At 49.0% G+C, this 127,685-nt stretch overlaps 6 protein-coding genes and 2 long non-coding RNA genes across 20 annotated transcripts; 3 read left to right on the top strand and 5 right to left on the bottom strand.

The window, feature by feature from the left end:
* Window positions 1–1,586: 1,586 nt before the first annotated feature.
* Window positions 1,587–9,962, bottom strand: A1BG (alpha-1-B glycoprotein). The gene is made up of 9 exons (XM_047094272.1): window positions 9,957–9,962; window positions 7,316–7,364; window positions 5,894–5,932; window positions 5,524–5,802; window positions 4,837–5,109; window positions 4,254–4,550; window positions 3,306–3,602; window positions 2,591–2,878; window positions 1,587–2,215 (listed from the first exon to the last, which is right to left on the bottom strand). The coding sequence occupies exons 1-9, from the start codon at window positions 9,960–9,962 to the stop codon at window positions 2,208–2,210; spliced, it is 1,536 nt and encodes a 511-aa protein (XP_046950228.1). The 3' UTR covers window positions 1,587–2,207.
* A 1,835-nt stretch (window positions 9,963–11,797) lies between these two features.
* On the bottom strand, window positions 11,798–19,358 carry LOC124522808 (uncharacterized). Its single transcript, XR_006964861.1, has 4 exons — window positions 18,152–19,358; window positions 15,417–15,538; window positions 14,008–14,107; window positions 11,798–13,546 (listed from the first exon to the last, which is right to left on the bottom strand). It is a non-coding gene; the product is annotated as an uncharacterized LOC124522808 (long non-coding RNA).
* A 13,552-nt stretch (window positions 19,359–32,910) lies between these two features.
* RPS5 (ribosomal protein S5) lies at window positions 32,911–37,698 on the top strand. Its single transcript, XM_047094444.1, has 6 exons — window positions 32,911–33,012; window positions 33,780–33,888; window positions 35,516–35,725; window positions 35,886–36,014; window positions 37,397–37,495; window positions 37,577–37,698. The coding sequence occupies exons 2-6, from the start codon at window positions 33,781–33,783 to the stop codon at window positions 37,643–37,645; spliced, it is 615 nt and encodes a 204-aa protein (XP_046950400.1). The 5' UTR covers window positions 32,911–33,012; window position 33,780; the 3' UTR covers window positions 37,646–37,698.
* Window positions 37,699–39,249: 1,551 nt separating this feature from the next.
* RNF225 (ring finger protein 225) lies at window positions 39,250–40,266 on the top strand. The gene has a single exon (XM_047094436.1). The coding sequence runs from the start codon at window positions 39,250–39,252 to the stop codon at window positions 40,264–40,266; it is 1,017 nt and encodes a 338-aa protein (XP_046950392.1).
* A 2,355-nt stretch (window positions 40,267–42,621) lies between these two features.
* Window positions 42,622–50,654, bottom strand: LOC124522810 (uncharacterized). The gene is made up of 3 exons (XR_006964863.1): window positions 50,098–50,654; window positions 43,243–43,356; window positions 42,622–42,870 (listed from the first exon to the last, which is right to left on the bottom strand). It is a non-coding gene; the product is annotated as an uncharacterized LOC124522810 (long non-coding RNA).
* Window positions 50,655–62,188: 11,534 nt separating this feature from the next.
* ZNF584 (zinc finger protein 584) lies at window positions 62,189–87,636 on the top strand. 5 transcript variants are annotated; one of them, XR_006964843.1, is made up of 7 exons: window positions 62,189–62,592; window positions 63,474–63,600; window positions 68,848–68,976; window positions 69,585–71,146; window positions 76,375–76,515; window positions 83,876–83,911; window positions 86,997–87,636. XR_006964843.1 is itself a non-coding variant. In XM_047094423.1 (4 exons), the coding sequence occupies exons 1-4, from the start codon at window positions 62,575–62,577 to the stop codon at window positions 70,589–70,591; spliced, it is 1,281 nt and encodes a 426-aa protein (XP_046950379.1). In that variant the 5' UTR covers window positions 62,189–62,574; the 3' UTR covers window positions 70,592–72,055. The 5 variants fall into 5 exon arrangements, 1 of the variants encoding a protein (XP_046950379.1); XR_006964844.1 differs by lacking the exons at window positions 63,474–63,600; window positions 86,997–87,636 and adding an exon at window positions 63,653–63,721 and having other exon boundaries at window positions 83,876–84,283; XR_006964842.1 differs by lacking the exon at window positions 86,997–87,636 and having other exon boundaries at window positions 83,876–84,283.
* Window positions 87,637–88,756: 1,120 nt separating this feature from the next.
* On the bottom strand, window positions 88,757–95,035 carry LOC124522773 (zinc finger protein 132-like). The gene is made up of 3 exons (XM_047094378.1): window positions 94,387–95,035; window positions 92,585–92,753; window positions 88,757–91,221 (listed from the first exon to the last, which is right to left on the bottom strand). Exons 1-3 carry the CDS (start codon window positions 94,681–94,683, stop codon window positions 89,291–89,293), a joined length of 2,397 nt encoding a protein of 798 aa, XP_046950334.1. The 5' UTR covers window positions 94,684–95,035; the 3' UTR covers window positions 88,757–89,290.
* A 13,163-nt stretch (window positions 95,036–108,198) lies between these two features.
* LOC124522795 (zinc finger protein 27-like) lies at window positions 108,199–114,496 on the bottom strand. 9 transcript variants are annotated; one of them, XM_047094426.1, is made up of 3 exons: window positions 112,184–114,496; window positions 111,913–112,101; window positions 108,199–110,692 (listed from the first exon to the last, which is right to left on the bottom strand). In XM_047094426.1, the coding sequence occupies exon 3, from the start codon at window positions 109,953–109,955 to the stop codon at window positions 108,822–108,824; it is 1,134 nt and encodes a 377-aa protein (XP_046950382.1). In that variant the 5' UTR covers window positions 109,956–110,692; window positions 111,913–112,101; window positions 112,184–114,496; the 3' UTR covers window positions 108,199–108,821. The 9 variants fall into 9 exon arrangements, with proteins under 9 accessions (XP_046950382.1, XP_046950386.1, XP_046950387.1 ...); XM_047094430.1 differs by having other exon boundaries at window positions 111,913–112,310; window positions 113,819–114,496; XM_047094431.1 differs by having other exon boundaries at window positions 111,913–112,310; window positions 114,096–114,496.
* Between the last annotated feature and the right edge of the window lie 13,189 nt (window positions 114,497–127,685).

Below are 127,685 nucleotides of genomic sequence, written 5' to 3'. Positions count from 1 at the left end.
AATAAATAAACTTAAAAAAAAATTTTTTTAATAAAAAAAAAGGCTGGAGGGTGAAGGGGAATGAGAGATACAGTCTTAGGGTTATGGAATGAGTAAGTCACAGGAATAAAAGGCACAACATAAGGAATATAGTCAATGACATTAGAATAGTGTTGTGTGGTGATAGATGACAGCTACACTTGTGGTGAGCATAGCATAATGTATAAAGTTGTCAAACCACTATGTTTTACACCTGAAACTAACGTAACATTGTGTGTCAACTATACTCAAAAAAATTAATTGGAAAACATAGAAGGGTGGAGAAAGATATATAATACAAAAACTAACCAAAGAATGTTAGAGTGACCATATTAAAATCATGCCAAATAGACTTCAAAACAAGGAAAATTACCAGCCATAAAGAGGGACATTACGTAATGATATAGGGTCAATTCACCGAGAAGACCTAATAGTTCCAAATATGTATGCAATATGTATGTGTTTTAGGGCAACAAAGTCATAAAATACAGGAAGCAAAAACTGATAGAACTGAAAGAAAATAATAAATAAATACATAATTATAGTTGGAAACTTCACACGTCTTTCTAGAATCAATGGAACAAGTAGACAGGAAATCAGGAATTGAAAAGAGGAATTGAACACCACCAACCAACTGGATGTAATTGATGAAGTTGCCAATATTTAAATATTGCCAATTTTTTTTTTTTAGATATATGCTTATTTTTGAGAGAGAATTAGCACAGGGGAGGAGCAGAGAGAGAGGGGGAGAGATGATCCAAAGCAGGCTCTGTGCTGATAGCAGAGAGCCCGGTGTGGGACTCGAGCTCCCAAACTGTGAAATCATGACCTGAGCCGAAGTCAGCCACTTAACTGACTGAGCCACCCAGGTGCCCCTATTGCCAATTATTTTATGCACAAAGTAGTTTCCTATTATTTAAACTGTTTTTAAGCCCAATAATATGCTGTTACTGTCTGTTGTTTACCCCCAAGAAATCAATGATCTATGTTTCCATTTGAAGGAAGTGAAAAAGAACAAATTTAATTCAGAAGTAGGTAGAAGGAGGGATGCCTGGGTGGCTCAGTAGGTTGAGCATCCGACCACTTTGGATCCTCTGTCCCCACCCCACCCCACCCCCGCCCCTCCCCTTCATGCTCTTGCTCCCTTTCAAAAATAAACATTAAAAAAGAAGAAGAAGAAGTAAATAGAAATAAGGGAATAATAATGATACAAGTAGAGATCCCCAAAGCATAAAAGAAGCCATAGAAAAAAATGAACAAGTCCAAAAACTAATTAGTTCTTTGAAAAGATTAATACACTCGATAACCCCCTAGCTAGAGTGACGAGGGAGAAAAGGCGGGGTGCGGGGGGACAATATCAGGCATGAAAGAGGTCACATCACTACAGACCCTGCAGGCATTAAAAGAATCCATGAATATTGCGAACAACTCTGTACCAGTAAATCAGACCACTTAGATGAGATGGGCAAATTCCTTTAACACAATTTATCAAGTATTAGTTGATAATGTTAATACACACCTACTGGTACGCCAGGACCTTGAAGCCAAGCTCTAGAGAGGGGCTGGGCAATAAAATGGTCCAGGGGTGTATTGGGCCCAGTCCCACCCCTCCAACAGTTTCAAGCTCTAATGCGAGAGACCTAGCCTGTGGCTGGGGACAGAGTCCGGCACCACCACCTGGTGGCCACTCAGCGCAGAAGACAAAACTACTAAACGCAATCTCTAGCAGCTTTCCAGTGTGGGGACCATTCTGTCAAGGTGGGGTTGAGTATATCTGGAGCCTTAAGCTACCTACCCAGACCTGCCGGGGACAGGCAGAAGTGCCTGGGAAGTAGGAAGCACCTTGATGGAAGAAAGCAAAAAGTGATCTTGAAAAATATGGACCCAGTGGCCAATCTTTGGCTCCTTTATCCTCAGGATCCAACCCAGAGCCCTTCCACCTTTAGGACACAAGATCCCAGCCCGTTTCCCTCAGCCCTGGAAGTCCAGCCCCCTGTACCAGGACTACATTAGCCAAGGACACCTGTCAAAGTCTCTCTTCACGTTTATTGATTCCCAGGAGGAATGAGGGACGGTCCTCCAGCACCCCCGGGGTGAGTCCAGCCTCCAGCCGCAGCATGAGGGATCAGTGCCAGAAGGGAGAAAATACTCGCCAAGGATACCACTAACATCCTGAGTCTGCAGCTGCATCAACTTCCTAGACAAATTTGACAAAAGAGAAATGGTAGGGGAGGGGAGTGTCACGTGTCCTCCTCCCCGGTGAAATCCGGGCCGACTTCACTGAGGCCTCGCAGGAAGGAAGTAGCCAGGTCAACCGCCAGCCAAGACCTCTCCCACACCTAGGCCTCCCTCCAGCTGCTCAAGCTGACCAAACCACTCTGCTTCGGGGCCTTCGCTCGTGTCGTTTCCCTGCCCGGAACTTCCCTCACAACCAGAGCAGAGGAGGGACACTACCTAATGTCCTCGGAGAAGGGGAAGGGAAGGGACGGTCTTGACGCAGGGCACGTTCTGGGCAAAGGCCAGCGGGAGGAAGCCAGCTCACAGAACCCACAGAACCAGAGGAAAACCTCACCTGCCACCTGGAGCTCCACCGGCTCGCTGAACCCCGACACCAAGACTTTGGGCCACGACCTGCGGAACCGGCAGCTGTAGTTGCCCACGTGCTGCGGCCCCACGTAGGTCAGCACAAGGTCTGCTGAGCGGTGGGCGGTCCGGGTCTGGGTCAAAGCCTCCTTTTCACCGGCCCGCAGCAGCTCGAACGTGACGTCCGGCACCTGGCCTTCGCAGCGCAGGACGGCGTCGCGGCCCGGAGTCACCGCCCCGCGCCACAGGGGTCGGAGCTGGGGCCTGGGAGGGGGCCCTGGAGCCGCAGGCGGGTCAGTCAGGTGAGGCCCGCCCCTCAGGCAGCACCCGCCCCTCCCAGCATTCCTGCCCACACTACACCCGGGCCTCCAGGCTGCCGCCCTGCTCTCACACACCTGTCTCCCCTCTCCCAGCCCGGAGCACACGCGGCTCCTCCTACTGTCTGCCGCGTCCCCCCTTCCCCAGCACTTCGCAAGTTCCCTAGACTCGGGCCTGATCTGGGGCTTCCCGGGGTCCCCCAGCATTTGGCGCTCGGGACCTCAGGACAGGGGAGGAGGAGGAGGAAGAACGGGCCCAGGGAGAAGAGGGCCGCGGGCACCGGAGTTCCGGCAGGACGGGGCAGGACGGGGCTGTGCGGGCAGGACGGGGCCCCGGAGCGCTTCCCCGCCGAGCCCAGCTCTGCCCCCCGGGCCCGGGCCGCTCACCCTCCACGCACAGCTCCAAGGGCGCGCTGGGCGCCGAGCCCGCGAAGGGGGGCTCGGTGTCCACGTAGACGCAGCTGTAGTTGGCCGAGTCCGCGGCCGAGACGTCGCGCAGCTCGAAGTGGGCCTCGGTGCCCGCGGGGCTCAGGACTCGGCGCACCCGGCGCTGGCCGGCGTCCTCGCGCACCAGGGCGAAGCGCAGGCCGGGCCGGGGCGCGCGGCACCGCAGCTGCAGGGACGCGCCGGGCGCCGGCCGCGGAGTCGCGGGTTCGGCCGAGAGCTCCGGCGCGGGGAGCGTCTCTGAGGGGAGGACACGGGCTGACCCGGGCGCCGAGGGGACGCGTCGGGCCTCTCGCCCGCAGGAGGCGGCCCGGCCCCTCCGCTCGCTCCCGGGAGGCCCGCAGGCGCCACCCTCCGCTTACACCGCATCGCCCTCCAGGCCTCCCCGGGACTCTCGCGCGCACTCCTACACTGTTCCTCACTCATTTACTGGCCATAAAAATAGACGTGGGCAAGGGGAGCCCAGGGCGCTGGGTCGGAGGAGCGCGCGTGCTCCCCCGCAGGCCTGAACCCTCTCTCGGGGTCGACGCTCTGGGTCCGGGTCCCCCGCAGGCCCTGCGGCCCCCGCCTGGCCGCCTTCAACAAACAGGCCTCCGGCGCCCCGTCCCCCTCGCCCCCGGAGCTGGGAGGCAGGAGGGGACCCCGGGCAGGCGGCGCCTGCGTGACCTGTGCCGGACTTGCGTGTTGACCCAGCTATTCTTCGTGGGGCCCTGGGGTAGCCGAGCTCATTGTCCCATTCTCAGTTGGCGAAACTGAGGCTGGGCGGATTGGGCCCTCCAGTACCGGGGGACCCTTCCCCGGGTCTCTCCTCCCGCTCCCCGTCCCCGGAGAGGGGCGCTGTCGCCCTCCCAGCCTCAGGTGCACGGTTCAGCCCGCGGCCGCCAGGCTTACCGTCGCTCAGCAGCAGCTCGGCGGGCGCACTGTCCAAGGACCAGGTTTGCTGGCCACGCAGCTGATAGCGGCAGGTGTAGAGACCGCCGTCGCCCAGAGCCACCGCGTTCAGGCGAAAGAAGACGCGGTCTGGGCTGGTGGAGCTCATGGGTACTTGCAGCACCTCCTCGCCCCGCCTCAGCTGGAAGTGCACGCCGCTTAGGGGCGCCACGCAGACCAAGGTCGTGCGGGCACCCGGGTGCAGGACGGCGGCTGCAGACTCTCCCTGGAGACTCAGCGTGGGCGGCAACGGTGCGCCTGCAAGGCGGCGAGGTCGCTGGGGCAGCGTCAGCTGGGACCTCGAACCGCTGCCCTCCCGGTGGCCGCCCCGACACCACTCTTCCTCGGGGCCCGTCCCCAGGCCCTGCGCCGCCCGGCAGTGTCAGTGTTCCGCCCGGGGATGATCCACCCAACCTTAGGCCCACTGTTTCCCAGGCCCAGTCCTGGGCAAGGCTATTCAGGGTTAGGGGTCAAGATAAACAAAGCTCTGTCCTCCAGGAGCCTCCTACCCCAGGAAGCCCTCTGGGATGGTCCACACACTCACCCAGCTCTTCGACTGTCACAGTAGCACTGGGCTCAGAGGGTGCACCTGCTGCATGGGTGCGGTAGCTGCAGCTGTAGTTGCCAGGCCGACGGACTGGGAAGGTGGCCTCCACGCCTGTAGGGGCCTCAAACACCTCCAAAAACTGGTCATCGCCTTCCAGCCTCAGCAGGAAGGTGACACCCCGAAATCCCCCACGGCACAGCAGTTTCGTCTCCAGGCCAGGTGTGATCCAGGACACAGGCTCCGTTGAGAGCACAGGCGGGGGCAGGGTCTCTGCGGGTGGAGCAGGGTCAACGGGTGGTTCTGCATGACTTGGGAGACATGGGTGGCCCAGCCAGACCCAGCCCTCCACACTCACGTGAGTGGAGCCGGGGAAATGGAAGGCATTGATGGAGGAAAGAGAGGCAGCGACAGGAGGAGACAGGGGTATGAAACAAGAAATAGGTTACAGGAAATGTGCCAGGCTTGTCCCAAGTGCTTTCTGAGGACTCATTTATTCCTCACAACCTTCTGGGGTCAGTATGAACATCATCCTCATTTTACAGATGAGGAAACAGGGTCAGATGACTTGCCAACCCTCCCCCCCCGCCAGAAAAGTGGGACCAGGAGAGTGAGGAGTGGAGGGATAAGGCCTCTCTAGCAGCCTTCTCCCCGTTGCCTCATGGCCCCGTAAAAGCCTCCGCTCACCTGCCCCAGTCACCTCCAGGAGATTGCTCAGCTGGGTCCATCCGCTGCTCAAGCCAGAGCGGCAGCGGTACAGGCCCTGGGTGTCACTGGTCACTGGTCCTAGGGGGAACTGGTACTCCATAGCAGGTAAACCAAGGTGCACAAGTTCCTGGGTTACCCCATCCTTGAACAGCTCAAAATCCATGGTCTCCAGACAGGCATGGCAAGTCAGTGTCACATTGGCCCAGGGTTCCAGCAGCGATTCAACCTCTGCCCACAGGTCTGGCTGGGTCTGGAATGCTGCACAGTGGATTGGGGTGAGTGCTGGGTCCCAGGACAGAGGCTCACCTCTGCCTGTGCCCACCATCCCCAGGACCCGACCCGGACTCACCTACTGCCGCCTCCGTCGTCGCTGGGCTCAGCAAGAGACCTGCAGAGACGGAAACTGTGAGGCCCCTATTCCTACCGCTCCTGCTCCCTCCCGCCCCAAGGGACCCTGGCCCCAGCAACCTCACCCCAGAGCATGAGGAAGGCCCAGAGAGTGGACATGATGGCCAGCCTTGCTCCAGCCAGTGAGTGCCTGGGGTGATAAAGCCCAAGCAAGGGGGCGGTGGCAGCAAGGGGCACTGACCCTATTGTTTGTCCTTCCCAGAGGAGTGGGGTGGGGGGCCTGCATGGGGTGGAGACAAAGGACAAAAGTCCAGAGCCTTGGGAGCCTCATCAATAAGGATAATCAATAATTATACATAATTAATAAACTAATAAATAATAAAAGTGGTAATTAAATATATATAATAAAAAACATATAATTTAAAAAAAAACCCTCCCCGGGTTCCATAAGATTAAAGTCATATGGCCTGGGCCTCGCACATATGAAAAACATTAGATAAAGTCTGTAATTCTCTGGAATGCCCTCCATCATGACAATTTGTAGCCGTTTATGTAAAAGACATAAAAATGTGCACCAATGTTCCTTCCTGGAGCACGCTCTTCTTTGTGAAGACTATGTACCCTGGGCACCAATTTGGGCTGCGTAAAATTCTTTTCCTTTCTCTTGAAAAAAAATTTTAGGGGGTGCCTGGGTGGCTCGGTCAGTTAAGCATCCAACTTCTGCTTGGGTCATGATCTCTGGGCAGAGGGCTCAGAGCCTGGAGCCTGCTTTGGATTGTGTCTCCCTCTGTCTCTGTCCTCCACTGCTCACACTCTATGTGTCTCTCTCTCAGAAATAAAATAAACATTAAAAAAATTTTTAATTTGTTCATGTTGCATCAACCTAACAAAAGAATGTAAATGAATAAATAAAATGAAAAATAAATAATAGAATGGAATAATGAAATTACTAAGAATTAAAATGATTAAGGTGAAAATAATGACATGATTTATAATAAAACAATAAGTGATAAAATAAAACGAAATAATAAAAACTGAGGTACCTATTGTTGTTCTCAGTGTTCTGCGCGCTCAGACTTAGGCAGTATTGGGATAACTATCACTCCTGTGTTCGATGTGCCAGGCAGGGTCCTGTCCTCCCGCTGACTTCCTGTCTGCACAGTCTCTCATCTCTGAACAGCTGAGGAGTACAGGGATCCTTTTCTCTGCAGGGACGCTGAGCTCTGCCCTTCAGGGCCCAGCCTAGCCCCCTCCCCATCATATTCCACCCCAGGTGTGAGGGTGAGGGTCCACATGGGGTTTGCCTGTCTCTGGGTTGTTGTGTTTTTTTTGGAGAGAGAGAGATGGCACAAGTGAGGGGCAGAGAGAGAGACAGAGAGAGAGAGAGAGAGAGAGAGAGAGAGAGAGAGAAAGCTGGGCTCACCTGAAGCGGGGCCTGCGTTTACTCGAAGTGGGCTCAAGCTCACCAGAGGCTGGGTTCGAACTCAAGAACTGTGAGATCATGACCTGAGGCGAAGTCAGATGCTTAACCAACTGAGTCACCAAGGTGCCCCTGTGTCTGGATATCCTACAATGGAGGTTATGTGGTCTTCCTGGAGGTGCGTCCTGGCTCTTTCCAGGAGCTGTTAGTTGGTCCTCCTTGGTTGATTAATTCTGTGCTGTGTGATCCACCATGGATTTGGAGTCCGATCTGCAACAAGGACCTTGGGTTCAGATCGGTGCTTCTGCCCACCTCCCAACTCCAAACCTGTGCTCGGGTTGTGGACAGTTGTCCGAGCTGCCTGTGGTCGCTTGTGTGGCTGTAGCCCACTGTCCAGAGGCCAGGCCTCTGGCTCTTTCTGTGGCCTCCCCTTCTCCCTATCTCCTCATGGCCTCCCCTTCTCCCTAGGCACAGCCTGATGGGATAGAATGGGAGGAGTAAGAACATGGTGTTCTCACACTGGACCTCTGAGGAAGTCCTGCCATCCCTGGAGACCTAGTCTGCACCCTGGGTGTCCAGCCCCAGCTCTCTCCCTAGGTTGAGGGCCCACGGAAGCCTCGTAGGTCTCACATCACACCTGACCTGGCCTCCTCTGCCCTTGTTCATTCCATAAGCATTTATTGAGCATCTCCTGTGTTCCAGACACAAAAAAGACAGTGGGAAAACATCGACCCACACTCTGCCTGCATGGAGCCCAGCTGGTCAGGGAGATGGAGAATGCAGAGGGTGGGTGCTGGGAAGAACATAAACCCTGAGGATGTGGTGGAATATGGGGTGCAGAGGAGCCACGTGACATTGGAAGGTCAGGGAAGGCTTCCTGGGGAGCAGAGATCTGAACAAGGCCAGCAGGTTGAGTCCTGCAGGTAACTCCTGGGGGAGGAGTATTCTGGGCAGGGGGAACAGCCAGTGTAAAGGCTGTGAGGCAGGATGAGCCATGAGGAGGCTGGGTGGTAGGGGTGGGTAGGCAAAGGGCAGAGGGCTGGTGGGAGAGCTCAGAGCCCTTATGGAGACCAGCCATGCTGGGCTGTGGGAAAGAAGTTTAAAAATTCTCCATGCCTATACCAAGGGGTTAACAAAGCATAGGGCTTCCTCAGGGCGAAAGCACCCAAGGCTAGTCACTAAGTAGAACAAAGCATAGAGCTGAAAGCCACCCCCCACCCCCCCCCCCGCAACAGGACAAAAGTGTCCCAAGTGTCTGAGAACAGCTAATGATAATACAGGTCTTAAGGGAATCTTGAGGAACTTATTATTCTTAGTCCTTAGAAAAGTTAGATAAACAGATGCGGTGCCTGCAGGAAACGGCCATCTGCTTGGTGCTGGGATGTTGACTTGTCTTTACCCTAACCTCTAATGCCTCATACCTTCGAAACCCTTTTCCCCTCATATGAGTTAACGATTACTGTTTTGTTTCTTTCTGCACATCTGCCACATATGTAAGCCCTCTGATCCTAATAAATATGGAGAAGGGACCTTTACTTAGGGCTCTTGTCTCCTCATAGACATTAGTCTCTCTCGCATTCATTTCTGCATCCCCTCTCTTGCTGGACAAGGGACAACTCCAGACTCATAGTCTGCGACACTGGGCCTGATGGGCAATGCAGGGTCTTTGGCTTCTGCTGAGTAGGAGGGGGAGCAGGGAGACTCTCCATGTCTGGTTTCCCTTCCACATTTGCTGAGCATCCCCTGAACGCTCGCTGCCCTGGCTCCAAGCCCAGGCTTAGAAGGCTGCATGTTCCAGCTGGGGCAGGTGGGGGAGGCATTCCATGCAGAGGGGCCAAGGGTCGTTCCACTGAGAGCCAAGGCCAATAGGTGTTTCCAGGCCTCTGGCACCCAGACGAGGGCCTGTGGCCGGGTAGAGTGGCAGAGCAGAAACCACCAAACACTGCCTTCGGTCCATTTGCCACAGGGCTGCGCAAAGGCAGGCAGGAGCATGACGAGGTCAAGGGTCTGTAGAGATGAAGCTGGCAGCCTGCGACAGGGGATCCTGCGAATTTCTTCTGTCGGTCCTAATACCACTTTGCTACACCTGCCTAGGAGGTCTCCATTCTCTCCAACCACCCCTTACTGTCCCCCCAGACCTCCAACTCAAGTCTAGCATGCTCTAGGTGGACAAGTGTAAAATCTGATGCCGCTTATACTTTAAAAGAATTGCAAGGCTTTGCTCGTGTAATTGGCATGAACTTGGGTAATAAACACGGGAACAGCATCTAAGAGTATCTGACCAAGGAGGATGGGATACAACACTGGACCAGATCAAATTGACCTATACGGGCCAATTTGCAAAGACTGGATTTAAGGTGTTAGACTGAGTAGCTTGAGGGAGATTTTATTTGGTAGGTTGACTGAGACCTGGACTCACAGTGGCCTAAATTCAGTGAGGTTCAATAGCCAGAACTCCCCTGGTATAACGTAGAGGAAGGACTCCAAAGGCTTGGGGGTATAGGAATGTGGAAATAGGTTTATCGTGTGCAATATGGTATATGCACGCACACACACACGCACGCGCGCACGCACACACACTCAGAGTAAAGAGGAGGACACCCTTGTTTTAAGACATTGAGAAACAGATTACTTAGAAGGGTACCTGCATCCCTGAAAAGTGGCAGTGCCCTCTAGGCTACTACGGCATTGGGAGATGCTGCCGTCAGGTCTGATTTCAATGGAGATGAGAGACCAGCTTAACAGAGCTCAAGTGACAGGGCCCACCAGACATGTGCACAGTACCCATCACCGGCAGCAGTGATGAGGCGGTAATCAGGATGTTTTAACCCCCAGAGGGGTTGCCTCTGCAGGGAAAGGTTTAGGATGACTTCAGGGGCTTGAAGAGTCTCACCTTCATGAATATTGGCCTTGCAAGTGCTTTTTCTCTACCAGGACGCAAGGACCACCAGACTTACCTCATTTTCGCGGGGCAACAGCACACCTTCACGGCTTGCCTCGGGGCTGTTCACTCAACTTTCTGATTGTCTGCCACAATCTCTGTCGAGATCTGGGTCAACCCAACTTCCCACAGAACATCACACCCACACGCCATTGCCACTATATGGATGACACCGGCTGACTGGACCTAGTAAACATGAAGCAGCAGGTCAATTAGCCCAATAAGTGAATTAAATGCACGCCAGGGTCTCCCCTCCTCTGGCAAGTGCCTAGGGATCTGGAGCATGTTAGGATAGCTCCTTCTAAGAAACGGGCAACTGACGTCAGTTGCTGCAACGAACACCGACCGCCACTAAAAACGGGGAATAAGGGAGGCCTCTGAATTTGGACACAGCGTGTACACCTCACTGTGCTGCCCCAATCTGTTTCCAACTGCAGTTTTGGGTGGGGCCCCCGCGGCAGGTCGCGGATACGAAGCAGGCTGCCACTTTGGCCCCATTACCCAGAAGATCCAACGGTGCCAACGGACGGTTTCGACGGGTCAGGCAGGTAAGGATGCTATGTCGAGGCCCCAACAGAATACAATGCTGGTTTCAAAGCGGTCTCTCCTGCACACCCTCAAAGTTCCAGCAATAACTACGCTCCAGCCTTCTCAGAGACGCGCCAGCCCCAGGCCGCCAGGAGCCCATCCCTTCTCCTTTGCACCACCAGCCCTGGAGGTAGTAGCTGCTCTACAGTTATGAATCTCTGGGTTCTTTCAGCCTCACAGAGCTAAATAAACAACCCCCTCAAGATACCTAGGGAGGGTGCGTTCTTTGCCTGCCTCCTCCCCGAGACAGCCCTCTCTGCCCCACACCTCACCCATCACACGGGCCAGATGCACATCCCCACCCTGTTGCGGCGAGACGTTAGTGGGCAGGCTGGAGTTCCTGCGCCAGCTCTCTCCCGTCGCTCGGGCCTGGCATGGAGCCCCCCAACGCGGCAACCGGGTTGCAGGCGGAGGAGTCCCTGCAACGAGCCCGATATGGCGCCGTGGTGCTCAGCGACCCTTGTGACTAGATGCTGCTACTCTAGCAGACGGCCAAGCAGGATCCTCGTCAGCTGGGAGTCCTCAGGCCAGTCTGGGTCCTCCCTGGGGCTCCACTCTGGAGACATGAGAAGGAATCTTCCAAACTGGGAAGGTAGCCCCACACACTCCCTCTCCCTGCTTCTCTCATGAGCCTATGTTGGAGTCTGCTCTCCCGGCCAAGGAGACCCAGGAGCAGGAGGAAGTACAGCACATCCAGGGGCAGCCAAGGTCAGAAAGAGGCGTCCAAAATGGTGGTGGAGGTGGCAAGACTGACAAGCACTGACTCCAGGGGAGACCCCAGTGCACACAGCCGTTCAGATCAGGGTGAATCTGGCATGGGGAGACGAGGCGGGGGTAGCTAGGCCAGAGAAGGGTGTTAGTCGTGGCTGGAAACAGTGAACGCCCCCCGTGCTTTGTGGGTGGTCTGCTCCGACCCCCCCCCACCTCCACCCCACCCCACCAGTCTCCCACTGAGCCCAACTGCTCTGCCCTAGCACCCCACAGTGACCAGGCTGGCTTCTTCTCGCATTTCCTTTCCCTTCCCTTCCCGGCGGCCTTCCTGCTCACCACCACTCCACCCCTCCCCCAGCTGGTTTTCCCTCGCTGTAGCTTCCAGAATCTGGTCAGTTGTGCCAGGAAATGGGTCTGAGACCTGCTCACTCAATGAAGGCAGGGCGTGGGGGCTGTGCCACCACCCCCGGGTGTGTGGGCCTGATACTGGGTCCATAACCAGCCAGAAGTGTTTCAAGCTGCTCAGGTTTATCTTTTTAAACTGGACTCCCAGCTTTAACCATGGAGAGAACAGGAGCAAGGGGTAGGGGTGGGAGGGAAGCAGCTGAGAGCGGACGGCGGCAGGACCACCCCCACTCTTCCCCTTAGGTCTCCTAATGCTCACCAGGGGCCCCAGAGCAAGGCCTCTGACCTTCTGGCCCCCGGCCCTTGGGCCCTCGGCTTAAGAGAAAAAATTCTGTGCAACCTCGGATCCAGCTGAGGGGAGGGGAGGCAGGGAAGGGGGCTCGTCTAACCCTTGCTCCTGGGCAGCCAACTGGGCCCTGGGTCTCAGTCCCACAGGGTTCTGAGACAAGGCCACGCCTGTGGGAGCCTCCGATTCTCACCGGCCTCTACAGACACACCCCTCCCGGCATCAAAATCCACCGCCTGCACCTGGTGAATTACCTCCCCGCCACCTGTGTGCAGCCAGGCCCCAGGGGTCACCAGTGAAACTGCCATTGTCATCGTAGGGGCTGTTTCAACGGCCTGACACTCTGCCTGCATCGTCGCCATCCCCGTGCTGCAGCACACCGAGCCCACGACGGTGGGGCACGCGGATGGCGATTTTACACACACTGTCCACGGATGGCAGCATCGGGTGCCTCGCGCCCGGCCGAGTTGACTCAGACTCACAATCTGGCAGGGGCATCCCAGAGTCAGGGTGTGGAGCCACCCGCGTGCCGTTCCCGGTGCTCGTTGAGGTTGGAGCGGTGGCCGAAGGACCTGCTGCACACATGGCACGTGTAAGGCCGCTCACCTGTCTGCCTGCACCTGTGCTCGGCCAGGCCGGAGCCCACGACGAAGGCCTGGCTGCACTGGGTGCACTCAAAGGGCTTCTTGCCAATGTGTGCGCTGGTGCTGCCACAGGCCGGCCACGTTCAGGAAGGCCTTGACCCAGTCGGGACAGGCGTGCAGCTGCGCGACCCCATGTATCTTCAGGTGCTCGGCCAGGTCGAAGTTCTGGCTGAAGGCCTTGCCCCAGGCCGGGCAGGTGTGGGGCCGCGCACCTGTGTGCATGCTGGTGCTCCAGGAAGTTGGAGTTCCAGTTGAAGGCTCTGTGGCAGACCGGGCATTCACAGGGCCTCCCGCGCGTGTGCACTCGCTGGTGCTGCAGCAGGTAGGAACTCTAGCTGAACGTCTTGTCACACTTACTGCACCGGCAGGCAGGCTCCCTGTGGAGAGGCAAGGGGCGGGGCACCAGGCCCTCTTGGATGCTTCTGGGCCTGCCCCAGTCCCTCCTACAGTCTGCAGGCTCCAGCTTCCCTCTGGGGGCCCCCTGGTCCTTTGCCTCCACCGGAGCTTCTCTGGGGTCCTCCCAGGCCCCCAGGCCTCCAGATGCAGCCCCCTCAGAGTGGCCTGGAGTGTCAGTCTTCAGCGCAATCCAGGGAATGTCACCTTTTCCTGGAGCCACCTGCTGGGCCACTGTGCTGGCGACTCCACCTTGCCTCGGTAGTCTGAAACAGGAGAAAGAGAAAGCAAATGCCTAAGAGCCCAAAGCACCCTGGGGAATGGGGCAGAGGGGCCTAGCAGATCTCAGGAACGATGTGATTGTGACAGATCTAGAGTGGGGGCAAAGCTTGGGGCTGGCTGGATCCAGCATGGCCATCACCCCCACCTTTCTTGAGCTGGTGCCCCTGGCCCCTCTTCAGCCTGGAACAGGAAAACAGGGGCCTCAGATGCTGCAACTCTCCCCATAGAGGCAGCATCCGAGGCCAACTCTTGGAGTCAAGCTGTTGCCCTGTTGAGTTCTGGCAGCCCTGGCTATGATGGGAGCATGCCAGGAGACCACCGTGCCTGCCTAGATGGTGTCACATCCCACATGTCCCCACACCTGCCCGGGCAGCAGGATGCTGGGGGGGGGGGGGGCGCTGTGGGAGCCAGAATGGTGGAAAGGTTCAAAATCCACCTGTCTCACTTGCACTTGGTCTCCAACTCTGCACAAGGTAGCTCCAGGGCCTGGCTCCCATCCCCTTGCTCCACACCGGGGTCACTAAGCACCAGAGAAGTGAGGACACCTGTTTTTGAGGATAAAGATGGACCTGGTCACCTGTAGAAACACTAGAAGTGAACTACCCTCATTCCAGGAGGCTTAAGGTGACTACCCGACCCACACCCTGGCTGTGTCTGTCTTCCTCGCCCACCTCATCTCTGCCCCGACACCTCAGCAGTCCCCTCCACCCGAGAGGCAGCCTGGCCAGGGATGAAGGAACCCCAGTGGCTGCCAGGCACTGTTAGACCACATCAGGCTCCTGCCTCAGCCCAACCAGACTGGTCCAGCTACCTAAACCTAGGACTTGGGGTAGCTGTGCAGCCAGATCCCTGGGGGAGAAATGCCAAGGGCAGGAGGCTTCATTGGCCCTGAGGCCACACTTGCATCGTTGGCTGCTCCTGCCTGCAGTGATGCATCCACAGCAAACAAAGCCCATCCACACTCGCCCCCGACCACCCTTACTGTCCTCTATAGAGTCCACAGCCCAGCTGGTGCCCTCATTCTGCATGCACTGGAATTGTCAATGATACCAGGGGCTCCAATTCACCCACTCCAGAGTGAGGCAAACCCCAGGGGCACCTGTCATCCCCAGGCCACTAGCAAGGTGGCCCCAGGGTCAGCTGTCAGGATGAGGTAGGAGCGAGTGCATGGATAGGTGCTGTACCGGGAACTAGGGCTTGGAGAGGGGAACCTCCTGCTCATATTGCTCCTCTGGCTTGGGGACCAGCACCTCTTGGGGACTGGGGGCCGGGACCCGGAGACAGGAAAGCAGGCAGGCCAGGCAGATCCAGAGAAAACAAGGGGCACGTATTGGTACGCTCCATCTTTCTTGGCGTCCCCCACATCCCCACATTCTGAGGACACAGTGCTGAGAACAATCACATGTGTGATCTTGAGGGCATCCATCTTACTCTGGGGTCCGAGCAAAGACCAAGCTCTCACCATCATTCTCCCACAGGGCCCCAACCCTACCAGCCCCAGCTGGGGACCCTAAGCCAGGTTCAGAAGGAAGCAGACCCAGCCCCCACCCAGCCTGCCCTCGCCTGGAGTCTTGTCCTGGCCAGCTCCTGCTGCAGCCCCTCCACCAGGGCAAAAGCCTCCCCGGGGCTGCATGGCTGCTGCCCCCGAACGTGGGCCTGGATCTCAGGTGGCAGCACGCCCAGAAACTGCTCCAGTACCAAGAGCTCCAGCATCTGCTCCTCGGAGCATGCCTCTGGCTAAAACCACTGACAGCACAGCTCTGAGCCGGCCCAGTGCCTCATGAAGCCCCTCTTCCTCCTTGTAGCAGAACCCCAGAAGCACCTGCCATAGATTTCAGAGCTAGGCTCACCCACCATTGGGGCTGGTGTGCTCTGAAGGACCCCGGGGGCCAGGGCTGACGCCTTGTTCTTCCGGGCAGCCATCATACCCCTTCCCAGACAGGGTAGCCACAGGGCCTAGGGCGCTTCCTCTGGACCTGGAGACACAAAGGTGAGCCTGTGAGCACAGCCAGGCCGTGAAGGCCCCTCCCCAGGACCCTCTGAGAGTAACTCTGGGTGCTTGTGCCTGTCAGTAAGACAGGAAGTGAGTGTCCCTGCCTCTGTGTCCAAGTGTTTGAAGGATATACCGAGGTGCCCAGTCTGTGGTCTTCTGTACCATCCCCTCCTCTCCCTGCTTTTCTCAGGGCCCTCTGACCTGGCTTCCTCAACTCCTTGGCTCCATTGATCCCCCACACAGCATGCCAAAGGCTGCAAGCTGGATAGCCAGTCTTGCTTGCCTGCTCCCTTCCAAAATGTTTTGTAAAAATTTAAATTAGTTACCAATGAATGTTAAAAAGTAATCAGATACCGATGGGAATGTCAACTGGTGTGGCCTGGCGGGGGGGGGGGGGGGGGGGACACCCTGGCAGTTCCTCAAATGGTTAAACCCAGAGTTCCACGTGACTCAGCAATTCTACCAGTAGGGTATCAATGCAAGAGAAATGAAAGTGTGGGGCGCCTGGGTGGCTCAGTCAGTTGAGCGTCTGACTTCGGCTCAAGTCATGATCTCGCGGTCTGTGAGTTTGAGCCCCACGTCGGGCTCTGTGCCGACAGCTCAGGGCCTGGAACCTGTTTCAGATTCTATGTCTCCCTCTCTTTCTGACCCTCCCCTGTTCATGCTCTGTCTCTCTCTCTCTGTCAACAATAAATAAACATTAAAAAAAAATTTTTTTTTTTTTAAAAAGAGAAACGAAAGTGTGTCCAGGCAGCTTTTTTAAACACACACACAAAGAGCTACATGACCCACCTTGGGGCATCCTTTTTCCATTTTTTTCCTCCTTAATCTTGTGTGTGTTTTCAAATTTTTTAAAAAATAGAGATCTGTGGCAGTGCTGTGTGTGAGGAAACTGTTGCTAAGGAGAATTTGAGCTTTCCCCCATTTCTTTTCCTGTCTCTTTTCCTCTTTCTGTCTCCTGGTCAAGGTTTTAAATGTAACCAAGAAGCAGAGAAGCAAAAAAAAAAAAAAAAAAAAAAAAAAAAGTATCCATGCAAAAGCTTGCACATGAATGTCATAGCAGTAGTACAGATAATACAGTAATACAGATAATATATAATATATATAATTACTATAGCAGCCAAAAAATGGTAACAGGCCAATGTCCATCAACTGATCAATGGATAAACAAAATGTGGCCGATACTTAGAACCAAATATCATTCTGCCGTAAAAAGGAATGAAATATGGTTACATCCTATGGGATACATGAACCTTGAAAACACTATGCTAGGTGAGAGAATCCAGACACAAAAGACTTCACATTGAATGGTTCTATTTATTTGAAATGTCCAGGATAGGCAAATCTGTAAGAAACAGAAAGTAGATTAGTGACTGCCAGGAACTGGGAAGGAAGGAATGGATAATTTGATTAATTGGGTATGAAATTTCTTTTAGGGTGATAAAAATGTCCTGGAATTAGATCATGGTGATGATTGCACAAAAATGTGAATATACTAAAAAACAACTGTACGTATTAAAAGTGTTAATTTTTTTAGAAAGTCATCAGCCAAGGGGCACCTGTGTGGCTCAGTTGGTTGAGCATCCAACTCTTGATTTTGGCTCAGGTCATGATCTCATGATTTGTGGGATCAAGGCCTGTGTCAGGCTCTGTGCTGGCAGCATGGAGCTTGTTTGGGATTCTCTCTCTCCCTCTCTCTCTGTCCCTCCCCCCTGCTCATGCTCTCACTCTCTCTCTCTCTCTCTCTCTCTCTCTCTCAAAAATAAGTAAATAAACTTTCAAAAAAAAGACTTTCCAAAAAAAAAGTCATCAGCCAATTTCAAAAGGTTGTTACATGATTTCATGTATATAACATTCTTGAAATGACATAATTGTAGAAATAGAAAACAGAAAGCCAAGCCTTAAGGAGGGGATGGAGGCAGGAGAGAAGTAGGTGTGGCTATAAGGGCAACTTAAAGAATCAGGTGATGGAAATATTCCTTATCCTTACTATCTATTTGATATGGTTATCATACTCTACTGTAGTTTTGCAAAAAGCTACCATTGGACAAAACTGGGTAAAAGCTACATAAGATCTCTGTATTATTTCTTACAGATGGGAATTTATAATTATGTCGAACAACTTTTTTTTTTAATCATCAGAATTTAAAAAAAAAAAAAAAAAAAAAAAAGTCCGTTTTTGTTTCTTGAAGGACCAGAAGACCTGGCTTCAGGAGTCCCATGTTTCTGAGGATAGAGTCTGGCAGGGATATCCCTCCAGGCAGGACTTATGCTTCAGAGCTGCCCAGCCCTCCGTCCCCTCTAACCGGGCCTTCCTGCCTGGGAGTCTGCCCATCTTGGGATAGTATCCAAATCCCTGAAGGTCGTCCCGATTGCCTTCACTGCTCCAGCCTCCCACCGTCCTCATACTCACCTTGCGTGCTCTTTTTCCGCCTGAAAGCCTTTTCCTCCACTTTTCCCCCCAGAATGCCTGATCACCATGGTCTGTGGCCACCTCCCCAGTAAGGTCCCGTCTCCCACGCCAATGGGCTCTCATCCGACGGGTCTCAAGTGACTATTTGTGTCTACTCCCAACCCCCAATGCCCGGGCTCTCACCTACTGGGGACTGGGTGAGAAAATACAAAGTGGGAGAAGGGGAGGGACACTGAGCAGGAGACGTCCAAAGGGGGTTTTGGTCTCAGGAAGCTCTGGGCTTGGATCACACCGGGCAAGTGAGAGTGGAGGTCGGATGCTGGCGTGCAGAAGGCACATGCAAAGGCTCGGAAGCGGGAACCAGGAGCGCCGGGAGGAGGTCTGAACGAATGAATGAATAAACGGAGTTAGGAATGTCGGCGGGCCTAGGGAACGAGAGCAGGAGTAACGAATGGAAGGGTGAATAGACGGACAATAAATGACCTACGTGGCTCACGGAAGAGCGAGCAGAGCCCACCGACTCTCGGGCGACCGCACTTCCGTCCCGACCCCACTTGGCCGAGCCACTTCCGGGCTGCTCTGGGCGGCGTGGAGACCTTACTCTCAGTGGTCCCAGAGCGCGCCTGCGAGGCCAGGCCGTGGGAGCCGGGGGCGCGGGTCCGAGAACACGTCCGAGCTGGGATCGTTCTTGTCTGTGTAAAAGTCTCTCAGTTGCCCCCACTCAATTTGGGTTTGGGCAAGTGTGAATGCATGACTCAGGTAGACAGCATCCAATTCCCCTCGGCCCTCAGGGTTGACTCAGGATCCACAGATGACCTACTTGGACCTATGGGTTTCACGGGGCAGGGATTCCTTCTGAACTATTGGGCTTGTATTTCCTGCGGAACTTTAAACCCTGAATACCTGTCAGCAGGTACAGGTGCAGCCTTCGTGTCTCCATGAAGGGAGAACCTGTCAAGAGAATGGAGCCCACACAGAGAGGCAGAAATGAAGGACAGTGTATTAGTTTCCTGTGGCTGCTATAACATATTACCACAAACCTGATGGCTTAAAATACCGGAAATGCATTCTTTCACAGTTCTGGGTGCCTGAAGTCTGAAATCAGTATCACTGAGCTGAAATTGGAGTGGCAGGAAGGCTACCCTCTTTCTGGAGGTTCTAGGGGAGAATTCATATCCTTGCCTTTTCAACATTTAAACTGCATTCCTAGCATTCCTTGCTTATGGTCCCTTCTTCCACCCTCAAAAAACTGGTTGTAACACCTTATTAAGAAACAAAATCTTTGACACATGTTCATTTTATACTTGCATGAGAGTCACAATTTTAGTTCTTTTTTTCTTAAGTAGGCTCCATGCCCAACTTAGGGCTTGAATTCATGACCCCAAGATCAAGAGTCACGTGCTCTACTGACTGAGCCAGCCAGGAGCTCTATGATTTTAGTTTTTTAAAAAGATGTATTCACTAACAGCACGTAACAGTGACTACACTAACAAACAATCCCAGGATCTCAGTGGCTCAACACAATAGACTTCCTTTTTGCTCATGTCACAGTCTCAAGTGGGTCAAGTGACCTTCCTAGAAGATTGTCCTTGATTTAGAAGCTCCTTCTATCCTGGGTCTCTGCTGTTCTTTATGTCCTTCTCAGGATTTTCTGCTGAATCTCCTCTGTCCAGCTGACTGATGAAACAAGTGAAAAAGATGATGTAGGCCATTTTATGTTATCCATCACTCCTGTCCACATTCCATTAGCCAGAACTCATTCACGTGGCTCTGGGTAACTTCAGGGAGCCTGAAAAACATAGGTTTGTGGATGCAGGAAGAGAAAAGGGGATTGTTGGGTATTTTAGTCCATCTGTACCATAGGACACACAATGTCTCCCAGGAAGTCCCGGGTTTTGACTGGACTCAAAGGCTACCGTACTCCTAGCCATCCAGTAGCCATTCAACTCCTTGCTCATATGGACTTTCTGATGCTTGATGAAGTTGGACTACCAGCAAAAGCTTTTCCTTATGCTTCTCACTTAGATGGTATAGTAACCAGCATTCAAGAGGACTGCCAACAATCCTCACCTCCTGATAGCCACACCTTTGTTGGTATAGTTTTCTCCTACATTGAATCAGGGATGGTCTGTGTCACCGGTAGAATATGGCATAAGTGACAGTGTGTGACTCGGACTCTTGAATCGCTTGCTCTGGGGGGCGAGGGGAGTCAACTCCCATGTCATGAGGACACTCAAGCAGCTCTACGGAGAAGCCCTTTAGACAGGAACCACTTGCCAACCATATAAGTGAGCCATCTTGGTAGTGGACCCTTGAACCCATCATGCTTCAGAGGACTACAGCCTCATGAGAGACCCTGTCATGTGATTCATTCTGGCCAATGAGCGGTGAGAAGAAGTACCCTGCAGCTGATGGGCTACACTTTCAATTAAGAGGTGTGAGACCCCAAGAATTCCTTTTCTATCTTTCATATTAGTGTCCAGCTATGTTGGAGATAGTGGCTGTTCCATTGTCAGGGACCCTGATGAGTGACAGTGAATGTAATGAGTAGTGCCCTAGCCAACCTGTGAAGCATGGTTTGGGCAGGAGTTAGTTTTAGTGTTTTCAGTCAGTAAGGCAGTAAGCTGTGTCACTGAAGTGGAACTGAGCCCACCTGGTCACATTCCTAGGTTCTCCCCAAAAAGAATTCTCTTGTGTTGAGGCTTGATGGGAAATTTTATTACATATATCATACCAATGGGTTTTTCTTTGGTTTGAATGTTTTCAGATCAAAACCTGTTGATGGTTACAGGTCATTCATGGCATAGTGACCAGTGGTAGAGTTTACCTCCTTCATAAATCCTCTTATGTCTACCAAGGATTGATTTTTCAATAATAGAATGTCTCTCCAGAATACATGTTCTAGGTTTCTGTAAAAGATTGAGTTGTCTTTGGGTATACCCACAAAACGGGTATGGTAAATGTAAATGCAAACAGCTGAATGGAGGGGCCCTGCTCACTCCAGCAACAACCAACACCAAGAAGGCCTGATGCCTGCTATGACTATTTCCAAATGCCACTGTGGCTGTTAGTTTTCCATTGCTGCTATAACAAATCACAAATTTAGTGGCTTAAAACAATGCAAATTTATTATCTCACATAAAGCAAGGTTTCAGCAGCGTTGCTTCCTTCTGGAGGCTCAAAGGCAGGATCTGTTTGCTTGCCTTTTCTAGATTCTAGATCCCACCTACTTTCCTTGTCTTGTGGCCCTGTCTTCCATCTTCAGAGCCAGCAGTGAAACATCAGATTCTGCCCCTCCTGCCTCTTCTTATACAAAGATGTTTGATTACATTGGGCCCATCATAAATAAGCCAGGATAATGTCCCGCATCAAGATCCATTATCACACCTTATAGTCCCTTTTGTTGTGTGAAATAACATATTCATAGGTTCTAGGGACTAGGACACATACATCTTTTGAGGAAGGTGGGGTGCATTATTCTCCCTACAACAGTGGCTTTTTCTGAGCTCTTCATATGGTTTACTGGGAAAACACAGTATGTGCATCAAGATGCCATTCAGATTAAACAAAACTATGAAAGCTTAGCCTGGAATCTAATACACATGCAGCTCAGAACAGTCCCATCTGGGTAGGGGTTCACTTGGCGGGCCATAACTAAAATATGCAGAGCGGGGGGAGTGAATCTGATGTGCAGCAAACATACATGGAAGGGTCAGACAGAGAAGGCCCACCTGATGGGTAGGAATATGGAAAGGAGGAAGAAGAGGACTTGCATGTTGATTAGGTTACTGATCAATGACAGTCACTAAGAGAGGATTGACCTGTTAAAGAGTTCATGGTAGGGGTACCTTGGTGGCTCAGTTGGTTAAACCTCCGACTTTGTCTCAGGTCATGATTTCCTGGTTCACAAGTCTGAGACCTGCATCAGGCTCTGTGCTGACAGCTCAGGGCCTGGAGCCTGCTTCAGATTCTGTGTCTCCTTCTCTCTCTGCCCCTCTCCCACTTACATTCTGTCTCTCTCTCACAAAAATAAACTTGAAAAAACTTTTTATTAAAAAAAAAAAAAAAAAAAAAGAGTCCATGGTAAGAATGAGAATTCTTCCTAAGTTCTTGCTATTTCCAGAACAAATATGGACTTGCCCAGCACAGCCTCTGGAGTTTGAGTATATAAGTGTACTAAATCAATACTTCACTGAGCACGAGGGCTCGGGCTCTTGTTCTTTCATTCTGTTCCCTTTTCTGTGGAATGTAGATAGATATTCCTTTATCAAAAGTTCCAGAAATTTGAGTCTATTTGATGAAACTGTTTTCACCAACTCTTCCTTGACCGACTGTTGCTTTTCTGTCATTTTTGCTAATTCCTAAAAAGCAGGTGCCCAGGGGCACCAGTGACCTGAAATAAGTTGGCTTGGAACTGAAAAGAATCAGGAAGCATTTAACCAAATCTCTCTACACTTTTTCAGCCAAGGACACTTCAGAGTAACCAGATGTGGTTCTTTTCAGGATGCTGCTCCCAACAGTCTCTGGTGGATTATTTTGCCCTTGGACATCACAACCACAATGGGACAGATTTGTTGACAGTCAGTGATCTGGAGGAAAATGTTTTGGAGTGAAAATTATGTACATAAAAGGTGAAAATACAGAGTTTGACACGTTCCACAGATCTTGAGGGGTCATAGAAGCAGCTGGAACATCAATGGAGCATGGGAAGTGGAAGGGCCCATATTAAGGGTGGTTTGTATGGTCACATGTTCAGCAAGTCAATGGTCTGGCGCATTCTCCAAAGAAACAAAGATGGCAATAAGGACAGTCCTCACTCGGGTCACATGTGATAACTGCCAAACCTCCTGTAGCCTCCAGGCCTGTGTGAGACTGGCCTTAGACCCAGGACAGATGAGGCTACCTTTCTCCATCTGAATCTCAAAGCCACTTAGCATCTGGGTTGACTAAGGTTTCATGGGGCCACATTCAGGCCCATGAGGATATTGATCCTTGCTGGTTCCCTCTCCCATGGGTGGTACTGATCAGGGCTAATACCTTGGAAATCCAACACCTTCCCCATTGTGTCAACTACCACTTTGTGCCTTGGTTTCTCCAACTGACAATTTAACCACCTGGAGATTGAGACCCAAGCAGAAGTGCTCAGAGCCCCAAAATGAGGGACTTCAAGCAAGTTTGAGGACATCTGGGTGCCACTGGGCAAGCATGTTGTCCCCCAGTGCCAGACTGTCCATGGGGCCCTAACAGAGTGATCTGTCACCATGGGAGCCAGTGGGAGGCTGAGAGAGAAACATCTGTTTCCCAAGCACCTATGGATTTGAGTCCACAGATATTCTTTCCAGGTGGGAAGTGGCTGCTATCCCACCCTGTTACTGGGTTTCTGCCTGTCTGCAGCTCTCCAAGAACAGCAGTTGTGGGTTCCTTCTGCCCTCCAGTGCTGACCATCCCAACAACAGATGGATATGAATCTAACCTGCAACAGACACCATGCCCAGGGCTGATGGAGCCAGGCTCAGTGGCCATGACTCCTGCAGGGTCCTGATGGCCTGCCTGGGGAAGGTCAAGGGAGGAGCTTTCTCTAGAATGAGCGGCTTGCTGTGCAAATAAAATAGACACATTGAGGGTCCAGGTTTCAAAAAGTATCACTTGTACACTGGGATTGACAAAACTGTTGGGTTGTGTGGACCCAGTGTGGGTGGACTGATCAGCCTCTTCCAGCTAACTCACCACACTCAGACTTTGTCCTAATGAGGACAGATAGGCAGAAAGAACTGGAAGAAAAAAAGGCAATTGCACAATGTACTCCCACACAGCTGGTGGGAATGGAAAACGATGGAGCTAGCTACTGTAGAAAACAGCCTGGCAATTCCCCAAAAGGTTAAACATGGAGTTAGCACATGACACAGCAATCCCACTCCTAAATATTTATCCAAGAGAAGTGAAAACCACTATTCAAGCAAAAATTTGTACACAAATGTTCACGACAGCATTTTTTATATAATAGCCCAAAGGTAGTAATAACTCAAATGTCCATCACCTGAAGAATGGATAAACAAGATGTGGTCTGTTCATACAAGGAAGTATCACTCAGCAATAAAATGGAATGAAATACTAATACGTGATTGGACCTCGGAAAACAGTAAGGTCAGTGAAAGAAGCCAGACACAAAAAGACCACACTGCACAATTCCATTTATGTGAAAAATCCAGAATAGGCAAATCCAGAGACAAAGACTGTATTGGTAATTGCCAAGGGCTGAGGGAAGGAAGTATGGGGGGGTAACTGCTTAATGAGTATGCAGTTTCATTTTGGGGTGCTGGAAATGTTCAGGAATCAGACAATGGTGATTGTTGCACAACATAGCAAATATATTAAAAACTAAAAATTATACTAAAAACCAAAGTGAATTGTACACTTCAAAATGGTTCATTTATATTATATGAACTATACTTCAAAAACAAAACAAAACAACAGAATATACCCGAGCATAAACATTCCTGCCTTTGGTGTGCCCAGGTGTCTGCCTGGGTGAGTCCATTCTGCAGCATCCAGGATGTCATCTGAGCTCGGGCCACAGGCACAGTAATGCATGGAACAGAGGTACGTGTTTGTGTGTTTTAAACAATGCTTTTGTAATGAGAAAAGCAAGGTCTTCAAAAGTGTTAGGTAAAAATGAAATATACGGACTTCAAGCTGTATTACAAAGCTGTAGTCATCAAGACAGTATGGTACTGGCACAAAAACAGACACTCAGATCAATGGAACAGAATAGAGAACCCAGAAATGGACCCACAAACGGATGGCCAACTAATCTTTGACAAAGCAGAAAAGAATATCCAATGGAGTAAGACAGTCTCTTCAGCAAATGGTGCTGGGAAAACCGGACAGCGACATGCAGAAGAATGAACATGGACCACTTTCTTACACGATACAGACAAATAAACTCAAAATGGGTGAAAGACCTAAACATAAGACAGGAAGCCATCAAAATCCTAGAGAAGAAAACAGACAACAACCTTTGTGACCTCGGCCACAGGAACTTCTTACTGAACACGTCTCCAGGGGCAAGGGAAACAAAAGCAAAAATGAATTATTGGGACCTCATCAAAATAAAAAGCTTCTGCACAATGAAGGAAAAAGAGCAAAACGAAAAGGCAACCAACAGAATGGGAGAAGATATTTGCAAATGACATCAGATAAAGGGTTAGTATCCAAAATCTATAAAGAACTTATCAAACTCAACACCCAAAAAACAAATAATCTAGTGAAGAAATGGGCAAAAGACATGAATGGACACTTCTCCAAAGAAGACCCCCGGATGGCCAACTGACACATGAAAAAATGCTCAACATCACTCATCATCAGGGAAATACAAAGCAAAACCACAATGAGATACCATCTTACACCTGTCAGAATGGCTAACATTAACAACTCAGGCAACAACAGATGTTGGCGAGGATGCAGAGAAAAAGGATCTCTTTTGCATGGCTGGTGGCAATGCAAGCTGGTGCAGCCACTCTGGAAAACAGTAGGGAGGATCCTCAAAAAACTAAAAATAGAACTACCCTATGACCCAGCAATTGCACTACTAGGCATTTATCCACGGGATACAGGAGTGGTGTTTCGAAGGGATACATGCACCCCAACATTTATAGCAGCACTATCTACAATAGCCAAAGTATGGAAAGAGCCCAGATGTCCATCGACTGCTGAATGGATAAAGATGTGGTATACATATACAATGGAGTATTATTTGGCAATCAAAAAGCATGAAATTTTGCCATTTGCAACTACGTGGATTAGTCAGTCAGAGAAAGACAAATATCATATGACTTCACTCATATGAGGACTTTAAGACACAAGACAGATGAACATAAGGGAAGGAAAGCAAAAATAATACAAAAACAGGGAGGGAGACATAACATAAGAGACTCTTAAATGTGGAGAACAGAGGGTTACTGGAGAGGTTGTGGGAAGGGAGGTGGGCTAAATGGGTAAGGGGCACTAAGGAATCTACTCCTGAAATCATTGCTGCACTATATGCTAAGTAACTTGAATGTAAATTTTAAAATTAAATTAAATGGTAAAAAACACATATACAGGATGCATGGTTAAATTTGAAGATAGATAGATAGATAGATAGATAGATAGATAGATAGATAAAATAAAAACTTCTCCCACCTGGCCACGCTAACTGCACACCAAGCAGTTTTCACATCAGAGGCTGAACCTCTGCATTCTCCCCAGGCCCATACTTTTCTTCAGCCAAGGGTCTCTTAATCCACTCATTTCAAGAAAACTCTTGATGGGAAGCTAGACACGTCTGCTGTATGTGATGGGCCACAAGCTGGAGCACGGGGTGATGCTTTATGGTGTCTCAAGCCCCCGGGCACTGCCAGCACTGATTTACAGGTGGGAAGCTGTGACTTGGCAAGGGCAGGACACAGGGTGTGCCCCGCTCTGTCTGACCATGGAGCCGTGTCCTCCACACTCAGTTTAGCCACTGGCTCCCACTGCCACGCACAACATTCAGCTCCTGCCTCTTACAGGCATGGGCTTCGCCCTCTGGGGGGTGAATGCCAGTCACAGAGAGCTGTGAAAAGCAGGCCCATCCCCCCCACCTCCCCAGCGTCCTCTGCACCCCCTCAGCCTCTGCCTCTAGGCACCGAAAGTTCTGCAGAGTTCCCTGGTCAGCCTCCCAAAGATCGGGCTGACCTTGCAGGGGGCCAACTACAGAATTGTGGGGGAAGCCATAAGCACGGATGTGGGGACTATCACTCCTCTCTTCCTCATACAGCTGTCTCTCCAGAGCGAACTCTGGCCCCTCACAGAGAAGAGGGGGGCCCCACAGTGAGCGCCATGCAGCAGGAGGGAAGGCACTCAGGTTTCTGTGTATCATCCCTGGGGAGGAACCAGGGCTTCCACAAATGTACATCCTGGAAGCCTCTTAGCCAGGATCCAGGTCTCTCTGACAGGACACCAGGTCACTGCATTCCAGGTGTGAAGGACAGTGAGTGGGACCTGGGTGCCTGCCATGCCTCCGCCCCAGGGCTTCCAGTAAATGCTTCCCCACAGGGTCATGGCTGCTGGCCTCATACCCTGGTTTGCACAATAGCTGGCAGCCAGAGCAGGTCCCCAGGCCAGCATTCTACATGACCTCCTGGAACCTTAGGGACCCAGAGCCCAAGGACCCACCAGGGTTGAAGAACACATCTGGGACAGCTTGGCCAACTGGAGACAGCCAATCACCAAGGAATCAGTGGACAGGCCACGGGATGGGTGGTCTGGAGTGTCAGGTCACTCAGGACTGGACAGATGCCACCGAAGAAAGCTGTAGTGGACTGAATGGTCCCCCCACCCCCAAAAGATACATCCATACCCTAACCCCCAGAACCTGTGAAAGTACCTTAGCTGGGAAAGGAGTTTTGCACATGTAGTTAAGGATCTTGAGATGAGATCATCCTGAACTCCCTGGGTGGGTCCTAAATCCAAAAATAAGAATCCTTATAAGAGAGAGACAGAAGAGAAGGCCAAGATTGAGTGTTGGCGCCATGACCCAAGTTACAAATGGACCCACCAGGTGCCAGGACAGTTGCATGGGATGGTTTCCACCTCAGAGCCTTAAGAGTGGAGCCCTGCTGACATCTTTATTTCAGACTTCTGGCCTCCAAAGCTGAGAATAAATTTCTCTTGTTTTAAGCCACCTAATTGGTAATTATTTATTATAACAGCCACAGAATATTAACATGGAGACTGGTCCAGCACCCTTCATAGGATGAGTGGGTTATGTGTGGGAGCTCTCCTGATCCGTGGCGATGCAGAGGATCAGGTAAGACTGGGTGGTCCCAGGAAAAAGGAGCAGCTCCCACCTAGCAGGAAGGCACCCCAAACTTACAGGATGTGGGGACCAAGGGTCAACCATTAGCCATGTACCCAGGGCATCTCCAGAACTGTCCCCAGACACCCTGCTCCCATAGGTATCTTCCTCTGTTCATCTACGGTGACAGAAACCTGCCTCCCAGCACTAGACGGCAGATGGAAGCTGCAGACCAGGGAAGAGTCTCCCTGCCTCTCTTGCCCTGCTCCCAGTCTACACCTTTGAACTGCCCTACTTGTCCCTGGATGACCTTCCTTCCAGTCACAGACCTGAGAACTGAGGCTGAGCTCGGCAAGGGCTCCCGGGGGGCCTGTCCCCAACCCTGCACTGCAGCTGTCCCAGTGACCTCCCATCTGCCCTGGATGAGCATGCCCTGCACCCTGAGTGCTCACCCAGTCTTTCTATGGGTTTCCGGGGCTGCTGGTGGATGGGACCAGGGCACAAAGCAGCCACCTTGGGGCAAACAGGGGGCTGAGAGATGAACGTGTCCCAGGCTGAGCCCTGAAGAACATGACAACAGCACACCGGAAAAAGGTTAGTGGGGCTGACCTTCCTCAGAGCTTGGGCACAGCCCACTGAGGCTGATAACCATCTACCCTATTCTACACTGTACACGCAGTGCATGACCCCATAGGGCAGAAGTGCCCCGAGTGCGGGCAAAACTCCGTTCTGTGCCTGTCCTCCCCACGGTGCCTCCATCTTCCTGGCCCTGGCCCCGGAGGACACGGAAGTTTCAGCACTCTCAGGCCATCTACCATGTCTGGGTCGGTGGATGTGGCGGAGCCAACCGGGGGATCCTTACAGGGCGTGAATGAACAGGAGGAAAATTAAATTAGTGAGGTGAAGAAGAACAAACGCGGGGTAGCGCCAGCACGTAGGAAAGAATGGCTTCTTAGGTCTCTTTGAGGAAGGGACACTTAACTGGGACTGAAGGAGGAAGAGGAGCCGCTGTGTCTGGGGACAAGTAAAGGGAAACGGCAAGCGCAAAGGCCGGGAGGCGGGACTGGAGGCAGTCGGGAGGCCGCGTCGGCCAAGCGGAGGACATGGGCTTGATTTTGAGAGTCGCGACGACGGGTCCTGGGCCTGGTGCCTCTCACGTGGGCCTCAGTCTCCACACTCAAGATTGGACACGCGGGAGCCAGAACTAGGGCCGCCCCGCCGCCGGAACTGAAGGCCGCACCTGCAGTGGCCAGCCCGGACCCTGGGCTAGCGGACCGGAAACGCGCGGCCTCTGCCGGGAGACCTACACGCCAGGGTGCGGAGGGAGCAGGGGGCGGCGGCCGCGCTGAGCGCCCGGAGGAGCCCGCCTCGCAAGCTGGGGTCGCGGGTACGCGCCGAACGCCACATACCAGCTTGAGGGGCGGCCCGCACGGGTGCCCTGGTCCCCGCCTCGCACGCAGCACGAAGCCTTCTTCCCTCTGCCTACGGGACGTCGCGGCACTGTGCCTCCGCCGGAGAGCCGGAGCCCTCGCGGGGGCTGTAGGGAAACGTAGTCCCGCCGCCCCGGCTGTCCAACCCCAGGACTCCCAGCCGTCATGGCAACCGCGGCCATCCACACCCAGTAGGCGAGGCGTGGACTTGCGTGGTCGCCCAGGAAACGGCGGCGCAGACAAACGAGCAGTGCCGCCTGTCCGAGCCAAGCGGGTGTTTGATAGCCCTTGCTTCCAGTCAGACTTCTGGGAGTTCGGGACCCAGAAACGATCTGCCATTTGCAGCCTCGCTAGGGGAACAAGAGTTGGGGGTGGGAGACACGTGCGTAGCTCTGAAAAGCCTGGGTGAGCGGGCTATTCTCTAGACCAATGAAATCGCTGGAACCTCTGGGTTGGGGCTCGAGCATGTGTGTCAAAACTCCACAGTTGATTCTAATATGTGCCCCATTTGAGAACCCCCAGCTCCAAAGGTGACGCTAACCCTGCTTGCTCAGGATGGGCTGGTGAGGCCTCCCCACCCATTTATGTCACCCTCATCTTCTGCTCGTTATCTCGTGGCTCCTGCCTCACATAAACACATCTAATTTTATTGAGCTGATTCACCTCATGTATGGCATCCAGCAACCCATCCTGGCTGTCCCAACTTTCTGCTCATGCTGTGTGTGTGTGTCTCAGGGGGCACTGGGCCTATCCCACTCCTTTTCTTGATTCTCTGGGTATCTGGACATTGAATGCTCTGACTCAGGGTCTTCTGTCTCCCTGTCCAGGGACAAAGTCAGGGCTTGGTATGGAGTCCTGTGTGGAACCTACCATGCTGAAGGATGATGGATGGAGCAGTCACTGAGGAGCACTTGGAGGGCCGCCGCCCATGTGCCTACCCAGGTACACACGAAGGACTTGCCCACAGTTGCCGCACACGAAGGAGTGCAGCCGCTGGCTATGTGGGTGCCCCAGTGAGTGAGCCGTTTCCACCAATGGCCGAAGGCCCCGTGCACTCCCCGGGGCTTCTCACTGCCGGGTCTTCTGGTGCTCGATGAGGATTACCAAAATTGGGGCTTCTCGTGCCCATGGGTGCACTGTTGTTGAAGGAGCTTCAAGCTCTTGCAAAAAAGTTCTGCTCTGGCTCCACAGAAAGGGCCTCTCCTCGGAATGAATTATCCGGTTTCTGCCCACCACACAAAGGCCTTATTGCTGTTGAGGCAGGCATGAGTCTGCTTGCACTCAGGGGGTTGGAGCCCCAATTGAAGGTGGGTACTGGCATTGGGGGTGTGTCTAGATGGGGGCTAGCTACAGGGTCTGTGGAAGAGCTGCATGCCCTCCCCGTTTTTATAGAACCCTGCTGCCTAAGTGCACTGCCCCACACCCCAGGGCTAAAGCTGGGAGCAGCACCAGGAAAGCACCTCACTACATTCACTGGTCACATACACAGAGCTTCAGGAGTGAGAACCCTGGTCATGCAGGTTACTAGAGAGGAAGTGGGAGTCCCACATGAGGAACCCAACTCCCTCAAATTGTCGGGTCACTGGACTGGGGCTTGTGCCAAAGTCACAGACCTGGGAGCCTGCATCCTAGGAAAGTTGTCTGGCCACCTGCCACGCCCTTTACACAGGCCCCTTACCTGAGAGGGGATAGCACATCTCTGTCCTCTGCCAGGAGTCTTGGCTCCACCTTGGGTCTCTCCTAAAGGCCCAATGCAGTTCACTGGAGTCAGTCTCAGGGACTCTTGTGAATTTTAGCTATGCAAGGTGACCATCCCCCCCCGCTATTTCCCACCCCATGGGGTTTTATGGCAAGACCTCCCTCCTGCTCTCCAATGCACAGCAGGCCACTCTTTCAAGTTCTGTACACACGTCCATTATCAAGTAACCACCAGCAGCCCAGGGCACAGGATCCAAACTGGCCTTGTCCGATTCTGTTCTCATTTCTATGCTGAAGGGGGAAACTGAGGTTTAGGGGGTGGTGCCTTCTCAGCTTCTGAGGAGAAAGGGGCAGGGTTGGGAGCCTCCCTCTGGATCCTGCTGAGTGCAAGGGTAACTGGTGCCTCTGCCTCTCAGCTTCCCTGTTTTCCCCAGCTAGCACCTCCCCAGAAACCCTAACCGCAGGACGAGGTAGGGCCCCTAAGGATCACAAAGTATTCTGCCAGGACCAGGCAGGAGTTCACTTATCCCCTCCTCATCCCCCACAGACCCCAGTGGTAGGCCCAAGGCTGCTGTTTGCACGCACCAGGACAGGGAAGCGACAAGGGCCAGAGGCTGCAGGGGCTCGGGATATTGGTGCCCCCTTGCAGCCTGGGATCTAACCCCCTGCTTAGGCCACCCTCAGGGTATGTCCTTCTGAACAGTGGCATGAACTGTGACTGGCAACAGTCCAAGGAGGCCCAGAGTCTCTGGTCTACAACACTCCCGAAATCGGGGTAGGGGCAGGGGCAGAGCCCTTCCAATCGGTAAACAAACAGCTACTGAGCCCATACTATAAGCTTGCTCACAGGGTGGTGGGCAAGTGGGTCACTGGAGATCTATCTATGCAGGACCCCTTCGGTCAAGTGGCTGGGCCCTTTGGGGTCTGGCTAGAGGGAACATCCCCTTGGAGGCAGAGACCTCATCAGGAGGTAAGGAGCTCCATGCTGCCCCATTATCCTCCCACCAGCCAGCTTGGGTGAGCAACCACAGTGTTCGCTGCCTCTGGCAAGCCAACCAAGACAAGTCCGCGTCCCAGCTAGACTCCAGGGTCTAGGTTTAGGAGGCGACAAACAGGAGGGGGATGTGTAGGGCCGGCACAAGATCTTCGAGTTGGCCACATGGTCAAGGGTGGGGCACCCACTACCCGTGCCGACCCCCCTGCACCCGTCCATTGATCTCGCATCAACGCATGGCCGAGAAGCATCAAACAGTGGGGTTTGCCCCCCAAGCCACCTGCTGGGCACAGCACCTGGTCCCACGTCCGGAGCTCCTCCCCTACCCTCAAGCTATGAAGAGGCGGCTGGAGCTGCAGGGGTCGAAGAGAAATGATGGGGGTACCCTGGCATGGGGTGAAGAGAGGTCAAACCGGAAAGGGTCTCCTCTGGGAGGCTCAGGCCCGCAGCAACCCCGGGCGTGCAAGCGTGGGGGAGGCCGACCTGGGAGAGGGGCTCGCGCATGCACGTGGGGGGGGGGTGGGCAGGACCAGCGGAGGGCAATCGTGACCACCAGGCTCACTCTTCCTTCCCGAGCCTGCAGCGAGCGCGTGCCTGTGAAGCGACTGTAACCTGGACGAGGAGTGAGAGGGGTACCGAACTGGATGCCCTACTCAAAACCGGCGGCAGGTGGGGCGTGGAGCCCGCGGCGGAACACGGTGGAGAGCGCGAGCCTGACTTCCGCCGTCACTAGACATGGCGGCTTGGCCTCAGAGAATTCTCTGAGCTTGTGCAAGCCCCTCCTCCCCCCCCCCCCCCCCCGCCCCAAGAAGGAAAGTACTGAAGGTTAGAACAGCCGCCAGGCACGCTTATGGGGCCGCTTCTGCAAGTGCGCGTGCGCAAAGGATTTACGGCTTTCCCTTGGCCCAGCAGGCGCCTTCACATTCTTGTTCCGGATTGGCCCTTGAACAAACCGTGTCATTTTGCGCACGCATTGTCCCCGCTGACCCGGAAGTTTTCACCTTAGTTAAAAGCGTCGGCCCGCGACTCGCGGTCTCTTCCTGTCTGTGCCAGGGCAGCGCGTGGTGTACGCCGAGCGATTGTGACTCCCCGGCTGCGCCCCCAGGTGAGGCGGCCGCGGGGTTGCGGGTCCGAGGGACGATTCAGGATCTTTTGGGGAGTCCTCATCGATCCTCGAGGCCCGGGGCTTCCCTGGGGGGTGGGCTCGTTCATTTCTCTGGAAAATGTGCTGAGAAAACGCGGAGGCGAAGGAAAGTTATTCTTTCTTTGGCGTTCCGCTACCTCCGTAGCTTTACCCTGCAGCAGGGCTCGGATATAGTGGTTTGGCCCCTGCAGGCATACTTTGAAATAGGACGTTGCTGTTATTTTTATATGCGTGATGCACTTTGTGGCATATAGACGGTTCTCTCTTTAGTAGCAGCCCCTTGGTGCTTGCCAAATGCCCCCTTGGTGTCGGACACGAGCGGTAGCCTTTGATTATGCACGGAATTCGTGTAGTGATCTTGATGACAGATAAACGGTTCTATTTTATGGAAGAGGGAGCAGAGTCTAAATTAGTTTGACACTCCTAGCGTGGCAGAGCTCGTTAATGACGTGGCTGGGATTTGAACTTGAGCGGGTGCAATGTTACGGTATTTGACATCTGCTGTCTCGATACGGCCCGCGCAGCAGCTGTTGACCCAGGCCTGCCACCAGCTCTCCTTGGTGAGAGACAGCTGTTTCTTGCTGACAGCTGACTGGTTCTTCTAAGACTCAGAAAGATGGACCCGGATGTTTACAGCCTTTCTTGGTTCCACATAACTTCCCAACTTACAGGTTGTGGGTTAGTCTCACAGTGGTGGGTGTGCTTGGGCTCTGACAGTCTGTTCCTAGGATGACGGAGTGGGAGACAGCTGCACCTGCAGTGGCGGAGACCCCTGACATCAAGCTCTTTGGGAAATGGAGCACCGATGATGTGCAGATCAATGACATTTCCTTGCAGGTGAGGGGGCTGTGTGGTGGTTGTGCTACCCAGTTGGGTTTTGGGGCACACACGGATTCTTTCAGGAGGGGTCCCTGGAAACTTGTAGCTGTAAAGTTGAAAACCTGACAGGTAAAGGAGGGCTCCCTGGACCATCACACCTACATGTCCATTTTTTCCTTGTGTTCTTTTCATCTGTACACAAGATGGTTCCTTTCTCAGAGGTCACATCACATCCCACAGAGTTTTTGTGTGGGTGTTTTGGGGTTTTTTGTTGTTTGTTTTTAGATCATTATTTTGCATGTGAAAATCCAGTTGTCCCAACACTATTTGGCTTTTGTTTTTAGAGTTTTGTGCATTTTACTTAGCAAATTTAGGCTATAAGTTGTCTTAAGTTAAATCTTTTATACATTATAATAAGTTTGTCTGAATGCCACCATATGTTGAAAAGAATATTTCCCCTATTGAATGGTTTTAGTATCGTTGAAAATAAACTGAGCCTAGCTATATGATATGGGTTTATTTTTGGACTCAATTCTTTTCTGTTCTGTAAATCTATCCTTAAGCCAGTACCACACTGTCTTGATCATTGTAGTTTTGTAGTAGGTTTTGAAATCAGGAAATCAGTGGGAGTCCTCCCAGTTTGTCTTAACCCCTATATTGTTTTACGCTGGGCCTCATTAGGACTTTTGTGGGCCTTTTGTTAAAAAGAAATTATATTTTGTAATTTCATTGGTATAAAGGCAAATACGATTTGGATTGTTTTTATTCCTTTTTCATTTTAAAAGAAACGAAAACATTTTTTGTTGTTTCTATACATATCATGGGATCTAGGCACTGTGCCTCATGGAGGATTCGGTCCTGCTTTCCACCCTGGATATTTTGTAGTTCTGTTTTCCTTCATTTCTTTGTTCTGCGAGGGCTAGATAGCAAGTATTTTAGTCTTTGTGGGTCATATGTGGTCGATATGTGTTGCGAGTGTAAGTGATGGAATGATCTTTGGGTGTATTTCATAGCGGAACAATTGACAATAGTTGTCTTCATGTACATGTAGTTAGTTCCTCTGATTCCAACACCCCTGAACGTTTTGGTGTTTTCTAGACATTTTCCTTAGAAATGATACATGTGTATATAGGAGAGATTGACGAATAATTGTGTGTGTGTTTAGAGAGAGTGGGGAAGGTGGTGGAGAGAGGGAGACACAGAATCCAAAGCAGACTCCAGGCTCTGAGCTGTCAGCACAGAACCCGACACGGGCTCCAACTGGTGAACCATGAGTTCGTGACCTGAGCTGACGTCGGACGCTTAACTGACTGAGCCACCCAGGTGCCCCAAATAATTGTTTTAAAACAGTAGTTCTCTGGAGTGGTTTCCCCCCATCTCCTTTAGGGGACAGATGGCAATGTTGGCTTACATTTTTGGGTGTTGAAACTGAGAAGGGTGTTACTGGCATACCGGATGCTGCTAAACATCCTGCAGTGTGTGGGGCAGCCCTTACGCAAAGAATGTTCTGATTTAAAATGTCTGTGTCTATCCAGCTGTGCTGGATAGCTCTGGGGGCTATCCAGAGGTGGTGCTCAGTCCTTCTGGTTCCTGGCCATCCTGCTCCTGACCATGATCCCTCCATCCTCTCTCCCTGCTGGCCTAGGATTACATTGCGGTGAAGGAGAAGTATGCCAAGTACCTGCCCCACAGTGCAGGACGCTACGCGGCCAAGCGCTTCCGCAAGGCACAGTGCCCCATTGTGGAGCGCCTCACCAACTCAATGATGATGCATGGCCGTAACAATGGCAAGAAGCTCATGACCGTGCGCATTGTTAAGCATGCCTTCGAGATCATCCATCTGCTCACTGGTGAGGTAGGGCTCTGAGGCCTGATGAGGCAGAGAGTGCCCTTAGTACACCATAAACCCAACAGCTACCCCATGACAAGCATGCCGGGGTCTGCCAAGTTTTAGGAGTGAGGACACCGGGGAGGGACGTAGGTTGGGTGTCAGGTTCATGGCTCCCTTCTCTTAGAACCCCCTGCAGGTCTTGGTGAATGCGATTATTAACAGCGGTCCCCGGGAGGACTCAACCCGCATTGGACGAGCTGGAACAGTGAGGCGTCAGGCTGTCGACGTGTCCCCCCTGCGCCGTGTGAATCAGGTGGGCCTGGGGCTTTAGGCACATATGGATTGACAGGAACACCACTGGGCTCCGGTGTGGTTCTGCCTGGGGCAGATTGGCAAGTGGGAAGGTTTGTCCTGCCTGTGTGTTTTACTCAAAGTGGCCTTTCCTCCAGGAAGCCTTCCTGCATTTCCATCCCTCTGATGGCAGATTCTAGCTCTGGCCCCTTCCCTGAGCAACAGTTGCCTGAGGCACAGTTTCATTTGAGTGTATTTTTACATACCATGTGTGGGTATATATTTTTTCACACACCATTTGAGAATCAGTTGCAGGCATTGTAAACATTTTCCCCTTAACACTTCAGTGGATGTCTCCTAGGAACAAGGATATTCTGTCCCCACCATCATCCTCAAGGAGTTTAACAGTGGTAGAATTATCTGATCATCCCATCACTGCAGCTGTCCCTAGCATACCTTACAGTTGTCTGTTTACTTTCTTTTTTTAAATGTTTATTTTTTAATGTTCGTGTATTTTCATTTTTTTTTAATGTTTATTTTAGAGCATGCACGAGTCAGCGGTGGGGGAGGGGTGGGGGGAGCAGGGGGCAGTGCAGACAGAGGAGACAGAATCTGAAGCAGGCTCCAGGCTCTGAGCTGTCAGTACAGAGCCCTTTGTGGAGCTTTAACTCACAAACTGAGGTAATGACCTGAGCCAAAGTCGGATGCCTGAGCCACCCAGGTGACCCTAATGTTTATTTTAGAGAGAACTCGGGGGGAAAGGGGCAGAGAGGGGTACAGAGGGTTGGAAACTGGCTCTGTGCTGACAGCAGAGAGCCTGATGCAGGGCTCTAATTCACAAACTGTGACAACATAGCCTGAGCTGAAGTTGGACGTTTACCCAACTGAGCCACCCAGGTGCCTGTCTTAATGTTTCTTTGTTTTTGTGAGAGTACATGCACGAGTGGGGGAGGAGCAGAGAAGCGGAGACAGGATCCCAAGCTGGGCTCTGCGCTGATAGCAGAAAGCCCATTGTGGGCTTGTATTCATGAACTGTGAGCCGAAGTCAGATGCTTATCCAGCTGAGCCACCCAGGTGCCCCTATAATAGCTGTCCATTTTTAATCGGAGGTCCAGGTCGAGAGCACACACTGCATTGCATTTCCCTGGGGTGGTGGGTTTCAAATCTCCTGTAATCAGGAGCTTTTGTGCCTACGCTTGTTTTTGTGGCCCTTGGTCTGATCCCAGATAGGCAGCATGCCACCTGGGCGGCCTGTGGGCTCCCGCTGTGTCTTGACTCAGTGGGCCAGTGGATGGCAACATGGTAACTGACATTTGTTAGGATCACACAGTACTGGAGGACAGTGGTCCTGTCTGCTTTGGGGCACCCCTGCCCCCAGGCTTAACTGACCCCTGTGCTCCCTAGGCCATCTGGCTGCTGTGCACAGGTGCCCGTGAGGCCGCCTTCCGGAACATCAAGACCATTGCTGAGTGCCTAGCAGATGAGCTCATCAATGCAGCCAAGGTGAGTGAGGACACTGGGGTGGGGGTCAGTTCAAGAAAAGGCTCTTCCAACATTCCAAACTAACCATCTACTTCCTTGCAGGGCTCCTCCAATTCCTATGCTATCAAGAAGAAGGATGAGCTGGAACGTGTGGCCAAGTCCAACCGTTGATCTCCTGGCTATGGCTCCAATAAATCTGTCTGCTCTTGGGGCAGCCTCACCCACCTGTGCCAATGTCTGTCCTCGTGTGGCTCCAGGAACTGGAGTGGGGATGGCAGTGTCCTGAGGAGCTGCCCACACTTCTGGCATGTGTTTTGGTCTGTGGGGACCTGGGATCAGCAGGGAAATATTCTGTCCAGGAAGCACCACTGACTCAGGACCATGGCACCCCGGGGTGCAAGCCTGGCCACCTGGAGTGTTCCGTGGATGTTGGAAATGAGATGGGTGGGGTTGTCCTGGCAGAGATGTCACTCTAGTCTGGGGAGGGGCTTGGTGGTTGTCCATGATATCTGGGTGGCTACCCACCATCCTGAGAGGCATGTTCCCTGGAAGGGGCTCCAGGGAGAGGAATCCAAGGCCACAACACTTTCCAGCCCCCTGTCTGCTTGTTTGAAAGGGGCCAGCTCTGTCCAGTCCACTGTTGTGTCTGCCCACCTTCCACCCCGGGACTCCAGAGGTTCCTTGGTTCTGGCCAGGTTCCCCCAGGGGTTCCAGGCTGCCTCCCCAGTCATTTTGGGTGGTCAACACTGCAACCCAATCCTGGGCATCCTTAGAGCCACTGCCACACTAGGCTTCTGATTGTACTAGGTGGCTGGGAAGTGGGTTCCTGAGGTGTTGAAGGCTTGGTTGCAGGGGTGTGGGATGTTGGGGGGGGGATTATTGCCCACCCACGAGGCCAGACTCTCCCTGCCCTGTCAGTCTGCCATCCCTCACCTGCCGCCCCCAACATCCGGCCAAGGTCAGGCTTGGTGTTCCTGCTGGAGGGACCTGTCTGGGGGGGCGGGGCAGGTGGTCAAACAGGTCTGGTGGGTACCTTGGGAACCTGGGATCTGGAGGGAGTGGTACCAAGGCAGCACCCTCCTGCAGGGAGGGGCACCTAGTATGCAGTTGCTGGTAGGCAGAGGACTGGGGTCAGAATTGGAAGGGACGTGCCAGCCAAAGGGAGGAGGCATCAACAGGTAGGAAGAGCCCAAAGGTCAGCTGGGGTCTGTCATTGTCTAGTTGGGACCCTCTGTCACCTGTTGGGCTTCCAACATTGCTCTGTGCTGCTGGGCTCCCAATCCTGGAGTTTGGGTGTCCTCTTCCCTCATCTTCCTCTCCTGGAGTCTGTGGACTCCCCAGAGTCAGTTCTTTTGGTGGGTGGGGGCATCCCCTTCTTTGCTCCTCTTGGTGTTGGATCCTCCTCATTGCCTAGGGTCCTGCCTGGTGACTCAGGTCCTCTCTGCTATCCTCTCTGGGACCTTTTGAGTCTGTAACTTAGGATCTACTGGGCCCCCAGAGTCCATCCCAGTGTCTGTCCCTGTCCCCAATCCTCTGTCGTCTCATTTGTCCTGCCCCCCCCCCCCCCCAGTCCTGATCTACTTCCTACTTCGGACACCCTTTTCCTCTGCTCCAACCCAGAGAGTCGTTAGCTTTTCCCGTCCTCTCTGCTCCTTGGCTCTGGCAACCCCCCTTTCTCTGAATGCCCCCTGCTCTAGGTTGGGCCAGCCCCTGACCTTCGTTCTTCCACCGCCTCCTTCCCTGGCTGACCGCCTCTCCCCTCAGGCCTCGTCCGGATGCCCTGCCCTCGGCCACCCTGGCTCCGCCGCCCCCGGGCCGCTCAAGGCTCAGGCCCCTGCTCCCCGGGCTCACTCTCTGTGCCACGCTCCCCGGGCAGGGGGGAGGGTGAAGACGACGGCGAGGAGGAGGAGGAGGAGGAGGAAGAAGAAGGGGACGGCAGCCCGGGCTCGGGCCCCATCCTGTCCCCCGCGTCTCCCGTGGGGTGCCTCATTTGCGTGTCCCCCTTCAACGGCGAGTTCAAGCTGCCCAAGCGCCTGGACTGTGGCCACGTCTTCTGCCTCGAGTGCCTGGCCCGCTTGTCCCTGGCCACGGCGGGCGGCGGGGACGCGGTGGCGTGCCCCGTGTGCCGAGCGCCCACGCGCCTGGCCCCGCGCCGCGGGCTGCCCGCTCTGCCCACGCAGCCTGGCCTGCTGCCCCGCGAGGCGCGCGCGCCGACCCCGCGCCGGGGCTCCGTGCGCTTCGACCGCCGCCGCGGCCTGCTCTACCTGCGGCCGCCGCCGCCGCCGCCCGGGCCGCGCAAGTCCCGCGCCGCCCGCCCGCCGCCGCTGCCGCCGCCGCTGCGCCTCGGCCGCCCGCTGTCCCGCCGCCTCTCTCTGAGCAGCCCGGCCTGGGCCTTCAACGCGGCCGTGGCGCTGGCCGTGCTGGTGGCCGCGGGCCTGGTGGTGTCGGGCGTCTACATCTTCTTCCTCATCCCGCACGCCGCCTCCTCCGGCCCCGCGCGGCCCCAGCTGGTGGCGCTCGCCCCCGCGCCTGGCTTCTCTTGGTTCCCGCCGCGGCCCGCGCCCGGGGCGCCCTGGACCCCCGCCTGGACGCCGCACCCCACGGGCCGTGACCTGGACACTGCCCTGCCGGGGGCTGCGGAGGATGCGCCGCAGCCCGAAGGGGGCTCCGAGGACACGGCGGAGGGCGAGGGGTCGCCGGCCAGGGCCCCGAGCCGCACGTGGAGGGCAGGGGCTGGGCCCGGCCGGGCCCCGCGGGGACGGGGCGCGAGGAGGGTGTGGGGGCCGCAGTAAACGCATCTGTGCTCCGGGTCCTATCTTCAGGCCTGGGGACCTCCGTGTCACTCTGGTGGGGCCCTGCCGGGGCCCCTTGCCACGATTCTCGTGGAGGCCTTGGTAAGGTGCGTCCCTTACCGATCGCCCACTTCTCCAGAAGGAGGCCTGGTGGGATCATTCCAGACAGCATCACCACAAAGCAGGGACCCTCTCAAGGACTACCCCCTGCCTTCATTCCCACAAGGGGCCCTCAGAGAGCACCCATGACCCCAATCCCTGTGGACATCCGGCAGCTGAGGCTGCCCTGATCCCCATCTTTATAAAGGTCCTGCTGGGAGCCACTCCAAAGCCTGGTCTCCATTAGGATCCGGTGGGAAGTACGCTTGATCCTCATCCCTCGTGGCAGTCCACCTGGAGAGCCCCTCTGACCAGAATGGTGCAGGTACCCTGCTAGGGACACCATCAGCCCTGATCACAGGGCTCGACTAAGTGTACCCCCAGTCATCAGACCCCTGGGGGAGCACCCTCAGCAAGCAGCTGGGGCTGAAGGCTCTGATTTACCCACCCTTGGGACTCACTGGAGGTTGCTGGGGCCCCCCATCTTTGGAGGCAAAGCTGCTGCTGCTGCTGTTAGTCTCTGGCCATGGTCTGGCCCAGCCCATTGTAGTCCTCCCCCTCCCCCCTCCTCCCTCCCCCCTCCTCCCTCCCCCACCAATCCCTACGGAGGCTGTGGAGTTTTCCACTCTGCTGCTTACAGGCTGGGTCTGGGTGGCATCCAGCTGTTTCCATGCTGGTCCTTTGTTGCCTCTCTGTAGACATAGCTGGGACTTGAGCTTGGAGGGGCAGCAGTGGCCTGGCCAGGATTTAGGAGGGACAGATAGAGCCTGAGCCTCAAAGACTAGCTCCCACTTGGTCCTGAGTACCAATTTGCAATGGGAGCCTCCACAACTCCAATGGGTCATGGCTTCTGGGACCCTCCTGAAATGCTGTGGGGGCAGCTGTGGTCACCTAGGCTTAAAGAGGCTAAGGTTGCCCTCTAGGTCAATGTCACATGATTTTGGGGGTGGGTGTTCCTGGATCTCCCTGGCCTGCTGGCAGGTATCCTGGCCACCTTAGGTTCTAGAACCTCCATCACCCCCATCTGCGCTCAGTTATTGCACCTCTTCCTCCAGGGCTCTATCAACCTTTTTTGGCATCCTTGCCATTCCCCTAGGTGAAGCTTCAGCCCTCCCTGTGGACGGCAGCCTGCAGGGTTCCTGTCCTCCTCCTCTCAGAAGCCTTCCCTGCTAATGTCCCTGCAGGGTAGATGGCAGCCGCCTGCTACACAAACTGAACACGGGCCTTCTGTTCCCCCCAGGTCCTGGAACCCACATCCTGTCTCACTTTGCCCAGGGTTGGGGTTCTGTGTTTTGTGGGTGGGAATCCAGCATTTTCCAGAGAGCAAAATGACTGCTATGGGGCTGGAGGCTCCTGTTTGACTTGTTTACATCTGTGTCCTCAGTGCCTGGCATACAGAGGGGGGCCAAATAGTATCCTGGGGAGTGACAGCATTGCAGGTGACAAAGAGGCAGCCCAGGAATGCCTATGGGCACTCCAGGCCCAACTGTATCCCAGTCACCCCGATCTAGGCATGTCGGCAGAGCTCCTTTTGATACAAGCTGCTCCTTCCAGGTGGAAAGCCAGAGGGGGAACATCAGGACATTGAAGGGAGTGTCTTCCCAGACCAGTTCTTGTTGCACGCCCAGGTGTCAACGTCACCCACAGGGGCTGGGGGCGGTGTGCTGGGTCACTGGGCAGTCATAGCCCAGCCCACTCAGGGAAGGAGGGGACTTGGTCAGGCAAGAACAGGTTGGTGGTCTGTATTCGTTTTCTCTGGCTGCTGCAACAAATCACCACCAACTGAGTTCCTTAGAACAACACACATTAAGTATCTTATAGTTCTGCAGGCCTGGAGTCTTGAAATCAATTTTGCCTGGATAAAATCAAGTGTCCTCAGGGCTAACTTCTCTGGAGGCTCCAAGAGAGAATGTCCTTAGCTTTTCCATCTTCTTGAGCTGCATTCCTTGGCTTCTTCCTCTATCTCCATATTTTATTTTATTTTATTTTTTAAGTAACTACGTCTCACGTGGGGCTTAAAATCACAAACCCAAAATCAAGAGTCTTGCGCTCTACTGACTGAACCAGCACGCTCTATCTTCAAAGGCAGCAGCCTAGCAGCTTCAGATCTCTCTCTGATCTGCCTCCCTCTTTCACTTATAAGGACACTGTGATTGCATTGAGCCCACCCAGATAATCCCAATTTCCTCAGCTCAACATCCGCATCTGCAAAGTCCATTTTGCCTTGTAAGGTAACAGATTCACAGATTCTGGGGATTAGGATGTGGCTATCTTTGGGGGACATTATGCAGCTTAGCATAGGGTCTCAGATATCCCTCTTCTCATTCCTTCCCTCCTCCACCCCAGGCTGGGAAAGAGGAGAGGGTCAGGAGTTGGGCCCAGCTGGGGGTGTCAGAAAGGGGCCCTTAGCTGGTGGTGCACAGAAGGGGGAGAGACAATGCTGTCTGCTTGGGAGGAGACCTTAGAAATGTATCTTCAAAACAGCTGGCATCGAGGTAAGGGGACCTGGAACAGGAAGGTGGTGGCTGAGGGCAGTGGGCAGGGCTGGCCCCTCCCCCCTGTCCTAACTAGCTTCCTCTTAGGGGCTAGGGAGAGTAAGAGAGTGCTTGTCCACGCTCACAAATGGAAACCTGAAGCCTCAGTCTTTCTTTCCTTAAATGGGGCTGATGACAGATTCCAGGGGTCCTGAGCATTCCTGTCCACTAATTACTACCTTGATGCCTGCCCACCTGCTGCCCACAAACAAAAGGAGCTGCCCCAAACCACACTGGGTGACTCCTCCCCATCCTTGCCTACCAGCCTGTGTGGCCACCCAGAGCTGTGCTCTCCCAGCCCTCTCTCTGCCCACTGCAACCCTGCTGCATCACCACCGCTCACCAGCCCCAGGCTTGCTCCTTCTTCTAGGTCCTGGTGCCTCTGACCACCCAGAGAGGGGGCATCAACCTCAATGCCTTGCATGGTGCCAGAGATGCCAGACGTGTGTTCTTTTCTCTGTAAAATGGACAATAAACATTTTACCTGCAGGAAAATTTTGTTAATCTACAAGTATTTATTGAGCACCTGCTGTGTACCAAGGGCGCCTGGGGACACCTCAGGGACAAAGAGGGCTCTCACATGCCAGATGACATCCATAAAGCCGAGCAGAGGGGCCGCCATCTTGGCCACGCTCCCTTCCTTGTCAAGCTCGTGGAGCCCCCAACTCCCCAAACCTTTCCCAGGGCGTCCCCCAGCTCTCCCTCCCATGCTCTCCGAAGGGCCCCCAGGCACTCCATTCTACAGGGATCCCGCCCGCCTCTTCTGATTGGAGTCAAGGAGGCTTCTGCTTCCTCCAAACCCGACCCTGACCATCAGGCATCCTTTCGTGTTGAGACCAAGCGAACAAAGGCCTCAGAGGGCCCTCGCTGGACCCTGAGAGCAGCAGTGTCCAGGTGACATATGGGGAAACTGAGGCTGATGGGCTGGGCAGGACGTGGATTTGAACAAAGACTACAGAGCTTTCTGCAAAACACTTTCTCCCCTCAACTCCACGCCCTGGCGGGGCAGCCTTGGTTTTTTCCCTTCCCTGGAGGTGCAGTGGAAGTTCTCTCTCAGTGCTTGGAGTCTTCCCTCCTCGCTAAGACGAGCAGCAGGCCAGGGGAGCTTGGGAGAGCTTCTAGCATTCCCGGCTGGGGGGGCCACAGGAAGAGGGAGAGGTGAACAACAAACAAAAGACCCAGATACCTCAAACGCCTTAATGTAAGAAAAGGGGCAGATTTTGCGATCGCCTTTGTGGCGCTTCTGCTGTGTACCAGGCCCAGCGCTCTGGACACACAGGCCCATGCCCTCGCAGGGCTCACGCCAGACACGAGGTGGTGGACAGGGACTAAACTCGATTTGAACAGAGATAATACAATTATGGATAAATGTTAACACAGACAAACGTGAACGCAGGCAGATTAGATCGCGAGGTTTCCAGTGGAGGCAAGTGCCAGAGGAAGACCCCAAATGTGCGCCGGGCCGGTGGACCTGCCTGACTCTGAGGCACTCTCACTAAAGCTAACCACACATTCAGATTAGACCCGGCAAGTGCTAAGATCCTCCCATCCCAGAAGGGAGACTGAGGCTGGGTCAGGGAGCATCTCCACTAGGAGCCCAACTTGGCGGTGCAATCCTGGACGTCTCCTCCAGGCTGCCGCCCCCTCTGCGCTGGCAGTCTCTGCAGAGGCTTGGAGCCACAGTGGCCTGAGCGACCTGTGACCTGAGTTCTCCCTCCCTGGGGCACGGGGCAGGGATGCTTCACTTTAATAGCCCGGGAAAACTTTGGGTATAGGGTATAGGACTTTTTCAAAGAAACTTCTAGAAATCTACTCTTTCCTTTTTAGTTTTTTTTAGAGAGAGGGAGAGAGAGTACATGTGAGCAAGGGAGAGGGTCAGAGAGAGAGAAAATGGGGATCTTAAGCAGGCTCCATGCTCAGTGTAGAGCCTGATGCAGGGCTTGATCCCGCGACCCCGGGATCATGACCCGCGACCCTGGGATCGTGACCTGGGCCGAAATCAAGGCTGCCACTCCATAAACTGAGCCAGCCAGTCGCCCCAGCTCTGTAACTTCTTAATTAGGATCCAGCAAACTTTTTGTGTAAAGGGCCAGATCATAAATATTTTCGCCTTTGTGGGCTGTGCAGTTTCTAGTCACTACTCTGTCACTGTAGTGTGAAAGGAGCCATAGACAATATGTAAATGCATGGCTACGACTGTGTTCTAATAAAACTCTATTACCACCTGATAGCACCCAGAATGGCTAGTATCAAAAGACAAGAAATAACAAGTATTGGCAAGGATGTGAAGACAAAGGAACCCTCGTGCACTGTTGACAGGAATGTAAATTGGTGCATCCACTGTGGAAAACAGTATGGAGGTTCCTCAAAAAATTAAAAATACAAGGGACACTTGGCTGGCTCAGTCGGTGGAGCATGCAACTCTTGATTTCAGGGTTGTGAGTTCAAGCCCTGTGCTGGGTGTAGAGATTACTTAAAAAATAAAAATCTTTGGGGTGCCTGGGTGGCTCAGTCAGTTAAGCCTCTGACTCTTGATCTCAACTCAAGTTTTGATCTCAAGGTCATGAGTTCAAGACCCATGTTGGGCTCTGGACGAGGCCTGGAGCCTACTTAAAAATAATAATAATAAATAAATTTTTTAAATCTTAAAAAAATTAAAAATAGAGATACTGCACAATCCAGTAATTTACTGAGGAAAATGAAAACAATTTGAAAATATATGCATCCCTATGTTTTTTTGCAGCATTACTTACAAAAGCCAAGATATGAAAGCAACCCTAATGTCCATCAATAGATGCATGGATAAAAAAGATGTGGTGTAAATATGATGAAATATTACTCAGCCATAAAAAAAGAATGAGATCTTGCCATTTGCAAAAATATGGACGGACCTACATGGTATTATGCTAAGTGAAATAAGTCAGAGAAAGACAAATACCATATGATTTCACTTGTATGTGGACTCTAAAAACAAAACAAATGAACAAACAAAAAAAGCAGAAATAAGCCCGTAAATACAGAGAACAAACTAGTGGTTGCCATAGAGGAGAGGGGACAGGGGATGAGCAAAATGGGTGAAGGGGAAGGGAGGTAGAGGCTTCCAGTTATGGAATTAATAAGTCATGGCAATAAAAGGTACAAGATAGGAAATATGGTCAAGGGTACAGTAATAGCGTTGTATGGTGACAGATGGTGGCTACACTTGTGGCGAGCATAACGTAATATATAGACTTGCTGAATGGCTACGTTGTACACCTGAAACTAATGTAACATTGTGTGTCAACTATACTCAGTAAAAACTCTATTTATGGATGCTAAAATCTGAATTTAATGTAATTTTCATATGTTACAAAATGGTGTTCTTTTGATTTTTTTCAACCATAAAAAATGTAAAAACCATTCTTATCTTGGGGGTAGTACATAAACAGGCAATGAACTGCATTTGGACCACAAGCTATAGTCTGCTCTTGCCTGTCTTTTTTTTTTTTTTTTAACGTTTTTTATTTATTTTTGGGACAGAGAGAGACAGAGCATGAACGGGGGAGGGGCAGAGAGAGAGGGAGACACAGAATTGGAAACAGGCTCCAGGCTCCGAGCCATCAGCCCAGAGCCCGACGCGGGGCTCGAACTCACGGACCGCGAGATCGTGACCTGGCTGATGTCAGACGCTTAACCGACTGCGCCACCCAGGCGCCCCATGCTCTTGCCTGTCTTAAGTTACTCATGACTCTTGACTTTGATATTCAGTGAACCACGGAAGACAGTGCCCTTCTTTGAGTGGCCGTGTGCACACGGTCTGAGGAGCATTCTTTCTCTTTGAACCAGGTTGGAGTATGGTTCTTCTGACCCAGCCGGCTCTTGTTGGTCCCTACTCCATGGGCTGCAGACTTGGCTCATCGTCACAGCTGGCCCCTCCCTTGCCGAGAGGCCAGCTCAGAGCTCATTGCTTCCACCAGTTCTGGACTCCGTCCCAGGCTAAGTGAAGAGCTCTGTAGGGGGTGGAATAATGCCCCCCAAAGATCTTCATGTCCTCATTCCTAGAATCTGTGAGTGCTATATGGCAGAAGAAACTTTACAGATGTGATTAAGGATCTTAAAATGTGGAGATTACCCTAGATTATTTGTGTCGGGCTTCAATGCAATCACAAGTACCCTTCAAGAGGGAGGCAGAGGAGTCAGAGAAAGAGATGCGACAACAAAGACAGAGGTCAGAGTAATGGGGCCACAAGCCAAGGAATGCAAGCAACCACCAGGAAGTGGAAGAGGCAAGTAACAGATTCTCCCCTAGAGGCTCTGGAGGGTGTATGGCCCTGGTGACACCTTGATTTTGCACTTCTAGCCTCCACAACTGTCAGACAATAAATTTCTGTTGTGTTAAGCCACCCAGCTTATGGAATTTTGTTATAGCAGGCCTAGAAAATGAATACATCCATATTTCCGCTTTCAACCCTCTTGCCACCTCTGCTCTCTGTCCCTTCCTGCCCCTGCCTCTGCCCTATCTCTCTCTCCTCCACCTCTCATTCCTCTCACCGCTCCCTCTAGTGTTTTCCAGATTTGGTCTTCACTTAGTATATTATGAGATATGTTCATAATGTTCATATCCTTAAACTGTTCTCAAATACTGGATACTCAGTTTCAACTGGATTTTCCTGTGCTTGAACACACCCTTCTGCACAACATTTACAAATTTCTAACAGGGCTGTGCTGAAAACCATTTATAGAGGTGTATATTGGAGAATCTGCCTTTTCTCCATGTTCTGTACTTCATTCTTGTATCCTTGTCCCTCGTGAGGCCTCCTACATTCTCTGATCTTGCACATCAGCCTCTTAACCTGATTTGAACCTCCTCAATGGAGTTATTCTTAGTGTTTTTAACACATTTATGATGGAACTGCCCCATTCAACCAAAGTCACCATGGACTTTGTCAGCATTTCTTCACTGTCAGCTTGTTGGCATTGAGTGGAGGATGAGGAGGCAAATTTCAAGCAGGCTGTTTTCATAAAAGAAGAGTCACAAATCTTCAAGGTTGGTCCTGCTACCCAGAAGATCCACCTCTGTGACATATGTAATCCAGTCTTGAAGATAATTTTACACCTAGCTGAGCACCACGGGGCAATCCTTGGATAGGAACCATATGTATGTAGGGATGAGGGAGAAGGTTCTAGTTCAGTGCAAAACTTTCCCAGCTCCCATCCTTCAATAATAATAATAATAGGAATGTCTGAGTTGCTCAGTCGGTTAAGTGTCCAACTCTTGATTTCAGCTCAGGTCATGCTATCATGATTTGTGAGTTTGAGCCCTCCATCAGGCTCCGTGCTGACAGTGGGAAACCTGCTTGGGATTCTCTCTCTGCCCCTCCACTGCTCACCCACACACTCTCTCAAAATAAATAAACTTATAAAAATATTAATAACTATGACAGTAATGTAATAACACTCATTGAGAGTTTACTAAATTCCAAGCACCATGGTTTGCCTGTCATGCTTTTTTTTTTTTTTTTTTTTTAAAGCTCAAATAGCCCCACAGGTAAGTCCTAGAGATGGTGAAGAGGCTAATGATAAAAGACTCCAGAGCTGGACACTCTGTGCCCTTAGACAAATAATGTGATCTTTTTGTGTCTCAGTTTCCTTCATGCCAAAACAGGGGTGAAAATAGCACAAGCTTCCCTGGTGTTTGAAAGGCTCAAAGTTATATAGATAAAAGACTAGATACACAGATAAAAGACAGTGCCCAGCAGAACTCAGCATGTGCAGTGATTACTATTGTATCTGTGTTACAGATGAGGACACCAGGGCTCACAGAGGTTCCTCTACTTGACCAAGGTGACCCCTGCCCCAGTATAATTATGCTTGGAGTGGGGATGTGAACTTGGGGTTATAGGATTGCCTTGTATGCAGAGGAAGAGTTTACTATTCTTATTTCATGGCCAATTTAGTAACTAATAGATTTATCAAACAATTAGCATTTTTAAACATTAAACAATCAACATTCCTAAATAACTACCAGTGGGACGAGTGAAAAATAAAAACTTAGGGATTTAAAAACAGTCGTATCCATGTTTAAATATTGTGTCCCACTCATAGGTACTCAAGTGAAATGAAAACTATATTCACAGACCAGTATACAAATATTCATAGCAATTTTATACTTTTTTTTAAATGGAAGCAACTCCAATATCCATTACTAGGATGAGTAAATACAATGTGGTACATCCATAAAATGGAATCCCATTAACCAATCAGAAGCAAAAACTTAGGGGCGCCTGGGTGGCTCAGCTGGTTAAACTGGACTTTTTTTTTTTTTTTTGACAGACAGAGACAGCGTGAGCGGAGGAGGGGCAGAGAGAGAAGGAAAGAGAATCCCAAGCAGGCTCCAAGCTGCCAGTGCCGAGCCCGACACAGGGCTCGAACTGAGGAATCGTGAAATCATGACCTGAGCGGAAACCGAGTGCGACGCTTAACCAACTGAGCCACCAAGATGCCCCTAAACCGGACTCTTGATATCAGCTCAGGTTTTGATCTCATGGTCCTGAGTTCAAGCCCCATGTTAGGCTCTGCACTGGGCATGGAGCCTACTCAAAGGGGGAAAAAAAAAACAAAAAACAAAAAACAAAAAAGTAATGACATATATGCAACACCATGGAGGAAAAAATCTTAAAAGTATGAAGGTAAGTGAAAGCTAGGAAAGAATGATCTTTAAGATTCCATGTATTATTTTTTTTCAAGATTTTATTTTATTTTTTTTTTAATTTTTTTCAACGTTTTTTATTTATTTTTGGGACAGAGAGAGACAGAGCATGAACGGGGGAGGGGCAAAGAGAGAGGGAGACACAGAATCGGAAACAGGCTCCAGGCTCCGAGCCATCAGCCCAGAGCCTGACGCGGGGCTCGAATTCACGAACCGCGAGATCGTGACCTGGCTGAAGTCGGACGCTTAACCGACTGCGCCACCCAGGTGCCCCTCAAGATTTTATTTTTAAGTGATCTCTACACCCAAGATCCAGTGGGACTGGAAGTCACAACCCGTATGTCGAGTTACGTGCTCTACCTACTAAGCCAGCCAGGCGCCCCTGTAAGATTCCATTTATACAAATTCTAGAAAATACAGAATTACATTTTTCCACATTGGCTCTACTCATAAGGTGAGAGTTTTCTGAGCGCAAAGAAGAAAACATATGTGGGGCATTTTTTACTTAACTCTTTCCCCAACGGTTGCGCATGTAAAATTCTCTGATATGAACTTGCTCCAGTAGACTTCAGAGGTGGGAGATATGACCAAGGCCCTCTGAAACTCCTTATGCACACAAGATTTTGCTCCGTGATCTCTTCAGTAGTAAAAGAGAGTTGCTTCTTCTCCAAGGACTTTCCATAAGCCACGCACTGAGAGGGCGAGTTTTCCGCGTCCACTCTCGGGATGTTCTGCATAGGGACTGTTGAGGCCTTAGCTGCCCGATAAGGGCACATACTGAGCAGTAGGAAGGCCCGGGCGGTGCACCATCTGCATCTCTGCCTACATCCAACTGTCAGTCTTCCTCCCCACACCTCCTTTTCCTCTTGCAGAGGTTCCCCAGGCATTAGTCCTTAGCTGCTCCACGCCACGGGGAACGACTCGGGGGCGGCCGCGGGCACGTGCCGGCTTCTGCTGTGGCCGCGGAGGACGCCCCCTCTCTGAGCGGCTGCACAGCCCCCGGGCGGTCCCACTATGGCTGGGGACGCCGGGGATCGAGGAGGCGGGACATTCGTCGCGGTAAAGGCACGTTCATGGCGTGGTGGGACACCCCCCACCCCCACCCCTACACTCTCGTGCTGTCCCTGTTCCTGATTCTGCCCTTCCAGGGAGCCTAACAGACGCCGTCCTGGTGCTGCTACCCGATCCCTAAGCCAGAGGCTGTCGGAAGTGGAACTCTAGACAAACAACCGTCGGAGGCGGGCGGCGGAAGTCCCGCCCCAGAAGCCCTCCCCGAAACGCCCTCTCCTGGGTCTTCATTGGTCAGGGCCGAGAGGTCGTCGCAGTGTCTTCTGGGTAGCGTAGTTCGCGCGGCGGGGCTCTGCGCTCCCGGCTGGCTGAGTCCTGTGGGTGCTCTACAGGCTGGGTGAGGGCAGCGTCCGTTGTGGTATCTTTGCCGAGCCGTGAGCCTCCAGTTTTGGCTCCGTCTCCCTGAGACTCGTTGTCCCGACTATGGGATGGGCTGCCTGTCACGGAGATATCCGCCCAGGCCGCGCACTCTCCCGAGCCTCCTCACCCTGTCCTCGTCCCCGCTGCCCCGGCTAGCGGCACCCAGGGCCCTGTAGGCATTTTACGCAGGGAGGGGTGAGGATTGAGGCCCACACTGCCACGGTCAGCCTGAGGTCATCCATCCTTTGGCAGGGCTGGGGTCGGGTCTGCCGACCCGCGGGACCCACCGGGGTATCCGCCTTTCAGTGTGCAGCTCCGCCCCCAGGATCCCGAGACGTTGGCGGTGATGACAGACCGGCTCAGGTGAGTTGAGGGTGCTCCCTTGGCCCTCGCTAACTCAGACCCCGATATCTGGGATGTTGGTATCCTGAGACTTTTCCTCGTCGCCGCATTTGCCTCTCTGCCCTTAATTACTTGGGCTTTGGGAGTCCCATCTGGCCCATAATTCAGCGGTTATGCAGGAGAGTTCCCATTTCTTTTATTTATTTCTTTTTTCTTTTTTTTTTCTTTTTATTTTTTTTTAATTTTTAAAAAAAAAATTTTTTTCAACGTTTATTTATTTTTGGGACAGAGAGAGACAGAGCATGAACGGGGGAGGGGCAGAAAGAGAGGGAGACACAGAATCGGAAACAGGCTCCAGGCTCCGAGCCATCAGCCCAGAGCCCGACGCGGGGCTCGAACTCACGGACCGCGAGATCGTGACCTGGCTGAAGTCGGACGCTTAACCGACTGCGCCACCCAGGCGCCCCAGAGAGTTCCCATTTCTGTCAGTCAGTAGGATGTGATATAGAAAGTGTTAAAGACACAGAGACCAGCACAAATCCTTGGCAGTGAGGATGAGCAGGGAATGTTCAGAGAACCACAGGCCCCACTTAGGTCTTTAGAGAACAGTGAGCAGGGACAGGAGTCAGGCAGAGAATGGATCTAGACCTCTGTTCTGAGGATGCTGGGCGCCATGGGAGATTTAGAGCAGAGGAGGAAGATGATCTGACTCAGGTGTTGGGAAGCTCTCTCTGGCTAGAGGGGAGAACAGACTGTACTTGAAGAAGGCCCATGAAGAGGCTGCTGGTGACAGGTGGCTGCACCAGGGTGGTGGCAGTGGAGATGGCAGATATGCCTGTACTCTGGATCTGTTATTTGAGTAGGACCAGCCCAACTGCCTGATGTGAGGCACTGAAAGGCACTGAGCTATCAAGGGTTAGCCTAGGTGTTTGGACTCAGTGGTTTGATGGATGGAAGATACATCAACAGATGTGGAAGTTGATGTCTAGAGCAGTTTCCAGGGACAAGATCTGGAGTGTGGTTTTGGAGATTTTAAGCATGATATATCCAAGTACTCTTGAATGGGGGCACTGTGTAGGCTCCCGGATACGCAACTCTGGAATTCTGCAGGAGCAGGGTTGGGAACATCCAAAGGGTGGGGCTAGAGAGTGGAACTAGGAACAATGTGGGATGGGTGAAGGATGGTAAAGAATACCCCTACAGGTTGGAGAGGGGGAGGCTGAGAACCAAGGACCAGATGTCCTGACTATGCAGTTGGAAGGTGATGGTAGGTGTCATTAAGTCACTGTGAAGGCTGGGCCAATGTTAGCAGGGGAATAAAGAGGGGGAGTGGCAGGGGGCCAAGGCACCTGAGAGACACGTGGACCTGGGGTGGAGCCTGTGGCACGACAGTGATGGATGTTGGTGGTAAGTGGGCCCAGGATTGGGCTGATTCTGTGGGATCTCTAGGCTTTTATGTCTGCCCCCTTTGGGGCCTGAGGCTTTTCATTCAGAGTTGCAGAGGCACTCAGTGGCAGATGGGGGTCACCTGAGAGACAGGGTCCCAGGCCCGGTGGGCTGGACTCTGAACGCGCCTTAGGAGGGGAGAGGAGGGTCACGGCAAGTGAAAGGACAGCTTGTGCAAAGGCAGAGTTGAAGGAAGTCCGGGATCTCAGAGATCCAGTTGTACTTCTGCGTGGCTGAATATTGAAGCTAGGAGCAGGGCCTGGTGGGGAGTCTTTAATGCAGGGGTGGGGGATTCCTGTGGCAGTGGGCCATCGGAGGTGCAGGCGCAGACAGGCCTGAGGCAGGATAGGATTGTGGTTGCTATGCCACAGACTCTCAGGACGCCACATGGAGAGTGGCCTGTGGGGAGGCCAGGGAGTTGCCAATGGGGTGAGCTGGTGAGGTTGTGCTAGGGGTGTGGAATTATGAGCATGCCAAGTATGTTATGTGCCTGATGGGGGGAGGGCAGACTGAAGGGCCTTGGGAGCAAGTATCTCGACCTAAGGGAGAATGGCGTGTGTAGGTTTGGTTGCATCTGAGAGGTGTGATCTGAAGGACACAGAGGGAATGGGCTGGGAGGAGAAAGGGTGAGGCCTGTGTGGCTGGACCGGAACATAGATGGCATCCATCCTGTTGTTGCTGTGGGCTGGATACAGAGTCCAATAGTAACATGAGGAGAACAGCATCAATGGTGTTGTGACCTTGGTATTCTCTCTGAGGTAGAGTTCTGGGGAAAGGGGGAGCATCAGGATGTGTTTGGGGGTGGTGGTTTGGGCCTCTGGGGAAATAGGATGTCAGTGAGAGATATATTACCCTTCCATGTCAAAGGACTGGCTGGGTGTGTCCCTTTGTCCATATTTTGGTTGTTTTTTCTGCCTAGTCATCAACCCCTAGGATCAGTTGCACCCACCACTGCAGGGTATGGTGACATGTGAGGATGTGGCCCTGTATTTCTCCCAGAAGAAGTGGAGGCTCCTTAATGTAACCCCATGTAATCACCATGATGATGTTGAACTTTGAGCTCGTCGGCTCACCGGGTAAGTCCCTTATGCCCTCCTGAAGTATATGATCACCCTCTGCCTTTTCCCATGGGAAGTTGTCTATCCCAAAGCTGGACCAGAGGGCTCCTTCTTTCCCAGGTTCCCTATGGTGGGTGTTGTGGGTGCTGTGACTGGGCCAGGTGTACTCTCCCTGCGTTTCTTTGAGCAGCCCCCTGAGTAGCCCCAATAGGTATTACCTGAAGGCTTCATAGGGTAGAGTTTGGGGGGGCCAGCTCTTTCACAGGTATCCAACTGATCCCACCAATCTCAGCCTGTCTCCAGCTTGTTGACCTATGCGCAGCACACGCGTGAGAGCTTAGTTGCATCTCTAAACTTTTTTAATAGCAGAAATTACAGGAAAGCCTTCAGATATAGCTCCAACCTCATTCAGTACTGAGAAATTTATCACCCCAAAATGACTTGTAAATGCAATGAATGTAGAAAACCTTTACCCCAAAGCCCCAAATTTGTTCTACATGTTAAGTTTTCCTACCACAGAATATCCTCTTTAGCCCAACCAGTGTGGGAAAGCCTTCAGCTGCAGCTCCAACCTTATTCCACACCAGAAAGTTCACACTGAGGGCCTTAGAAGTACAATGAAAGTGGGAAAGCCTTTAGCCATGGCTATCACCTTGTTCGGCCTCATCCCAAAGAGAAGTCTTTGTGAGGGAGCCACTGCCAAAGGTTCAACCTTGTGTAATAGTTTTCTATTGCTGTGTAAGAAATCACAATTACCAAAACATCCATGTATTAGTTCACAGTTCTGAGGTCAGAGTTCTAGCACAACATGGCTAAGCTTTCTGCTCCTACTAGGATGAAGTTGCTGGCTAGGCTGAGTTCTTCTCTGGAGGTTCTGGAGAAAAAATCCATTCAGTCTCATGAATTACAACAGAAAAATCTTGGGAGCTTAGAATTCTGCCCACCATGCTTTTTAAAAAGGGCAAAAGATTGGGACACCTCCACAGACAGCCAATAAGCACAAGAAAATATGCTTGGGCACCTGGGTCGCTCAGTCGTTACGCATCTGACTTCAGCTGAGGTCATGATCTCACGATTTCTGAGTTCAGTTCCCACATCGGTTGAGCTTGTGTGCCTCTAATGGTGAGCTTTGCTTCCCTCTGTCTCTCTGTCTGCCCCTCCTAGGATTCTTTCTCTCTCTCTGCCCCCTCACTCACTTGTGCTCTCAAATTAAAAAAAGAAAATAAAAAAAGAAAAGATGCTAAACATCGTATGCCATTAGGGAATTGCAAATTAAAACAATAGCATTACATATGTATTAGAATGGCTAAAATCCAAAATACTGACAGCAGGAGGAACCAGAACTCTCATTCAATGGTACAGTCACTTTGGTAGAGTTTGACAGTTTATTGCAAAGTTAAATATAGTCCTAGCATATGGTCCAAGCAATCACCCTCCTAGGTATATACCCAAATGTGCTGAAAACTTAAGTCCACAGAAAAACAGGCACATGGTTTATAGCAAGTTTATTTGTAATTTCTCAGAACTGAAATCAACTCAGATGTCTTTCAATAGGTAAATGGATAAAGAAACTATGGTGCACCCATACAATGGGATATTATTCAGCAATAAAAAAAAAACTGAGCTATCAAGTTTTATCAAGCTTAAGACATGGAGGAATCTTAAATGCATATTGCTAAGTGAAATAGTCTGAAAAAGGCACACTGCATAATTCCAACTTTATGGCATTCAGGGAAAGGCAAAACATAGAGACAGTAAAGTAGTGGTTGACAGGGACTTGGAGGAGGGAGGGAGGGAGGGAGGAACAGATGGATCACAGGGGATTTTTCATGCAGCACAACTATTCTGTATGGTACCGGAATGACTGACACATGTGACATTATGTACTTGTCAAGAGTCAAGACCCGTATTATGTACAACACAAAGGATAAACTCTAATGTAAACTGTAGACTTTAGTTAATAACGTGTCAACATGGGTTCATCAATTATAAGAAACATACCACAGTAAAGATGTTAACAGTCGGGGAAACTGCGGGGATACCAGGAATATGGGAAGTCTGTACTATCACCTCAATTTTCCATAAACGTAAAACTGCTCTAAAAATAATGCATATTAATAAAAACTAGAGTAATATTGGAAAACATCAGAAATTTTAAAAATGAGCCAGGGACGCCTGGGTGGCTCAGTCACTTGAGTGTCCGACTTCAGCTCAGGTCGTGATCTCACGGTTCGTGAGTTCAAGCCCTGCATCAGGCTCACTGCTGTCAGCATGGAGCCCTCTTTGGATTATCTGTACCCCTCCCCTGCTCACGCTCTCTCAAAAAAGAATAAACATTACAAAGGAAAAATGAGCCAGACTAGAGACAAAGGGAAAATCATGTGATTTTCACTTGTAGTTCATAGTAGCCTACTTGGAACACAGCTGACCAGTGTGAAGCATTGTCTACTCAAATTTAAAACAGTTCTCCCAATGACAGGCCCAAGGAGACTCATACAATGAACTTAAGAGCTGCACTGTTTTGAGGGGAAACTGCCTAACAACAGGCACTACTGGAAATGATTGGGGTATCTGCATTAAAAAATGTTGGCACCAAACATGATTGTATTTATAATCAGCAAGTATACTTCTAAACATTCTTGGACAATCAGAACACATCATGCGCTTGTTAGAGAATAGACAGAGTCCCAGCTGGTGACTTGGATGTTTTCACTCTCTCTTCCCTGCTCCTGATGAGCAGGCGCTTGGGGTTATCTCCTTGTCCATGTCAACCAACCCAGTAAGTACTAAAGCTGAAAGTATGTGACCTCAGACAATGATCTGAATCCACACGAAAAAACAAAAAAGCACCAGTAATCATGTAAGTATAAGTAGAAATGCATATAAAGTAACTATATAAAACCATATATATATATATATATATATATATATATATATATATACACACACACACACACACACAACTATACACAACTATATCTATATCTATATATCTATATCTATATATTAGTTGTACTGTTTGGCCTATAACAAATAGAAATATACTTTCCATTAGCAACACAATGGAGGTGAGTGGGACACAGCTATATTGGCTTAAGGAAATGGCTCCAGTGAGTATCTCAAATTCAACACATGGGCGTATTTATTTGTCCAACCTCATCAAATTTTGCACTTGAAAGGAGTGCATTTTGTTGTACATAAGCTACACATTAATCAAGTTGACTTAAAAAAAATTGCAGTTAGAAAATGGGCAAAAACTTAAGATATTTCACTAAAGCAGATATATTATCCATATATCCATATATTATCCATATCCATATATCCATATATATCCATATGTGCAAATACATGCATGGAAAGATGTTCAATAGCAATTACTGGTGGGAACGTAAAATAGTACAGCTACTCTGGAAACAATTTGGCAGTTTAGTATACACTTACTGTACAACTCTACAATTGCATTCTTGGGTTTATCACCTCCCTGACACAAACAATGACAACTCATGTCCACACAAAAATGAAAACATGTTGGGGCGCCTGGGTGGCGCAGTCGGTTAAGCGTCCGACTTCAGCCGGGTCATGATCTCGCGGTCCGTGAGTTCGAGCCCCGCGTCAGGCTCTGGGCTGATGGCTCAGAGCCTGGAGCCTGTTTCCGATTCTGTGTCTCCCTCTCTCTCTGCCCCTCCCCCGTTCATGCTCTGTCTCTCTCTGTCCCAAAAATAAATAAATAAAAACGTTGAAAAAAAAATTTAAAAAAAAAAATGAAAACATGTTCAGAGAGAACCGAATACAAATGTTAGTGGCAGTGTTATTTGTAATAATAATAATAATAATGCAGACAGCCCAGATGTCCCTCAATAGGTCAATAGCTAAACAAACTGTGGTATAGCCACACTATTCAGCAATTAAAAAGGAACAAGTTACTGACACACACAAATTGGATGGATCTCAAGTGCATTATGATGAATGCAAAGTATATCCCATCCATACTATAGGATTCCATTTACATGACATTCGTGATGTGGCACAAATATAGTGATGGGGGACAGATCAATGGTCGTCAGGATTGGGAGAAGGTGTGACCTAAGGGTTAGTTAGAAGAGCTCCCTTGTGAAATGGAACAGCTCTGTAGTGGGTGGTGGTGGTGGTAGTAATATGAATTTAAACATATGATAATATTTCGTAGAACTACATAAAGAGTATATGTGAAAATCGCTGTCATCTGAATAAGGTCTGTGGTTGAGTTAAAAGTACTGTATTAATACTATTTTCCTGGCTTTGACAGTGTACTCTGGTTACGTACATTGAGGGAAGCTGGACGAAGGGTACATAGGATCGGTTTTGCAACATCTTTCAAAGTACTTCAAAATAAAAAGTATTTAAAAAATTCCTTGAATGTATATGTCCAATTGAGTGTGGAAACAAAAAAAAGCACTATGAAATAAGAGTACATATCTATTAGAATGGCTAGTGTAAGGTAAACACACATACTACTGTGCTTACAAAAGGGCCAGGCAAACAGTCCTTGTGGCGTACATGAGGAAGCTCACTGGGATTAATATTGCTGTAAGACCCTCACAGACACTGCTGGGCTTTATATGGGAGGTAGAATAGGGGGTCAGAGCCACTTCTCCACAGGGTCACTGGTCTCATCTGTCAATCCATAAAGTACACTGACCCCTCAACCTAGCAGGAAGACTTATATGGAATGTTTGTACTTTGATAAGGGAGCACATCACAAAATACAGGCAGGACTCTTGCCCAAGGGATGTATTCTTACATGCTATATCATTCCCAACTGGAGACATGCAAGAATAATTCCCCCTAGACTATGCAGAGAGAAGGGTCTACACTGTTTCAAATTCAATGTATAAAATGTGATTCTGTATCTTATACTTTCAAATCCACACACTTCAAACTTGCATCATATGTAACCACCATGTCCTGCTACATGCAAAATGGTACACAGAGGCAAGGGGGTCAGAACTTAGGGAGTCAGGCTGAGCTGAGTTTGTACCTGGGCTCCCATGTGACTGTGGGTACAATGCCTCACCACTCTGTGTCCATTTCCTTATGTATAAAATGGGGAAATTAGGCGCCTGGGTGGCTCAGTCGGTTGAGCTTCCGACTTCGGCTCAGGTCATGATCTCACGGTCTTTGAGTTTGAGCCCCACGTCGGGCTCTGTGCTGACAGCTCGGAGCCTGGAGCCTGTTTCTGATTCTGTGTCTCCCTCCTCTCTGACCCTCCCCCGTTCATGCTCTGTCTCTCTCTGTCTCAAAAATAAATAAACATTAAAAAATAAATAAATAAAATAAAATGGGGAAATTACAATCAGCCCATGGTGGGTGAGAATACCAACATTTGAATGCCAGCAATGGAAGCTCAGAATCACTGCTCAGTCTCTGTATGGCTGTGTGGACACTCCCACCTTCAGTCACACTCCACAACCTTTCACAACTGGTTGGCAGGAAGTATCTCCCAACTGCTAAGAGCCTCCCATGCTGCACTGCGATCTGGATATTTCCAGGTGTCCACCTGCTGTGGCAACCCAAACTGCACCCTCCTCTTGCCATCCTTCACGAAGCCAGTCCTAAGTAGATGTCCTACATTTAGGGGTGCCTGGGTGGCTCAGTCAGTTAAGCGTCCGACTCTTGATTTTGGCTCAGGTCATGAACTTGTGGTTTCAAGATTGAGTCCCATGTTGGGCTGCACACTGATTCTCTCTCTCTCCCTCTCTCCCTTTGTCCCTCTCCCCTGCTTGTGCTGTCTCTCCCCCCCCCCCCCAAAAAAAAAGATGTCCTACATTTTGGGTCACCCTGCCACCTTCCCAGTAAGACTCCATTATCTCATTACCTGTCCTTGTGGTCCCTAAAGAAGCACTAAACCTTTAATCTGAAAAGTAAAACTACTGAGGTCCAAGAAGTCAACCTCAGGAAGTAACACAAATAAAAACCATAATGAGCTGTGAATGCAAGCCCAAGAAAGATGAGTAAAGAGAGGAAACTTCAGTCTGAGAACACTTGGGTTCAAATTGTAGTGCTGTCGCCTACCAGTTGTGACCAAGTAAGCATGAGCCTCTGCCCACACCCAAGACAGGGAAGCCTGGCTCACTGAGGAATGGGCTTTCTAGAACTACTGAAGAATGTGTATCTGCCCAAGACATGTTGAAGATGGCCAATGTTTTCAGCAGAAAGAAGGGAGAGGGGAGGTGAGACATGGAAGACAGAGAGGTGAGGGACAGCCAGGATAGAGGAGTCAGGGAAGTAGATGAGAGGGTAGATTGTCCATTAAGTCAGGAAGATAGAAAAGTCACAAGGGTAGTGGCCATGGCACTTGGACACCAGAGGTACAGCTCAGGCTCCAGGCACAAGAATAGTCTAACCCCAGAGACACTCCACTCCCCAGCTTGCAATCTCGATGGGTGAGCCTCTTCAGGACCTCTCATGCATCCTTGGTTTCAAGTCTACCTGGTCCATCAGTGCTCTTGACAGTACTCTAATCAGGTGACCTCATGGAGTGGAAAGGTGATAATCATGCAGGGAATACATACTGCTAGGCTCAGAGTCCAGCCTAGGCTAGAACAATCCACCCAATGACAGTAGTCTGTGGCCACTAACCACAGGCATGTACCATGTGGTGAGGGCAGTCCCACCTGTGCCTGCCTTCTTGGAGAGAATACACAGGTGTAACTGAGGAACAGGGTTGCGACGACTATCTGAAGATATCTGATCAACTCAGGACCTGTTAATAAGAGGTAAACATTGCACAGCCAGGGGGCTGGAGTCAGGATGCTGTAAAGAGGATGAAAAAACACTAGGGGGTCAGGGAGGCACCAAGACCTGAGATGGCATGGACCAGACACCAGGTGTGAGAATAGCCCACCTCGGGCAGTCACCAGGGCAGGTCTCCTCATCAATTCCACTGGGATAACCACAGGGAACGTAGAAACCACCAGAGCCATGGGAGCTGATGAGGTTTGTGAGAATCCACCCCAAGAGGACCAAACCACCCCTCAACAGACCATAACCCGTGAGGATCATCTGTATATGAACAATACTGAAAATCCACAAACAATGTTCAGGGAAGGTCTCCAAGGCAGAGCCCAGTGGCCCCACAATCACCACGTCAGTGCATGAAATGCTGGGTATCTTAGAGAAAGTGACTGAGCTGGACATGACCTGCTGCAAAGATTTAGACTTCTGATCCGATTTCAGCCACTCATGGCCCCTTGATAGAATGTGTGTGTGTGGGGGGGGGGTTGTTCACAGCAGTCAGGGAGAGAAGGAAACATAGCCTGGGGGCCGCAGCTACAGGACCACCACAAACTTGCAAGGCGAACACAGCAAGAGCAAAGAAAACAGAGTTCTAGGTGTGGGAGTAAGGAAGCCAGTGGCCCGACCCAGAGGTCACCAGTGCAAAGTTCTCAAGCATCACCCTGGGGTAGGTTGCTCTGGGACTCGTCTAAGTGTTCCATTCTTCCTAGGAGACTCGGCACCACATCCTCTAGGATGAGTGCATCTGAATCCACTGCACGACATCCAGGAGCCGGGTCCTTCTCCTGCTGGCCTCGCATCTTGATGTGCCCAGGACCTTTCTCCCTAACATCCTCAACAACGCGCTCACCCTCCTCCACAAGGCCCCCTACCTGACTATGGCCTTACACGGGGCAGGCTACCAGCCTACTGTCCCCTGAGCATGTTCCAGATCCATCCCCGGTACCCCAGACCCGCCTGAGTCCAGTGGCCCAGGCACCACCAGACTCAACACTTGTAAAGTCCAACTGCGGATCTTCTCCAACACTTCCTCCTCCTGCCAAGGCTCCCTGGCCGCTGGTCCCCAGCTCCTCACTGAACTCAGGCTGGAGAGGCTTTTCTGAGCTCCGTCTCCTGCTCCGTGAAGCAGACACCGCGTACGGGGCGATGACTCCTGGGCGGCGGCGGGCACGGATGGGTTTTGATGGAGGTGAGACCCGAAGGTGATGCCTCTTTACCGCCAAAAACACTTGCCGAGCTTAAGCCGCGTACAGAGCGCGCAGCCTCCTCTCCGGCCCTCTATATTCCAGTTTCCACCGTTCTGAGGGGCCTCCCAAATTCCCGCCTCCGCGCAGTTACGCAGTCCGTCTGCCGGACGTGGTTCCGAAGGAGGGCGACGCCGGAAGTCCCACCTCCACGGACCGCGGAAAAGCTCCTCTCTGGGGCCGTCATTGGCTACGTCCGTACGAGCGCACAGCAGCGCCCTCTCCTGTCGCCTTGGCAACGAGCAAGCGGCACCGCGAGGGGAGCTGGGAAATGAGGCCCTAAAGTGACGCTGGAGCTAAGTTAATGAAGGCGTCTGGAGGCGGCCGGACTTCGGCGTTGCTCTAGCTGTGCTCTTCTTGCAGCTGTGGGTGGAGACCAGCACTTGGAGAGCCGCGTTGCCGAGAAGAGGGTCGGGGACCCTCGTGGCACCTGTGCGCGCGCCGTGACCCTCGGAAATAACCCCATTTTTCTAAGACTCGGTGTCGCCCACTGCGGAACGGGTGCCGGAGGGTCAGGGCCTCCCGCGGGCGGTTCCCTGGTCTTTGAGCACATTTTACACGGAGGAGACCTAGCTTCGAAGGTTCCGCGGTCGGCCGGAGGTTCCTGCGCCCAAGGCGGGGTGGTAGGTACGGATTTGAGCTGAGTAGACCGGAATTCGGCGCCTATCGCAGCCAAGCTCCGTCCACAGCTTCCCATGGCCGAGGAGGCGCTGGTAAGTGGAAGGTGCCAGAGGCTCTGACAGCCCTGACCCCACCCAGTGGGTCGGGTTCTGAATGAGCTCAGGAGAAGCGGGGAAGGCTGTGCAGGTGAAGGGGCAGCCTGGTCAGAGGCAGAGGTGGAAGAGGGGTCTTGGAGATCCATGTGTGGTCTGGTCGGCTGAGAGTTGAAGCGAGGGACAGGCCTGGGTAGGGAGGTCTTCAGTGCAGAGTGCGGAGGCGGGGATGCCCTTAACACCGAGCCATGGAGGAGTGGGGCTGGACTGAGTGAGGATGGTATTGTGGTTGCTCTCAGTGGTGTTACCGGAGACACTGTGTGCAGAATGGGCATGTAAGGGAAGTCCAGCGAGTTGCCAATGGGCTGAACGGGTGAGATTGTGTTGGGGTGTGGAGCTCTAACAAGTTGTGGTACAAAGAGTTCTGTGCATGTCAGACACCGGGGCAAAACCAGAAGGGTGAGCCTAGGTTTGCTTGTCTCTGGGAGCCGATCTCTGGGACTTAGAGGGAATTGGCTAGCAGGAGATAGGGTGAGACCTGTGTGTCTGCCTGGGAACATAGATGGCATCTATCTGGTCACCAGCCTGTTGTTGCTGTGGGCAGGATGCAGAGTCCAATAGTAACATGAGGAGAGAGGCACCAATGGAATTGGGGGCCCTGGCAATCCTCTGAGGTAAGAGGCTTAGGAGGAGGGAGGTAGAGGGTATGTGTCGAGTGGAAGTAGGGGTTTGGGGCTTAAAGGGAAAGTTGATGTCAGTGAGAGATGAGGCAGGACCTTGGGACACTGATCAAGGCCCTAGATGTGTTCCTCTGTCTGTGTTTTGGTTGGCTTGTCTGCCCACTATTGACCCCTAAGGCTCAGTTCAATCCATCATTACAGGGGCTGGTGACCTTTGAGGATGTGGCTGTGTATTTCTCCCGGGAGGAGTGGGAGCTCCTTAATCTGACTCAGAGGAGCCTTTACCGTGATGTGATGCTAGAGAACTTTGCACTTATTGGCTCGCTGGGTAAGTCTCTCACACTCTTTCCTAACAGACCGTCTCTGCCTTTTACCCATAGGAAGCTGTGCTCATCCTAAAACCCCACCACAGAGGCTGCTTCCTTCCCAGGTTCCCTGTGGTTGGTGCTGTGAGTACTGGCAATGGGCTGTGTGTTCTTCCCCTGCCTCTCTCTGAGCAGCCTTGTTAGCAGCCTCAATAGCTGTTGCCCCACTGCCTCCTGTAGTAGGGCTTGGGGTTCAGAAGTTTACAGTTTGCCCAACAAATCCCACTCAGCCCTGACTGTCTCTGTGAGTCTGCTGAAGTCATGGCCTCTCTGTGCTCTGGGTTTTGCCTTCTTTCTTCAAAAGAAAATTTATAGGGTCCTCCCTGGTCCAAGCTTGAGCCATGAATTCGAATCAGTAGCTCAGTTAGGGGAGTATTGCCACTTAATATCTTTCAATTCAGAACATGAAATGTCTTTCCATTTATTTAGTCGTCTTTAACTTTTTTCAACAGTGTTTTGTAGTTTTCAGCATATAAGACTAAAGTTATTCCTAGGTATTTTATTCCTTCTGATGATATTTTAAGTGGAATTGTTTTAACTTCATCTTAGATTGTTCAGTGCTAGTGTATAGAAATATAGATTTTTGTATAGTGATTTTGTGTCTTGTGGCCTTACTAAACCCATTTATTAGTTCTAATAGTTTTTTTTTTTTAGTGAACTCCTTGATATTTTCCATATATGTGGTGTGATGTCATCTGCCAATAGAGATATCTTTACTTCTTCCTTTGCTTAACTGACCTGGCTAGAACTTCAAGTACTTTATTGAATAGAATTAGTGAGAGTAGATATCCTTGTCTCATTCTCAATTTTATGGGAAAAGCATTTAGTCTTTCACTAATAATCACTGTGGGTTTTTTGCAGCTCACCTTTTCAGGTGAGGAATTTCCCTTCTTTTCTCAATTTGTCGAGTGCATTTATCATGAAAGGTCATTAGATTTTGTCTAGTACTTTCCCATGTGTATGGAAATGATCATGTGCAGGGGCCTGGGAGGCTCAGTCGGTTAAGTGTCGGAGTCTTGGTTTTGGTTCAGGTCATGGTCTCACAGTTCATGAGATCAAGACCCGAGTTGGGCTCTGTGCTGTGTGTGGAGCCTGCTTGGGATTCTCTGTCTCCCTCTCTTTTTCTGTCTGTCTGTCTGTCTGTCTGTCTGTCTCTGCCCCTCCCCTGCTTGCATGTGTTTTTTTTTTCTCTCTCTCAAAATAAAAAAATAAATAAACATTAAAAAGAGATGATTGTGTGATTTTTATTGTCTATTCTGTTAACACAGAGTATTACAGTAATTGATTTTCATAGTTCAACCTTGTGTTACTAGGACGTTTTTCACTCTGTCGTAGTTTATAATCCTTTTATGTATTTCTGGATTGGCTTTGCTAGTATTTTGTTGAAGAGTTTTGCATCTTTATTTGTAAGAGTTACCAGTGTGTAGTTTCCTCATAATGTCTTTTTTTTTTTTTAATTGAGTATGAGGGTAATTTTGGCCTCAATGGATGAGTTGGGAAATGTTCCCTTTTCTACTGTTTTCTGGAAGAGTGTGTCAAGTATTGGTGGAAATTTTTATTTCAGTGTTAATATTCATCAGTGAAGCCCTCTGGGCTGACTTTTTTTCTTACCCCCATGGGGGAAGTTTTGTTGTTTAAATATAATCAGACTTTCTGTTTCTTCTTGAGTCAGTTTTGGTAGTTTGTGGCTTTTTTAGGAATTTGTCTGTTTTATCTAAGTTATCTAATTTGTGGGCATACAGTACAGTTGTTCATAGTATTTCCTTAAAACCCTTTCTAGGGGTGGGGCATCTGGGTGGCTCAGTTGGTTAAGTGTCTGACTTTGGCTCAGGTCATGATCTCATGGTTTGTGGTTTCGAGCCCCGTGTGGGGCTCTGTGCTGACAGCTCGGAGCTTGAATCCTGCTTCGGATTCTGTGTCTCCTTCTCTCTCTGCTCCTCCCCCACTTGTACTCCGTCTCTATCAAAAATAAATAAATGTAAAACAACAACAACAAAAAAAAACCTTTCTAGGGATGCCTGGGTGGCTCAGTCAGTTAAGTGTCTGACTTCGGTTCAGGTCATGATCTCATGGTTCGTGAATTCGAGTCCCGTGTCAGGCTGTATGCTGAGAGCTCAGAGCCTGGAGCCTGCTTCAGGTTCTGTGTCTCCTCTCTCTGCCCTTCCCCATTCACACTCTGTCTCTCTTTCAAAAATAAGTAAACGTTAAAAAAATTTTTTTTAACTTTCTATTTTGTAATTTTGTTAGTGATGTCCCCCTTTTCATTTTTCTTTTTAATAATTTGATTCTTTTATTTTTTTCTTGTCAGTCTAGGTAGCAGTTTTTCAATTTTGCTAATCTTTTCAAAGATCCTAATTTTGGTTTCACTGATTCTCTCTTTCTAATCTCTATTTCATTTATCTCTGTTCTTTACCATTTCCTTTCTTATGTTAGCTTTGAGTTTAGTTGCTTTTCTTTTTCCTGTTCCTTGAGGACTAAAGTTAGGCTATTGGTTTGAGATCTTTTAATTTTTTTAAATTATTTTAAAAATGTTTATTTAGGGGCACCTAGGTGGCTCAGTCGTTTACGTGTCCGACTTCGGCTCACATCATGATCTCGTGGTCCCTGAGTTTGAGCCCCGCATCGGGCTCTGTGCTGACAGCTCAGAGCCTGGAGCCTGTTTCGGATTCTGTGTCTCCCTCTCTCTCTGACCCTCCCCCATTCGTGCTGTGTCTCTCTCTGTCTCAAAAAATAAATAAATAAACGTTAAATTTTTTTTTTTAAATGTTTATTTATTTATTTTTGAGAGAGAGAGGCAGAGGGAGAGAGGGAGACAGAGAATCCCAAGCAGGCTCCACACTGTGAGCCAGGATCCCGACAAGGGGTTAGACTCATGAACCATGAGATCATGACTTGAGCTGAAATCAAGAGTCATATGCTTAACTGACTGAGCCACCCAGGTGCCCCTGAGCTCTTTTTAAATATGGGTGCTGTGACATAAAAGAAATATATATTTTGTCTTTGTTCCCACTTCCTAGCACTGCTCCTAAAACTGTTGGAATCTCTGAAATGATGAGTATCTTTTGTGTGCTAATGGGATGGCTGGTGGCTGGGAGCCCCTAGATAGCTTCAGGATAGGGGGTGGCCACCAGAAAGACTAGGGCATGATTGGAAGGTTAAAAATTGAGCTGCCCCCACCCCCTATCCTCCCAGTCCCCTAACCCTACCCTCCAGGGAGATTTAGAGGGGCTGAAGACTGAACCAATCACCAGTGGCCCATGCTTTAATTAATTATATATCATAATGAAATTTCCATAGAAACTCCTAAACAATAGGCTCCAGAGAGCTTCTGGGTTATTGGGAAAGTGGCACCACCAGAGGGCGTGAATGCCTCTAACCCTCTACTTCGTCAACCCCCACCCCCATCTCTACCCTGGCATACTTTGCCCTTTGCATCTCATCCATTGGGTTGTTTCTGAGTTGTATATTTTATAATAAACTGGTATAGTAAGTAAACTCTTTTCCTGAGTTCTGTGAGCCATTATAGCAAACTATTGAACCTGAGAAGGGATCAATAATTGTGGGAATCCCTGATTTATAGCCACTTGGTAAGAAGTGTGGGAGGTCTGGGACTTTCAACTGATGTCTGAAGTAGCAGCAGTCCTGTGGGACTGAGCCCTTAATCTGTGGGATCTGACGCTGACTCTGGGTAGTTAATATGAGAATTGAATGGAATCCTTGGACACCAGCTTGATGTCTGAGATTTGGAGAAGTGGTGTGGAACACCTGCCCTGTACCTACCCACTTCTGGTGTCAGATTGTTAGAAGTGAGACAGCACAGAGGTGTTTATAGCTCTAATTTCCTATTTTCTAAGCACTGCTATGTCCCATTACTTTGGGCATGTTGTATTCTCATTTTCATTCATTTCAGAGTGCTCTGTAGTTGTCTTTTGGTCATTTAGGAGTGTTGTATTTAGGGGCGCCTGGGTGGCGCAGTCGGTGAAGCGTCCGACTTCAGCCAGGTCACGATCTCGCGGTCCGGGAGTTCCAGCCCCGCGTCAGGCTCTGGGCTGATGGCTCAGAGCCTGGAGCCTGTTTCCGATTCTGTGTCTCCCTCTCTCTCTGCCCCTCCCCCGTTCATGCTCTGTCTCTCTCTGTCCCAAACATAAATAAACGTTGAAAAAAAAAAAAAAGGAGTGTTGTATTTAAATTCCATAAATTTCTGAGTTTCCCAAAGTTCTTTCTGTTGTTGATTTCTATTTTAATTCCTTTGTGGTCAGGGGCGCCTGGGTGGCGCAGTCGGTTAAGCGTCCGACATCAGCCAGGTCACGATCTCGCGGTCCGTGAGTTCGAGCCCCGCGTCGGGCTCTGGGCTGATGGCTCAGAGCCTGGAGCCTGTTTCCGATTCTGTGTCTCCCTCTCTCTCTGCTCCTCCCCCGTTCATGCTCTGTCTCTCTCTGTCCCAAAAATAATTAAAAAAAAAAAAATTCCTTTGTGGTCAGAGATCATACTTTTTGTGATTTCAGTCCTCGAAAGTCTGTTTCCCATCAAGTGGTCTGTTCTGGAGAATGTTCCATGTGCATGTGAGCATGTGAGAATATGCATTCTGCTGCTGTATTGTGGCATGCTCTATAGATGTCTGTTAGGTCTAGTTGATTTTTAGTGTTATTCAAGTGCTGTATACTTATTTGTTTTCTTCCTAGTGATTCTGTCCATTATTGAAAGTTCTCCAACTATTATCGTTTGTCTATTTTTTACTTAAGTTATGTCAGTTTTACTTCATGGGAGGCTCTATTAAAAGATTATGGTAAAACACAACATGGGGTCTACCTGCGTAACACATGTTTAATTGTGCAGAAGATGTTTTTTTCTTTTCTTTTTTTTAAAAATGTTTTTGATGCTTATTTATTTTTGAGAGTGGGAGAGAGAGACAGAGCATGAGAAGGGAAGGGGCAGAGAGAGAGGGAGACACAGAATCCAAAGCAGGCTCCAGGCTCTGAGCTGTCAGCACAGAGCCTGACGTGGGGCTAGAGCTCAGGAACCGTGAGATCATGACCTGAGCTGAAGTCAGACGCCCAACCTACTGAGCCACCCAGGTGCCCCGAGGATGTTGTTTTTCTCATACTCGGTTTCCTTCATGGTTGCCATGGTGACATGCGCTTCCTTTGGTGGGGGACGGAGTGGGTAAGCCTTGGCTTGGGTTGGCCTCTTACTGCCGTTCTCCCTCCCAGGATTTGCATCTTCAAGGTGCCATGTGGTTGCGCAGCTGGAGAGTGAAGAAGAGTTCTGGGTTCCCAGCATGGTGGACCTGACTCTGGTCAGCAGAGTTGAGGCCAGGAGCGGTCCTGGTCCTGGTCCTGGTGAGTAGGGCTGGGACATGTCTTGGTTTCAGTGATGGGCTCACAGCATGCTGCTCATCTGTGTGCTTTGGCTTTTTGGTACTGAGGCCAGCGACCACACACTGTTCCCACCTTTCCTCTCCCTTGTGGACACAGTATGCGATTTCTGTCCCTACCATGACTCTCAGGACCTAGATGACCCCCCTCCCTGTTCTCCACGCCAGTGTAGAGCCACCAGTGACTTGAGATGTGCCCACATCCTTAAATAATACTTCAAGACCAGCTACTCTGTTACAGCTGCCTTTTCATCTGTGCAGACGCATCCTCTTCACAGTGCCCACTGACCAGCAGTGGAGGCCCTTCTTGAAACACATTGCAAGGAGTGACCTGGTGGCCTCACCTCTTCTCCTGGCACTGCTCCCATCTCTGTGTTCTTATCCCTGCTGAGGTCTTTCCTACTCTGTGATCTGGCAGAGCCCTGTTCTACTGGGCCAGCCGTTTCTCACCCAGACTTCTAGCAACCTCCTGGCAATTCTGTGGACTGCTTTCTGGTATGTCTGATGTGTGTTTGTGATGTAGGTACCTCCTCTCTCTAATCCAGCTCTCGGTAACTGGCTTTTATGTTTCAGGTTGTCCATGTAGCCTGAAGGGTGGGGAAACCCCTACAGAGCAGATGAAGAGTTACAGAGTCTACCTGTCAGAGAAGCCCTCTCTGCTTGGGGAGTCTGGGAAGGACGTGCCTACCACCTTAGGTCTTCTCCGGCACCAGGCCACCCACAGCAAGGGGAAGCCACACAGGAGCACCGAGCATGGAGAAGCCTTCCAACCCAGCTCCAGTAGCCAACAGCAGCAGGCAGTCCACGCCACACAGAAGGCCTTCAAGTGCAGTGACTGCGGGAAAGCCTTCCCAAAGGCCTTTGCGCTCCTTGACCACCTGGTAACCCACCCCAAAGAGAGACCCTTTAGATGTCCAAAAGGTGGAAATGCCCCCAAGGAGAAGTCCACCCATGTTAATTACCAAAAAATTCACACTGGAGAAACATCCCATGTGTGTACTGAGTGCGGAAAGGCCTTTAGTTATCCCTCTAAACTGAGGAAGCACCAGAAGGTTCACACGGGCATAAAACCTTTCAAGTGTGATGAATGTGGCAAAACCTTCAACCGCAAAGATGCACTCGTTCTGCACCAGAGAATTCACACTGGAGAAAGGCCTTATGAGTGCAGCGAATGTGGGAAAGCCTTCAGCGTTCTGTCTACTCTCATTCGGCACCGGAAAGTTCACATTGGAGAAAGGCCCTATGAGTGCAGGGAATGTGGGAAGTTCTTTAAATACAACCATAGCTTCATTCTTCATCAGAGAGTTCACACTGGAGAAAGGCCTTATGAGTGCAAGCAATGTGGGAAAACTTATGTGACCCGCTCTGGCCTGTATCAGCACTGGAAAGTTCACACTGGAGAACGGCCCTATGAGTGCAGCCTGTGTGGGAAGACCTTCACCACCAGGTCCTACCGCAATCGGCACCAGCAGTTCCACACTGAAGAGAGGTCCTATGAGTGTACAGAATGTGGGAAAGCCTTCAAACATAGTTCTACCCTTCTTCAGCACAAGAAAGTCCACACTGGAGAAAGGCCATAAGAAGACAGGGGATGTTGGAAAGCCTGTAGCTAGGGCTGGCACCTTGTTCAACATGAAAAACCTCACTCCAGAAAGGAGAGGAGAGTAGCCATTTGAAAGCTAAACCTGGCACACCCCAACACATGCGCTGGGGTGGCAGGTGTGTGGGAAGTTTTCAGGAGCTAGGTTGCACTTGGACCTGCCTAGGCTGTTGGCAGTGTTAAGTTGCTGCCAGTTTCCGTGATACAAACCATCTCAGCTCCACCACCTGGCAGGTGCCCAAGGTGTGCATCAGGCACCGCAATGTGCCCTGGAACAGCAAGACCTCCATGGTCGCCACTCTTTAAAGGAGAGAATCATGAGTGGTGGAGTCCGTGATGGGCCTCATTTGCTCCCTCCAACTGGTTCAGGTATGCCTGTGACCAAGCTCTGGTCAAGAGTAGCTGAGCTGTGTCTACTGGGGGCTTCCAGAGAAGGTTAATCCTTTCCATGGACATCGTTTACACTACGCATGGTACCTGTCATGGATTTATCCAACCCTGGAACTGACTGTCTCACACTTCCCTGGAATGTATGGTAATAAAAGCTTTATTGTTTAAGCCATCTTTAATATTGGGGGTTCTGATCACTGTGTGTGAAGAGATTGAGAACAAAACTGGGCTCATGAATAGAAGGACTGGCTTCCGTGGTAAGGGGTCCTTGACTTTTGTTGCCTTACTGGGGATAGCAGGATGTTCACCTCATGGCCATCACCCTGGTCCTGAGAGAAGGAAGATCCTGTTGTCCTGGGATGTGGCCAATGTTCCTAGTGTCTCTGCGTACTGTGGCCTTCATTGTCTTTGCTGCCAGTGTGCCAGGGCACAGAGGAAAGAAGTGGTCGAACCAACATATGGACCCGTATCCTCTGGTTTGTGGGGTCTTTTGATTTAAAAAATTTTGGAAACTAATTTCCCAAAGGTCAATAAAATGTCAGTTCAGCAAAACTTGTATGTTGGTTGTAGCTGTGTCCCTGTTCCAAAAGTTATGCTTCCTGTCAAGAAGAGAATGTTCGTTTGAAGCACGTTGGAGAGAGAATGGTGACCCTAGGCTTAAGGGGCTTTGAGCCACAGTGCTCAGCCATTACCATGTGTTGGGGTTGGAAATGACTGCTGCCTCCTATAACTGGAGTGATGCTTCTCCCCCACCCCTGATGGCAGGAGGACTGGGGGTAGAAACAGGGTAGAAGCCCAGGCAGGCTTATAGTCAGGGGACTTTTTGGCCAGTCTGCTCAGTTTCTTCCCAACACTGTGAAGTATATGCCCACCTCCAGGCCTACTCAGGCCCTACTCCCTGCGTATAGTAATTGTTTGCCTGCAGCATGGTGGGGGTGGGGGTGGGGGTTGGTCTGTGTTGTAGCAGAGTTAAAGTCCAGCTGAACCAAGTAGGGCTCAGTTCTTGGGGTAGGGTAGACATCAGTCATTAGAGTTCAATCCTTTGTACCTTGTATGGGTGGCCTTGGTTAGATCAGATGGCCCTGAGCACATGGGTGAAGGGTCCTCTGAACCAGCTTTCTGGTCTCCCATTGGGGTTGCTTGTATAGCAGCCAACCTGCTGGGGAGGGGGTGAAGGGTAATGTTTTCCAGGTGATGCTGGAACATCTGCCCAGGGTAGATGACTTGCCCAGGGTATCAGTTTGGGTATCAGTTAGCTCAAATCTCACCTGGAAAGCCAGTGCCAGCAGCCCATCCTTGCAGCTTCTGTCTTGGCTGCCCTGAGACTGCCCTCTCCCGCAGCCAGGGGTAGCTCTCCTCTGGAGTCCACCCAGCAGTTCTGTGCCCCTGGGCATTTTTATATGTGCCCTCAGCCTATCAGGAATGCCTCCCCAGCCTCTCTACCTCTTTCAAGAATACCCCTTCCACAGTTAAACCAAGATGGTATTTCTTCATGAGACCCCTCACTTCCTCATTTGGAGTGACCTTCTTCCTCTTTCTCTGCCCTCTCTGTGCTTTGATGTCTGGCCGGACACAAACCCAGTGCTACCCCTAAGTTTGTCCTCACGATTACATCTGCTGCACGTTTGAAATTGAGGGATACATTTGGGTTTGTTAAAGACTTAGCAACATAGAAGTCTTCACTGAGATTGGGACTAGTGTGTTTCTTGATTTTTAAGTTCATCTACAGAGGCATAGTACTTCTTTTCTCACTGTGCTATGTGATGTGTTTGGTCCCCGGTCAGCAGGGCAGGTTTCTGTTTATTTTCTCACAGTCAACAAGACAGTTTGGTGATAGGAGTAAATGTGTGTGTCTCCATAGTAATTAAGCAGGAGAGCAAGGTTGAAATTCTGAATATTCTCAGTTTGATACCTTGTCTTAAAAGACTCTGTGAACTGGTTCATGAGAACAGACACCATCTTGCTCTGCAGATGCCCGTAAGGGGAACCTCCTTCATCTCTTGGTGAGTGTCTCAGTCTGTTCAGTTGCTATAAGAAAATACCAGAGACTGGGCGGCTTAAGCAAGAGAAATTTATTTCTCCCAGTGCTAGGGACTGGGAAGTCCCGGACCCAGGTGTGGGCCAATTTGGTTCTTTGATGAGAGTTCTTCTGGCTTGTAGATGGCCATCTTTTTGCTGTGTCCTTACATAGTAGAGAAAAAGAAAGTTCTGGTGTCTCTATGCTTCTTATAAGGATGCTGATTCTGTAACGGAGGACCCACCCTCATCTAAATCTAATTACCTCCCAAAGGCCCTATCTCCGCACCTATATTTACTGAGTATATGCATCAGGCCTGGTCATCAGAGCATATTCAACCCAAAGCTATAATGATGGGGGGGGGGGGGTCAAGGGTGGTCATGTGACCTGAGGTGCATTAATGAGAGGCATTCAAAGGACTTGCAAGGAATTGTGAGGAAAGGGGAACCCTCTTGTGGACCCTGGAGTTCATGCACCAGGATTTGGGAGTTGGGGCTGCCAGCAGCAACTTTTCCTCTTTAAAGAGATGCATGCCTGAAAACTAAGCCAAAAGAGGCAGCTGAGTGGAGATAAGAGACAAGCCCTTTTGATCTCACTGAGCCCTGCATCCAGTTGTGCCTAAAGCTGTCCTGTGAGCTTGATGGATGAATCAATAATTTTATTTTGGCAAAACCACTTACATTTGGGTTTAAGTGCCCCGGAAGGAAAAGAGTTCTGCCTAACATGTAGTCCTTCCCTGCAGTGGTTCCCCCCACTACTCCTGCCAAGGACATCTCAGGGCAGAGCCTCCTGGGGTACGGTACCCATGGACAGATCAAAGCCATGTCAGACATGAGGCTCAGATTCCACCAACCTAAAGGTCTATCAAGTGTTCACTTGCCTTCTCTGAGTTGCCCTTCCCCGCTCCAGAAGCTCCCAGCAGCATGGCACCCGCACAAAGAAACTGTCCCCCTCCACCGGTATCACCACACGCAGCCCAGGCCTCCCTCAGAGCAGCATGTCCATCTGTGGTTCCCATTTGGTTTAGAACAAACCAAACTCCTCATCCCAGCTTACAGGGCCTGCATGACCTGGTTTCCATGCCCTCCTCCTCCAGCATGGGTTAGAGTCTTCTCCTCGCTCTCAAATGCACCATCTCAGTCCTGCCTGAGGCCTCTGCCCTGAAGTTGCCTCTGTCCAGAATCCTCTTCCCCTGGAGTCACCTCCTCAGAAGTCGTGGTTGTATCTTTCTGTCACCTCCCTATTTCATTTCCTCCGAACTCCAACCATTCTCTGCTATGGCCCTGTTCTCTGATCTGTTTGCACATTAAATCTCTGTATTGCACATCATATTGAGATAAAGCGTGTCTGCCGCAGGGCCTGACACACAGTAGGACCCCAGGAAATGGAATTTTTGTTGAGCTAGTATTTGGCTGCCCTGCAGGACTGTGCTGGGCTGAGACCACAGCCCCATCATCACAGCTGACTCTGGGGAGGGAGAGAGAAGGACACCATAGAAAAAGGTAGTAAATCCTTCTTTCTGCACTCAAGTAAGTTACCTGAGTCTGCTTACATATTTATCTCATGCTATGTGAATTGCTACTGTATGCTGAGACTGAACTTGCCCATCAGGGAAGAAACACATAAGGGCATGGAGCTGACATTTTAGTAGGGGGATATAGACTGAAGTCCCCCACCCCAAATTCATGGATTAAAAACTAATGCCCAGTGTGGTATATTTGGCGGTGGGGCCTTTGGGAGGTGCTTAGGTCCTGAGAGTGGAGCCCTCATGAATTATATTAGTGCCCTCAGAAAAGAGATCCCCTGAGAACACCTTCCTTCCTTCCTGGAGTCTCACCAGACACTGAATCTCCTGCCACCCTGATCTTGGACTTCCCAGCCCCTAGTAATGCAAGAAATAAGTTTCTGTTGTTTGTAAGCTACCTGGTCTATGGTGGACTGAGACATGGGGAGACAGATATCCCTCAAGAAACCATACAACTGGCAACTATGACAGGGGCTATGAAAGGACATCCTTTAGGGTATCAACTGAGCCCCCTCTTGGTTCTCTGCACTTCAGGACCTCTGGGTTTGTCGTCATGTCTGTCTACTGGGAACTCAAGTGACTCTGCAATTGGCCTTTACCTTCTAGTGAAAGGAAGTTATCATGGCTTTTAGTCATCATGGCAGCTTCTTTTGTGTGGCTGTGATTTTGTTTTTATTTATTTGTTTATTTATTTTATTTTTTTAATGTTTATTTGTTTCTGAGAGACAGAGAGAGAGAGAGAGAGACAGAGTGCGAGTGGGGGAGGGGAAGAAAGAGAGGGAGACACAGAATCTGAAGCAGGCTCCAGGCTCTGAGCTGTCAGCACAGAGTCCAACGCGAGGCGTGAACCCACGAACTGTGAGATCATGACCTGAGCCAAAGTCCGGTGCTTAACCGTCTGAGCCACCCAGGCTCCCCTGTGACTTTGTTTTTAATCTAATATTTAATGATTCTACTTTTTTGCAGTCCACAGAGCTTATTCAAATTCCACCAGTTTACATATGCACACAGATACGTGTGTGTGGTTCTATATGATTCTATCACGTGTAACTTCATGTAACATCACCTCAATCAAGATATGGAACTGCTGAAATACCACGACAACTTCCCTCATTCTACTCCTTTATAACAACCCCCTCATGTTTAACCCCCGGCAGCCACTAACCTGCTCACCTCTGCAGCTTTCTCATTTTTAAAAAATGTTTATTTATTTATTTTGGGGTGGGGGAGGGACAAAGAGGGGGGAAAGCAAGAGTCCTGAGCAGGCTTCACGCTGCCAGTGTAGCCCGATGCAAGATTCGAACCCACGAACCGTGAGATCATGACCTGAGCTGAAATCAAGAGTCAGATGCTTAACTGACTGAGCCACCCAGGCACCCCTGGAGTTTTCTCATTTTAAGAAAAATGACTTAGATGAGGTCCAATTTGTCATTTTTTCCTTTTATGAATTGTGCTTTTAAGGTCAAGTCTAAGAACGTTTCACTTGATCCTAAGTCCCCCCAATTTTCTCCTTAAAATGTTATAGTTTTGTTTTATATTTAAATCTATGATTCCTTTTGAGTGAGTTTTTTTTACAAGGTGTGAAATTTAGGTAAGGTTTAATTTTTGTTTATTTACTTATATTTTACCTGTGGGCGTCCATTTGCTCCATTACCATTTATCTGTTAAAAGGCATATTCTTACTCCATTTAAGTTCTTTTGCATCTTTGTCAAAAATCAGTTGGGCCTTTATGTGTGGGTTCATTTGGTTCTTTGTTTTGTCCCACTAATCTGTGTATCTATCACTCTGTCAGTACTAATGATTAATTTTAATATTTCCATTTCCCCATAGTTTGCACTGGGCGGACCTGGAGTCTGAGACCTAGAAGAGCAGCTGGATTTGCTGTAGTGTAATGTCACCCTTCATGGATGCCACCACATTCAGAGGTTCATCCCCATCTCTTCTCCATGCGGCAAAGTAAAATTTCCAAAGGTAACTGCAGATCCAGCCCCCTGGTTGCCCATTTCCCACAGGACCTGACCTTTCCTGTCCGGGGGCCCATCTCTGACGAGGGATGGCCTGAGGACTTCCATCAGAGATTTATCTTTTTTATGGACATTGTTGACTCTACATAGGACATTTGTCATGGATTTGTCCAGCCTTCAATTTACTCATCCCTGGCACGTATCACCTTATACTGCTCTAGATTATATGATAACTTAGGTCTTTTTTTTTAAATATAATTTTTTGTCAAGTTGGCAAACATACAGTGTATACAGTGTGCTCTTAGTTTTGGGGGTAGATTCCATGATTCATTGCTTACAACACTCAGTGCTCATCTCAACAAGTGCTCTCCTCAATGCCCATCACCCATTTTCCCTTCCCCCTGCCTTCCCCATCAACCCTCAGTTTGTTCTCTGTATTTAAGAGTCTCTTATGGTTTGCCTCCTTCTCTGTTTGGAACTATTTTTTCCCCTTCCCTTTCCCTATGGTCTTCTGTTAAGTTTCTCAAGTTCCACATATGAGTGGAAACATATGATATCTATCTTTCTCTGAGTGACATTTCACTTAGCATAATACACTCCAGTTCCACCCACATTGTTGCAAATGGCAGGATTTCATTCTTTCTCATTGCCAAGTAGCATTCTGTTGTATGTGAACCACATCTTCTTTATCCATTCATCAGTTGACGGACATTTAGTCTCTTTCCATAATTTGGCTATTGTTGAAAGTGTTGCTATAAACATAGGGGTACATGTGCCCCTATGAATCAGCACTCCTGTATTCTTTGGATAAATTCCTAGTTGTGCTATTGCTGGGTCGTAGGGTAGTTCTATTTTTTTTAATTTTTTAATTAATGTTTTTATTTTTGAGAGAGAGAGAGAGCACGAGTGGGGGAAAGGCAGAGAGAGAGGGACACACAGAATCTGAAGCAGGCTCCAGGCTCTGAGCTGTCAGCACAGAACCCGACGTGGGGCTCGAACTCATGAACCGGGAGATCATGACCTGGGCCAAAGTCGGATGCTTAACTGACTGAGCCACCCAGGCGCCCTGCGTAGTTCTATTTTTAGTTTTTTGAGGAACCTCCCCACTGTTTTCCAGAGTGGCTGCACCAGTTTGCATTCCCAACAGTGCAAGAGGGTTCCCATTTCTCCACATCCTCGCCAACATCTGTTGTTTCCTGAGTTGTTCATTTTAGCCACTCTGACCGGCATGAGGTGGTATCTCAGTGTGGTTTTGCTTTGTATTTCCCTGATGCTGAGTGATGTTGAGCATCTTTTTAAGTGTCTGTCGGCCATCTGGATGTCTTCTTTGGAAAAATGTCTATTCATGTCTTCTGCCCATTTCTTCACTGGATAATTTGTTTTCAGATGTTGAGTTTGGTAAGTTCTTTATAGATTTTGGATACTAAGCCTTTATCTGATATGTCATCTGCAAATATCTTTTCCCATCCCGTCGGTTGCCTTTTAATTTTGTTGAATGTTTCCTTTGCAGTGCAGAAGCTTTTTATCTTGAGGTCCCAATAACTTCATTTTTGCTTTCATTTCCCTTGCCTTTGGAGATGTGTTGAGCAGGAAATTGCTGCAGCTGAGGTCAAAGAGGTTGTTGCCTGTTTTCTCCTCTAGGGTTTTGATGGTTTCCTGTCTCATATTTAGGTCATCCATTTTGAGTTTGTTTTTGTGTATTTTTATGTTAATTTTATGTGTGTATTTTGTGTACCCTTAGTCAAGGGTAAAACTGCAAGCATTTATACCCATGGTCAGTATTCCTTTGGGGTAACTCATGACTTTTGAATATTATGGAAACAACAATATCCCTACTTCCAATGGGGAGAAAATTAAAAATGACTCCTATGTCCAAATTTTATTACATGTAATACCTTTGCCAGCTGCTCTGGATATTATTAAGCTTTCCAGGCATTCCAGACTCAACTCCCTGGAGGCCAAAAGAAAGCGCCTCACTGATATTTCCACCAAAAATGCTGCTTGCAAGGAGGCCAGTAGCCAAACCTCTGTCTTGGTCCAAAGAGATGTTATCCCAAGTGATAATTTGGGTGGTGAGGAATGATCATAGACACCCAAAGGAAAAACAGTATTGAAAATCTAATAATTGTTGGTTCAATAGTAATAGAGAACTTTGGTTTGGAGCAAATAACAATCCAGCTCTACCAGAAATTCTAAAATTCTCCCTACTTACAACTGTACATGCGTCAAACCATTGGTTTACTGAGAAAATGACAACATTCATGAACCAATTTTGGTTGGGAAATATTAATAAGGTCTCACAAAGTACCTGCCTCACTCATCCCATCTGTCCAAAGTATAATCCAGGGAAACCTGTTAAAAAAATGGATTTCATACAGCTTCCCCATCTTGTGGATATAAATATATTTTAATCATGGTTTGTATGTTTTCTCACTGGATCAAAGCTTTCCCTTGTAGACAGGTCAGTCATTCTACCATGGCTAAAATTGTTTCAGAAGAGATTATCCCTACCTGGGAAAATCCCTCTCCAACTCTATAGTGCGAGGGGAACCCATTTCACTGGACAGGTGCTTTGACAAGTCTGCACTGTTTAGCTGGTTTTACAAAACTTTCATTAGCATACCATCTTCAATCCTCAGGGTTAACTGAATGCACTGATAGCATGGTTAAGACTCAATTGGTAGGGAGTCTGAGTGGCTCAGTCGGTTAAACCTCTGACTTGATTTCAGCTCAGGTCATGATCTCACGATTTGTGGGTTGAGCCCCGTGTTGAGCTCAGTGCTGACAATGCTGTCTCTCAAAATGAATAAATATGCTTTAAAAAAGAGTCCGTTGGCAAAATTTACAGAGGTCTTCCAAATATTTTGGCTGAAAGCATAGTTGTTAGTCCTTCTAAACCTCAGATCCACCCCTTTGGGAACACAGACTCACCCTTTGAGATAGTCACAGGATGGTCAATGCATTTGGCCATGCCTCCTTTGATCCACAGTTGATAAAAGAACAAAGAACATATACTTCAATATTGTAAAAGCCTAGTTGGTTCTATTAAAAGTAACCATGCTTCGGTAGTGCGCTCCTGGAAGACAATGACCTTAAGCATCACACCTTACAACCAGGAAAAGACTGCTCCAGAAGACTCTACTGCCTCACTGGAAAGGCCCTTATCAGGAACTTCACACCAAGTCTTGTGCCACCAAACTCCAGGCAATAGACTCTTGGATTTACATGATGGAGCTAAAGAAATAACCAAACCCGACTGGACCTGCACACCACCTATTAATCTGAAAGTAAAGATTTCCCAAAGTGAAGCAGACAACATCTGATGAGATAACTTTCCCAAGATGTTTGGATCTTGCATGCATTTTTTTCTCACTGTTGCTTCTTCTCTCTCTTTTATGGGAAGAAAGGACCCCTGTCTGCATTTTCCAAGCCCTCACGAAAGGGGAAACCTCTTCTTTTGACTATGGCCTTTTGGAAACAGCCTCATTGTGATCCTGTGACAAATTAATTTTTCTCTTGCTTTTTCTGAAGGGTTAGAAGCTTCAGAATTCACAAAAATTTATATTTAATATATATATTAAAAATATACACACACACATATATATGTGTATACACACACACACACACACACATATATATATATATATATATATATATAATTTTTTTTTTAAGTTTAGTTTTTTATTTTGAGGGGACAAGGGGCAGAGAGAGAGGGAGACAGAATCCCAAGCAGGCCCTGAGCTGGCAGCATAGAGCCTGATGTGGGGCTTGGACTCATGAGCTGTAAGATCATGACCTGAAGTCTGAAGTCAGATCCTTAACTGACTGAGCCACCCAGGCATCCCTTCACAAAATCTTTCTTTAATATGAACTATTAACCGATATTCAGAGATTCTTACTGAAATTCATGGTTTTTGAATTTAAAGTTTATAGGCTGTATTATCAATAACATATTTGGTTCCACACAGTTCTTTTGAGATAATGATACTGTTTTAAAACATCTTTGAAACTTTGCTGTTTTGCAAAAAATTGATCAACTATTGCTTCATGTTTATACTTGCACTGTATTTTCCCAAATTCACTTGGTCAGTTCTTTCAGTGTGCTCCTGCAGTATTCACTCTTCTGTTTTCATGGCCTCTCTTAATTGGAGACTTCCAGGAGGATACACACTCCAGGTATGCCTCCATAGTGAGAGCTTTACTCCCCTGAGTCAGAAAGAGTGCCAATAAATATTTCAATTGGCTACTTTCAGACCTAAGGTCCTGGTTTAGAACTATCATACAATTTGGAATTAGCATGTTACTTCCTCTGTTTTGTAAACTTAATAATTTTAAGTTTTGTATATCATTGCTGGTCAAACTTTTGTAAGAATGATGTACCCAATAAAGAGATGATCTCCAATATTTATGATCTTGGTAAATTTATATTATAGATGGGAAGTGTCTGGGAGTTCTCTCTCCTAACCTTCCATGTTAACTCAAATGTGGCCTTAAGTGGTTTCCAACCGGTTTCCACTTTCCCTCCAACTTAGGACATGACAACCAGGAAAGGTCCTTTTTCTGGCACTGAGTGACAAAACCACTAAAATCTGATCCTTGATCTGTGAGGTTTTAAGGAAAGATCTTGATCAAAAGGGGTAAATATGAACATTTATAAAGGAAACCTTATAAAATGGACTTGGGAGGTAGGAAGAGGACCCTCATGCCCTACCACTGGTCATCAATGGCAGACCCAACAGGAAGAAACCAGTAGTTCATCATTCCAGCAGAAGAAAGGAGGATTTCCTTCCTGACATTGGCAAAAGCCCAGCCTAAGAGAGACATGAGAGACAGTCACAATCCAGTCAATGAGAAAAAAACACAACAAAACAATCCAGCCAATGAGAAGACACTACACCTTTGAGCTCCCAGTTTACCCCAATGGAATTTTGGTTTACAACAGCCCCTCCTAACTTCTCCTTTCTTATATAAAAAAGCCTCCTTTCCTTTCATCTCCAGAATTGGATAAAGTTTTGTCACAGCTTGCTCTAATCAATCGTAATTCTCTGCTATTACTGAATAAATCCATTTTTGCTGGTACTCTGCATTATAGGTAATATCATGAAACAGTTTTGCAAAAGTCCACTTTTTATTACAGCTACCTCCTTAGTTGTAGCAGAGCATCAAAAGTTCTGTAATGGTCTCTTATTTGTATGGGTTCCTATAGAGGTCCATAAGTAGAGCATTTTCCAAATCATACTGAAGTCATGCCTCAAAGCATACATACTATCAGTATTACTAGTTTTTCTCTTGTTATTTGTCTACTGGCAGGTGTGGATGAGGGCAATTAATTCATCAATGTGAACTGAATTTCTGGGAAAGACTTTTTTTTTTAATGTTTATTTATTTTTGAGACAGAGACAGAGCACGAGTGGGGGGGGGGGGGCAGAGAGAGAGGGAGACACAGAATCTGAAACAGGCTCCAGGCTCTGAGCTGTCAGCATAGAGCCTGATGCGGGGCTCGAGCCCACGACCCGTGAGATCATGACCTGAGCCGAAGTCGGACGCTTAACCGACTGAGCCACCCAGGCGCCCCAAGACTTATTTTCTAAAAATGAATGATCTGTGATAGCCTTCTGGGCAAATGTAGGCTTCTGTTTTAAGTATGAACAATCAAGAAAAAAATAAATGAGGTTATACAAAAGAGTCTAAAAAAGTTCTGGGGGCACTTGGGTGACTCAGTCGGTTAAGTGTCTGACTCCTGATTTCATCTCAGGTTGTGATGTCACAGTTTGGTTTGTGAGTTCCAGCCCCACATGGGGCTGGGTGCTGATGGTGCTGATGGTGTGGAGCCTACTTGGGATTCTCTCTCTCTCTCTCTCTGCCTTTCCCCCACTTGCGGGCACTCTCTCTCTCAAAATAAATAATTAAACTTTAAAAAGGCGGATGGTGGGGGGCGGTGCCTAATGGCTCAGTTGGTTGAGCGTCAGTCCGACTTCAGCTCAGGTCATGATCTCATGGTTCACCCCACATGGGGCTCGCTGCTGTCATCACAGAGCCTGCTTGAGATTCTCTGTCTCCTCTTCTCTCTGCCCTTCTCCTACTCGCGCTCTCTCTCTCAAAAGTAAACATTAAAAAAAAAAAATTCAAGGCGCCTGGGTGGCTCAGTCGGTTAAACATCCAATTTCGGCTCAGGTCATGATCTCGCGGTTTGTGAGTTACAGCCCTGCATCAGGCTCTGTGCTGTCAGCTCGGAGTGTAGAGCCTGCTTCGGATCTGTGTCTTCCTCTCTCTCTGCCCCTCCCCACTTGTGCTCTGTCTCTCTCTATCAAAAATAAATTTAAAATGTAAAAAAAAAAAAAGTTGTGTACAAGATGTCAACCAACAAAAATTCACTGAAAATTTAAGAAAATAAGCATATACTTGGGCAATGAGAATTCCAATTTGGGAGACACAGACTCAGGTATAAACTTGAATTGGATCCTAAAGAAGACAAAGAAGGGGTAGAGTTATACAGGCAAAAAGCTAGGTAGGAGTGTAGTAGATGTTCAGTTCCTCTAGGCAAAACAGGGATTTAAATTAGGTTAACTGAGATTGGTAGAGTTAATATGCAAATGAGGGATTGAAACTTATTAAATCACATTGGCTTTTTTTGAAGTGAAGAATGTGGATGATTCAGGTGTCATGGTGAGGAGTAAATTAAGTCCAGGCTGAGAGCTTGCAGCTGACTAAAAAAAAAAAAATTTTTTAAGTTCATGGTTTCCCCAGTGAGGATGTACATAAGTTTCTCCTCCCTTATGCCTGACCCTGTTTAATTTAATTTAATCAATTAATTATGTGATGTATTTTGGCAGCTTGAACCTTTATTTTTAGTATTTTTTTAAAAGCATAATTATAGAGGGGCGCCTGGGTGGCTTGGTCGGTTAAGCGTCCGACTTCGGCTCAGGTCATGATCTCACAGTCTGTGAGTTCGAGCCCCGCGTCGGGCTCTGTGCTGACCGCTCAGAGCCTGGAGCCTGTTTCAGATTCTGTGTCTCCCTCTCTCGCTGCCCCCCACCCCCCCGTTCATGCTCTGTCTCTCTCTGTCTCAAAGATGAATAAACGTTAAAAAAAAAAATTAAAAAAAAAAAGCATAATTATAGAGAGGTGGGTTGGGATGGGCTAGATGGGCGATGGGCATTAAAGAGGGCACTTGTCGGGATGAGCACTGGGTGTTATGTGTAACTGAGGAATCACTAAATTCTACTCCTTAAACCATTATTACACTGTTAACTAACTTGGATTTAAATAAATTAAAAATAATTAATTAATTTTAGAAAAGCATAACTAGAAACTTTCAATACGTAAATAATCCTAGCAAACCATTTAAAAGTGTTGTTGTTCCACAGGAATTTCACATCAGGTCCACCAGGACATCCAGCTCTGTGAGTAACCCCCCCCCAACCCCCCCCCACCTGACTCTATTTTAAAAAGAGACCTTTTAGCCAGTCTTGTTTGCTCCATTTTGAAATCTCCTTTTACAAAGATGTAGTTAATGTTCTAACAGAGGTCCAAATAGTGGAGAGGTTTCTCCCCTTCAAGTTGGGGAAGAAAGTTGCTGGATTCAAGCTGCTATAGTGAGAAAAATGATACATAAAAGGTTAAGACACCATGGGTACCCCAATATATCACTATGTTCTTTAATTCTTCTCATAACACTTACTAGAAATTGTCTGCTTTCAGCAAGATCATTTGTTTTTTAAAAATTTTAAAAATGTTTTTATTTATTTTTGAGACAGAGAGAGACAGAGCATTAGCAGGGGAGGAGCAGAGAAAGAGGGAGACACAGAATCCAAAACAGGCTCCAGGCCTGTGCTGTCCGCACAGAACCTGACGCAGGGCTCAAACTCATGGACCGTGAGATCATGACCTGAGCAGAAGCCGGACGCTTAACCGACTGAGCCACCCAGGCGCCCTTCAGCAAAATCATTTATATTTAGAATCCTGGCAGCCAAATATCTGTGAAGGCTGTTTTCTATATTTTGTGCTAAAAATTGAGTCTTTTTCTTGTAAATTGATAAATCATTGAAACATTTTACTTTTATAATAAAATTAAGAAGGTGACATCTTCATTTTGTCAATTTTAACTTTTTCTTTTATCTGCAATTTGGTAGATAAAAGTGCTTTCAAATTATTAAATGTGGAGGATGCCAGACAAAAGTAATTTGTGCTATTATCCTTCCCTTCATAAAATGAAGGAGCAGGCATCCCTAGGTGGCTCAGTCGGTTAAGTGTCTGACTTCAGCTCAGGTCATGATCTCACAGCCTGTGAGTTCGAGCCCCGCATTGGGCCTGGAGCCTGCTTCGGATTCTGTGTCTCCCTCTCTCTCTGCCCCTTCTCTGCTCACACTCTGTCTCTGAAAAATAAATAATAAACATTAATATTCTTGGTTTGTTTTGTTTTGTTTTTGAGAGAGAGCGCGAGAGTGAGAGCAGGGGAGGGGCAGAGAGAGAGGGGAGAGAAGGATCCAAAGCGAGCTCTGCACTGACAGCAGAGATCCCGGTGCAGGCCTCAAACTCATGAACCCTGATATCATGACCTGAACCGAAGTCAGATGCTCAACCGACTCAGCTACCCAGGCACGCCTTGTGTTAATATTCACCACTGTCACCAACTGGTTTTATTCTATAAAACTGACACTGTGTCCTGTGACCCTGAAGACTTACCACTTCATATACTGGTCATAAAGAATCACTTTCCTTCCATAGATGTTATGGACTGAATGTCTGCATGTCCCCAAACTTCATATGTTTAAGCCCTAATCCCAGTGATGGTATCTAGACAAGAGGGCTCTGGGACATAATTAGGTTTATTTATTTATTTTTTAATGTTTTTTATTTATTTTAATTAAAATTTTTTTTAATGTTTATATATATGTGAAGGAGAGAGAGAGATGAAGTGTGAGTGAGGAGGGGCAGAGAAAGAGGGAGACACAGAATCCAAAGCAGGCTCCAGGCTCCAAGCTGTCAGCACAGAGCCCGATGCAGGGCTTGAACCCACAAACCGTGAGATCATGACCTGAGCTAAAGTTGGATGCCCAACCGACTGAGCCACCCAGGCATCCCCATAATGTTTATTTATTTTTGAGAGAGAGAGAGAAACAGAGAGACAGAGCTCGAGTGGGGCAGGGGCAGAGAGAGAGAAGGAGACACAGAATCTAAAGCAGGCTTCAGGCTCTGAGCTGTCAGCATAGAGCCCAATGTGGGGCATGAACCCACAAACCATGAGATCATGACCTAAGCCCATGACCTGAGCTGAAGTTGGGCCCTTAAGCCACTGAGCCACCCAGGTGCCCCTGGGACGTAATTAGTTTTAGATGAGTTCATGAGGGTGGTGCTCCATAATGGGATTGGTGCCTTTGTGAGAAGAGGAAGAAAGGTCACACTCTCCTCTCTCTCTACCATGTGAGGACACAGCAAGAAAGCAAGCCACAGAGAGGGTCATCACCGGAACCCAAACATGCTGGCACTCTGATCTCTGACTTCCAGCCTCCAGAACTATAAGAAAATAAATATCTGTTGTTTAAACCACTCAGTCTATGGTATTTTGTTATTGCAGCCCAAGCTAAGTCATGTGACCTTTAAAATGATAAGAACACCTTGTTTAGCACTAGTCTTCAAGATCAATGATTTCAGAAAGACAAATATACCCTTGAGGTTTGAAACATTTGCACCTGTGGGTACAACCATGTAAGAAAACATAAGGGTAGCAGAGGGCTGGCATCAGGCCAAAGGTTCAGGCATCAGAGAAGAGAGAAGCTAACACCAAATTGGAGGAGGAAAGGTTGGGAGAGGTTGAGAAGACTGTAGAGGGTGTCCCTCATGGGGGAGGTCACAGGCAAAGGTCCAAATTCAGAGAACTACTACTGGACAGAGCTCAGAGAAGAGCTATCACTAGTGAGGGCAGAATGTACAGTGTCGGTGGATTGTCAATGGACTGAAAGCACTGTAACTGCTAGGCCCCATATAGGCTGGTATCCAGAACAGCTATAAGGTTAGGGCCATGAGGCCTTTGCCTGGAGTGTTCTGGCATCGCTGGCAAAAATCTTTCTTCTCCAACAGACTGGCTGCTGTGTACTGAGCCCCAGTAGGAGACCAGGCTGTTCTAAGGAAGATTCTTCACCCACAGAAGAATTCTTCACCCATGAATTGGGGGCCATTTATGAAATCTAACCATGGCCATCCACACAGTGTACAAAGGATTGAGATGACCAGTGTCTGTCCTACCCCATTTGCTTGGAAGGCTTGATCCTCTTGTGGCTCAGTTGGCCTTTAACTCTGATCTCACATGAGTTCTCCATGTTGTTTCAAGATAATTCTTACATCCAGGAAGGAAGGTCTGAGCAGAGTGGGATTCCCCCAAACATCTCTGCTGGAGAGTACTTGAGCAGCCCTACTGCAAATTTTGATGACTGCAAGCCTGTTTTGGGTTCTGCCTCTGATGTGGCTATCATTCCTTGTTTCCTTTAGGCTTTTAGGAAAAGTCACCGCGAAGAGGAGGCAGCAACAATGCCTTCTCATCCACCAAGCAGTATGGATGGATACTGCATGCTGAAGCCTCTCATGTCAGAAAACTCCAGGTCTTTCTCCCCCCAGGTCTCATGGAAGGACACAGGGGAATGTATATAGCCCACATACATGTTTTGTCAAACTGCTTTTGTACCAAAATGTTTTTTCAAATGGCTTCTAACATAAAACCAAAAGCCACATAAAAATCTGCATATCTGGCTCTCCTTGGAAAACCAAGACATCTAAGAAACCCATATTAATTCAACCATGTTGTCTCCCCATCCCTTAAAAAGGACAGACTTCCTTGGTGGCTACCCGAAATGGGGTAATGAAGGCCATGACTATGCAATCTTCTGGAAACTCTGGTTATTCACATAAACCACTCTCCAGACCATGAGCTCTATCCTCTCAATGTCAGAGTTCTTGTGTGGTGACAGCCACGAGGTGAACAGCTCAGGAAGAATATAGGAATTCATAAAACACTTATTTGGATTTGCATTATGGGTGCTACACAGGTCTGCGGATCTTAGAAGTTCTGCACCCTTGGGGCACCTGGGTGGCTTGGTTGGTTAAGCACCCAACTTTGGCTCAGGTCATGATCTCACGGTTTGTGGGTTTGAGCCCCTTGTTGGGCTCTGTGCTGACAGCTCAGAGCTTGGAGCTTGTTTCAGATTCTGCAGCTCCCTCTCTGCCTCTCCCTGGCTTGTGCTCTCTCTCTCAAAAATGAATAAACATTAAAAGAAGAAGAAGAGGAGGAGGAGGGGGAGGGGATGAGAAGAAGAAGAAGAAGAAGAAGAAGAAGAAGAAGAAAGAAGAAGAAGAGGAAGAAGGAAGAAGAGGAAGAGGAGGAAGAGGAAGGAAGAAGGAGGAGGAGGAGGAGGAGGAAGAGGAGAAAGAGGAAGAAGAGGAAGAGGAGGAGGAAGAGGAAGAGGAAGAAGAAGAAGAAGAAGAAGAAGAAGAAGAAGAAGAAGAAGAGGAGGAGGAGGTAGTAGTAGTAGTAGTTCTGCACTCTTATCTCACTTGGCCAGTCACCTGGAATTTTCTGATGTACCTTTAGAACAGCCAAGTTCCCCCTAGTTTACTAGTCTTCTTCTCCACAGCCAGTGTTTCTGTACTAATGATGGCTTCCCAAATGGCCCCTGTGGGTCTCAGATTAAGTTATACTTGCCTCACCTGCAGAGCCACAGTTAATGGAGAACTGTGGTTACTCCTTATCCCCAATGGCATGGGCCTATAGTTTCCTAGTCTCCCCAACTCCCTATTACTTCACACCCAGTGTTTCTCTATCCACTAGGTGGATACAGTATTCACTAGGCCTCTACTGGCCTCCCAGGGTCATATCCCCTTATTAGGAACCAGAAGACAGCTTCTCCTCACATGGGGGAACCCAGAGTTCTCTCTGTGAATTAGGGACCTGCCCTCTAATCCAACAGACCATTCTAATTTTGCAGACTAACATCCTCCTTCTTCAGGGTGAGCTCTGGGCCTTCAGGTATCTCTGAAACACAGGCCACTATGTTTACTTTATGAGCCCTTCAGTTTTTCCCAGTCCTTCAAATGCAATGTGAAGTGGGCCACAAAAGATCATAGAGCAATTCCCTATGTTCCTTTTATACCCTGAGGTAGATGTTGTCAGGTGCCCTGTATCAGCCTTCCCCCACTCTACCTGCTTCTTTTTTCAACCTACCCCACCCCAACCCCCAAGATTAAGCTGGGTTGATCAATGAGGTCTTTATTATCATGCTGGATAGAGAAGACCAGGGTAAATGGTTCCAGGGAAGGGTAATGTGTGGGCTCAGTGGACACATCATTGGGATTACATGCAGACATGACAACATCCATGAGGAATGTGCGTCTTCCTGAGAAGCCCAAACTGGACATCCCTCAAGGCCCCTCAACCAGCCTGGGGTCAGTTCATTTCCTAACCCTCTCAGAGGCAGTGGGAATGAAGCCATTCCAATGGGCCCAGGATAAGTCTGTTTTCCTCCAGGAAAGTGGAAAGGAGGCACAGGGAGCTGTTTTTTCCATGCATATGTAGATGACTGTTGCAAATATTTGGATCCAGGCAGGTTCAAAACGGATTTGTGCTCCATAGGGGAGAGAGCTCAGCTCTGGGCTGCTGAGAAAGGCCAGGGTAGCTTTTGAAGACTTTTCCAAATTAGTGGTACATGTAGGTAACTTCTCTGTGGGTATTCTGCTCCAAGTTTGACTTGGCTGAAAATCTTCTCAGAAGGACCATTTCCATAAGACTCCACTCAGGTATGAATCCTTTTATGCTGAGCAAGATTGCAAAGACGGCTAAAAATTTTTCCACAGTGGCCACACTCATAAGTCCTTTCTCTGGTGTGTACTATCTGGTGTCGAACAAGTGTGGATCGTTCACTAAAGGCTTTCCCACATTGGCTGCACTCATAGGGCCTTTCCCGTGTGTGAACTCTCTGGTGACGAACCAGGTGAGAATTATTGCTGAAGGCTCTCCCGCACTCACTGCACTCATAAGGCCTTTCTCCAGTGTGAACTCTCCAGTGATAAATAAGGCTAGACTTTCGGCTAAAGAACTTCCCACATTCGCTGCACTGATAAGGCCTTTCTCCAGTGTGAACTTTCTGATGTTTAATGAGAATGGAGTTCTGGCTAAAGAATTTCCCACATTCACCGCACTCATAAGGCCTTTCTCTTGTGTGAACTCTCCAGTGCTCAATGAGACTGGAACTGTGAGCAAAGGCTTTCCCACATTCACTGCACTCATAAGGCCTTTCGCCGGTGTGAATTCTCCAGTGCTGAATCAGGCTGGAGCTGCGACTGAAGGCCTTTCTACATTCACTGCATTCATAAGGCCTTTGCCCGGTATGTACTTTCTGGTGCTGAATGAGAGTGGAGCTATTGCTGAAGGCTTTTCCACATTCACTGCACTCAAAAGGCCGTTCTCCAGTGTGAACTTTCTGATGTCGAAGGAGGTGGGAGCTCTGGCTGAAGTCTCTTCCACATTCACTGCACTCAAAAGGCCGTTCTCCAGTGTGAACTTTCTGGTGCTGAGCAAGGTTGGAGTTATTATTAAATGCTCTTCCACACTCGCTGCACTCATAAGGCCTTTCTCCAGTGTGAACTCTCCAGTGTTGAATGAGAGCAGAGCTACGGCTGAAGGCTTTACCACATTGATTGCACTCATATGGTCTTACTTGGGTGTGAACTTTCTGGTGCCGAAGGAAATTAGAGCTTTGGCTGAAGGCTCTTCCACATTTGCTGCACTCAAAAGGCCTTTCTCCAGTGTGAACTTTCTCATGTCGAGTGAGGTGTGACCTGTTATTAAAGGCTTTCCCACATTCACTGCACTCATAAGGTCTTTCTCCTGTATGAATTCGCTGGTGATGAACAAGTGTGAGTTTGTGGCTGAAGGTTTTCCCACAATCATTGCACTTATAATGTTTTACTCCAGTGTGAAATTTCTGGTGCTTCCTCAGTTTAGAAGGGTGACTGAAGGTCTTCTCACACTCTTTACATACATGACATGTCTCTTCATTATGACATTTTTGGTGATTAACAAGGGTTGATTTCTCCTCTAAGGAATTTTCAACTGTTGGGCATCTAAACAGTGTCTCTTCAGAATGAATTCTCAGGTGGTTGAGGAGGGTGGAGCTCTTCTGAAAGACTTTTCCACAGTCATTGCACTTGAAGAGCTCCTGGGTGGAATGGACTTCTAAGAGCTGCTCAAGATTAGAACTGTGTGAAAAGGCCTTCCTGCACTCTATGCTTCTATATGGCTTCCCACTGCTCTCAATGGCTGGATGCTGGAAGAGGTCATGGCTGTCCAAGGCATCCTCACCATCTTCCCCACAAGTGAAAGGCTTCTCTGACAGATGGACTATAGAGCGTTCCACAAATGAGTCCCTGTCCTTGTCCCATCTGAAGGGCTTTTCTCTACTGTGCTGCTCCTGGTGCTGGTGAAGGTTCACACTGAACCAAAACTCTCTTCCACATGCTCCACATGTATAGAGGGTACTCTCAGGATATGTTCTTTGATGTTCATCCAGGTGCAAAATGTCTTTCAAGAATGGGCCACACATATCACAGGTGTCAGCCTTCTGCGTGGAAGGATTTGCAGTGGGGATCCTGACCTGCAACATCCCTTGTATAGAAGCATTCTGCTTGGAATGGGCCCCCTCATCTTCCACTCCATGCCAACAACCTAAAAGCAGAGAAATTTCTGGTAACCTGAGTGCTCCACTTGGTGGAAAGGGTGATTTCATTAGAAATGTGTGGCTGGACATATACAGCAATGGGTCCAAGGGATGGTGACAGGTCAAGGGGGCCAGAAGAAGAGTGAAGGGCCCACTGTGTAGGACAGGAATAGCCAAGCTACAGAATAAAGGAGGCCTTACTAGAGGAAATGACAAAGGACTTGAATAGACATTTCTTAAAAGGAGATATGTATATATACATACACATAAACAAATGGCCAACAAGCACATGAAAAGTTGCTCAACATCATTAGTTATTAGAGAAATGCAAACCAAAACTACAGTGAGATACCATTTCACACCAACTAGGCTATCTATAAGAAAACAGACAATAGCAAGTGTTGATAAGGAAGTAGAAAAATTGGAACACTCATACACTGCAGTGGGAATATAAAATGGTGCCGCCAATTTGGAAAACACCTTGGCAATTCCACTATGTATCTACCCAAGAGAAATGAAAACATACTTACGTAAAAACTTGTACATGAATGTTCATAGCAACATTTTTCATAACAGCCAAAAAGTGGAAACAAGACAAATGCTCATCAACTGATGAATGAATAAACAAACCATTGTATATCTACACAATGGAATATTATTTGGCCATAAAAAAAGAATGAAGTACTGGTAAATGCTACAACGTGGATTAACCTTACAAACATTACACTAACTGAAAGCCATTCACAGAGAAACATATACTGTGTGACTCCATTTATATGAAATGTTTAAATAAGCAAATCTATATAGTCATAAAGTATATTAGCAGTTGCCTAAGGCTGAGGAAGAAGAGATGAGGGAAGATGGGGAATGACTGTTAATGGGTACAATTTCTCTTTAGGTGATAAAAATGTTAGATTATGGTGATATTTATACAACTCTGCAAATACCTAAAAACCACTGAATTATACATTCTGAAGTATGAATTTTATGGTATAGCTCAACAAAGTTTAAAAAAAAAAGTCCCATGGGGGAAGGGACAGATTCTGGGCATGGCCCCATAGTGGGTCACCGAGCCGGAAATTGGTCTAGCTTAGTGGGATCCATCAGGCACACCATATGTCCCTGATCCCCAACCTCTGTTCCCACAAGGCCCCTGGGCAACAGCTATTAGGACTATTTATGAGGCTGCTCAGAGAAATACAAGGAGAATGCACACAGCCCAGTCCTAGCATCCACAGCATCTATAACAGGAAACCTGGGAAGAACCAGTGCCAATGGTCCAACTTTGGGATGAACGGAAAACTCTCTATGGGAAGAAGGTAAAAGGGAAGAAGCTGGTCACCATGCTGGGGCAGGGCAGAAAGGCCTTACCAAGTGAGGTCATGAGCTCAAAGTTCTCCAGCATAACATTGTGGTACAGGTCCCTCTGGCCTGCATCAAGAAGCCCCCACTCCTCCTTGGAAAAGTACACAGCCACATCTTCAAAGGTCACTGGGCTTTGCAATGATGAAACAGCTAAGCTAGAAGGCCAACAGATGGGCTGAAAAGCAAACAAAAAGTCAAATGGACACATCCAGTTCCTTGACCTATGACTCAGAGTTCTGCTACATCTACCACTGGCATCTTCTCTTCTTGTGACTCCCTCAGTCCATCCTTCCCTCACCCACCCACAGCTCCTCCTCCTCCTCAGGCCCCCACCTCAGAGGAGATAAGAGGCCCTGTCACCACAGATATCCCTTTATCCTTGTAGTCTCACTAGTTACTGTAGCCAGGCCAATCCAATCCAATCTAGAGGAACAAAAAGCTGATACAGATGCTGTCTGTGCTCTGTGCTAGCCAGGAACCCACTCTTCACACTAAACAAGCTCCTTTGTGTCCCCCAGATCACACCTCCCAAGTATAAGAAAATTTGGACTCTCTTTCCTTCCTTAAGCCTCTAGTGCCAGGGCCCTGGGCCCATTGGTTCACATTCCCTTACCTTGTACATGCCACTCTTTGGACACCCACTCCCCAGCCCCCACCCTCCCTTCCTGTTCACACCACAGGCATATCCCTAGTTCCTATATCCCACTGTGCACATGGCATACCCAACATAAAATGGGCAACCAGGATTCAATACTAAGCCTGGCTTGCCCCACATCTCCAAAAATCGCCACTGACAGAAACAATCATCACTTCTGGTTAATGCCTCCCCACTTTGCCTTGTTGCTTCAGCCTTCAGCTCCCCAGAACCATGAATAGATCTTAAACACCCCTGCTCTCTTCCACCTCCACCCTCTACATGCTTTCCCTTCAGCAGTCATAGCTGTTTTCACAGATAGACAAATCCCAGACCCTAGGCTTGGGGACTCTTAGTTTAGACTGATCCTTTCTGCCCCTGATTACTCCTCCACCCTGAAAAAAACCCCAGACCCCAAGGAGGATGGCCACAAAAACCTGGTGAGCTGTAGAGAGGTAAACCAGTCTCATCTCAGACCCCACTGTCATCCTACCTCTGTTACTTTCATGCTTCATTTTTTTCATCCCAGGTCTAGTCTCTAGGTAGAGGCTTGGTCACCATTTTGGTCAACCCCCAGCCACACATAATGTCGACACACAAGTCTCCCTTGGATGTCTCCAGCCTGGACCTGGCATAAAGCATACTTGGCACTTCCATTTGGCAGTCTACAGGACACCTCAAATACAATACGGCTAAAACCTAGCTCTTCATCTTCCCTCTGAAATCTACTCCTCACGCCAACTTCCACACCTGACAAACCTGTCTGGGTCAACCTTGATATCTCACTGCCTCACAGCAGGAAATCTAGTCCACCCTACTTAAAAGGGAGATTCAGGAGCCAACAATTTCTCCTACTTCTACCTTTGGTCCAGCCACCAAAGCACACACTTGAACTGTTGCAGCCACTCAATGGAAGACTCAGTGGTCTTCCTGCCTCCAACTTCACCTCCAGAGAGAACTCTGTTCTCTCCTGGCCATCCAGAGGGAGCCTATTAAGATCCGAATCAGATCACCTCCTTCCTCTGCTCTAAACTTTCCGGGATTCACCATGCTCAGAATAGAGACCCAGCTCCTCAGCCTGCCATTCCAGGCCGATACCTGTCCCCATGCTTTCTATGTTCACCACATGAAATGCAGACCTGCAGTTCCTTGAACACTTCCACCTTATACTCACCTTCAAGAAATTTGCACATGCTGGTCCCTGTGCTTGGGATACCCTTCCAGACCTTATCCCATAGGATTCCAGAAATATGAACGTTGGGGGGGGGGGGAAGTCATCAAGAGGATGTGACTGCCAGTTGACCCATGACCTGGACCTGGGCAATGGGAGGCTTGTCATCATCTCCTGTCCTTGGAATGTGTATTCTTCCCCACTCCCAGAAATTCCCCCAGGGATATAGCCTTGAGATTGTGATCTGACACTGACACCATCTGGATGGTATACTTGACTGAACCAAGTTAAAGTCTCCATATAAACTTTTAAGATTTGTTGGCCTGGTGTGGAGATCTACTCTTGTGGCTGCCCAAGGCAAGCTTCCTATGTACCTGTCCTTGCTTATTAAACCTGCACCAACCAGTCTGGAGTGACGTGCCTCTTTCTTCACTCTCTCCCTACCCTCCACCTCTGGGGTCGGTTTCAGATTACACCAGGGCAGCTCCTGAGGAGGTTGCTAACTTACAGTGAACCCATCCATATAACGTCCAGCCTGGATTCAGGATGCTAGGAAGAGTGACCCTGGCTGGGCTCCAGACTCAAGTGTAGGTGAAGAGTCCAGGACACCATCATTCTCTTGTACAGGGGCTCCAGGATCGGGAGGGCAGGGATACCAGCGGGCGAAGAACTGGGGCACCCTCCACTCACCTGCCCGGGGTCCATCAGCGAGGTTGCTGGCCTGGTCAGAGTCTGTGGAGTGGGCGGGGCCGTGCAAGGCAGCGACAGTGACAAGCACTGCGGGGTCATCCAAAACCCTACGCCCCCACTGCCCGGGGTGACCGCGTGCTGACGGTCGCACTCAGGGTTTTAGTAAGTCTTCCCCCGTATAAAATGCGCCCAAGGACCTGGGAGCTGTCTCCGGGGACCGTGGGGCTAAGGCGGAGTAGATTACCTCCGTTCTACATCTGGGGAAACCAAGGCTCAGGAAGGAGGAACCATTAGCCGAGGGGTAAAAGTGCATGCAGTGGTGCGGTGACAGTCCCGGGACTTCCCTATGCCCATCTCTGGTCCCAGCAGCCGACTGCCAACCAGCCCACCAACTGCGCGGCGAAGAGTGCAATGGCGACGACGGAAGTCCCGCCCCGTCCTCTGCTGCTAGCGCAGAAACGCCCAGACTCTGAGCGGGCAAATGCTCTGGGCCCGCCGCTCGCAACCACGCTAGTTCCTACAACCAGTAGCTGTGCCTCCGGGTCGTTGCCTGGGTGATCAGGACACACACACACACACACACACACACACACACGCGCGCGCGCGCGCGCGCGTCGCGTCACCGCTCACGCGTCGCGAACTACATTCCCCAGAAAGCCTCTCATCAAGCGTCTTCTCAGAGCTTCCCAGGGAGAACCTGGGCGAGGGGCGTTTCCGAGGCCGCGGTCTGGGCTCTGGCCAATGATAGCCTAGGGGAGAGGCGTTTCCGGAACCGCCGCGCCAGCGCGTGGTGGCTTCTGGTTTTCGGTGGTTTCTTTGGCAGCTTGCCGTTTTATCGGTGTTGGAGGAGGAACCAAGTTGCCTGGCTGTGGATGGTGCCGGGAGGCTCACCGGGCCTGCGGGAACGGATGCAGGGAAGATTCGAGAGTCGGGGAGATTCCGTCTCCGTGCCCTGTGCACCCCTTGACCCCAGAGAATGTCCTGACTACCCAAGCCCGGATATCCTTGGCAGTAGGGGGGGCGACCTCGCGGGGATGTCTGCAAGGACCTCCTTTGGAGCCCGCCCGGGAGTCGTCGCCCTTGGCGTTGTGTCTGCTTTACAGAGCGGGGGACGGAGGCTCAAAGCCACGCGTTCCGAGGTCATGACCAGCTTGTGGCTGGACTACGGGCGTGATGAGTGAGCCGATCAACTAGTCACGGCTGAAGGATTCTTCCACCCGACCTGACTCGGAGTCCCAGTGTCCTGAGTCCCCGACTGAGCTACAGGCCTCGATGTTCTGGATGATGGAGCGTTCGCAGGTGGGGAGTCTTCATCCCAGAATTCGGTATGTTAAGATGTAGAGGGTACAGACAGAGGGATCTGCATGTGCAAAGATTCGGAGGTGAGACTGACCTGAGAACATTCAGGAAAATTCTCATTCTTCCACTGCATGAAGAGAGGAGTCCTGCCTCTATTCATTGGCTGAATGTGCTGGGAGTCATAGAAATTTTTGAGTAGAAGCGGGATATCCATTGTCTGGATTTAGGATTTTGAAAGTATCCCAATGAATACCAAGTAAACATACTGAGTGAACACACCGGTGGGAGAGGGGTTGTGAGGATGCTGCTGCAATGTTCTTCCAGACAGTTATGATGATGGCCTGTCCAGGGTAGAAGTAGGAGAGGTGAGAGAAGTGATCAGATTTCGGTTAGATTTTCAAGATGAAGTTAATGGGATTTCCTGCTACATGTGACGAGTGAATGTAAGTGGTGGATAAAAGACCATCCCGAGTGTTTAGGAAGAATGAGATATTGTACATGGAGATGGGAGTTTGGCAAGAGGAGGATATTTTGGGGAAGATTAGCAGTTGGATTTTGTAGATGTGGACTTCTAAGTGGAAGTGACTACGTGCCATGGACACATAGGGAGTTTTGGTTTGGCCTCCGATCTCCAGGTTGCAGTTCACTGGTGGCCTGGACCAAGGAAGGGCCTGAGAATGGCATTTTGGAAGGAGAGTCTTAGGTTGTGGTTGCAGATAAGTGGCCCTGAGGTGAGTGTGGGGTGTCCAGGATAAGGACCAGTGGCCGGGTGGAGGAGATGGGTGCAGAAAAGGAGAAGCACTGTCCAAAGACCAATGGATCCGGGGAGAGGGCACATCCAGGAGGAGGGCCCACCCTTTCAGATATGAGAGGGTAAGCAGGCATGTCAGGGGACAAGGTTGGGAGACATGAAGGGAGGTGGCCGCAGGACAGAGACTGGGGTCCCAGGTCCCATGCCCAGTGCTTAGGTTGCATCCATCTGCTCCCTGGCCTGCTATAGCAAGGCCCAGTGACTTTTAAGAAGGTCACATACTGCTTTCAGAAAAAGTGGGGCTCCTTCATGAGACACAGTAGGGCTACTACCATGACATGGTGCTGTCCTCACCAGGTTAGGCCACTATGTTCCCCATGGGATATGCGGCTGGTCCTGGTGCTGGCCCATGTCTTGATACATCTTCTCCCAGACTGCTGTATAAACAACTCCAGTATCTTTTAGGTCAAGGGTCAAAAGTATCACAACTTGCATAGCAGATCACATCCAGCTTGGTTATTATCTGGCCAAGTGACCCAGTCGAGGTGTGTTGCTTTTCTTTCTCCTCTGTCACACTTCCTCATTCCAGCAGGTTTTCTGCCAGCTGCCCCTTGTCAGCCCCTGCGATGGCACATGGACACAGACATGATCACTGATTGTGGGGACAATGCACCTTTCCCCTGAGATCTTTCCTGGTTGTTCATTTTGTGAGGTTCGGTCCTCCAGATGCATGAGTGATCCTTATCCACCTCAGTCTGTCATGGGTGAATCATGACAGACCTGGGGCTGGCCTCTCACAAGCCACTTGACCCCTCATGACTGCCTGCACTACCATCAATGTGGTCACCCAAGGTGAACATGGCCAGGAGACCTGGACAGGGCAGCTTGAATCAGTCCATGACCAGAGAGGCCCATGGAGGACCAGTTCTGGTCAGTGCAAGACTGGTAGGGGAGGCCTGTGGCAGCGGGCTTGTTTCTCACCTGGTACCTGACCTGTGCCCTCTCTTACCCTGGTGCCAAAGTGAGTAGCCATGCCTCTTTTCTGTCATTCTGGAACTTCATTCTACTTTCCCTTGACTCACATTTCCTGGCTGATCCCTCTGTATCCTTTTCCTCTCAGCCTTTCGCCTTCTCCCCTTTTATGGTCGGATCCTCCACCATTGGCCTCCCCTTAACATGTTCTGAGCTGATACGTATCCTCAAGTAGTTCTTGAAAGGGTGCCTGGGTAGCTCAGTCGGTTGAATGTCCAACTCTTGATTTCAGCCCAGGTCATGATCCCAGGGTCATGGGATCAAGCCCCCATCTGGGTCCATGCTGAGTGTGGAGCCTGCTTGAGATATTCTCTCTCTCTCTCTCTCAAAAAAATTTTTTTAAGGAAAAAGAAAATTTATCTCTTCACGGGACTGCTTGCTTCCTCTAAGGAAGGTGGATATAATGTCAGTGGCTGGACCACCCTCACTGCATAGCACCTGCCTGTCACCAGACACTGAGGCCCTTTTACAGAACTCACAGAGAACTGACACTGAAGAGACACCCAGTAAACACATGGTATATGGAGAGGTGTTCAATCAATAAAAAATACCAGAATGGGGGGCGCCTGGGTGGCTCAGTCGATGGAGCGGCCGACTACAGCTCAGGTCATGATCTCGCGGTTCATGGGTTCAAGCCCCTACGTCAGTCTCTGTGCTGACAGCTCAGAGCCTGGAGCCTGCTTCAGATTCTGTGTCTCCCTCTTTTTCTGCCCCGCTCCTACTCGCACTCTGTCTCTCTCTCAAAAATAAGTAAAACATTAAAAAAAAATTTTTTTTTTAATTTTCAGAATGGGAAAAAAATCCCAAGTACATTGGGAAGATGGGAAGGCCTTCACCTTTGTCTCCATTCTGAGAAAGCAGAAGTACATTCATGTCTTCAAATGTCATGATTGTTGTAATGTGAGAAAGCCTCCAGCCAGAGCTCTATTCCTTTTGAGAATGAGAATGTTTGCCCCTTAGAAAACACTCATTAAGGCAGGGAGTGTGGCCCAGCCTTGAGCAAACTTTTGCATTTCCCCTTGCACCAAAGGAGTCCAGTGCCGAGAATGTGGGCATCTGCATTCAGAGCTCTATTCTTGTTAGCACCAAAAGATTCATGCCAGAGAACAGTTGTACAAATACAGTAACCACCTGAAAGCTCTCAGGAAAATTGAACCTCTTTCACACAGTCCCCACTGGAGAAAGGCATAAGGAGTGCAGCTGGTGTTGGATAGCCTCCTTGCCCAGATTTAATCAAGTTTTGCAGCAGCAAGTTACTGCATTGTGAGTGTAGTGAGTAGGAGAGCAAAGCAGCTCCTGCTGGGTCCTGCATAGAAATATTCACACTGGAGAAAGCTCCTGTGTGTACAGCTGGTATGGGAGACTCAGCCACAGCTCCTGCCCACCAACCAGCACAAAACCTTCACTAGTGAAAAGCCATTTTAGGAGCAGTGAATTTAGTAAAGTCTTCAGCTGCCCCCTTCCCCCCCCCCTTTTTTTTTTAGCATTCTCTTTTAAATGATGTTTTAAAAACTTCATTCAATATAAAAGAATTAACACCTGAAAAATACCGTATACAAATAGCCTTCAGCCACAAGTTGTACCTTGTATAGAAGTTATTTTTTTTTTTATTTTTTAACGCTTATTTATTTCTGAGAGGGGGGAGGGGCAGAGAGAGAGGGAGACAGAGGATCCAAAGCAGACTCTGCGCCGTGAGCACAGAGTCTGATGTGGGGCTCGAACCCACAACCATGAGATCATGACCTGAGCTGAAATCAAGAGTCGGCTGTTCAACCGACTGATCCACCTGGCGCCCCAGAACTTCTACCTGCAGAGATAACTCCACCAATGCCCTGTAGGGGCCCCTCTAGGGGCCATACTGTACTTTGTGACCAGCTGTCACACCGCTGGGTGCTATGGAAAATGTCCTTCTGTGTTTGATGGTCATCTATTACTCAGTGTAAGCAGCCCCTGTTCCCTGCTTGCCCTCCTCTGGAGGGATGGTGGTGGCCCTGCACCCATTGAAGTGATGTCCTACTGCTCACCCATGACTGAGTTTGGCACGGACATGACTCTTGCTCTGAGCAAGGGGCCTGATAAGATAGTTCCTGGAGGGCTTCTAGGGAAGTTTTCCCATTGTTTATGGACCTTGTGAAATCTGCCTTTGACATCCATGATGTCTTCATTGAGTTTCTCCAGGTACTCATAACATAGTTTATATGCGTTGCTATCATTACCCAGCTCTGGTACCATGACTTCAGACTGCTCTGCACCATTTGATACTGAATACATCACCAATTAATTCACCTTTGATATTGGAGTCCTGTTTATCGGGAGTGAATTGGAAACAGAACAGAGTTCTCAGACTGGTTATCAGGTTCCCTATAGCACCTGACAGGGCACAACAGTAAGGCATGGAGCATTTCTGACCAGATGTGACCCAATTTGCATTTCTACCCCGTGTTCTCTGACAAAGAATGAAAGCCTCTGTGTTCTGAAGCTTCTCACCTGGAGTTCGCCTGGAAAAGCCAGTCAGCAGTCTGGAAGAAGCAAGATAATGGTCTGTGTTTTAGGAAATGTCTCTTCCACCCAGCAGTGGTGAAAGGAAGCACTCTGAAGGCCAGACCCTGGTAATATACCATCCACTTGTGTTTGTACAAGGATGAATTGAGTACTGTAAATGGGTAAAGAATACTGAGTGTGAGGAAATAAGGTGTGGGGAGCCTGGTGAACTGTTTTGATGTCTGGGCCTTTGCAGGATTGAGGTGTGCAGGTGTTGGGTCGCGTGGGTGGCTCAGTCAGTTAAGTGTCTGACTTTGGCTCAGGTCATGATATTGCGGTTTGTGGGTTTGAGCCCTGTGTCAGGCTCTTGTGCTGACAGCTCAGAGCCTGGAGCCTGCTTCGGATTCTGTGTCTCCTTCTCTCTCTGCCCCTCCCCTGCTCATGCTCTGTCTCTCTCTCAAAAATTGATAAACATTAAAAAAAAAAAAAAAAAGTGTGCAGGTGTAGATCTGTATATCTCCCACAGCTGTAGTCAACATATTTTTTATGCATTCCTGTCATCTCTTAGTGGGCTGGATACTTTTGGTCATCACCATGTGGTCAGGAACTCCAGGACTGTGAGAAAGAACAGCCCATAGCCTTTTTGTTAAATGGCTTTATTGAAGTATAATTTACATATTATAGAATACATCCATTATAATTGCATAATTAATGATTTTTAGTAAAATTATAGAGTTGTACAACCATTATTATCTCACCCCATTCCCATTGCCTCAAAATGTGCGGTTGGACACTTTTTTTTTTTTAAGTTTATTTGTTTAATTTGAGAGAAGGAGAGAGAGAGCATGAACCAAGGAAGAGCAGAGAGAGAGAGAGTATCCCAAGCAGGCTCCATGCTGTCAGCATAGAACCCCATGTGGGGCTTGAACTCACAAATCCACGAGATCATGACTCGAGCCAAAATCAAGAGTAGGACACCTAACCAAGTGAGCCACGTAGGTGCCCCTGGACACTTATATAGCCAAAACCACTCCCATCCTCAGCCCCTGGCAACCACTGATCCATGTTATATCTCTATACTTTTGCCTTTCCTGATATTTGGTATCAATGGAATCATATAATATATATCCCTTTGTGTGTCATTTCTATCACTTAGCATAATGTTGAGGGTTTTGTTTTTGGTTTTTTGTTGTTTTTTGTTTGTTTGTTTGTTTTTGCTTTTTAAACTTTATTCTGGGGGTGCCTAACTGGCTTAGTCTGTTCTTGAGAAGTTTATTCATGTTATGTTATGTATCAGTATTTTATTCCATTTTATTGCTGAATAATATTCCCTTGTATGGATATACCACATTTTATTTGTCATTAATTGATAGACAACAGTTCTTGGCCATTACAAATAATGCTGCTAGGCATATTTGCTTACAAGTCTTTCTGTAGATGTATGTTTTCTTGTTGCTTGCGTAGATTGTGTAGGGGCTGAGGGCAGGCTGCCCCAAGATGGGCCTCTTCAGCATAAAGATTATTTTGAGTTAGGGGCGCCTGGGTAGCTCAGTCACTTAAGCGTCCAACTTTTTATTTCTGCTTGGGTTGTGATCTCATAGTTGGGGAATTCAACTCCCGCATCGGGTTCTGCACTGGCAGCGCAGGGCCTGCTTGGGATTCTCTCTCAGCTTCTCTCTCTCTCTCAAAATAAATATTTTTTTTTTTAAGTAATCAAAACCCAGCAGATGCAGGAAAAGCTCTCTGCCTTTCCCACAACTGTCTAATTTACATTGGAAGGAGAGCCTGTAATAGGAAGAGAGCAATTAACAGACACTTCCCTTTGCCTAAGGAATTTATCTGCCTCATAGAGCAAACTTGTGTTTCTAAACATCTTTCACCTTCTTGCTAAAAGCTTTCTCCTTTTCATATCCTCAGACCTCTGCCCCTCTCTTCAGCTCACGTGAGCTTCATGTGCCCCATTGTCTTTGAAATTTCATGTCTGTGGATTCCCTGTATATGCACTCATTAAATATTATTTTCTCCTGTTAATCTGTCTCATGTCCATTTGGTTCTAAGTCCATTTAGAAGGATTATAGAGCAGAGGAAGGTCTTTCTGCCTGACAGTTTCTAGGAGTGGAACTGCTGAGTGAAGTTCACTTTAACTCTTTACTGCCAAATTTTTCCAAAGCGTCTCTACTATTTTATATTCCCACCAGCACTGTAGAACTGTTCCATTTTCTCCACCTTCCTGCCAATACTTGGTGTTGCCATACTAGCGTGAAGTGGTATCTCAATGGATTTTTTAAAATTGTGGTAAAATATACACAAAACTTCTATTTTTTAAGTGCTATTTATTTTGAAAGTGAGAGAAAGTGTGAGTGGGGGAGGGGCAGAGAGAGGAGAGAATCTCAAGCAGATTCTGCACTATCAGTGTGGAGCCCAATTCGGGGCTCAAACCCACAAATCTCGAGATCATGACCTGAGCTGATGTTGGACACTTAACTGACTGAGCCACCCAGGTGCCGCTAAAACTTCTATTTTTAGGTGTATAGTCCAATGACATTAAGTAAACACACAGTTCTACAACTATCACTCCTAAACATCTCTCCAACTTTTTCATTATTATAAACTGAAACTCTGTGCCCATCAAATAATAGTCTCAAGGGGATTTTAATGTATATTCTCCTAATGAATAATGATGTCAGGCATCTTTTCTTGTGCTTATTAACTGTTTATCTTCTTTGATAAAATGTCTACTCAAATCTTTTTGCTCATTTTTACTTGGGTTGTCTTTTTTTTTCTTTCTTTCATTTTTTTGATGGTTTATTCATTTTTCAGAGACAGAGAGACAGAGCATGAGCAGGGGAGGGGCAGAGAGAGAGGGAGACACAGAATCTGAAACAGGCTCCAGGCTCTGAGCTGTCAGCACAGAGCCCGACCTGGGGCCCAGACTCACGGACGGCAAGATCATGACCTGAGCTGAAGTTGGACTCTTAACCAACTGAGCCACCCAGGTGCCCCTACTTGGGTTGTCTTCTTACTGAGTTGTTCAAATTCTTTATATATTCTGTATTAAGACTCCATATATATGTACAGGTGTTTCATCTCGGCCTGTAGCTTGTTTTAATTTTTGTTTAATGTTTATTTATTTTTGAGAGAGAGAGAAAGACAGAGCATGAGCAGGGGAGGGACAGAGAGAGAGAGGGAGACACAGAATCCAGAGCAGGCTCCAGGCTCTGAGCTGTCAGCACAGAGCCTGACATGGGCTCGAACTCATGAACCGCAAGATCATGACCTGAGCCAAAGTCAGACACTTAACCAACTGAGCCACCTAGGCGCCCCTTGTTTTAATTTTCATAATGACATCTTTTGAAGAGTAATATTTTATTTTTATTTATTTTTTAAATGTAAACTCTATGCCCAACATGGGGCTTGAAGTCACAACCCTGACATCAAGAATAGCATACTCTACTGACTGAGCCAGCCAGGTGCTCCTTGAAAAGCAATATTTTACATTGTGATGAAGTCTAATTTGTTAGTTTTTCCTTTTATGTTTTGTCTTCTGGTTCATATCTAAAAAATTCTTTGCCTAACTCAGTCAAAATTTTTCTCCTATTAGCTTTATAGTTTTAGCTCTTACATTTCCATTTATGGTCCATTCTATGATAACTTTTTTTTTTAATTTTTTTTTAACGTTTATTTATTTTTGAGACGGAGAGAGACAGAGCATGAACAGGGGAGGGGCAGAGAGAGAGGGAGACACAGAATCTGAAACAGGCTCCAGGCTCTGAGCGGTCAGCACAGAGCCCGACATGGGGCTCGAACTCACGGACGGTGAGATCATGACCTGAGCCGAAGTCAGACGCTCAACCGACCAAGCCACCCAGGTGCCCCTATGATAACTTTTTTAATATTTATTTTGAGAGAGAGAGAGAGAGAAAAAACTCAAGTGGGGGAGGAGCAGAGAGAGAGGAAGAGAGAGAATCCCAAGAAGGCTCCATGCTGTCAGCATGGAGCCCTACATGGGGCTTGATCCCACACCTGTGAGATCATGACCTGAGTTGAAATCAAAAGACAGACACTTAACTGAGCAACCCAGGCACCCCTCATATGTCTTCTTTAGTGAAGTGAGTGTTCAAGTCACTGACCATTTTTTTAAAAATTAGGTTGTCTTTTGTAAGTGTTCCTCATAGGTTCTAGATTCACATCCCTTGTTAGGATTTGTTTTGCAGATAGTTCTTCCAGTCGATGGCTTGCATTTTCATTTTGTTGAAGTGACTATTGAGAAGCAAAAGTTTGGGCGCCTGGATGGCTCAGTTGGTTTAAGCTTCTGACTTTGGCTCAGGTCATGATCTCACGGTCGTGGGTTTGAGCCCCATGTTGGGCTCTGTGCTGACAGCTTGGAGCCTGGAGCCTGCTTCAGCTACTGTGTCTCCCTGTCTCTGCCCCTCCCCTACTCTCATTCTGTGTTTCTCTCTCTCTCAAAAATAAACATTTAAAAAAAAGAAAAGCAAAAGTTAAAAATTTTTTATTAAGTCCAATTGATTTATCTTTTTCTTCTCATGCTTTTTGTTATACTTAAGAAATACACTAAATCTGAGGGCTGACCAGAACCTTTTAATACAAGGACCTTTGCCTATAGTTCTCGGGCATTCACTTTCGAATGTTCCCTTTCTGTAAAGAGAGCTTTCCAATGATTCTTCCTTTCTGATCTTATCCTCTAATAAACTTTTGCCTGCTACTAAAAAAAAGAAAAGAAATCCACCAAATCCAAGATCACTATGTTTTCTTCTAGATTTTTTATTGTTATGAGTTTTATGCTTACATCTATGATCAATTTTGAGTTAACTTTTGCATATGACTTGAGGTAAGCTTACAGGTTTGTTGTTGTTACATATGGCAATTCAGTTGTTCTAGCACTATTGGTTGAAAAGATTACCTTTTTCCTATTGAATTGTCTTGGTCTGTTTTGGTACATGGAACCCTAAAATCCACTTGGTATCTGGTTTCAGGCACTGAGTGGATCTGGGGGCTCAAATGATGTCAGAAGGGCTGCTTCTGACCATCTCTCAATACTTCCTTCTTCTGTGGCTGGTTCAAAGGACAGCCTTCCTGTAGAGTTAAGATGAACATTAGTAGCCCAGCTCATAGGTGCTCAGAGCCATGAGGGCTTTGTTTTAGATGTTCCGGCACATGCACGTGCATGCGCACACACAGCTCCACAGACACAGACATGCATACGCATACACACACACACACACACACACACACACACACACACACACACAGTAGGCCAGCTGCCTTGCACAGAGCCCTGATGGGGAGAGCAAAAGTCAGATTCAGATTGGGACTACTTCACCAAATCAAGGACTCTTTGCCAAAATACTTCGTTTTACAAGACACACACCTAGGTGACCATTCAGGAAAAGGGATTGAGTTCTGATGACAAATGTCTGTCCTATGTTGCTTGCAGGTGTGGGCTCCACATGGCTCAGCTGAACATTAACTCTAATCCCAAGGAGCCCTTCCATGTTGGCAGGAGGCAGTTGTTACACCCAGGAGGGAGAGCCTGAGCAGACCAAGGATCCCTGGGTACTTCATCACGATGGGGAGACTTTGAGCTCCACGTAAATTGGTCCTCTGGGGAGGTCAAACTCTCAGAACCAACAGGCCTTTGTTTGCTATGTTCTGGCACCACCAGGGAAATATTGAGGTTCCAATAAGTTGGCTGATGTACAGAGAGCCGTGGTGAGGAGACTAGAAGGCAGGTAAAAGACTTCATTCTTGCATTGGGAGCACTGTTACGAGGTCTAACCATAGCTAAAACGTGGGTTCAAGGAGTTGAGCTCTTGATGACCCACGATCCCTTTGCTTGGAAGCCTGAGGCCTCAAGGGTCAAATGGGCTTTAGTTCTAACCCCAAGCCCCCATGTTAATAGAAGGCAATTATTGGGGCACCTGGGTGACTCAGTCGGTTGTGTCTGACTCTTGATTTGGGCTCAGGTCATGATCTCTGCAGTTTGTGAGATTGAGCCCCACGTTTGGCTGTGCGCTGACAGCACAGAGCCTGCTTGGGATTCTCTCCCACTCTCTCTGCCCCTCCCCTGCTCGCATATGCTCTGTCTCTCAAAATAAATAAAATAAAACTTAAACAAGAAAACAGAAGGCAATTATCATACCCAGAAGGTCCAGGAGTGCCATACCTTGGGATGTGGGGAGCACTTAGGCAGACCTGCCACGTGCCTGGGACCCTGCCATCCCTCATATGGTCAGCTTCAGGGAACCGGAGGATCCTAAGTGGAGTGGCAACAGCAGTACCGTTGCCCCTGCCACATGTTCTCAGGTAAACTCTGCACCAAAAGCCTTCATGTCTTGGGATCCTGGGGCTCCAGACAGCCTGGTTCGTTTATTTTCTGACACTTGAAAGTATTGAACCAGGAGATATGCAGCCCATATATATCGGTTGCATATATACCTATAAGTTTTGTAAAGAAGCTTTCAACATTTATGAAATCAAAAGGCTTCACATAAACGTACGGTTCCCTCACTCCTCTTGGAAAACCAGAAAATGGGGGCAAGCATATATTGATTCCATTACCTCTGACTCCTGTACCTGGGGACAGCCCTGCTTCAGTGGCAGCAAAAAATAGCAAATGATGAAGATCATGGACACTACACTCACCTGGAATATTGGCTGGGCTACAAAAATCCTGAACTACAAGATCTCCCTTTTCTCAGGCCCAGGGTTCCTACCTGTGCAGTAAGGGCCTTGAAGTGACCAGTGCAGGAAGGCTACAGGAATCCACACCACCATTTGCTCAGGCAGTGAGCAACATACCACTGTTATGTCCTTTGTTCTAGAGGATAAGATGAGAATATGCAGGACTTCCTAAGACCTGCAGAGCAGAGTCTCTCCTATGGCCAAAGTCACTGTCAACAAACTTGGCAGACAATCCAAATCAGGTTTTTTTCAATTGCTTTTTGTTTGTTTGTTTTCAAAGAGCTGTTGTTTCTTCATCTTTTGTGGTATAAATTCCACCATGGCTGATTGAACTCAACTAAATGTTGAGTTGAACACAACCAGTTCTTGTGAGTGGGTGTGACGTAGCCCAGGCATAGCACCAGCCATTATCTCCTCTGTTTGCCAGTGTCCCTGACCTCAAAACCAGTGTTTCTGTGCCCACTGAGACAGGTTCTACCTGCCTCCTGAAGATCTTACGTGCAGTGATACCTACCTACAGATTTTGGACATCAGGGGCCTTACTCCTGGACAGTAGCCCCTCAATTCTACTGGAGAATGTGGGACATTCCCAGGAACAAGGTACCCAACTCCTGCTGCCCAGGAAGTACTGGCGAATGTCCAAAGCTCTGGGTCTTACAGGTTGTCCTGGCATCCAGGACACAAGATTTGACCCAGAGACTTTCAGCCTGTCCCGGAAGCCCTTGGGCCTAGACTGCAATCTATTCCTTGCCATCCCACTGTTCAAGTTGAGGCCTCCCAAAAGACCTTCTCCCTTTTTATCCTGTTAGAGCCCAATTCATTCTCCATTTCCCACACACACAATGGATGGAGTCCCAGTATTAAAGATGGCTTCAATAGTAAGGCCTTTATTACCACACACTCTGGAGGCAGGCAGTTCCAGGGTTGGTTGATTTGGATACTGGACAATTCCATTGCAGGCACCATCTGTAGACTCAACAATGGCCACAATAAAAGGGAAACTTCTTCTGCAAGTCCTCACACTCCAGGTCAGATCCTCCTGGGGAGAACAAGGTCAGGACTATGCCTGAACTACTAGAGACAGGGCAAAGATGGAAAATGAGGCCACCCCCAAAGAGCTTCCATCACTCATGTCTCCCTCCAGGGAATGAGAGAGCACAAGATCAGCCTTCCCTGAGTATGTGGACATGATAGTTACACGCTGTGGGAAGATCTGCTGGCTGGCAGAAGTGAGATGGCATCTGGCAGTGACGTAATCTGGCGAAGCACCTGGACGGGTTAGAAAGTGTGGTGAAGCTCCTGAAAGCTTCCATGTATCTGGCAATCTCCTGGTAGGGGTATTAGGATATTCAAGTTTCAACTTTTGGCTTATGGCTTCTTTACAAGGGTTCCTTTCACAGAAGTTTTCTTAGGAGTGAATCCTTTTAAGGTGAGCAAGGTGAAAGCCCCAGCTAGTTAGTGGTTTTCCACATTTGCCACACTCCTAAGTGTTTTCTTTGGTGTGACCTTTCTGGTACTGAGTGAGGCTAGCGCTCTGGCTGAAGGCTTTCCTATGTCCACTGCACTCCAAAGGCTCTTTTCCAATATGACCCTTCTGGTGTTTAGAGAGGTTTGAGCTGTAGCGGAAAGCTTTTTCCGCATTTGTTACACTCGTAAGGCTTTTCTCCAGTGTGAACTCTCTGGTGCTGACTGAGGATGGAGCTTTCAGTGAAAGCTTTCCCACACTGACTGCACTCATAAGGCCTTTTTCCAGTGTGAACTTTCTGGTGTTTAACAAGGTTAGAGCTATAGCTGAAGGCTTTTCCACATTCACTACACTTATAAGGCCTTTCTCTAGTGTGAACCTTCTCGTGCTGAATGAAGGCAGAGCTTTGACTGAAGGCTTTCCCACATTCCGAACACTCATAAGGCTTTTCTCCAGTGTGAATTCGCTGGTGTGGAACAAGGTTGGAGGGGCAACTGAAGGCTTTCCCACATTGGTTGCATTTATAAGGTCTTTCTCCATTATGACTCCTTTGGTGCAGAATAAGTTTGGAGGTTTGCCGGAAAGCGTTTCCACATTCACTGCACTCAAAAGGCGTTTCTGTGTTGTGAACTTTCTGGTGCCGAACAAGATGAGAGCTGTTAATGAGGGCTTTCCCACATTCTTGGCACTCATAAGGCCTTTCCCCCGTGTGTATTTTCTCGTGCTCAACAAAATCGGCAACACAGCTAAAGACTCGCCGGCACTGTCTACACTCATAAGGTCTTTCTGTGTTGTGAACTTTCTGGTGCCGAAAAACATGGCAGCTGCGAGTGAAGGCCTTCCCGCGCTAGCCACATCCATAAGGCCGTTCTCCAGTGTGAACTCTCTGGTGCTGAACAAGTGAGTGTTTCCGGTGAAGGCTTTCCCACAGTCACTGCAACTGTGATGCATTTTTCCAGTATGAACTTTCTGATGTGTCCTCAGTTTTAAAAGCTGGCTGAAGGCCTTCCCACATTCCTTACACACATGGGATGTTTCTCCATTGTGGTTTTTTTTGTGATGAACAAAGGTTGAGTCCTCTTTAGGGGCATTTCTTGTTGGCCATCTGAAGGGTCTTTCTTTGGAGTGAGTTATCAGGTGGTCAAGGAGCATAAACGCCTTCAGAAAGGCTCCCCCACAGTTGCTGCACTTGAAGGGCTTCTGTGTGGCACGGACTGCCTGCTGCTGCTGGCAACTGGTGCTGGGTTAGAAGGCCTCCTTGCGTGCGGGGCTCCTGTTCAGCTCCCCCGTAGTGTGAGTGGTCTGGTGCTGGAGGAGGTCCTGGCTGCATGTGAAGAGTTTTTCTTCACTGTGCTCCTTCTGGTGCTGGTGAGAGTTTGTACTGAGCCAGAAGCCTCTCCCACATGTCTCACATTTGTATGGCTTCTGCCCAGGGTGTATTGCCTGATGCTTAGCCAGGTATAATACGTCTTTCAAGACCAGGCCACACATGTCACAGGTGGGTGGAAGGCCACACATGTCCTTCTGGGTGGAAGGACCTGCCTTAGGGGTTCTGAACTGAAACACTCCTGAAACACACTGTTCAAGAGGGGCTTTCTCATTCCATACCAACAACCTAAAAGCAGAGAAATGCTGGTGAAGTGTATGTAGGCTTTGTTGGGAGGGGGCAGCCCCTTTACAGATGTGGATCTGACAAACTCAGGAATGAGTCTGTAGGATCAAGTCAGGATGAGGTAGAGCTTGTGGTGCAGGACTGGGCCCAGGAGGGCCACCGAAGGTGAACACTCAACACATGAGAACACAGGGGTGGGGTTCAGGCTGGGGAGGAGGGGCAGAGACCGCAACTCCTCAGCTTTCATCAGGACCCAATACAGACAGGCTCCAGATCTCTAGGAAAAGGGGACACAGTGGTGAGCATAAGCCCAGGAAAATCCAGCTGCAACCAGGCATCTGGTGCTTAAAGTCTTTATGAGGATATGTGCACATCTCATAATACGTTGACTGTGGGCTAATGTGGGACACCCCCATAAAGGGGGGAGTGGAGGGGAATAAGGAAGACACAGAGCAGATCAGTGGAGTCATCCACCACCCAGGGCCCAGGGACAAAGTAGAAATGGCAAGAATGTGGTGTCTAAAATGAAGAAGGAAAGTGGAATAAGGTAGGGCTACTGGCTCCGGCAACAAACACTAGTAGATACAGGGCAGGTGCCGAGTATACCCCAATGTAACCTTTGCTCCAGCTCCCACTCACTAGAGCCAGACCCCGTCCCAGCCTCTTTTGCAGTGTATGGAGATATGTCCACCCTGTCAGGCTCTCAGGGTTCTTTGCCCTGTTCCAGGTGAGCAACCACATAGGACTTGGAAGTTGCAAGTCCTGGGAAAAAGATAAGGTGGGTAAGTAGCTGGCCCAGCTAAGAGCAGCCCACCCTGAGAATGACCAAAGGGAGATCATGTCATCTTTGCAACTGGGAAGAAAACTCAATGTTACAAAATAAGTCTCTCAGGAGCATCTCACAGTGGTTCCCATGAGTAATAACCATGTCAACTGTCTATAGGCCATGACATGGCCAGGCTTCCGGAAATGTCTGATATTAAAAAAAAGGGAAGGGGCGCCTGGGTGGCTCAGTCGGTTAAGCGTCTGACTTTGGCTCAGGTCATGATCTCACGGTCCGTGAGTTTGGCCCCGCGTTGGGCTCTGTGCTGACAGCTCAGAGCCTGGAGCCCATTTCAGATTCTGTGTCTCCCTCTCTCTCTGCCCCTCCCCTGTTCATGCTCTGTCTCTCTCTGTCTGAAAAATAAATAAACGTTAAAAAAAATTTTTTTTAATAATAATAATAAATAAATAAATAAATATAATAAAAATTTAAAAAAAGGGGAAGAAGGGGTGCCTGGGTGGCTCAGTTGGTTGAGTGTCTGACTCTTGATTTTGGCTCAGATCATTATCTCTCAGTTTGTGAGATCAAGTCCCATGTCAGGCTGTACACTGACAGTGCGGAGCCTGCTTGGGATTCTCTGTCTCCCTCTCTCTCTGCCCCGCCCTTGCACGCACACTCTCTCTCTCTTTCAAAAATAAATAAATAAACTTAAAAAAATAAAAAGAGGGAAGAACCTGGGCACAGAAGTGCCACTGATCTGGACAAACTTGGGCAGCCAGCCAGACCCTCAGTCCTGAGCCCTTCTCCAGAAAGCTTCAGAAGCAGATATTGGGGCTCCTCAGGGAAAGGAGTAGGCTGTGCTCGTGACCCAGCTCCTCACACACAGCAGATAGTCCAGAGGAAGAAGCAATACCCATGCTCAGCTGTGGGAAGACAGAGATGCTCCTGTTAGAAGGGGAAGGACAGAACCTAGAACAGGAAACTAGGAGGATGGGAGGGCCTTACCCAGTGAGGCCACAAGCGCCAAGTTCTCAAGCATTACATCGCAGTACAGATGTCTCTGAGCTTCATCAAGGATCTCCCACTCCTCCCAGGAGAAGTACATGGCCACATCCTCAAAGGTCCCCTAGCCCTGCCATGATGAGGAGGACAGCTAAGTCAACCAGACCAAAGGGCAGCAGAGAAACTAACAACAAAAACAAATACACAGACGAACCCATATAGGCCTGAGACCCCACATGCTGCCACCTTTCTGGTGTTTAGTCTCTGACCCCCAAATCACTCCTGCCAACACACTCCTAGGTCATCCTTCTCCCTAAGCTCCAATGCCATGGCTGCCACTGTCTCCTTGTATCCCACTGATTACGGTGTCCTCCTTCACACAGTAGGCAGGCAGATAAGTTGCCACTAGCTCTGGGCCTAGTATGTGGGGCCCCACTGCCTCCTACTAGGCAATTCCCCTGGGTTCCCAGATCCTGCCTCCCAGAACAACCAAACTGTGGCTCATCTCCCATAGGTCCCCGCTACCAGGACTCCCAGTCCATGAACTCATACCCCCTCTGCATGTACACATCCATCTTTGTATCCCACATCTCCAGACCCCACCACCATCCCATGAGCCATTCATCCTCTCAGCCACACTACATATTACTCTGCAAATGGGTGTCCAGAATGTGCCTAACTTGGTAAAGTCAACCAGGATCGCGTCCTGAGCCAGACTTCCAAAAGTTCCGACTTCCGGAGGTAGCACCCAGCCTTTCCTTCAGTTTCTACCTTTAACTCTCAGCTACCCAGAGTGGGCCACACAGATCTCTGGGACCTCCAAGTCTCTGCCTTTCTCCATGCTGTCCTCTCACCAACCACAGTATTCCTCTCTCCTCCTGATGCACATTCAAAGCCCAGCTCCACCACCTCCCACCCTAGGCCTGAAACATCCCCAGCTGACTGCCACTCAGCTAATCTGCCATCCTGAATGAAACCCCCAGGTCCCAAAGAGGGTGGCCAAGGAAGGTTGGTGAGCCCACAGAGAAGTGAATAAACATCAGCCCTGGTCCCGCTATCATGCGACTTGCATCTCCAGTATGCCTCAGCCTCTGTCCCAGGGACCTTGGTCACTATTTGGACCCTCCTCACCCACACACACCTTCCCTCATGGCCGTTCCTCCCTTCGTCTGACTTTGTGACACCCACCAACCCTGCCCAGGTACCCAGGCCAGCCACCCAGTCCTCAGCTGCCCCAGTAGGACATCCTTCACCACAAGCTAAAGATGCCCCCTCCCAAATCTGAAACAGCTCCACCTTAGTTCACAGGCTGACTGTTGACTGGATGTCTCCAAGCTGAATTCCTCGGCATAACTTAGACCTGCATGTCCAGCTGCCCTTTCAGTACCTCCACCTGGAAGTCTGCAAGGCATTGCCAGGGTCAAAATCTGCCTCTTGATCTTCCCTGAAACCTGCTTCGCCCAGCAACCTCCCCATCTCAGTCGATGCCCTTCAATTCCATCTTCTCATAGCTGAGGCCAAACTCCGTGGTGATATCCCTGGATATCCACATCATAAAATCTGGCTGACTTGAAAGATCCAAATCCAGCCACTTCTCCCAACTCCAGTCACCACTCAAGCCAAGACACCATCACTCACCTGATCCAGTAAAGGTGCATCCTTATGGGCCTCCCTTTCTGCCTCCTCACCTTCACTCCCTACCCCACGTCTGTTTTTCACTCTGCAGCCAAAGGGAGCCTATGAACACCTGAGTCATATCACCTTCCTCCTCTACTCCAAACCTTCCATGACTCACACCACCCTCAGATTACAGAGCAAGCTGCTCAGGCTACCGTGTCAGGCCTGACTCTTGTCCACCAGACACGAAGGAAACCTTTCACATCCTGGTCCCTAACCCTGAGACAGCTTTCCACACCTTGTCCCATTGGATTCCAGAATTATGAAACTTTCCACATAACCCCTGGCCAGGACTCAGGACCTCGGGCTTGGGGTAATCCTAGGGTCCTAGCAGCAAAGGAAGAAAGGCGAAGGCGGAGGAGAAGAGTCCAGGGACCCACCACTCCCCTCTATCGTGGGCTCGTACTATGCGGATGCTGGTCCGGGTCCGCCAGCGCCGCCGCTGCCGCCATTGGACCCGGGCAGGCCCTGAGAGGTTGGCCGATCCCCACACCTCCACTGGGCCAGGTGCCCGCCCGCCGCCCGTCGCAATCGGAGCCTCAGAGGGGACGAAACGCGGCAGCCGATCCCATCTTCCTTACTGTCTTCCACGCTGGGTCCCGAGGAGGCGCCTGGAAAGCAGCCCCCCCCCCCCCCCCCCCCCCCGAGCTCAGGTCCCCAAGGGCGCTAGATAACGACCTGTCAAGAGCAAAATGAACGCCCACAACGGAGGCGCCGGAAGTCCCGTGAGCCGCAGGAAGTCGCTCTTCTTCTGTGATTGGCCCATAGCTCGCCGCCATTCCCCTTGGCCTTCTGGTTAGTGTAGTTTCAGCCTCGCATTGGCCTGGAGTGGGGCGCGGACAAATTCTCCGTGGGCAACGCCCAAGTGGCAGCGGAGGGGCACTGGGAAATGGAATCCGAGATTAAGAATGGTAATGGGGGGCGCCTGGGTGGCGCAGTCGGTTAAGCGTCCGACTTCAGCCAGGTCACGATCTCGCGGTCCGTGAGTTCGAGCCCCGCGTCGGGCTCTGGGCTGATGGCTCAGAGCCTGGAGCCTGTTTCCGATTCTGTGTCTCCCTCTCTCTCTTCCCCTCCCCCGTTCATGCTCTGTCTCTCTCTGTCCCAAAAATAAATAAACGTTGAAAAAAAAAAAAAAAAAGAATGGTAATGGTGTGTCATAGCTTCCTCTTAAAGAGGTCATTCTCGATTTCCTCCCTCAGAGATGTCCCGCCCGTGACCTGCATTCTGAACATGGAGGGACCAGCACTGTGAAGGGGCCCCCGGGAACACCTCTTCTGCATTTTCTGAGGATGTAAAATGAAGATAATACCTCCTTCATGGAGAGTTTTAGTAACGTTAAATGTGTCTTTAATTCAGTGGTCCCCAGATCAGTAGCATCAGCATCACTGGGGAACTTGCTAGAAATGCAAGTTCTTGTCCCTTCTCCAACCCCTCATCAGAAATTCTGGGACAAGCCTAAACATTCTGTGCTTCGACAATCCCTCTTGGGTATCCTCACCCAGAATAAGCTCTAACTCAAAATCCAGTGGTGAAAGTTGGAAAATACTACAACTTTCCTCATGAGAAGTGACATGAAAAGAGCTTAGCACAGGGCCAGGTACATGGTGCTGTGACACTTAGTAAAGGGAAACCTCACTAAAATGGAGTGCAAGGGAAAGTTCTCACTTGGTACCACTGGAGTCAAGAATTGCCGACAGAAGAATCTTCAACAGGAAAGAATCATCAATTCCAGGCCCCAACAAGTAAAGATGTACATTGGATCTCCTAGTAGAAATCAACTGCCCCTGCAACTCAACCAATGAGAAACTGTCATCACCCTGAATTCTTTTCTCCAATGGACTTTCTTTCAAAACAGCCCCTCCCACCTTCCTCCTTCCTCTTATAAAATAACATTCCTCTCCTTTGTTAGACTTGCCTAAGGTTTTGCTGTAGCTTGCATGTTCAGAATTGCAATTCTCTGCTAATCCCAAATAAACCCATTTTTGCTGGCAAAGTAACTGTTTTATTTATTTATTTTTAAGTAACTTTTGTTTTTAAGATTGACGCTACTAAATAAATGAGAGAGCTATTGTTGTTATTGTTCTTATCATCATCATCATCATCATCATCATCATCATCCCAAGGCTTTCATAGCACTGCCAGGGGAAGGCAAATTGGAGATGCTTCTCAAGAGAATCGTTGTTGACATCTGTCAAAATATAAAATGCACTCTTCCTTGATTTAGCAAATAGCCATATAGGCAATGTTCAAAAAATTTTTAAGTATGTTCATCTATTGTGGTAGGCGGAATATACTGACCCCAAAGATGTACAGGTCTTAATTTCCAGAGCATGTAAATATGTTATATTACATGGCAAAGGGGAACTTAAATGGTATATGGAATTAAGATTAATAATCAGCTGACCTTTGGGACACCTGGGTGGCTCAGTTGGTTTAATGTCCAACTCTTGATCTCGGTTCAGGTCATGTTCTCACTGTTCCTGGGATTCAGCCTGGCATCCAGCTCTGCCCTGTGCTGACAGTGTGATGCCTGCTTGAAATTCTCTCTCTTTCCCTTTCTCCCTGCCCCTCCCCTACTTATGCTCTGACCTTGAGATATGGAGATTATTCTGTATTATCTGAGGTGAGGGAGGGGTCGGCGGACAATATAATAACAAAGGTCTTTAAAAGTGGAATAGAGAGGGAGTAGAGATTGAGAGAGTCAAGAGTGCTGCAATGTGAGAAAGATTCAAGTTGCCACTACTGGCTTTGAAGGTGGAAAGAGCCATGAACCAACACATGCTCCTCTGAGCCTGGAATAGGCAAAGGAACAGCCACCAACCCATCACCCTTGAACACTTCCAGCCAGACCTTTCTCAAGAAAACCAGATCTCTGAGTCTTGCCCACATCACCTCTCCACTCAGATATCTTCCAGGGAACTCAGACACAATCCCAACTCCTGCTTTTCCTCTGGAATCTGCTCCTCTTTCCCCTTTCCCATTTCTATGGAGGGCAGTTCCATTCTTTCAACTGCTCAGTCTAAAAGTCTGGAGTCCTTCTGGACCTCTCATCTCTTTCTCACCACTCTTTGATCCATCAGCAAATACAGCTGACTCTGCCTGCAGAAGAGATTCAAAATCTGACTACTTCTCCCACATCTTTTGCGACCACCACCCTAGTCCAGGCTGCCGCCTGGACTACCATCGCTGGCCTCCTTGGTTGCAGTTGCCTTCTTCCTGTGTCCCCAACCACCTCCACCTTCATCTGGCACCCTATCACTTCTCCACATGGAAGCTAAAGTTATACTTGCCAATTTAGATCAGGTCCCTCTTCTATTCACACATCTCAGTTCCCAGGTCCCTCAGGATAAGGGCCTAGTATGAGCCCTTCTCCCCTTGGAGCTTTCTGGTAGAAGTAAAGGTCTTGAAGTTTCCCCAATGCCCTCCTCTCTGGGTCGCCTCCAAGCCTTTGCACATGCAGGTATCTCTGCCTGGAACAGCTTCCATGCTTCATTCCATGCGCACACTCTACTGTCCCAACCTGCGGGGATAAAAATGACCCCAGGCCGGACATCCTCAGTTTCGCGACTTGGACACTGGGGCTTGAGTCTGGCCAGGCGAAAGCTTAAGAAACTTTCACCTACCCGTGCAGAGTCCACCAGCGCTGCCTCGGACGGGGACCCGGACGGGGACCCGGTGCAACGGACCCAATGTGGTCTCTGCGTCAGGTCCCCTGACAGCACCGCTGACGAGCCTCAGACGCGTTGCCGCTTGGTCGTTGTCATGGTGACACGACATGGCGCGGGGGGGGGGGGCACTGCGGTCCCCGCGGAAGTAGGATTTGCGATGTGGACTACACTCCCCAGAAGGCGCTGGCGCCGTGCGGGGCGTACCCGAGTGTACCGCTCTGGGCAAGGGCGGGACATCCGACGTCGCCCTGAGGTTTTTCTTTGGCTGGTTGTGCGCCTGTGCGAAAGAAGGCCTCGATCGCTGGTTTGAGGACGCGTTTAGGAAAGTCTAGGGCGCCACCGTCCAGGGTCTGGGGTGCGCCAAGTGGGGAAGGTGTGGGGCTCCTCTTTGCGCCTTTGCGCCTACGGGCGATGCCTGCGAGCGATCGTCCCCGCCTCCTCGGGCCTCGGCGTTGACGGAAATAGAATGGGCGGCCCTGTGGGGCGTCCGCCGGGACCGCCGCAAGAGCCCTCAAGACCTTCCCAGTAAGGGCCTTGAGCGTGTTTCCACCATAATGCGCGGGAGACCGAGGTTCCGAGGGCCTGCCCGCAGCCCAGGGTCCTCCAGCCGTGCCGGGGGACTGAGGGCGGAGGAGGTGCTGTTCCAGCGGGCCACTCCCAACGGGTGCGCGCGCGCCCTCTTCCTCCCCGGCCCCCCACGGGTTGGCATGGGACCAGCGCCGCTACCGATGTCTTTGGCGAGTGAAGGGTCCACCTTGCCGAAGCCGGGCAGTCCTACCCCCAAGTTCCTGGAGCCCCAGCGTTAGCGGATGAGTGTGCCTTGGGATTCCTGCCGCTTTCATTTCCTTGTCTGGGATGATGGGAGTCACTTTCATTTTGTGCCTTCGTGCTCCAGATTACTGGTCGGTATGCTGGCCAAAAGGGGGGTGGGGTGGGGCCTGAAAGGGTTTTTCACGCGTGGGGACAGAGATGTGCGGAGACTTGTTTGTAAGCGTGAGCCAAGCCATCGGGAACCGCAAATCCTTCTTACATCTTGTGAGAAAAGAGCCTCATAGGACAATTTAGGCCTTCTTTAGGGAGACTAATTGCTGGCCCTTTATTCTTACTCTGCTGTTAACTGGTTTCTTTGGCTAGTGTGTGAACAGACTAAGGGGCCAGGGCAAAAGCAGGGAGGCCAGGGAGGAGCCTTCATCAACAGTCCAGGCATGTAATGATGCCCTAGGCCAGAGTGGCAGCCTTAGGTCACACTTAGGAGGTGCCAGTCCTGAGGTGGACAAATTGTGGGAGCACGTGATGGGGAAGGGCCCAGGGAAGTTCTGCACACTGCTGAGGCTCCAGAGTGAGACTGCGGGCCTTGTAGGTATGCTAGTATAGAATGATGGTTCAATCTACTGCAAGTGCAGGGGCCAGGATGTGTTATCCACAGTGACAGTGCAGCTAGAGTGGGTCTTGAAGGACTGTCTTGTGGTGGAGCAGGAAGGACACACCTGGTAAAGGATTAAGACAAAGGCAGAGGTATAAGAGGGCCAGAAGTGTTTGGGAATCCAGGTGTTTGTAGCTGAGAGATGGAGCAGAGGACAGTGACAGGCGGGAAGGCTTTGAACAAAGGGCCAAGGGCAGCCCCTAGGTCTGGGTGCCACTGGAGATTTTGTTGCAAGATGAGGTTGAAATTGGATCCTGGCTGTTATTTCCAGGGTCACTAGCTGCCATGAGCCGAATGGCCTGGGGAGCCTTGAGAGAGAGGGCGGATCCAAGGGCATAGCCCTTGGATAGAAGAGGACCTAAAGGTGTAAGAAAGGAGCGGTCACAACTGATGAGTCTCTAGGGGAGGCAGAACATTGGGGAGGAGAGCTTGGTGCTGGGGTCCTAGGGGGGAGGTTGAACCTGGGGCTTATTGTGGTCATAAGTCACATTGTGGTGAATGCCCAGGGAACCATCTGGAAATAGAACAGGAACAGATTGGGTGATGTCTATCTGCCCTCCTGCTTCATGATGCAATGGCTCCAAAGCAGTGGCCAGTGGGTGTTGGGAGAAGGAGAAGGCACTGATGTTGGCAGACTAGTGTCCCCTCAGAAATGGAGGCCTGGGGAAGAGGGTAAGCTGAAGGTAGTTAGTATGTCTGGGAGGTGTTATAGGGGAGAGGTTGCCAGGGAGAGGGCAAGATGCCCTGGGTTTTAGGCCCAGGGCTTGAAGATGTCCACTCATTGCCCTGCAGGATCATCTCTCTTCCTCACTGCGAGGCCTGGTGACCTTCAAGGGTGTGGCCATGTACCTCTCTTGGGAGGAGTGGAGGCTCTTCACAGTCCCAGAGAATCCTGTACTGGGACATGATATTGGGTGACGTCACACCCATGGCCTTACCAAGTAAAGCTCCTGCCTTTCTTTATGTGTTCTTTTTCAGAATTGTTGGCACCCAGGTTGGGCTGTGGGCACTTGCTTGTGCTCTCCCTGAGCCACTCCACCTTTGCTGACCCAGGCTTGTGGTGGCCTGGGGAGAAGAGTCAAAGTTCTCTCCATCTTTCCAATAAGCCCTTTGGGTTTGGCTCCATGACAAGGTCTCTCTGTGTGCCATGGATTCGCGGTCTTTCTCTAGCAGATACTTCCTTAAAACTTCCAGTGCCAGTCTCTAAGGGTCCTGTCATTGTTTACAAGGGCTACTGAGTTATTCCTGAAAAACCCTCCTGAAAATTTCATTTTTTTCTTTTTTTATGTTTTTTTTTGTTTTTTTTTTAATTTTATTTTAATGTTCATTTATTGAGAGAGAGAGAGAGAGAGAGAGAGAGAGAGAGTGAGTGGGGGAGGGGCAGAGAGAGAGAGGGAGACACAGAATCCAAAGGAGGCTCCTGGCTCTGAGCTGTCAGCACAGAGCCTGATGTGGGACCAAACACACAAACTGTGAGTGAAATCATGACCTGAGCCAAAGTCGGCCACTCAACCGACTGAGCCACCCAGGCGCCCCGTGTTTGTTTATTTTTGAGAGAGAGAGAGAGAGAGAGGAAGCAGGGGAGGGGCAGAGAAAGAGAATGGGACAGAAGATCCAAAGCAGGCTCCGTACTGATAGCAAGAGAGCCCGATGCAGGGCTTGAACTCACGAACCATGAGATCATGACCTGAGCTGAAGTCGACACTTAACCGACTGAGCCACCCAGGCACCCTGTTTCTTTTTCTTTTTTACGTTTGTTTATTTTGGGAGAGAGCGTGAGCGGGGAAGGGGCAGAAAGAGAGGGAGAGAGAATCCCAAGCAGGCTCTGTGTTGTCAGGGCAGAGCCTAACGTGGGGCTCAATCCCACAAACCATGAGATCATGACCTAAGCCAAAATCAAGAGTCAGACACTTAACTGACTGAGCCACCCAGGTAGCCCTCAAAGTTTCATTTTGTGACATCTCTTCTTCCTTCCTCCTTACTAATGATAAAGACGAAGCAAGCTCCTTGACTTCCACAGAAAGGTCACACACAGGGCAGGCCCCTTACCTGCCTTGTCCTCCATAGGACTTGTGGCCACTGCATCCCACGGGGGCATTTTTGCCAGAGCATGGTAGGGAGTCCTGGGTATGTAGCTGAGAAGATGCAATTCTGGCCATTGCCAGAAAGTCCTGGAAGATGCTGGGACTTGATGAGTACAATTCGGATATGGGCTGAGGCCTAGTCTACGTTGGATTGTTCCTGGCCGTGGTCTTATACCACATCACTACCCTGTGCCAAAGTTAATGTCCCAACCTCAGTCCAACTTTACACCTTTCTGAACATTCTGCCCTCATGCCTTCTTTTCCTGATGTCTAGTCCCTATCTCCCTGACCTCAAGTTTCATCTTGTAACTACTCTCCCTATGGGTCCTCCTGTGTTAGCTTCTATTTAGCTATTAGGAGAGGTTTATGTATTGGTAAGTAATCCTGGGAAGCCTAATGCTAAGAGATGGCTGAATGTTACATCATGTGTGGGCTCTTTCTGCATAGCATTGACCTCTGCAAACATCCCTATTGCACTGAGTTTGCAGACAGTGAGCAGCAGATCCTGCCAGCCACATTGAGTCTGTGACCCTGATGAGATACTTTGCATTGGTCTGGCCAGACCCTATATCAAAAGGATTGGCCCTTTCTCCCCTGACCCTGGCCCCCTTAGTTTCTTATGAACCCAGGGAATCAATTGTTAGCTTAAGAATTATAAGCCCCACTTACTGGGGTGCCTGGGTAGCTCAGTTGGTTAAGCATTCATTTTGGCTCAGGTCATGATCTCACAGTTCATGAGTTCGAGCCCTGCATCGGGCTCTGCACTGTCAGTGCGGAGCCTGCTTGGATTTCTCTCTCTCTGTCTCTCCCCTGTTCTCTCTCTCTCAAAATACTTTCAAAAAGAAAGAAAGAGAGAGAGAGAGGAAAAGAAAGAAAGAGAAAAGAGCTTTAGACACCACTTAATGATGGGTCCATCCCCACGCATCTACTATGACATATAGAAAAGGGCATTTCCCAGGGCACTTGGGTGGCTCAGTGGGTTAAGCATCCAACTATTGATTTCATCCCAGGTCACAATCTTATGGTTTCTAAGTTTGAGCTCCACACTGTCAGTGCCGAGCCTGCTTGGGATTCTGTCTCTCTCCCTCTCTCTGTGTCCCTCCCCTGCTTGCTTGCTCACTCTCTCAAAATAAATAAATAAACTTTTTTTTCTTTTTTGTGTGTATTTATTTTTGAGAGACAGAGAGATAGAGCTTGAGGGGGGAAGGGCAGAGAGAGAGAAAGGGAAAGAGACAGAGAGACAGAATCCAAAGCAGGCTCCAGGCTCCAAACTGTCGGCACAGAGCCTGATGCGGGGCTCAAACCCACGAACCGTGAGATCATGGCCTGAGCCAAAGTCGGACACTTAACTGACTGAGCCACCTAGGTGCCCCAATAAATAAATAAAACTTTTAGAAAATTTAAAAAAAAGGGGCATTTCCCTATTTTCAGGTAGTTCATGTGAAAAGGAAGATAAGGAGGCACTGTTGGAATCTGATGCTTCCAGAAAAATCACATCGCAGGGCTGGACTTCCAGTGCTTGTCCTTCTACTCACAAGGTCCACCCCTATAACACAGGGTTATAGTCTTCAAAGACTTTGTCCATGGAGAAACATGGGAACAGATCCTGAACAGAAACTGCACATATGTGGGGCATACAGGAAATAATTCTGGTTCCACGTAAACCTTCAACTGAAACAGTTGACTTTAATATGGAGAGAAATTTCTCCCCTGTGATGAGCACATACTGCAGAGAAGCTGTGCAGCCATGACCTAAGAGCCTGGAGAGCCATGACCTAACACCCATCCACCCACAACGATAGGAAGCCGTGTGGGAACACCAAGCTCAGGGAGGCCTTCCCACCCAGCCCCATTATTGAGCAGTTCCCAAAGTTCACAGCAGGGAAGCCCTTCAAGTGCAGCAACTGGGGGCAGCCTTTGCAAGGAGCTCCACCCTCCTTAGCCACCTGACTCACCCTGAAGAGAGACTATGTAGATGTCCAACAAATACATATGTCTGCAAAGAGAAATCAACCCTTGTTGATCACCAAAAGTTCACCCCCAAAAATTCAGAGAAACATCCTATGTAAGGAGAGTAGGAAGGCCTTCAGGCACACATGTAAACTGAAAAAGGGTCAGAAAATTCACTCCGGGGAAAGACCTTACAAGTGCATGGAATATGGAAAAACTTTCCACCAAAGTTATACTCTAAATCAGCACCAGAAAGTTCACACTGGTGAAAGACCCTATGAGTGTAACTAATGCGGGAAATCCTTTGGCCACAGGTCTAACCTTATGAAGTACCAGAAGGTTCATACTGGAGAAAGGCCCTATGAGTACAGCCATTGTGGGAGAGCCTTTAGTGAAACCTGAGTCTTTGTTTGGCACCAGATTGTTCACACCAAAGAAAGGGTGTGATTTGGTGTGGGCACTTGGGCTAATCCCTCTCCCTATCCTTACATGCCCAGGCTGGACACCTGAGATATCGTCAGCAGTACCAGATGCCTCATCACCACCAACTCCAGCAGTCAGCTGCCCTCAGAGATGGAAGAGAGGGCACGAGCAAGTGAGGTTCTGGTCCCCGCAGCACTCAAGAATGGAACCATGGGAACTAGCATGCAGTGAGGATGCTGGTGGCTACCTTCCGGCTCCCAGGTATGGAGGGCTGTAACACTGTTAGGGATGTGGCCCAAGACAAGGTGTGATGTTTTCCACAAGTCACGGAGGTCTCCAACATTAATGCGAGGCTGCCTGGGCCAGAAGCTGTATGTTGATACTCCGACAACCGTGAACTGGTTCTTAATCCACTTAGTGCATTCTTAGTCCACTACTTTAGACGTGAGGAAAATGTACATCATAGACAGGGGGCATCGGGGCCCAAGTTCCCATGGGTTATAATCAGAGGAACCTGAGCAAATGCAGGTCAGCCTGACCTATCTTGGGCCTAAGCTTTGACTCTTCTTCTTCCATGTTGCATTTTGCATCCAGCTAGACACGTGCATCTATTTTATGCAAGTTTGAAGCATGTGGGTTTGGAAACCAGATACAGAAGAATGACTAACATCTCATTTGATGCTGCCAATTTGAATCAGTGTCAATGTTTCTCTTCACGTAGTTGGGAGGGAATAAGTCTTGCATCTCCCTAGTTGTGGATGGTGAGGCCTGTAAGACTGCACCCCATGGTTAGAGGCTTGCCTGTATTTCACAAAAGACCCCCCTGGACAGTTTAATTGTATACAAGTGTGCTTGTCAAAGTGTAAGGGTACACTGCTTGGGGTGCATTAAATTCAACACAACCCAAGGAAATCTTGAAGAGCTTTTATTTACTTGTTAACTAACAAGTAAGGAACCAGGAAGATAGCTCTCAAAACACTGCCTCCCAGTGGAGTTAGTACAGGAAGCAATTATTAAGTGTTTTAGGGGATGGAGACAGGGAACTTGCATATACATTAAGGAACTTATTCATATCCCATTACTTAGCCACTTTGGTTCACTTTGTATCTTGGTTTGCTGTCTTGATGGGGTCAGATTACTCCATTGGGTTTGTGTCTTTTTATACACTGGACACTCCAGAATGTCTTCCCACTCTCCTTTTCTCTCCTGATTCCAGCCCCTTGCTGTGCCCACCTTCTGAGCCTCATATCTTACCCTTTGCCTTTATCCCCTCATCTCTTTCTCTCAAGTCCTCCAACACCAGTCTCCCCTTACTGTGTCCTAACTTGGTCAAGCGTGTTTAAAATGTCTTATTAACATGTTATTGGATGACAGCCACTTGTGCATTCCAAGGGATTGTGGTCCAGGCATAACTAGCGCCAAGACCTGCCACCCAGCATGGTGCTCCCCTGTCACCAGAGGCCATGTCTGTACCAAATCCCCCAAACAGGTAACTGAACAGGAGACCTACCTACCATGTCTCTTTGTATTCACACCTGCTCAGAGACCCCAAGTCCGAACTGTCCAGGTCTGCAGTGAACCTAATCCCTGTCCCCTTGGCAGTGACCCCATGGATTAGATCCTCGGTGTGTCCAATATGCACTCAGTGAACTTGTATTTCTCTGATCTTCAGTTGTTAGTGATATGGAGAAAAAAAAGGCAAAAGAAATGTAGATTAAGTTAAATTTCCTTACAGCTTACAGCCCATTGACAAATACTCGAGACAAAAAGAGTATGACATTCGTCCAGGAACTCCCAATTGTCTTAGCATTAATACCTTGCAAGAGAAAAAGAAAACAAAAAACCAGCAACAACAATCTTAGCTTGACATAAGCTAGGCTTCCAGGATCCTATAAATCTTCCTTAACCTATGAAAACAACTTTGTAAACTTCCGCTATCTCTACCCCCTCAACTTAAAAGTATAAGCGAATCACTTCACACAATCCGGGGACAGCTCTATCTGCCCAAAAGTCCTGTCCCTGTGCTTTAAGAAAACCACCTTTTTTGCACTGATAATGTCTGAAGAATTCTTTCTTGACTATGTGCTCCAGAACCCCACATCAAATCATATCAGTTAGCATGGAGCAGAGAAAGAGGAGGGTTCCTATGACCTGAAAGATAACCCTTGTGAAATATACCCAGAACCATTTCCCTACAAAAACATATACTACAGGAATAAAGACTGCGAGAGCAATTTCCATTTGGGGTAAGGACAGTGCTCCCATTCCAGGTCCCACTAGTCTTCTTCTCTCACCTAAGTGAGAGAGGTCATAGTCAACAGGGGCCAGGGCTACAAGGAAATATATTGAATATGCTGTAGCCAGGGAAGGCAGTTGAGGTCAAGAGAAAGAAAGAAAAGAAAACAAAATTAAGAAAGAAAGAAAGAAAGAAAGAAAGAAAGAAAGAAAAGAAAAAAAGAAAGAAAGAAAGAAAGAAGGGAAGAAAACTATAGGAGTGGAGATATACTCCTGAGGCCCAGTCCCACTAAAGACCGAGTATTCATTGGGAGATTTAGTATGCTCCTCTCCCCTGTCACCCATACACCACATCAGTGGAGTTCCAGTGTAACAACAGTGCATTATAACTAAAACAGATGCAAGACACAGACTCTCTCCAAAGAAGAATACTTACCAGAGCACAAAGTCTAGAGAAGAGACAACAACTAGGGCACTAGAGGAATTTGAAGCCTCCAGCACCCCCTGCTACAGCAAACATTAAACACAGCCCTCCTCCTATCCATATTACCATAAATCCTCATACAAACCTCCTGTCGCCTTAGTTCCTCTTAACAAACATGTGTCTGGTGTTCAACAACAAATGACAAGGCATGTCAAAAGGCAAGAAAAAAGGCAGCCCGAAGACACACAAAGCAGTCATCAGAATGACACTCAGATGTGAACAGATGTTGGAATTATCAGACGGGCGTAAAATAGCAATGATTAAGATGTTAAGGGCTCTAGATGAAAAAATTGACAAAATACAGGAATAGACGGATAATGTGAGCAAAGAGATGGAAACTCTTAAGAAAAGATCAAAAGTTAGGGCTAGAAATAAAAAACACTGTAATAGAAACAAAGAGTGCCTTCAATGAGCTCATCAGTAGGCTCAACCCAGCCAAGGAAAGAATCAGTGCTCTACACAATTCAGCCCAAGGCGAGTGTTTACTACTATCTGTTTTGCTTTTACTGATAGGGGAACAGGAGCTCACAGATGTCCAACCAAGTGGTTAGGGTCCAAGCACCTGCCACAGACAACACCCCCCATAACCCCCCATCTCCCGTGCCATCTTGTTCAGGGTAGAATGGGAGCCAGGTATATGTATTGGAGCTATTTTGTGTACAGAGGAAGATTTGTTGCTGCTATTCATTTCCAATTCATTAAATTATGAATTTATCAAACAATGAGCATTTCTCTCAATATTAGGCATCAAGATCCCTGTAGTCTAACTAATTCCACATTATAGGGATGATTTTATATTATTTTACTTTATTTTTTCAAGATTTATTTGTCAGTAACCTCTACACCCAACATGGGGCTCAAATTCACAACCCTGAGATCCAAAGTTGCAAGCTCTAGTGACTGAGTCGGCCAGGTGCCCCCATAGGGATACTTTTTAAATAAGAAATTAAATGTCTCCAAACATTCAAAGAGTGCTTGAAATGTTAAGCCTCTAAGCTCTGGATAAAATCACGAATTTAATACTTACATTTTCTTAAATTCTTTTAAAGTGAGCAACATTTACACACAAATATTCCAAAATTGTTGTGGTCTCTTGCATTGTGATTATCTGGAGAGCACATTTCTTTATCTCATGTGAATTTACATCAATTCTCACCTAAATACTTAGACACAAGTATGAAATGAAAGCACATAAACAGGTTTCGGTGGTTAAGAATCGGCCTTTGGTTTAGCTGCACCTTTACATCAGCTGCTGCCTTTCTATTCGTGGGAGTAATCAGATATGAACTGTGTGACCTCACTTGTAGTATAATGTGACTCATTAATATTGCTAGATGTGTCCTATTTAAATCTATATGACCGTGCTCTCTTGCATTACGACGATTTACAAATAGTGTTAATTCTAAGGACAGTTGTTGCTGACATAGATGCATATATAAGGACGGAGGAAGGGAGGAAGGAAGGCGGCAAGAATGAACGAACTCTACAGATTAATTCCGTATTTCCTTATAACAGCTCTACGATGGGTAACGTCATTGTACCATTTTATGTACGAAGATGA

This window comes from Lynx rufus, unplaced genomic scaffold (genome assembly GCF_022079265.1).
Source record: "Lynx rufus isolate CCGP_SWC_20201006 ecotype Redwood Valley unplaced genomic scaffold, mLynRuf1.p SCAF_39, whole genome shotgun sequence".
Classification (NCBI taxonomy): Eukaryota; Metazoa; Chordata; class Mammalia; order Carnivora; family Felidae; genus Lynx; species Lynx rufus.
This window is presented reverse-complemented; position numbering and strand designations above follow the sequence as displayed.

Coding starts and splice junctions, on each gene's coding strand:
- A1BG (XM_047094272.1), bottom strand. Junction 5,933..7,315: donor AAACGCAGGCCCCGCTTCAG/GTGAGCCCAGCT, acceptor CCGTCTCTGCAG/GTCTCTTGCTGAGCCCAGCG. Junction 5,803..5,893: donor GACGACGGAGGCGGCAGTAG/GTGAGTCCGGGT, acceptor TCCACTGTGCAG/CATTCCAGACCCAGCCAGAC.
- LOC124522795 (XM_047094429.1), bottom strand. CDS start 109,955: ATGCTCCTTGACCACCTGATAACTCACTCCAAAGAAAGACCCTTCAGA.
- RNF225 (XM_047094436.1), top strand. CDS start 39,250: ATGCCCTGCCCTCGGCCACCCTGGCTCCGCCGCCCCCGGGCCGCTCAA.
- RPS5 (XM_047094444.1), top strand. CDS start 33,781: ATGACGGAGTGGGAGACAGCTGCACCTGCAGTGGCGGAGACCCCTGAC. Junction 36,015..37,396: donor CCCTGCGCCGTGTGAATCAG/GTGGGCCTGGGG, acceptor TGTGCTCCCTAG/GCCATCTGGCTGCTGTGCAC. Junction 37,496..37,576: donor AGCTCATCAATGCAGCCAAG/GTGAGTGAGGAC, acceptor ACTTCCTTGCAG/GGCTCCTCCAATTCCTATGC.
- ZNF584 (XM_047094423.1), top strand. Junction 63,601..68,847: donor TGCACTTATTGGCTCGCTGG/GTAAGTCTCTCA, acceptor TCTCCCTCCCAG/GATTTGCATCTTCAAGGTGC. Junction 68,977..69,584: donor CGGTCCTGGTCCTGGTCCTG/GTGAGTAGGGCT, acceptor TTTATGTTTCAG/GTTGTCCATGTAGCCTGAAG.
- LOC124522773 (XM_047094378.1), bottom strand. CDS start 94,683: ATGGAGACTTTAACTTGGTTCAGTCAAGTATACCATCCAGATGGTGTC. Junction 92,754..94,386: donor CATGTGCAAATTTCTTGAAG/GTGAGTATAAGG, acceptor TTTGCTTTTCAG/CCCATCTGTTGGCCTTCTAG. Junction 91,222..92,584: donor TGAGCTCATGACCTCACTTG/GTAAGGCCTTTC, acceptor CTCTGCTTTTAG/GTTGTTGGCATGGAGTGGAA.